Source organism: Pelophylax lessonae, assembly GCF_965119305.1.
Source record: "Pelophylax lessonae genome assembly, contig: HAP1_SCAFFOLD_261, whole genome shotgun sequence".
Lineage (NCBI taxonomy): Eukaryota > Metazoa > Chordata > Amphibia > Anura > Ranidae > Pelophylax > Pelophylax lessonae.
In genome coordinates this window covers 1-136,614 of record NW_028120079.1, presented here as the reverse complement: position 1 = coordinate 136,614, position 136,614 = coordinate 1, and the positions used below count along the sequence as shown (strand labels likewise).

Here is a 136,614-nt window from a genome sequence, read left to right as displayed (position 1 = left end):
ATCTCTGGACATTCTATACATTGAGGGGACAATCTCTGGACATTCTATACATTGAGGGGACAATCTCTGGACATTCTGTACATTGAGGGACAATCTCTGGACATTCTATACATTGAGGGGACAATCTCTGGACATTCTATACATTGAGGGGACAATCTCTGGACATTCTGTACATTGAGGGTTACATTGCCTCCTCCAGGAGTAGGACTGGCAGAACATAAAACACCTGGCTATGCCTATGGGCTGTCCCCAGCTTGTATATAACCCCTCTCTGCTCTAGGTAATCAGTTTAGTAGCAGGCAGTATTAGAAGTATCGGACACGGCACCCACCCCTCTATGGAGTTCTGTCGATGAACTCAGAGAAATGGATTTTACGGGAAGTACAAAATTCCCATTTTCTCTTTCGTTTATCAACAGACACAGCGCTCCATTAATCATAACTAGTGGGACGTCTACAAGCAGTGCCAAAAGGAAAATGAGGGGTGGTGAAAATAACCCAAGGCTAAACATAAGAGCCCCTAACCGGGTCACAGGAGCCCCATCTGAAAAATAAAAGTTTAAAGAAAAAACACCCCTCAAGAGGGAATGGCCCCTCAAACAGCAGCCTGCAAAACTTTGCAGCCAAAAGAAGCACCCGCAGATGCCAAAATATCTACCTTAGGGAATTGTGTGAAGGCATGCACCCACAACCAAGTGGCCGCCTTGCAAACTTGCGATATTGATGCCTGATGACAGAAGGCCCAAGAAGCACTCAGCGCCCGAGTAGAATGCGATGTGACAGGGAAAGGTGGAACCTGACCTTTAACCACTTGCCGACCGCACACCACAGATGTACGGTGGCAGTCTGGCACTCCCAGGCAAAGTCCCGTACATATACAGCGCTCGCCTGGGAGGAGCTAGGGGACGATCGCGCGCCGCCTGAGGCGCACTCCTGCCCCCGCTCATCAGCGGGGAAGCTAGTGCGTGTGACAGGCGGCTCCGATGGCCGCCGGCCACTCGCGATCTCCCGCCGCTGCGAGAGAAGGACAGACGCCTGATGTAAACACAACCAACTGTCATTCTCCCTGAAGTGATCACAGAGGCCATGTGATCCTGCTATATAGGGTCGTATGTCTCTGTGATGACTTCACAAGCCACGCCCCCCCACAGTTAGAATCACGCCCCTAGGGTCACATTTAACCCCTTGATCACCCATACTGTTTGTCCCCCCAAAAGGGTCAAAAATGTCAGTCAGGGGTCCGATCTGTCCGCCGCAATGTCGCAGTCCCACAAAAAAAAAAATCGCAGACTGCCGCCATTACTAGTATAAAAAAAAACAATAAAAATGACATAAATCTTTCCCGTAGTTAGTAAACGCAATAACTTTTGCGAAAACCAATCAAAATAAGGCTTATTGCGATTTTTTAAAAAAAATATGTAGCAGAGAACAAATTGGCCTAAAATGTTAAAAAATTTTGAGTTTTACATTTTTTTTTGAGAATTTCATATAAAAGAATGTGAAAAATATTGTTATTTTTTTAAAATTGTCACTATTTTTTTGTTTATAGCGCAAAAAATAAGAATTGCACAGGTGATCAAATACCACCAAAAGAAAGCTCTGTTTGTGTGGAAAAAAGGACGTCAATTTTGTTTGGGTACAGCAGCGCACGACCGCGCAATTGTCCGTTAAAGTCACGCAGTGCCGAATCGCAAAATAGGGCCTGGTCATTGAGCAGCCAAATCCTCCGGCCTGAAAGTGGTTAATGGAATATTCCTGAGTCACCGTCTGCCTGATCCATCTGGAGATGGTAGCCAAAGAAGCAGTCAGCCCTTTCCTTGGTCCGTCCGTAACCACAAAAAGCAAGTCTGGCCTCCGAAAGGACTCAGTATCTGATAGATACACATGAATCACACGAACCACATCCAAGGTATGCAAAGCAAATTCCTTGGGATGAGCCGGCTTGGTTCACAAGGAAGGCAACACAATGTCCTCATTCAAATGAAAGTCAGAGACAACTTTGGGCAGGAATGATGGACAGAGAAGAAGAACCACTTTATCCCTATGGACCACTAAATTAGGACTGCAAGAGGATAATGCCGCCGATTTGATACCCTACGGGCCGAGGTAATAGCCACCAAGAATGCCACCTTCTGGGATAACGTAGGCAAGGGAATCTCCTGAATATTCTCAAATGAAGGTTTCTGGAGAACAGAAAGTACTAAATTTAAATCCCATGGTGGCAAAAGAGACCGTACAGGTGGAGCCACATGTCCAACCCTCCGAATGAAGGTACGAACTAAAGAGTGCGTGGCTAGGGGTCGCTGAAAGAAGATTGCCAGGGCAGACATCTGGCCCTTGATGGTACTCAAGGCCAACTTCTGATCAAGGACCTGTTAAGGAAAGGTTAAGATCCGAGCCACAGAAAAGGATCGAGGATGAGTGCCAATCGACTCACACCAAAAAATGTACACTTTCTACGTACAATTTGATATCTTACAGGAAGATGACTTCCTCACCTTCACCATAGTAGAGATCATTGATCCAGACAGACCTGTATCCCTTAGTACCTGACTTTCAATAGCTAAGCCATTAAAACCAGTGACTGTAAAGCAGGATGGTAGATCAGCCCTTGGGACAACTGGTCTTCTTTGAGAGGAAGCCCCAAAGAGACGTTTATAGACACCAGACCATGATTGGAAGATCCTCACCCTTGATTCCTCGCAGGAATTGTGGAGGAAGCCTGAGCCGATGGATGATACTGGCATTACCGTGGCCCTTAGACGCCTGCTGCGTCTGCCAGAGGAACATGTGATCTCGCCATGAACCAAGGTATCCTCCTGTGGAGCCAAACCTGCTAAAGGAGCTGCATGTAGGACTGTGCAAACAACTGTCTTGAAGGTGGATACCACCAGACTCCAAACCTGTATGCAAAATGCGAGAGAGAACTATCTGTGTGACAGCAGCCGGTGATTTACAGCCTGTGGTTCCTTACGTTTGTCCAGAGGAAGGACCAACCTAGTCAGAATTAGAATCAGACCTAGGTAAATCAATTCCCTGGACAGGGATAGGGGGGACCTTAGGTAGTTCGGACATTACCTGAACCTTTGCAGGAATTAAATCTGCACAAGGAGACTCAGGACCTAAAAAACCTGAAAAGGACAAGCTTTGTCCCCCTTTCTGAGTACCCCCAAAATAATTATTTCATGGATCCCCTTGACGCTCATAAAGGAGGTCGACGAGGCCAGAAACCAGCGAAAATGTCCCCCTGTCCCAATAATGGGGGAGGACAGACCTTCATGCTAAAGGGATTTTGTCTGCGGGTCAGGATAAGCTAGCTCTAGGCTTACCAGACCAAGGATACTTGGAACCTCCCAGGGAAGATTTGAAAGATCTATTTCCCTTATTCTCTGTCCCAGAAGCATTAAAGAATTTTATAATTTTCTGCTGAGAAGGAGGCCCTCCATCTGCAACGAGGAAAAGGAAAAAATCCCATGTACATAAGTATTCACACCCTTTTCTCAATACTTTGGTGAAGCTCCTTTGGCACCAATTCCATCCTCCAGCCTTTTTGAGTATGATGCTACAAGCTTGGCACTCCTATTTTTGGGCAGTTTCTCCCATTCTTCTTTGCAGGACCTCTCAAGCTCCATCAGGTTGGATGGGGGAGGGTCGGTGCTCAGCCATTTTCAGATCTCTCCAGAGATGTTCAATCGGGTTCAAGTCTGGGCTCTGGCTGGGCCACTCAAGGACATTCACAGAGTTGTCCCTCAGCCACTCCTTTGTTATCTTGGCTGTGTGCTTAGGGTCGTTGTCCTGTTGGAAGATGAACCTTCACCCCAGTCTGAGGTCCAGAGCGCTCTGGAGAAGGTTTTCATCAAGGATGTCTCTGTACATTGCTGCATTCATCTTTCCCTCCATCCTGACTAGTTTCCCAGTTCCTGAAACTAAAAAACTTCCCCACAGCATGATGCTGCCACCACCATGCTTCACAGTAGGGATGGTATTGGCCATGTGATGAGCGGTGCCTGGTTTCCTCCAGACATAACAATTGCCACTCAGGCCAAAAAGTTCAATCTTTGTTTCATCAGAGCAGAGAATTTTGTTTCTCATGGTCGGAGAGTCCTTCAGGTACCTTTTGGTAAACTCCAGGTGGGGTGTCATGTGCTTTTTACTGAGGAGTGGCTTCCGTCTGACCACACCCATACAGGCCTGATTGGTGGAGCGCTGCAGAGATGGTTGTTCTTCTGGAAGGTTTTCCTCTCTCCACAGAAAAATGCTGGAGCTCTGTCTAAGTCAGGGATCCTCAAACTAAGGCCCTCCAGCTGTTGCGGAACTACACATCCCATGAGGCATTGTAAAACTCTGACATTCACAGACATGACTAGGCATGATGGGAATTGTAGTTCTTGAACAACTGGAGGGCCATAGTTTGAAGACCCCTGGTCTAAGTGATCGGGGGAGAAGGGCATTAGTCAGGGAGGTGACCAAGAACCCGATGGTCACTGTTTGGTTGTGTGGCCCGCTCTAGGAAGAGTCCTGTTGGTTCCAAGCTGTGTTCATTGGGACCTTCAATGCTGCAGAATAGTTTCTGTACCCTTCCCCCGATCTGTGCCTCCATACAATCCTGTCTCAGAGGACGACAGACAATTCCTTGGCCTTCATGGCTTGGTTTGTGCTCTGACATGTACTGTTACCTGTGGGACCTTATATAGACCGATGTGTGTCTTTCCAAATCATGTCCAATCAACTGAATTTACCACAGGTGGACTCCAACCAAGTTGAAGAAACATCTCAAGGATGATCCATGAAAACCGGATGCAACTGAGCTCAATTTTGAGTGTGATGGCCAATGGTGTGATACTAATGTACATGGAATTTTTTCCTTTTTTTTTTAATAAATTTGGAAAGATTTTAAACAACCTTTTTTTTTTACATTGTGAATATGGGGGATGGTTTGTAGAGTTTTGAGGAAAATAATGAATGGAATCCATTTTGGAATAAGGCTGTAACATAAAATGTGGAGAAAGTGAAGCGCTGATTATTTTCTGGGTGCTCTGTATATCTGGGAAATGTCTTTAGTGACCCCAATCACTGGATCAGAGCGAACGTTTTCTGGTGGAAGGCCAGTGACAATATCCTCCTAATATATGAGAAAGGATCCGGCTCTTCCAGTAGAATTACAATAGAGAACGTAGGAATTATAAATGACCGGATTAATTAGGTATAGTAAATGTAAACTTTCTTGTAGAAGTGGTGGGTTCTTCTTGTTGCTAGATAGGACTGTATCATCGGATCATTGTAATAGACCCCCCCCCAAAGCACATACACATCTCAATTGTCCCTCCACTTCACATCTAACACGTCTTCATTCCACAAACTCACCCTCTTTGTAGCTTTGTGGTCACCGGCCTTGGTGAGAAGCCCTTCCTTTTAGCTCTCACTGTGCCACATGCTGTTTGCTTTGGATAAAAATGGGGCAAAAGGGGCAGGCTGGTGTAATAGTTTTCCATGTACAGATGACATTCTTTGATGAACAGTGGAAATCCAAGGTCCCAAATAATTATTCCACTGTCTCCAATATAATCTGGGGAGTCAGGGGGATGCAGCTGGGTGTCCTTTCCTTCGTACAGGAGGAAGGCATACGTGTACCCTGTGGCTCCATCATACAGCTTGTACAGCTTCACCCTATATCGTGCCATTTTACTGGGAATGTACTGCTGGATGCCCAGCCTGCCAATGAAATGGACAAGGAGCTCATCCACACAGATGGGTCCAGGATATACAACTAGGAAATCTCAGAGAAGACATGAATAAGTGGCCAATTTCTATAACGTTTATCATGCACAGGGTGATTTGAGGGAGGGCAATGTGTATTATCGCTGAAATGGAGAAACCCCATGTTGTCCTTGGCATAATGGATGAATGAATGGGCATCTAAGGAATGGGGTAGGTGGGCCAGCAATATTGTACTTGAGGGGGAATAGAGGAAGGAGAGACAAGAGAATCAGCAGAAAAGGTGGGGATAGAGGATGGAGAAACACTAGAACCAGCAGAAAGGGGGTGATAGAGGATGGAGAGACACCAGACCCAGCAGAAAGGGGGGATAGAGGATGGAGAAACACGAGACCCAGCAGAAAGGGGGGATAGAGGATGGAGAAACACGAGACCCAACAGAAAGGGGGGATAGTGGATGGAGAGACACGAGACCCAACAGAAAGGGGGATAGTGGATGGAGAGACACGAGACCCAACAGAAAGGGGGGGATAGAGGATGGAGAGACACGAGACCCAACAGAAAGGGGGGGATAGTGGATGGAGAGACACGAGACCCAACAGAAAGGGGGGATAGTGGATGGAGAGACATCAGACCCAGCAGAAAGGGGGGATAGAGGATGGAGAGACACGAGACCCAGCAGAAAGGGGGGATAGAGGATGGAGAGACACGAGACCCAACAGAAAGGGGGGATAGTGGATGGAGAGACACGAGACCCAACAGAAAGGGGGGATAGTGGATGGAGAGACACGAGACCAACAGAAAGGGGGGATAGTGGATGGAGAGACACGAGACCCAACAGAAAGGGGGATAGTGGATGGAGAGACATCAGACCCAGCAGAAAGGGGGGGATAGAGGATGGAGAGACACCAGACCCACCAGAAAGGGGGGATAGTGGATGGAGAGACACCAGACCCAACAGAAAGGGGGGATAGAGGATGGAGAAACACGAGACCCAGCAGAAAGGGGGGATAGAGGATGGAGAGACACCAGACCCAGCAGAAAGGGGGGATAGAGGATGGAGAGACACGAGACCCAGCAGAAAGGGGGGATAGAGGATGGAGAGACACGAGTCCCAACAGAAAGGGGGGATAGTGGATGGAGAGACACGAGACTCAACAGAAAGGGGGGATAGTGGATGGAGAGACACGAGACCCAACAGAAAGGGGGGATAGTGGATAGAGAGACACCAGACCCAGCAGAAAGGGGGGGGATAGTGGATAGAGAGACACCAGACCCAGCAGAAAGGGGGGGATAGAGGATGGAGAGACACCAGGCCCACCAGAAAGGGGGGATAGTAGATGGAGAGACACCAGACCCAACAGAAAGGGGGGATAGAGGATGGAGAAACACGAGACCCAGCAGAAAGGGGGGATAGAGGATGGAGAGACACCAGACCCAGCAGAAAGGGGGGATAGAGGATGGAGAGACACGAGACCCAGCAGAAAGGGGGGATAGAGGATGGAGAGACACGAGTCCCAACAGAAAGGGGGATAGTGGATGGAGAGACACGAGACTCAACAGAAAGGGGGGATAGTGGATGGAGAGACACGAGACCCAACAGAAAGGGGGGATAGTGGATAGAGAGACACCAGACCCAGCAGAAAGGGGGGGATAGTGGATAGAGAGACACCAGACCCAGCAGAAAGGGGGGATAGAGGATGGAGAAACACGAGACCCAGCAGAAAGGGGGGATAGAGGATGGAGAGACACCAGACCCAGCAGAAAGGGGGGATAGAGGATGGAGAGACACGAGACCCAGCAGAAAGGGGGGATAGAGGGATGGAGAGACACGAGTTCCAACAGAAAGGGGGGATAGTGGATGGAGAGACACGAGACCCAACAGAAAGGGGGGATAGTGGATAGAGAGACACCAGACCCAGCAGAAAGGGGGGAAAGAGGATGGAGAGACACGAGACCCAACAGAAAGGGGGGTTAGTGGATGGAGAGACACCAGACCCAACAGAAAGGGGGGATAGTGGATGGAGAGACACGAGACCCAACAGAAAGGGGGGATAGTGGATGGAGAGACACGGGACCCAGCAGAAAGGGGATGGGGTAGAGGATGAAAAGACACAAGACCCAGCAGAAAGAGGGGGATAGTGGATGGAGAGACACCAGACCGAGCAGAAAGGGGGGTTGTGGATAGAGAGACACCAGAACCAGCAGAAAGGGGGGAGGGGATAGAGAGACACCAGACCCAGCAGAAAGGGGGGGAGGGGATAGAGAGACACCAGACCCAGCAAAAAGGGGGAGGGGATAGAGGATGGAGAGACACCAGACCCAGCAAAAAGGGGGAGGGGATAGAGGATGGAGAGACACCAGACCCAGCAGAAAGGGGGGAGGGGATAGAGGATGGAGAGACACCAGACCCAGCAGAAAGGGGGGAGGGGATAGAGGATGGAGAGACACCAGACCCAGCAGAAAGGGGGGGGGGGGGAGGATGAAAAGATACAAGACCCGGCAGAAAGTGGTGAGAGAAGAAACACAAAATAAATCCAATAAATAAACCTCATTGTGGCACATGGATTGTTCTACAGCAAATTTATTCCATACAGTTCTATATACAACTATCTACCCTACGGTAAGATGGATAAAGATTGCCGGCACTCTGCCAACATGAAGACAATGTGGAGGGAGAGATGGGTGTAATAAGATTACTGGGAGGTCACAGATCTTCCTTCCAGCATGCAGAACCGTATCTTCTGATGTATAGTCCTAGCAGAATGGTCAGGACCGTATCTTCTGATGTACAGTCCTAACAGAATGGTCAGGACCGTATCTTCTGATGTACAGTCCTAACAGAATGGTCAGAACCGTATCTTCTGATGTACAGTCCTAACAGAATGGTCAGAACCGTATCTTCTGATGTACAGTCCTAGCAGAATGGTCAGAACCGTATCTTCTGATGTACAGTCCTAGCAGAATGGTCAGAACCGTATCTTCTGATGTACAGTCCTAACAGAATGGTCAGGACCGTATCTTCTGATGTACAGTCCTAACAGAATGGTCAGAACCGTATCTTCTGATGTACAGTCCTAACAGAATGGTCAGAACCGTATCTTCTGATGTACAGTCCTAACAGAATGGTCAGAACCGTATCTTCTGATGTACAGTCCTAACAGAATGGTCAGAACCGTATCTTCTGATGTACAGTCCTAGCAGAATGGTCAGGACCGTATCTTCTGATGTACAGTCCTAACAGAATGGTCAGGACCGTATCTTCTGATGTACAGTCCTAACAGAATGGTCAGAACCGTATCTTCTGATGTACAGTCCTAACAGAATGGTCAGAACCGTATCTTCTGATGTACAGTCCTAGCAGAATGGTCAGGACCGTATCTTCTGATGTACAGTCCTAACAGAATGGTCAGAACCGTATCTTCTGATGTACAGTCCTAGCAGAATGGTCAGGACCGTATCTTCTGATGTACAGTCCTAACAGAATGGTCAGCTGGTGACAAGGTGGCTCAGGAAGCCGGGGCGGAGTTCTCACTCTCCGAGGAAGCCATCTTCCAGAACGGATTCCTGCATTTTGGAACTTTACTGTCTTCTACAAAGACATTGCTACAGCGGTTCCATTACAGTCATGTTCGGGGGGCACTCAGTGACGCCCCTTTTTGGGTGTATGTTCTGGAGAAATCTGAGATTTGCTGCGTCTTCGGACCCGTCTCCAATGTGGTCCTCGTCTGTCATCTACTGGCAGCGGAGAGCTGTCACTGGCACTGTCGCTGGGTGTCGGGGAAGGCGATACTTGGGGCACATTAAGATGGTGTAGGACTTGCTGCATGCCGTTCACACACTGCTTGTTGTGTTGCTGCTGCTGCTCGGCCAACAAGAGCAGATTGGAGGAGAGTTTGTCCAAGATGGTGTTCTGCTGCTGAATGCTTTGAGACAGGACAGCCATGCTCTCGCTGAATGACCCCTGGAAGGCTTTTACATTTTTATTTAACGCTTTCACATTGCTATTGAGTATATTTAGTTTTTGGGCCATGGTTCTTCGGAAGTGGCTCTGTTCTGCATAGATCAGACTTGTATGATCCCTCAGAGTTTGCTGCCTCCGGCTTCTCATATCATCTTGCTTGAGAGACAGCGAGCCATCCCTGGTGGTTTCCTCGGGAGCTGTGCAAACCTCTGTCTCAGCATCGGCTTCTTCTGGGAACTCATCCTGATCCTCATTATCACCTTCTGAGTTCACTGCCTCATCTTCTTCAGCAAGATCATGGAAATCTGAGTTCTCATGTTCTGCCGGGAGAAAAACAATAATTTATTGTATAAGGAGAGTTCGACTTACCTTCTATTGTAGGAATATGGACCCCCCATTTATAACGCTGCTCCCCATTACTATATTTTCATTATTATTATTATGGAAGAAGGGACGTTTCTCATTATTATGGAAGAAGGGACGTTTCTCATTATTATGGAAGAAGGGGAGAAGGAACGTTCCTCATTATTATCATGGGAGAAGGGACATTCCTCATTATTATTATGGAAGAAGGGGAGAAGGGACGTTCCTCATTATTATCATGGAAGAAGGGACGTTCCTCATTATTATTATTATCATGGAAGAAGGGACGTTCCTCATTATTATCATGGAAGAAGGGACGTTCCTCATTATTATCATGGAAGAAGGGACGTTCCTCATTATTATTATGGAAGAAGGGGAGAAGGGACGTTCCTCATTATTATGGAAGAAGGGGAGAAGGAAAGTTCCTCATTATTATCATGGAAGAAGGGACGTTCCTCATTATTATTATGGAAGAAGGGGAGAAGGGACGTTCCTCATTATTATGGAAGAAGGGGAGAAGGAAAGTTCCTCATTATTATCATGGAAGAAGGGACGTTCCTCATTATTATTATGGAAGAAGGGACGTTCCTCATTATTATTATGGAAGAAGGGGAGAAGGGACGTTCCTCATTATTATTATGGAAGAAGGGGAGAAGGGACGTTCCTCATTATTATGGAAGAAGGGGAGAAGGGACGTTCCTCATTATTATCATGGAAGAAGGGGAGAAGGAATGTTCCTCATTTTTATCATGGAAGAAGGAACGTTCCTCATTATTATTATTATCATGGAAGAAGGGACGTTCCTCATTATTATCATGGAAGAAGGGACGTTCCTCATTACAATTATGGGAGAAGGGACATTCCTCATTACAATTATGGAAGAAGGGGAGAAGGGACATTCCTCATTATTAATATTATCATGGAAGAAGGTGAGAAGGGACGTTCCTCATTATTATCATGAAAAATATAAGGTTGAAGGATTGTAAGAGGTGCATGGAAGTCAGCCAGCCCCCAGTCTGATGTACTCACCCTCCAGTCTGTCACCAACCAAGTAGACCTGTCTCTTGGTACAAAGAACAGGGGTTTAGTTGACACACATTTGCAAATGCATGTGAAAGCTGCAGAGCCACTTCACGGCACCCTGTTTTATCTGCAGTTCTAACACTTTCTAATTTAGTGTCTCCACACTGGGAGCACATAGCTGCTAATGGATGGATGGGGGAACAGGTTGGAGGGAGTGAAAGATTGTATTAACATGCCTTATTATATTTCATATATATTTCAGCTTATGCCCACTTATCAATGGAATATGGTCCCTTGCAATTACATATTAACGAGCCAGACTAACACTCATTCGTACACCCTGGACAGCAGACAGCTGTATTTTGCATATAGATGACACGACGTTGACATGTTAAACACCTTTCCATTCATTCATTTGAACACTTGACAGTTGGATATTTTGCATAGAGATTACTGACACCACCCACAAACACATTTGACAATTGCTTACATTAACACATGACAGCTGATCACAGACAGAGCGGCTCTCCCACAAACACAATCTCCAACACACAACACCCCACACATACACAGGTGTATAGGGAACACAAGGACCTTTTCATGTACTGTTTCTGTGAGATATGTTCTTTTGTTAAATTGACCGATGACTTGTAACCAGTTTGGAGCAGTTTTTCCCGCTCAAAACTTGCCTTAAATATGAGCGAAACTTGCAATAAAATCAGTTGTGTCTGCGCTAAGTTTGAGTGCTGTGTCGTCACACCTCCTGGCCAGACGAGGGAAAATTCACTATCTAGGGAGATTGGGACTGAAGGGCCGTATATCATCGTGTAATTGCCTCCTGACGAGATTTGAGCTAACAGGGAGACAGCCCAACCTCCCCCAACCCACCCCCATCCATGACTGGTCTGTTGTCTAAAAACTCAACTAACTAAGATGTAACGATGGTACAAACTGGAAAGGACCAGCTGAGAAGCATTACACCTCCATCCCCTTGGTGGATGCAGTATAAAGACAAATAGGTATTGTCTTGCCTTCAGCTTGGTGCCTCATATAAAGTCCCATCGTGCGATTTTCGTGCGTTTTTGGTGGATGCAGTCTGATTTGACCTTATTTTTTCCGTAAACAGGGATGGAGACCAATAGCATGACCTGCTTGTCTCACACAAAGTCCCAAGGAAATTAGGGATTGAAAGGCATTGTGCTTTACAGGCCATGCCCCATATATAAAATCCCTATTTGTATTTATAGTGCATCCACCAAGGGGATGGAGGTGTAATGCTTCCCAGCTGGTCCTTTCCAGTTTGTACCATCGTTACATCTTAGTTAGTTGAGTTTTTAGACAACAGACCAGTCATGGATGGGGGTGGGTTGGGGGAGGTTTGGGCTGTCTCCCTCCCACCTGTTCCCCCATCCATCCATTAGCAGCTATGTGCTCCCAGTGTGGAGACACTAAATTAGAAAGTGTTAGAACTGCAAATAAAACAGAGTGCTGTGAAGTGGCTCTGCAGCTTACACATGCGTTTGCAAATGTGTGTCAACTAAACCCCTGTTCTTTGTACCAAGAGACGCCGGGCACTACCTGCTGGGGTCTCACTTAAAGTCCCACCTAGCCTATTGTGTTTACTCATTATTATCATGGAAGAAGGTGGGAAGGGACATTCCTCATTATTATCATGGAAGAAGGTGGGAAGGGACGTTCCTCATTATTATCATGGAAGAAGGTGGGAAGGGACGTTCCTCATTATTACCATGGAAGAAGGTGGGAAGGGACGTTCTTCATTATTATCATGGAAGAAGGTGGGAAGGGACGTTCCTCATTATTATCATGGAAGAAGGTGGGAAGGGTCGTTCCTCATTATTATCATGGAAGAAGGTGGGAAGGGACGTTCCTCATTATTATCATGGAAGAAGGTGGGAAGGGACGTTCCTCATTATTATCATGGAAGAAGGTGGGAAGGGACGTTCCTCATTATTATCATGGAAGAAGGTGGGAAGGGACGTTCCTCATTATTATCATGGAAGAAGGTGGGAAGGGACGTTCCTCATTATTATCATGGAAGAAGGTGGGAAGGGACGTTCCTCATTATTATCATGGAAGAAGGTGGGAAGGGACGTTCCTCATTATTATCATGGAAGAAGGTGGGAAGGGACATTCCTCATTATTATCATGGAAGAAGGTGGGAAGGGACGTTCCTCATTATTATCATGGAAGAAGGTGGGAAGGGACGTTCTTCATAATTATCATGGAAGAAGGGGAGAAGGGACGTTCCTCATTATTTTTATGGAAGAAGGGGAGAAGGAATGTTCCTTATTATTATCATGGAAGAAGGTGAGAAGGGATGTTCCTCATTATTATCATGGAAGAAGGAATGTTCCTCATTTTATCATGGTCGATGCTCTCTCGTTAAATAAGTGATAAATTATTATCATAAGGGTGATGTATTTTACGAATGAAAGAAGGGGAGAAGGGATGTTTCTCGACATTATTATGGAAGAAGAGAAAGCAGGGTAGGTGACCTAGAACAAGGAGCAGATGGAGGAATGAGAGATCAGGGTGGGTGACCTACAACAAGGAGCAGATGGAGGAATGAGCAAGCAGGGTGAGTGATCTACAACAAGAAGCAGATGGAGGAATGAGAGAGCAGGGTGGGTGACCTACAACAAGAAGCAGATGGAGGAATGAGAGAGCAGGGTGGGTGACCTACAACAAGGGGCAGATGGAGGAATGAGAGAGCAGGGTGAGTGATCTACAACAAGAAGCAGATGGAGGAATGAGAGAGCAGGGTGGGTGACCTACAACAAGAAGCAGATGGAGGAATGAGAGAGCAGGGTGGGTGACCTACAACAAGAAGCAGATGGAGGAATGAGAGAGCAGGGTGGGTGACCTACAACAAGAAGCAGATGGAGGAATGAGAGAGCAGGGTGGGTGACCTACAACAAGGAGCAGAGGGAGGAATGAGAGAGAAGTGTGGGTGACCTACAACAAGGGGCAGATGGAGGAATGAGAGAGCAGGGTGGGTGACCTGCAACAAGGAGCAGATGGAGGAATGAGAGAGCAGGGTGGGTGACCTACAACAAGAAGCAGATGGAGGAATGAGAGAGCAGGGTGGGTGACCTACAACAAGGAGCAGATGGAGGAATGAGAGAGCAGGGTGGGTGACCTACAACAAGGGGCAGATGGAGGAATGAGAGAGCAGGGTGGGTGACCTACAACAAGAAGCAGATGGAGGAATGAGAGAGCAGGGTGGGTGACCTACAACAAGAAGCAGATGGAGGAATGAGAGAGCAGGGTGGGTGACCTACAACAAGAAGCAGATGGAGGAATGAGAGAGCAGGGTGGGTGACCTACAACAAGGAGCAGAGGGAGGAATGAGAGAGAAGTGTGGGTGACCTACAACAAGGGGCAGATGGAGGAATGAGAGAGCAGGGTGGGTGACCTGCAACAAGGAGCAGATGGAGGAATGAGAGAGCAGGGTGGGTGACCTACAACAAGAAGCAGATGGAGGAATGAGAGAGCAGGGTGGGTGAACTAAGACAAGGAGCAGAGGGAGAAATGAGAGAGAAGTGTGGGTGACCTACAACAAGGAGCAGATGGAGGAATGAGAGAGCAGGGTGGGTGACCTAGAACAAGGAGCAGATGGAGGAATGAGCAAGCAGGGTGAGTGATCTACAACAAGAAGCAGATGGAGGAATGAGAGAGCAGGGTGGGTGACCTACAACAAGGGGCAGATGGAGGAATGAGAGAGCAGGGTGGGTGACCTGCAACAAGGAGCAGATGGAGGAATGAGAGAGCAGGGTGGGTGACCTACAACAAGAAGCAGATGGAGGAATGAGAGAGCAGGGTGGGTGACCTAAGACAAGGAGCAGAGGGAGAAATGAGAGAGAAGTGTGGGTGACCTACAACAAGGAGCAGATGGAGGAATGAGAGACCAGGGTGGGTGACCTATAACAAGGAGCAGATGGAGGAATGAGAGACCAGGGTGGGTGACCTATAACAAGGAGCAGATGGAGGAATGAGAGAGCAGGGTGGGTGACCTACAACAAGGAGCAGATGGAGGAATGAGAGAGCAGGGTGGGTGACCTAAGACAAGGAGCAGATGGAGGAATGAGAGAGCAGGGTGGGTGACCTAAGACAAGGAGCAGATGGAGGAATGAGAAAGCAGGGTGGGTGACCTATAACAAGGAGCAGATGGAGGAATGAGAGAGCAGGGTGGGTGACCTACAACGAGGAGCAGATGGAGGAATGAGAGACCAGGGTGGGTGACGTACAACAAGGGGCAGATGGAGGAATGAGAGAGCAGGGTGGGTGACCTACAACAAGGAGCAGAGGGAGGAATGAGAGAGCAGGGTGGGTGACCTATAACAAGGAGCAGAGGGAGGAATGAGAGAGCAGGGTGGGTGACCTATAACAAGGAGCAGAGGGAGGAATGAGAGAGCAGGGTGGGTGACCTACAACAAGGAGCAGAGGGAGGAATGAGAGAGCAGGGTGGGTGACCTAAGACAAGGAGCAGAGGGAGGAATGAGAGAGAAGTGTGGGTGACTTACAACAAGGAGCAGATGGAGGAATGAGAGAGCAGGGTGGGTGACCTATAACAAGGAGCAGAGGGAGGAATGAGAGAGAAGTGAGGGTGACCTACAACAAGGAGCAGAGGGAGGAATGAGAGAGCAGGGTGGGTGACCTATAACAAGGAGCAGATGGAGGAATGAGAGAGCAGGGTGGGTGACCTACAACAAGGAGCAGAGGGAGGAATGAGAGAGCAGGGTGGGTGACCTAAGACAAGGAGCAGAGGGAGGAATGAGAGAGAAGTGTGGGTGACTTACAACAAGGAGCAGATGGAGGAATGAGAGAGCAGGGTGGGTGACCTATAACAAGGAGCAGAGGGAGGAATGAGAGAGAAGTGAGGGTGACCTACAACAAGGAGCAGAGGGAGGAATGAGAGAGCAGGGTGGGTGACCTACAACAAGGACCAGATGGTGGGTGACAGAACACGGATGGTTGAACAGCAGCAGCCTATAACATTGGTGTCACCCACCAGGCACTCGTCCTGAGTCGGTGGTGCCAGGTACCCCGGGAGTTACATCGGTGGCGATTATTTTCTCCATCACACGCTCATATGGCCAGAAAGAGATATGGAGGCGGGAGGCTCCTCCGGATGTTCTATGGTGCTTGTCAATTCTGCTCAGCTTCTCCTTCACTTTGCGCTTGATATCTGCAAATCTCTTCTTACAGTTCTGCACGGAGCGCGGACAGGCGGAGACGGCGTTCACGGCGGAGGTGATCTCTCTCCACAAGGCGTTCTTCACTGCGGTTGAATGTCGGGCCGCCAACCTGCCGAACAGCTTCTCGTAGTGCGGCATAACGCTCTTTATCAGGACGTCGTTCTCCTCGTCCGAAAATCGAATGTTCCGCTGACGCTCTCGCTCCGCCCCTTGCTGTGATTGGCTGGAATCATCAGGAAGAAGATCTGGGAGAAAAATTTGATTTTTGTACTTACCATAAAATTTATTTCTATAAAATTATTGAGACAGAAATTCAGAGGCTGTTGAGTTATAAACACCACCAGCACAGTATAACGTCTCCTTCTAGTACCGGTATGACTCCTCCTATCTGTATGACTCCTCCTACCTGTATAACTCCTCCTATCTGTAGGACTCCTTCTATCTGTATGACTCCTCCTACCTGTATGACTCCTCCTATCTGTATAACTCCTCCTATCTGTATGACTCCTCCTATCTGTATAACTCCTCCTACCTGTATAACTCCTCCTATCTGTATGACTCCTCCTATCTGTATGACTCCTCCTATCTGTATAACTCCTCCTATCTGTATGACTCCTCCTATCTGTATGACTCCTCCTATCTGTATAACTCCTCCTATCTGTATAACTCCTCCTACCTGTATAACTCCTCCTATCTGTATGACTCCTCCTATCTGTATGACTCCTCCTATCTGTATAACGCCTCCTATCTGTATGAATCCTCCCATCTGTATAACTCCTCCTATCTGTATGACTCCTCCCCCCCCTACTTACAGCATTGACCTTAACATCACCTGTATAACTCCTCCTATCTGTATGACTCCTCCTACCTGTATGACTCCTCCTACCTGTATGACTCCCCCCCACTTACAGCAATGACCTTAACATCACCCGTATAACTCCTCCTATCTGTATGACTCCTCCTACCTGTATGACTCCTCCTACCTGTATGACTCCTCCTACCTGTATGACTCCCCCCCACTTACAGCAATGACCTTAACATCACCCGTATAACTCCTCCTATCTGTATGACTCCTCCTATCTGTATGACTCCTCCTATCCATATGACTCCTCCCCCCCTACTTACAGCATTGACCTTAACATCACCCTCTGACTAGAAAGGGATCTTTACAGGATAAAACACCAAGCCCAGATTTTTTGACATGAGATTTAGGCAGGAAATAAAATTGGAGACCCAACCAATCACACAGCAGTTCAATGCTACAGGCAGGAGCTTCAGACATGCATAGAGCCCGGACCCCTTCTGAAGGCCTCAGCCCACTTGGCCAGGATTTGGTAGATCGGGGACATGACCGGGGCATTTACAAAGGGCAGTTGTGATTGGGGCTCCTCACTTTTGTCAATGGGCCCTTAGACACTGCCGCAATCTACAGGAATGGTCAATGCTTTCCTAATACGGAGAATTGCTGCATTCACACTTTACCAGAGCCCTCCTGAAATGGGTACAAGGCTACTCATCGTACATCGGGGGGGGGGGGAATCTTGGACCTCTAGGACCTGATTGGTTGTCCCGCTCAGGATACAAGGCTGGGCCTTAGATACTGAGAACTGGATGCTGGTGATAGGTCTGTGCCGAGGTGACCAGAAGACACCAACCAATGAAAGATGAGTCTTGTCACCTGCAGTCAGCAGCCGGGGTGGGGGAGGAATGATGGGAATAAAGAGTGTATAGTATATGTGTGCGACCTTCTACCAGTACCCCATCCCCCAGTGTCACCCCTTCCAATCAGCACCCAGCGTGTGAAGGACACATTCTGGAGGGGCCCCATAACATACGGTCCAGCGGGGTCCGGCCTCCGAGGATTGGCCAATGGAGAAAGCAGAGTACAGAGATCAGCCTGCAGAGGGATCTCCATTGAATATAAAAAGACCCCCATCCTCCTGAATGAAGCATTCTGGAAGTGGGAGGGCTTATACCAGGCAGCAGTATAACCCAACAGTCCCTGAACTGCGGTGTCCCACAATGCACTGCTCATTCCTCTGATCTCACCGGTGTCAGCGTTCAGATCCAGGTCCCAGGAATCTTCCTCCGGCTCCTCCTTCACAGTGATTTTCAGGGCGGAGACATCGGGGGTGTATGAGGACACGCCTACCAGACACAAGAGACAGATGGGCGGTGACTAGGAGGACTCAATCCCTCCCCCCTGCCAATCAACTACAGAGGATGGAGAGGAGATTTCCTACATCCAATCGTCTCTCACCTCTCTTCTCCGACTTCTCCCGCCGAGACTTCCTCTGTGCACCCCGCCCAGCCCCCGATGGAAGCTTCCCTGCATTCTCAGGAGCACCGGTGTACCGGCCTATCAGGAGAGATCACTGATCACCACATAATATATCACCCCCAACCATGCTAGATACACCCCAACCATACTAGATACACCCCGACCATGCTAGATACACCCCAACCATGCTAGATACACCCCAACCATGCTAGATACACCCCAACCATGCTAGATACACCCCAACCATGCTAGATATACCCCAACCATGCTAGATACACCCCAACCATGCTAGATACACCCTGACCATGCTAGATACACCCCAACCATGCTAGATACACCCCAACCATGCTAGATACACCCCAACCATGCTAGATACACCCCAACCATGCTAGATACACCCCTGTATACATCACACCCAATCATGCTAGATACACCCCCAAACAATTATACCCCTCTCCTGTATACATCACCCCCAACCATGCTAGATATACCCCAACCATGCTAGATACACCCCAACCATGCTAGATACACCCCGACCATGCTAGATACACCCCGACCATGCTAGATACACCCCAACCATGCTAGATACACCCCGACCATGCTAGATACACCCCGACCATGCTAGATACACCCCAACCATGCTAGATACACCCCAACCATGCTAGATACACCCCAACCATGCTAGATACACCCCAACCATGCTAGATACACCCCGACCATGCTAGATACACCCCAACCATGCTAGATACACCCCAACCATGCTAGATACACCCCAACCATGCTAGATACACCCCGACCATGCTAGATACACCCCAACCATGCTAGATACACCCCAACCATGCTAGATACACCCCAACCATGCTAGATACACCCCAACCATGCTAGATACACCCCAACCATGCTAGATACACCCTGACCATGCTAGATACACCCCAACCATGCTAGATACACCCTGACCATGCTAGATACACCCCTGTATACATCACACCCAATCATGCTAGATACACCCCCAAACAATTATACCCCTCTCCTGTATACATCACCCCCAACCATGTTAGATACAGCCCAACCATGCTAGATACAGCCCAACCATGCTAGATACACCCCAACCATGCTAGATACACCCCAACCATGCTAGATACACCCCAACCATGCTAGATACACCCCAACCATGCTAGATATACCCCAACCATGCTAGATACACCCCAACCATGCTAGATACACCCCAACCATGCTAGATATACCCCAACCATGCTAGATACACCCCAACCATGCTAGATACACCCCAACCATGCTAGATATACCCCAACCATGCTAGATACACCCCAACCATGCTAGATACACCCCAACCATGCTAGATATACCCCAACCATGCTAGATACACCCCAACCATGCTAGATACACCCCAACCATGCTAGATACACCCCAACCATGCTAGATACACCCCAACCATACTAGATACAACCCAACCATGCTAGATACACCCCAACCATGCTAGATACACCCCAACCATACTAGATACAACCCAACCATGCTAGATACAACCCAACCATGCTAGATACACCCCAACCATGCTAGATACACCCCAACCATGCTAGATACACCCCATGCATGCTAGATACACCCCAACCATGCTAGATACACCCCAACCATGCTAGATACACCCCAACCATGCTAGATACACCCCAACCATGCTAGATACACCCCAACCATGCTAGATACACCCTGACCATGCTAGATACACCCTGACTATGCTAGATACACCCCAACCATGCTAGATACACCCCAACCATGCTAGATATACCCCAACCATGCTAGATACACCCTGACCATGCTAGATACACCCTGACCATGCTAGATACACCCCAACCATGCTAGATACACCCCAACCATGCTAGATACACCCCAACCATGCATGCTAGATACACCCCAACCATGCTAGATACACCCCGACCATGCTAGATACATCCTGACCATGCTAGATACACCCCAACCATGCTAGATACACCCCAACCATGCTAGATACACCCTGACCATGCTAGATACACCCTGACCATGCTAGATACACCCTGACCATGCTAGATACACCCCGACCATGCTAGATACACCCCAACCATGCATGCTAGATACACCCCAACCATGCTAGATACACCCTGACCATGCTAGATACATCCTGACCATGCTAGATACACCCCAACCATGCATGCTAGATACACCCCAACCATGCATGCTAGATACACCCCAACCATGCATGCTAGATACACCCCAACCATGCATGCTAGATACACCCCAACCATGCTAGATACACCCTGACCATGCTAGATACACCCTGACCATGCTAGATACACCCCAACCATGCTAGATACACCCCAACCATGCTAGATACACCCTGACCATGCTAGATACACCCTGACCATGCTAGATACACCCCTGTATACATCACACCCAATCATGCTAGATACACCCCCAAACAATTATACCCCTCTCCTGTATACATCACCCCCAACCATGCTAGATACACCCCAACCATACTGGGTACACCCCCGTAAACACCACACCCAACCATGCTAGATACACCCCCAAACAATTATACCCCTCTCCTGTATACATCACCCCCAACCATGCTAGATACACCCCAACCATACTGGGTACACCCCCGTAAACACCACACCCAACCATGCTAGATACACCCCCAAACAATTATACCCCTCTCCTGTATACATCACCCCCAACCATGCTAGATACACCCCAACCATACTGGGTACACCCCCGTAAACACCACACCCAACCATGCTAGATACACCCCAAAACAATTATACCCCTCTCCTGTATACATCACCCCCAACCATGCTAGATGTGACAGACCTGGCCGGGACAGAGACTTTTGGAGAGGACTGGGAGCCTCTTACCCACTGACTTTGGGCCCTGGCTTTTAAGGGAACCCTTCTCTTTAGTTCTTGGTTGCAATATGCAGGTATTATATCTGATATCTCTGTTCAGACTGGAGGAACCGGTCACACTAGATACACCCCGACCATGCTAGATACACCCCAACCATGCTAGATACACCCCAACCATGTTAAGATACACCCCAACCATGCTAGATACACCCCGACCATGCTAGATACACCCCAACCATGCATGCTAGATACACCCCAACCATGCTAGATACACCCTGACCATGCTAGATACATCCTGACCATGCTAGATACACCCCAACCATGCATGCTAGATACACCCCAACCATGCATGCTAGATACACCCCAACCATGCATGCTAGATACACCCCAACCATGCATGCTAGATACACCCCAACCATGCTAGATACACCCTGACCATGCTAGATACACCCTGACCATGCTAGATACACCCCAACCATGCTAGATACACCCCAACCATGCTAGATACACCCTGACCATGCTAGATACACCCTGACCATGCTAGATACACCCCTGTATACATCACACCCAATCATGCTAGATACACCCCCAAACAGTTATACCCCTCTCCTGTATACATCACCCCCAACCATGCTAGATACACCCCAACCATACTGGGTACACCCCCGTAAACACCACACCCAACCATGCTAGATACACCCCCAAACAATTATACCCCTCTCCTGTATACATCACCCCCAACCATGCTAGATACACCCCAACCATACTGGGTACACCCCCGTAAACACCACACCCAACCATGCTAGATACACCCCAAAACAATTATACCCCTCTCCTGTATACATCACCCCCAACCATGCTAGATGTGACAGACCTGGCCGGGACAGAGACTTTTGGAGAGGACTGGGAGCCTCTTACCCACTGACTTTGGGCCCTGGCTTTTAAGGGAACCCTTCTCTTTAGTTCTTGGTTGCAATATGCAGGTATTATATCTGATATCTATGTTCAAACTGGAGGAACCGGTCACACTAGATACACCCCAACCATGCTAGATACACCCCAACCATGCTAGATACACCCCAACCATGTTAAGATACACCCCAACCATGCTAGATACACCCCGACCATGCTAGATACACCCCAACCATGCATGCTAGATACACCCCAACCATGCTAGATACACCCTGACCATGCTAGATACATCCTGACCATGCTAGATACACCCCAACCATGCATGCTAGATACACCCCAACCATGCATGCTAGATACACCCCAACCATGCATGCTAGATACACCCCAACCATGCATGCTAGATACACCCCAACCATGCTAGATACACCCTGACCATGCTAGATACACCCTGACCATGCTAGATACACCCCAACCATGCTAGATACACCCCAACCATGCTAGATACACCCTGACCATGCTAGATACACCCTGACCATGCTAGATACACCCCTGTATACATCACACCCAATCATGCTAGATACACCCCCAAACAGTTATACCCCTCTCCTGTATACATCACCCCCAACCATGCTAGATACACCCCAACCATACTGGGTACACCCCCGTAAACACCACACCCAACCATGCTAGATACACCCCCAAACAATTATACCCCTCTCCTGTATACATCACCCCCAACCATGCTAGATACACCCCAACCATACTGGGTACACCCCCGTAAACACCACACCCAACCATGCTAGATACACCCCCAAACAATTATACCCCTCTCCTGTATACATCACCCCCAACCATGCTAGATACACCCCAACCATACTGGGTACACCCCCGTAAACACCACACCCAACCATGCTAGATACACCCCCAAACAATTATACCCCTCTCCTGTATACATCACCCCCAACCATGCTAGATGTGACAGACCTGGCCGGGACAGAGACTTTTGGAGAGGACTGGGAGCCTCTTACCCACTGACTTTGGGCCCTGGCTTTTAAGGGAACCCTACTCTTTAGTTCTTGGTTGCAATATGCAGGTATTATATCTGATATCTATGTTCAAACTGGAGGAACCGGTCACACTAGATACACCCCAACCATGCTAGATACACCCCAACCATGCTAGATACACCCCAACCATGCTAGATACACCCCAACCATGCTAGATACACCCCAACCATGCTAGATACACCCCAACCATGCTAGATACACCCCAACCATGTTAAGATACACCCCAACCATGCTAGAAGTGACACTGAAGGTGCGGTGGGTCGGTAGGAAGAGGAGGGAGAAGAGTGGAAGGACTCACCCAGAGAGTTGAGGAAGAGGAAGTTGTCCTCCATGTTGCTCAGGAAGAACAGAGGAAGACACAATCTGCCATCCTACTTCTCACACCTGAGATCAGAGGAGAACACTTTGTAAATTGCAGACAATGCAGCAGCAGAAGTGAGACTCTATAGATAAGGAGGGTGGAGAGGGGTGTCCACCCATATGTACAATTGGAGTTCTTACTGGAAAGTCAGTGATTGGCTGCCATTCATTGTGTATTGTTGTGATAATCTCTGTCATTGGTCACAGCTATCACATGGTACATACAGAGCCAATCACAGCTATCACATGGTACAGAAAGAGCCAATCACAGCTATCACATGGTACATACAGAGCCAATCACAGCTATCACATGGTACAGACAGAGCCAATCACAGCTATCACATGGTACAGACAGAGCCAATCACAGCTATCACAATGGTACAGACAGAGCCAATCACAGCTATCACATGGTACAGATAGAGCCAATCACAGCTCTCACATGGTACAGACAGAGCCAATCACAGCTATCACAATGGTGCAGATAGAGCCAATCACAGCACTCACAATTGTATAGACAGAGCCAATCACAGCACTCACGATGGTACAGACAGAGCCAATCACAGCTATCATGTGGTACAGACAGAGCCAATCACAGCTATCACATGGTACAGATAGAGCCAATCACAGCTCTCACATGGTACAGACAGAGCCAATCACAGCTATCACAATGGTGCAGATAGAGCCAATCACAGCACTCACAATTGTATAGACAGAGCCAATCACAGCACTCACGATGGTACAGACAGAGCCAATCACAGCTATCATGTGGTACAGACAGAGCCAATCACAGCTATCACAATGGTACAGAGCCAATCACAGCACTCACAATGGTGCAGATAGAGCCAATCACAGCTATCATGTGGTACAGATAGAGCCAATCACAGCTATCGCATGGTACGGACAGAGCCAATCACAGCTATCGCATGGTACAGACAGAGCCAATCACAGCACTCACAATGGTACAGACAGAGCCAATCACAGCTATCACATGGTACAGACAGAGCCAATCACAACATTCACAATGGTGCAGACAGAGCCAATCACAGCTCTCACATGGTACAGACAGAGCCAATCACAGCTATCATGTGGTACAGATAGAGCCAATCACAGCTATCGCATGGTACGGACAGAGCCAATCACAGCTATCGCATGGTACAGACAGAGCCAATCACAGCTATCACATGGTACAGACAGAGCCAATCACAGCTATCACAATGGTACAGAGCCAATCACAGCACTCACGATGGTGCAGATAGAGCCAATCACAGCACTCACAATTGTATAGACAGAGCCAATCACAGCACTCACGATGGTACAGACAGAGCAAATCACAGCTATCGCATGGTACGGACAGAGCCAATCACAGCTATCATGTGGTACAGACAGAGCCAATCACAGCTATCACATGGTACAGACAGAGCCAATCACAGCTATCACATGGTACAGACAGAGCCAATCACAGCTATCACATGGTACAGACAGAGCCAATCACAGCTATCACATGGTACAGACAGAGCCAATCACAGCTATCACATGGTACAGACAGAGCCAATCACAGCACTCACAATGGTACAGACAGAGCCAATCACAGCTATCACATGGTACAGACAGAGCCAATCACAACATTCACAATGGTGCAGACAGAGCCAATCACAGCTCTCACATGGTACAGACAGAGCCAATCACAGCTATCATGTGGTACAGATAGAGCCAATCACAGCTATCGCATGGTACGGACAGAGCCAATCACAGCTATCGCATGGTACAGACAGAGCCAATCACAGCTATCACATGGTACAGACAGAGCCAATCACAGCTATCACAATGGTACAGAGCCAATCACAGCACTCACGATGGTGCAGATAGAGCCAATCACAGCACTCACAATTGTATAGACAGAGCCAATCACAGCACTCACGATGGTACAGACAGAGCAAATCACAGCTATCGCATGGTACGGACAGAGCCAATCACAGCTATCATGTGGTACAGACAGAGCCAATCACAGCTATCACATGGTACAGACAGAGCCAATCACAGCTATCACATGGTACAGACAGAGCCAATCACAGCTATCACATGGTACAGACAGAGCCAATCACAGCTATCACATGGTACAGACAGAGCCAATCACAGCTATCACATGGTACAGACAGAGCCAATCACAACATTCACAATGGTGCAGACAGAGCCAATCACAGCTCTCACATGGTACAGACAGAGCCAATCACAGCTATCATGTGGTACAGATAGAGCCAATCACAGCTACCGCATGGTACGGACAGAGCCAATCACAGCTATCGCATGGTACAGACAGAGCCAATCACAGCTATCACATGGTACAGACAGAGCCAATCACAGCTATCACAATGGTACAGAGCCAATCACAGCACTCACGATGGTGCAGATAGAGCCAATCACAGCTATCGCATGGTACGGACAGAGCCAATCACAGCTATCACATGGTACAGACAGAGCCAATCACAGCTATCACATGGTACAGACAGAGCAAATCACAGCTATCACATGGTACAGACAGAGCCAATCACAGCTATCACATGGTACAGACAGAGCCAATCACAGCTATCACATGGTACAGACAGAGCCAATCACAGCTATCACATGGTACAGACAGAGCCAATCACAGCTATCACATGGTACAGACAGAGCCAATCACAGCTATCACATGGTACAGACAGAGCCAATCACAGCTATCACATGGTACAGACAGAGCCAATCACAGCTATCACATGGTACAGACAGAGCCAATCACAGCTATCACATGGTACAGACAGAGCCAATCACAGCTATCACATGGTACAGACAGAGCCAATCACAGCTATCACATGGTACAGACAGAGCCAATCACAGCACTCACAATGGTACAGACAGAGCCAATCACAGCTATCACATGGTACAGACAGAGCCAATCACAACATTCACAATGGTGCAGACAGAGCCAATCACAGCTCTCACATGGTACAGACAGAGCCAATCACAGCTATCATGTGGTACAGATAGAGCCAATCACAGCTATCGCATGGTACGGACAGAGCCAATCACAGCTATCGCATGGTACAGACAGAGCCAATCACAGCTATCACAATGGTACAGAGCCAATCACAGCACTCACGATGGTGCAGATAGAGCCAATCACAGCACTCACAATTGTATAGACAGAGCCAATCACAGCACTCACGATGGTACAGACAGAGCAAATCACAGCTATCGCATGGTACGGACAGAGCCAATCACAGCTATCACATGGTACAGACAGAGCCAATCACAGCTATCACATGGTACAGACAGAGCCAATCACAGCTATCACATGGTACAGACAGAGCCAATCACAGCTATCACATGGTACAGACAGAGCCAATCACAGCTATCACATGGTACAGACAGAGCCAATCACAGCTATCACATGGTACAGACAGAGCCAATCACAGCTCTCACATGGTACAGACAGAGCCAATCACAGCTCTCACATGGTACAGAAAGAGCCAATCACAGCTATCACAATGGTACAGACAGAGCCAATCACAGCACTCACAATGGTACAGACAGAGCCAATCACAGCTATCACATGGTACAGAAAGAGCCAATCACAGCTATCACATGGTACATACAGAGCCAATCACAGCTATCACATGGTACAGACAGAGCCAATCACAGCTATCACATGGTACAGACAGAGCCAATCACAGCTATCACAATGGTACAGACAGAGCCAATCACAGCTATCACATGGTACAGATAGAGCCAATCACAGCTCTCACATGGTACAGACAGAGCCAATCACAGCTATCACAATGGTGCAGATAGAGCCAATCACAGCACTCACAATTGTATAGACAGAGCCAATCACAGCACTCACGATGGTACAGACAGAGCCAATCACAGCTATCATGTGGTACAGACAGAGCCAATCACAGCTATCACATGGTACAGATAGAGCCAATCACAGCTCTCACATGGTACAGACAGAGCCAATCACAGCTATCACAATGGTGCAGATAGAGCCAATCACAGCACTCACAATTGTATAGACAGAGCCAATCACAGCACTCACGATGGTACAGACAGAGCCAATCACAGCTATCATGTGGTACAGACAGAGCCAATCACAGCTATCACAATGGTACAGAGCCAATCACAGCACTCACAATGGTGCAGATAGAGCCAATCACAGCTATCATGTGGTACAGATAGAGCCAATCACAGCTATCGCATGGTACGGACAGAGCCAATCACAGCTATCGCATGGTACAGACAGAGCCAATCACAGCACTCACAATGGTACAGACAGAGCCAATCACAGCTATCACATGGTACAGACAGAGCCAATCACAACATTCACAATGGTGCAGACAGAGCCAATCACAGCTCTCACATGGTACAGACAGAGCCAATCACAGCTATCATGTGGTACAGATAGAGCCAATCACAGCTATCGCATGGTACGGACAGAGCCAATCACAGCTATCGCATGGTACAGACAGAGCCAATCACAGCTATCACATGGTACAGACAGAGCCAATCACAGCTATCACAATGGTACAGAGCCAATCACAGCACTCACGATGGTGCAGATAGAGCCAATCACAGCACTCACAATTGTATAGACAGAGCCAATCACAGCACTCACGATGGTACAGACAGAGCAAATCACAGCTATCGCATGGTACGGACAGAGCCAATCACAGCTATCATGTGGTACAGACAGAGCCAATCACAGCTATCACATGGTACAGACAGAGCCAATCACAGCTATCACATGGTACAGACAGAGCCAATCACAGCTATCACATGGTACAGACAGAGCCAATCACAGCTATCACATGGTACAGACAGAGCCAATCACAGCTATCACATGGTACAGACAGAGCCAATCACAGCACTCACAATGGTACAGACAGAGCCAATCACAGCTATCACATGGTACAGACAGAGCCAATCACAACATTCACAATGGTGCAGACAGAGCCAATCACAGCTCTCACATGGTACAGACAGAGCCAATCACAGCTATCATGTGGTACAGATAGAGCCAATCACAGCTATCGCATGGTACGGACAGAGCCAATCACAGCTATCGCATGGTACAGACAGAGCCAATCACAGCTATCACATGGTACAGACAGAGCCAATCACAGCTATCACAATGGTACAGAGCCAATCACAGCACTCACGATGGTGCAGATAGAGCCAATCACAGCACTCACAATTGTATAGACAGAGCCAATCACAGCACTCACGATGGTACAGACAGAGCAAATCACAGCTATCGCATGGTACGGACAGAGCCAATCACAGCTATCACATGGTACAGACAGAGCCAATCACAGCTATCACATGGTACAGACAGAGCCAATCACAGCTATCACATGGTACAGACAGAGCCAATCACAGCTATCACATGGTACAGACAGAGCCAATCACAGCTATCACATGGTACAGACAGAGCCAATCACAGCTATCACATGGTACAGACAGAGCCAATCACAGCTATCACATGGTACAGACAGAGCCAATCACAGCTATCACATGGTACAGACAGAGCCAATCACAGCTATCACATGGTACAGACAGAGCCAATCACAGCTATCACATGGTACAGACAGAGCCAATCACAGCACTCACAATGGTACAGACAGAGCCAATCACAGCTATCACATGGTACAGACAGAGCCAATCACAACATTCACAATGGTGCAGACAGAGCCAATCACAGCTCTCACATGGTACAGACAGAGCCAATCACAGCTATCATGTGGTACAGATAGAGCCAATCACAGCTATCGCATGGTACGGACAGAGCCAATCACAGCTATCGCATGGTACAGACAGAGCCAATCACAGCTATCACAATGGTACAGAGCCAATCACAGCACTCACGATGGTGCAGATAGAGCCAATCACAGCACTCACAATTGTATAGACAGAGCCAATCACAGCACTCACGATGGTACAGACAGAGCAAATCACAGCTATCGCATGGTACGGACAGAGCCAATCACAGCTATCACATGGTACAGACAGAGCCAATCACAGCTATCACATGGTACAGACAGAGCCAATCACAGCTATCACATGGTACAGACAGAGCCAATCACAGCTATCACATGGTACAGACAGAGCCAATCACAGCTATCACATGGTACAGACAGAGCCAATCACAGCTATCACATGGTACAGACAGAGCCAATCACAGCTCTCACATGGTACAGACAGAGCCAATCACAGCTCTCACATGGTACAGAAAGAGCCAATCACAGCTATCACAATGGTACAGACAGAGCCAATCACAGCACTCACAATGGTACAGACAGAGCCAATCACAGCTATCATGTGGTACAGACAGAGCCAATCACAGCTGTCACATGGTACAGACAGAGCCAATCACAACATTCACAATGGTGTAGACAGAGCCAATCACAGCTCTCACATGGTACAGACAGAGCCAATCACAGCTATCACATGGTACAGACAGAGCCAATCACAGCTATCACATGGTACAGACAGAGCCAATCACAGCTATCACATGGTACAGACAGAGCCAATCACAGCTATCACATGGTACAGACAGAGCCAATCACAGCTCTCACATGGTACAGACAGAGCCAATCACAGCTATCACAATGGTACAGACAGAGCCAATCACAGCTCTCACATGGTACAGAAAGAGCCAATCACAGCTATCACAATGGTACAGACAGAGCCAATCACAGCACTCACAATGGTACAGACAGAGCCAATCACAGCTATCATGTGGTACAGACAGAGCCAATCACAGCTGTCACATGGTACAGACAGAGCCAATCACAACATTCACAATGGTGTAGACAGAGCCAATCACAGCTCTCACATGGTACAGACAGAGCCAATCACAGCTATCACATGGTACAGACAGAGCCAATCACAGCTATCACATGGTACAGACAGAGCCAATCACAGCTATCACATGGTACAGACAGAGCCAATCACAGCTATCACATGGTACAGACAGAGCCAATCACAGCTCTCACATGGTACAGACAGAGCCAATCACAGCTATCACAATGGTACAGACAGAGCCAATCACAGCTCTCACATGGTACAGAAAGAGCCAATCACAGCTATCACAATGGTACAGACAGAGCCAATCACAGCACTCACAATGGTACAGACAGAGCCAATCACAGCTATCATGTGGTACAGACAGAGCCAATCACAGCTGTCACATGGTACAGACAGAGCCAATCACAACATTCACAATGGTGTAGACAGAGCCAATCACAGCTCTCACATGGTACAGACAGAGCCAATCACAGCTATCACATGGTACAGACAGAGCCAATCACAGCTATCACATGGTACAGACAGAGCCAATCACAGCTATCACATGGTACAGACAGAGCCAATCACAGCTATCACATGGTACAGACAGAGCCAATCACAGCTCTCACATGGTACAGACAGAGCCAATCACAGCTATCACAATGGTACAGACAGAGCCAATCACAGCTCTCACATGGTACAGAAAGAGCCAATCACAGCTATCACAATGGTACAGACAGAGCCAATCACAGCACTCACAATGGTACAGACAGAGCCAATCACAGCTATCATGTGGTACAGACAGAGCCAATCACAGCTGTCACATGGTACAGACAGAGCCAATCACAACATTCACAATGGTGTAGACAGAGCCAATCACAGCTCTCACATGGTACAGACAGAGCCAATCACAGCCCATGACTGCTGATCGCACAGTTTCCGGTCTTCGGTGAGCAGGGGATGGTAGCTGAGTCAGCGGAGGGGGGCGGGGCAGATGACTGAGAGGCAGAGCCAGGTGTCCTGTATATAAATGTCTCATAGCTCCTCCCCCTCCTGTATATAAATGCCTCATAGCTCCTCCCCCTCCTGTATATAAATGTCTCATAGCTCCTCCTCCTGTATATAAATGTCTCATAGCTCCTCCCCCTCCTGTATATAAATGTCTCATAGCTCCTCCCCCTCCTGAATATAAATATATCATAGCTCCTCCCCCATGTGAGTGGGCGGGAGACCCATAGTGTGTATGGAGGGGGAGGGGTGCATGCAGTATATATATGAGGAAAGGTTTATCTGTATTTCCCCGCCCCCTTTCCTCCTCCTGCATCTGAGAAGGCGGAGACTCCACACACAGCTCTGTATATAGAGGGGAGGGAGGTTTCCCATGGCGACCAATCAGAGGGACAACAAAGAGGATTCCCCTCCCCCTCTACATCCCTCCGTACCCCAAATCCAGAGCACAACACGGGGAGACCCTCAGACCGGATATCCGCTCCTCTCCGCACTGCATGCTGGGACATTCCCCCTCTCCTCTACAGCAACACTGACCCGACCCCGCCCCCCTCTCCGAGGACACGCCTTATCTGCATCAACACTAATCCGACCCCGCCCCCCTCTCCGAGGACACGCCTTCTCATCTGCATCAACACTGACCCGACCCCGCCCACCTCTCCGAGGACACGCCTTCTCATCTACATAAACACTGAATCGATCCCACCCACCTCTCCGAGGACACGCCTTCTTACCGCATCAACACTGACCAAACCCCGCCCTCCTCTCCGAGGACACGCCTTCTCCTAAACTACAAAAACACGGATCCGACCCCGCCCACCTCTCCGAGGACACGCCTTCTCATCTGCATCAACGCTGACCCGACACCGACCTCCTCTCCGAGGACACGCCTTCTCTTCACATCAACCCTGACCAAACCCCGCCCACCTTTCCGAGGACACGCCTTCTCCTAATCTACTACAAAACTGATCCGACTACGCCCACCTCTTTGGGGACACGCCTTCTCATCTGCTACGATGTTAAACTCATCCCACTTTTCAGGGGACTTCTCCTCATCTACTACAACAGTTACCCCACCCCGCCCACCTTTCCGAGGACACGCCTTCTTCTCATCTCCTACAATCATAAACTGACACCCCCCACCGCTCCGAGGACACGCCTGCTCGTTAACTACTTCAATACTGACCCAACCCCGCCCACCACTCCGGGGATACGCCTTCTCCTCTTCTACTACAACACTAACCCGACCCCGCCCACCTCTCCGGGGACACGCCTCCTCCTCTTCTACCACAACACTAACCCGACTCCGCCCACCTCTCCGCGGATACGCCTTCTGCCAATCTACTACAATAATAAACTTACTCCTCCCACTGCTGCGGGGACACGCCTCCTCCTCATCTTCTACAATACTAGACTGACTCCTCCCACCTCTCCGGGGATATATAGGGGGAGGGTCGCTGGGTATATAATAATAATATATAATGAGATGAGAGGTGTATACACCCAGTATATGATATCAGAGTCGCACAGTCGCTGGGTATATATAATAATAATATATAATGAGATGAGAGGTGTATACATCCAGTATATGATATCAGAGTCGCACAGTCGCTGGGTGTATATAATAATAATATATAATGAGATGAGAGGTGTATACATCCAGTATATGATATCAGAGTCGCACAGTCGCTGGGTGTATAATAATAATAATATATAATGAGATGAGAGGTGTATACACTCAGTATATGATATCAGAGTCGCACAGTCGCTGGGTATATATAATAATAATATATAATGAGATGAGAGGTGTATACACCCAGTATATGATATCAGAGTCGCACAGTCGCTGGGTGTATATAATAATATATAATGAGATGAGAGGTGTATACACCCAGTATATGATATCAGAGTCGCACAGTCGCTGGGTGTATATAATAATATATAATGAGATGAGAGGTGTATACACCCAGTATATGATATCAGAGTCGCACAGTCGCTGGGTGTATATAATAATAATATATAATGAGATGAGAGGTGTATACACCCAGTATATGATATCAGAGTCGCACAGTCGCTGGGTATATATAATAATATATAATGAGATGAGAGGTGTATACACCCAGTATATGATATCAGAGTCGCACAGTCGCTGGGTATATAATAATATATAATGAGATGAGAGGTGTATACACCCAGTATATGATATCAGAGTCGCACAGTCGCTGGGTGTATATAATAATATATAATGAGATGAGAGGTGTATACATCCAGTATATGATATCAGAGTCGCACAGTCGCTGGGTGTATATAATAATAATATATAATGAGATGAGAGGTGTATACACCCAGTATATGATATCAGAGTCGCACAGTCGCTGGGTGTATATAATAATAATATATAATGAGATGAGAGGTGTATACATCCAGTATATGATATCAGAGTCGCACAGTCGCTGGGTGTATAATAATAATATATAATGAGATGAGAGGTGTATACACCCAGTATATGATATCAGAGTCGCACAGTCGCTGGGTATATAATAATAATATATAATGAGATGAGAGGTGTATACACCCAGTATATGATATCAGAGTCGCACAGTCGCTGGGTGTATATAATAATAATATATAATGAGATGAGAGGTGTATACACCCAGTATATGATATCAGAGTCGCACAGTCGCTGGGTGTATATAATAATAATATATAATGAGATGAGAGGTGTATACACCCAGTATATGATATCAGAGTCGCACAGTCGCTGGGTGTATATAATAATAATATATAATGAGATGAGAGGTGTATACACCCAGTATATGATATCAGAGTCGCACAGTCGCTGGGTGTATAATAATAATATATAATGAGATGAGAGGTGTATACATCCAGTATATGATATCAGAGTCGCACAGTCGCTGGGTGTATATAATAATAATATATAATGAGATGAGAGGTGTATACACCCAGTATATGATATCAGAGTCGCACAGTCGCTGGGTGTGTATAATAATAATATATAATGAGATGAGAGGTGTATACACCCAGTATATGATATCAGAGTCGCACAGTCGCTGGGTGTATAATAATAATATATAATGAGATGAGAGGTGTATACATCCAGTATATGATATCAGAGTCGCACAGTCGCTGGGTATATAATAATAATATATAATGAGATGAGAGGTGTATACATCCAGTATATGATATCAGAGTCGCACAGTCGCTGGGTGTATATAATAATATATAATGAGATGAGAGGTGTATACATCCAGTATATGATATCAGAGTCGCACAGTCGCTGGGTATATAATAATAATATATAATGAGATGAGAGGTGTATACACCCAGTATATGATATCAGAGTCGCACAGTCGCTGGGTGTGTATAATAATAATATATAATGAGATGAGAGGTGTATACATCCAGTATATGATATCAGAGTCGCACAGTCGCTGGGTATATATAATAATATATAATGAGATGAGAGGTGTATACACCCAGTATATGATATCAGAGTCGCACAGTCGCTGGGTATATATAATAATATATAATGAGATGAGAGGTGTATACACCCAGTATATGATATCAGAGTCGCACAGTCGCTGGGTATATAATAATATATAATGAGATGAGAGGTGTATACACCCAGTATATGATATCAGAGTCGCACAGTCGCTGGGTGTATATAATAATAATATATAATGAGATGAGAGGTGTATACACCCAGTATATGATATCAGAGTCGCACAGTTGCTGGGTATATAATAATAATATATAATGAGATGAGAGGTGTATACACCCAGTATATGATATCAGAGTCGCACAGTCGCTGGGTATATATAATAATAATATATAATGAGATGAGAGGTGTATACACCCAGTATATGATATCAGAGTCGCACAGTCGCTGGGTATATAATAATAATATATAATGAGATGAGAGGTGTATACATCCAGTATATGATATCAGAGTCGCACAGTCGCTGGGTGTATAATAATAATATATAATGAGATGAGAGGTGTATACACCCAGTATATGATATCAGAGTCGCACAGTCGCTGGGTGTATATAATAATAATATATAATGAGATGAGAGGTGTATACACCCAGTATATGATATCAGAGTCGCACAGTCGCTGGGTGTATATAATAATATATAATGAGATGAGAGGTGTATACACCCAGTATATGATATCAGAGTCGCACAGTCACTGGGTATATATAATAATAATATATAATGAGATGAGAGGTGTATACATCCAGTATATGATATCAGAGTCGCACAGTCGCTGGGTGTATAATAATAATATATAATGAGATGAGAGGTGTATACACCCAGTATATGATATCAGAGTCGCACAGTCGCTGGGTGTATATAATAATAATATATAATGAGATGAGAGGTGTATACACCCAGTATATGATATCAGAGTCGCACAGTCGCTGGGTGTATATAATAATAATATATAATGAGATGAGAGGTGTATACACCCAGTATATGATATCAGAGTCGCACAGTCGCTGGGTATATATAATAATAATATATAATGAGATGAGAGGTGTATACACCCAGTATATGATATCAGAGTCGCACAGTCGCTGGGTATATATATAATAATATATAATGAGATGAGAGGTGTATACACCCAGTATATGATATCAGAGTCGCACAGTCGCTGGGTATATAATAATAATATATAATGAGATGAGAGGTGTATACACCCAGTATATGATATCAGAGTCGCACAGTCGCTGGGTATATAATAATAATATATAATGAGATGAGAGGTGTATACACCCAGTATATGATATCAGAGTCGCACAGTCGCTGGGTGTATATAATAATAATATATAATGAGATGAGAGGTGTATACACCCAGTATATGATATCAGAGTCGCACAGTCGCTGGGTGTATATAATAATAATATATAATGAGATGAGAGGTGTATACATCCAGTATATGATATCAGAGTCGCACAGTCGCTGGGTGTATATAATAATATATAATGAGATGAGAGGTGTATACATCCAGTATATGATATCAGAGTCGCACAGTCGCTGGGTGTATATAATAATAATATATAATGAGATGAGAGGTGTATACACCCAGTATATGATATCAGAGTCGCACAGTCGCTGGGTGTATATAATAATATATAATGAGATGAGAGGTGTATACATCCAGTATATGATATCAGAGTCGCACAGTCGCTGGGTATATATAATAATATATAATGAGATGAGAGGTGTATACATCCAGTATATGATATCAGAGTCGCACAGTCGCTGGGTGTATAATAATAATATATAATGAGATGAGAGGTGTATACATCCAGTATATGATATCAGAGTCGCACAGTCGCTGGGTGTATATAATAATAATATATAATGAGATGAGAGGTGTATACACCCAGTATATGATATCAGAGTCGCACAGTCGCTGGGTATATATAATAATATATAATGAGATGAGAGGTGTATACATCCAGTATATGATATCAGAGTCGCACAGTCGCTGGGTGTATAATAATAATATATAATGAGATGAGAGGTGTATACATCCAGTATATGATATCAGAGTCGCACAGTCGCTGGGTGTGTATAATAATAATATATAATGAGATGAGAGGTGTATACATCCAGTATATGATATCAGAGTCGCACAGTCGCTGGGTATGTATAATAATAATATATAATGAGATGAGAGGTGTATACATCCAGTATATGATATCAGAGTCGCACAGTCGCTGGGTGTATATAATAATAATATATAATGAGATGAGAGGTGTATACACCCAGTATATGATATCAGAGTCGCACAGTCGCTGGGTGTATAATAATAATAATATATAATGAGATGAGAGGTGTATACATCCAGTATATGATATCAGAGTCGCACAGTCGCTGGGTGTATAATAATAATATATAATGAGATGAGAGGTGTATACATCCAGTATATGATATCAGAGTCGCACAGTCGCTGGGTGTATATAATAATAATATATAATGAGATGAGAGGTGTATACATCCAGTATATGATATCAGAGTCGCACAGTCGCTGGGTGTATATAATAATAATATATAATGAGATGAGAGGTGTATACATCCAGTATATGATATCAGAGTCGCACAGTCGCTGGGTGTATATAATAATAATATATAATGAGATGAGAGGTGTATACACCCAGTATATGATATCAGAGTCGCACAGTCGCTGGGTATATATAATAATAATATATAATGAGATGAGAGGTGTATACACCCAGTATATGATATCAGAGTCGCACAGTCGCTGGGTGTATAATAATAATATATAATGAGATGAGAGGTGTATACATCCAGTATATGATATCAGAGTCGCACAGTCGCTGGGTATATAATAATAATATATAATGAGATGAGAGGTGTATACATCCAGTATATGATATCAGAGTCGCACAGTCGCTGGGTGTATATAATAATATATAATGAGATGAGAGGTGTATACATCCAGTATATGATATCAGAGTCGCACAGTCGCTGGGTATATAATAATAATATATAATGAGATGAGAGGTGTATACACCCAGTATATGATATCAGAGTCGCACAGTCGCTGGGTGTGTATAATAATAATATATAATGAGATGAGAGGTGTATACATCCAGTATATGATATCAGAGTCGCACAGTCGCTGGGTATATATAATAATATATAATGAGATGAGAGGTGTATACACCCAGTATATGATATCAGAGTCGCACAGTCGCTGGGTATATATAATAATATATAATGAGATGAGAGGTGTATACACCCAGTATATGATATCAGAGTCGCACAGTCGCTGGGTATATAATAATATATAATGAGATGAGAGGTGTATACACCCAGTATATGATATCAGAGTCGCACAGTCGCTGGGTGTATATAATAATAATATATAATGAGATGAGAGGTGTATACACCCAGTATATGATATCAGAGTCGCACAGTTGCTGGGTATATAATAATAATATATAATGAGATGAGAGGTGTATACACCCAGTATATGATATCAGAGTCGCACAGTCGCTGGGTATATATAATAATAATATATAATGAGATGAGAGGTGTATACACCCAGTATATGATATCAGAGTCGCACAGTCGCTGGGTATATAATAATAATATATAATGAGATGAGAGGTGTATACATCCAGTATATGATATCAGAGTCGCACAGTCGCTGGGTGTATAATAATAATATATAATGAGATGAGAGGTGTATACACCCAGTATATGATATCAGAGTCGCACAGTCGCTGGGTGTATATAATAATAATATATAATGAGATGAGAGGTGTATACACCCAGTATATGATATCAGAGTCGCACAGTCGCTGGGTGTATATAATAATATATAATGAGATGAGAGGTGTATACACCCAGTATATGATATCAGAGTCGCACAGTCACTGGGTATATATAATAATAATATATAATGAGATGAGAGGTGTATACATCCAGTATATGATATCAGAGTCGCACAGTCGCTGGGTGTATAATAATAATATATAATGAGATGAGAGGTGTATACACCCAGTATATGATATCAGAGTCGCACAGTCGCTGGGTGTATATAATAATAATATATAATGAGATGAGAGGTGTATACACCCAGTATATGATATCAGAGTCGCACAGTCGCTGGGTGTATATAATAATAATATATAATGAGATGAGAGGTGTATACACCCAGTATATGATATCAGAGTCGCACAGTCGCTGGGTATATATAATAATAATATATAATGAGATGAGAGGTGTATACACCCAGTATATGATATCAGAGTCGCACAGTCGCTGGGTATATATATAATAATATATAATGAGATGAGAGGTGTATACACCCAGTATATGATATCAGAGTCGCACAGTCGCTGGGTATATAATAATAATATATAATGAGATGAGAGGTGTATACACCCAGTATATGATATCAGAGTCGCACAGTCGCTGGGTATATAATAATAATATATAATGAGATGAGAGGTGTATACACCCAGTATATGATATCAGAGTCGCACAGTCGCTGGGTGTATATAATAATAATATATAATGAGATGAGAGGTGTATACACCCAGTATATGATATCAGAGTCGCACAGTCGCTGGGTGTATATAATAATAATATATAATGAGATGAGAGGTGTATACATCCAGTATATGATATCAGAGTCGCACAGTCGCTGGGTGTATATAATAATATATAATGAGATGAGAGGTGTATACATCCAGTATATGATATCAGAGTCGCACAGTCGCTGGGTGTATATAATAATAATATATAATGAGATGAGAGGTGTATACACCCAGTATATGATATCAGAGTCGCACAGTCGCTGGGTGTATATAATAATATATAATGAGATGAGAGGTGTATACATCCAGTATATGATATCAGAGTCGCACAGTCGCTGGGTATATATAATAATATATAATGAGATGAGAGGTGTATACATCCAGTATATGATATCAGAGTCGCACAGTCGCTGGGTGTATAATAATAATATATAATGAGATGAGAGGTGTATACATCCAGTATATGATATCAGAGTCGCACAGTCGCTGGGTGTATATAATAATAATATATAATGAGATGAGAGGTGTATACACCCAGTATATGATATCAGAGTCGCACAGTCGCTGGGTATATATAATAATATATAATGAGATGAGAGGTGTATACATCCAGTATATGATATCAGAGTCGCACAGTCGCTGGGTGTATAATAATAATATATAATGAGATGAGAGGTGTATACATCCAGTATATGATATCAGAGTCGCACAGTCGCTGGGTGTGTATAATAATAATATATAATGAGATGAGAGGTGTATACATCCAGTATATGATATCAGAGTCGCACAGTCGCTGGGTATGTATAATAATAATATATAATGAGATGAGAGGTGTATACATCCAGTATATGATATCAGAGTCGCACAGTCGCTGGGTGTATATAATAATAATATATAATGAGATGAGAGGTGTATACACCCAGTATATGATATCAGAGTCGCACAGTCGCTGGGTGTATAATAATAATAATATATAATGAGATGAGAGGTGTATACATCCAGTATATGATATCAGAGTCGCACAGTCGCTGGGTGTATAATAATAATATATAATGAGATGAGAGGTGTATACATCCAGTATATGATATCAGAGTCGCACAGTCGCTGGGTGTATATAATAATAATATATAATGAGATGAGAGGTGTATACACCCAGTATATGATATCAGAGTCGCACAGTCGCTGGGTATATATAATAATAATATATAATGAGATGAGAGGTGTATACATCCAGTATATGATATCAGAGTCGCACAGTCGCTGGGTATATAATAATAATATATAATGAGATGAGAGGTGTATACACCCAGTATATGATATCAGAGTCGCACAGTCGCTGGGTATATAATAATAATATATAATGAGATGAGAGGTGTATACATCCAGTATATGATATCAGAGTCGCACAGTCGCTGGGTGTATATAATAATAATATATAATGAGATGAGAGGTGTATACATCCAGTATATGATATCAGAGTCGCACAGTCGCTGGGTGTATATAATAATAATATATAATGAGATGAGAGGTGTATACATCCAGTATATGATATCAGAGTCGCACAGTCGCTGGGTATATAATAATAATATATAATGAGATGAGAGGTGTATACATCCAGTATATGATATCAGAGTCGCACAGTCGCTGGGTGTATATAATAATAATATATAATGAGATGAGAGGTGTATACATCCAGTATATGATATCAGAGTCGCACAGTCGCTGGGTGTATATAATAATAATATATAATGAGATGAGAGGTGTATACATCCAGTATATGATATCAGAGTCGCACAGTCGCTGGGTATATAATAATAATATATAATGAGATGAGAGGTGTATACATCCAGTATATGATATCAGAGTCGCACAGTCGCTGGGTGTATATAATAATAATATATAATGAGATGAGAGGTGTATACACCCAGTATATGATATCAGAGTCGCACAGTCGCTGGGTATATATAATAATAATATATAATGAGATGAGAGGTGTATACATCCAGTATATGATATCAGAGTCGCACAGTCACTGGGTATATATAATAATAATATATAATGAGATGAGAGGTGTATACACCCAGTATATGATATCAGAGTCGCACAGTCGCTGGGTGTATATAATAATAATATATAATGAGATGAGAGGTGTATACACCCAGTATATGATATCAGAGTCGCACAGTCGCTGTCAGTAGGTGAATAGAAATCACTTCCTGTATATCTGGATAATGGCGGCGGAGTCACTTCCGGTATAGAATTCTCCCAGCATGCATTGCTCTCTGATAACTTTATTAGCACACAGAGAAGCGGACAATCTGTGAGGTGAGGAGAACAGATAAAGTTATTGGGGGTGGAAATAGAAGGGGGCGGAGCTCTCCGGTATGTGAAGTGAATAGACATACAGTGGGCGGAGTATACAGTTGAAAGGAGGAGATATAAGATATCACTCGGTGATTGGATGATACAGGAATTAAGTGAAATGCATTGTGGGAAATGGAGTTTACTGAGTAAAAATGTTGATTTTATTTCCTGACAGTGGACTACATTTCCCATCATGCAATGTGATCTCCCATACAGGGAGGAGGATGTGACTCTGGTCAGTACTGTGTGTATTACATATACAGAGTGATGTGTGTACAGTATATAGGGGGGTGTAATGTGTTCTGTATTATGGGGGGAGGGGGTGTAATGTGATCAGTATGGGGGAGGGTGTAGTGTGTTCTGTATTATGGGGGGGGAGGTATAGTGTGGTCAGTATGGGGGGGGTGTAGTGTGTTCTGTATTATGGGGGGAGGGGGTGTAATGTGATCAGTATAGGGGGAGGTGTAATGTGATCAGTATAGGGGGGAGGGGGTGTAATGTGATCAGTATAGGGGGGAGGGGGTGTAATGTGATCAGTATAGGAGGGGGGGGGTGTAATGTGATCAGTATTGTATTGTACAGATGTAGAAGTTCTATTCTGTGTTCTGATCGCCCTCCTGTGGTAGGTGACATGTATTGAATTCTCTCTCTTGTTGTACAGATTCTGTGGCCGCCTCCTCTGATCCCAGGTCCCGGCTCTCCTTTTTCCTGACACTGGTAATCAGGATGGAAGAACGCTTCCCCTTCTCAGGTCCTATAGGTGAGTACTGAGGCTGGAGGTTTCCTCTCACCACAACCTGCTTAGGCTCCTCCCACAGTCTTACCACAAACAGGTTAGGCTCCTCCCACACTCTAGCCACAACCATGTTAGGCTCCTCCCACACTCTAGCCACAACCAGGTTAGGCTCCTCCCACACTCTAGCCATAACCTTCTTAGGCTCCTCCCACAGTCTTACCACAACCAGGTTAGGCTCCTCCCACACTCTAGCCACAACCATGTTAGGCTCCTCCCACACTCTAGCCATAACCTCATTCGACTCCTCCCACACTCTAGCCATAACCTTGTTCGGTTCCTCCCACACTCTGCTCCTTCCTAATAAACATCAAATACATTTGTCCATCTGGCAGACCAATATAAAATTGTGAATTGTGGGTGGAGTTGTGAATTGTGGGTGGAGTTTGTAAATTCTGGGTGGAGTTTGTAAATTCTGGGTGGAGTTGTGAATTGTGGGTGGAGTTGGGAATTGTGGGTGGAGTTGTGAATTGTGAGGGGAGTTGGGAATTGTGGGTGGAGTTGTGAATTGTGGGTGGAGTTGTGAATTGTGGGTGGAGATGTAAATTGTGGGTGGGGTTGGGAATTGTGGGTGGGGTTTGGAATTGTGGGTGGGGTTGGGAATTGTGGGTGGGGTTGGGAATTGTGGGTGGAGTTGTGAATTGTGGGTGGAGATGTAAATTGTGGGTGGAGATGTGAATTGTGTGGGGAGTTGTGAATTATGGGTGGAATTGTGAATTGTGGGTGGAGTTGTGAATTGTGGGTGGAGTTGTGAATTGTGGGTGGAGTTTGTAAATTGTGGATGGAGTTGTGGATTGTGGGTGGGGTTGTGAATTGTGGGTGGAGTTGTAAATTATGTGTGGAGTTGGGAATTGTGGGTGGGGTTGGGAATTGTGGGTGGAGTTGTGAATTGTGGGTGGAGTTGTGAATTGTGGGTGGAGATGTAAATTGTGGGTGGAGTTGTGAATTATGGGTGGAATTGTGAATTGTGGGTGGAGTTGTGAATTGTGGGTGGAGTTTGTAAATTGTGGGTGGAGTTGTGGATTGTGGGTGGAGTTGTGGATTGTGGGTGGGGTTGTGAATTGTGGGTGGAGTTGGGCATTGTGGGTGGAGTTGTAAATTGTGGGTGGAGTTTGTAAATTGTGGGTGGAGATGTAAATTGTGGGTGGGGTTGTGAATTGTGGGTGGAGTTGGGCAGACAAGCAGTCAGGATGGTGTGATGAACCTTCCAGCTCCCAGCTTGGGTGTCTCCATCAACATATACAGCTTCCTCCATTCAGAAATCAGGTATTATAGGTAAGCCACACTAGGCGACACCAGCTTAGGTGTAAACTGGAACTCTTTATTGTAAAGTCACCCAGAATATACCGTATAGCACACAAGATCCGGTGTAACGTTAAAAAACCATACCCCGTGAAGAAACCATACCCTCGTCACTTCCTGTGTCAAACAGCTGAGCAGCGCAGCAGTGCGCATGCTCAGAGCCCCGGAGACGTAACAGAACAGCAAAGAAGAACACAAGTGCGCATGCTCAGAGGGTAGGAAAAACTCACGGCACTGTGTGAAATGTCATACTTGCGGCGGTATAATTAAAACAGTTCGGCTGCAACATTAAACATCTCCTCTCCTATCGCTGTCACTTCCCTGATCTCCCCTAATAAATATATAAGCGGCGGCGGGTGTATAAGATGACAATGACGCCGATCTCGGCTCCATGATCCGCTTTTATATTTATTAGGCGAGATGAGGGAAGTGACAGGGATAGGAGCGGAGATGACTGATGTGTCAGAGGAGCTGTTTTAATGTAACGGCGGCAAGTGTAAGTCCCGTGAGAAATCCATACTCTCCGTAGCGGAACCGGAAGTGACGAGGGTATGGTTTTCTCACGGGTATGGATTTTTCACGGAACACCGGTAATAGGCGGATCACATGATCCTAGACAATTAGTACATCTAAGGAACAGCCAACATAAACAATGCACAGTCCGCTAATTACCATCAAGCCTTGATTAGTCAGAGGGTGCCCAGACAATCCGACACCCCGCCCACAACCCTGGATATAAAGTACATTACACATTATTATAAACACAGAACACCCCACTATGGTTCCACAACAAGGTAAGGGGGGTCACCATATTAATCACATCTCCAAGAGATGATCAGACAGACAGAAACAATAGGTGACTCCATTACCAATGGGAATGCACACCTGGGAGCCACACAATCCAAAGCAAGACCACTCCAAGGGTCCCCAGGCACACCCCTCCCAAGAATAGAGCCCCCTCAAAGGCCAGGGCCCATAGTAGGCAAGAGGCCAGCCTGCAGTCCCCTCCAATAGCCCCTGTATTGGTTGGGTCTGTCACATTTATCCCCGATCCAAAGTAGACTTACAAGGTCCCAGACCTTCACCTGGCCTGGACATGTGTTAGTCGGGCAGAGTGAACCCTCATAGATGGTCCGCATGATTTCTATTCTTGGCCGCAGGGAATAGATGTCCTCCGTAGGTGTGGGTCAGAGGTCCTGGAATCTCTGTCCAGCTGGATAGTCTTTACCATTCCAGGGCTCGGTCCTTTGCTGGGCAGAGGGGCTGACTGAAGCCATGGAGACATTGTCCGTGTGTCAAAGTCTTACCTTGCCCTCCTGTTGGCAGCCATCTTAGACATGTGCAGACTGCTGCCTCTTATAGACTGATTGCATCATCACTTCCTGCTTTCTGGGCGTCACACATTGATGATGTCACACACCTGACTATATCTATCATTGCCCTTGTGTTTGTGCTCCAAGAGGCATCTCTGCTAGCAGTCTTTTGTTCTCCGTGTTCCTCCGTGCATGGCCTGGCTTGGCTGACGATTCTCCTGGTTCTCAACCTGGCATTGGCTGACGACTCTTCTGGTTCTCGACCCGGCATTGGCTGACGCCTCTCCTTGCTCTTAACTCGGCATTGGCTGACGCCTCTCCTTGCTCTCGACTCGGCATTGGCTTACGCCTCTCCTTGCTCTCGACTCGGCATTGGCTGACGCCTCTCCTTGCTCTCGACCCGGCATTGGCTGACGCCTCTCCTTGCTCTTGACTCGGCATTGGCTGACGCCTCTCCTTGCTCTTGACTCGGCATTGGCTGACGCCTCTCCTTGCTCTCGACTCGGCATTGGCTGACGCCTCTCCTTGCTCTCGACTCGGCATTGGCTGACGCCTCTCCTTGCTCTTGACTCGGCATTGGCTGACGCCTCTCCTTGCTCTCGACCCGGCATTGGCTGACGCCTCTCCTTGCTCTCGACTCGGCATTGGCTGACGCCTCTCCTTGCTCTTGACTCGGCATTGGCTGACGCCTCTCCTTGCTCTCGACCCAGCATTGGCTGACGCCTCTCCTTGCTCTTGACCCGGCATCGGCTGAGGATCCGGCTTTGGCAGATGACCTGGCTTCAGCAGACTATCCCCTTCTGGATCCGACCCCGGCTTGTTCTTGCTCTCATTTCCTCACTGTTGCTGTGCGATTATTATTATTGTTTCCTCCAATAAACTGCTTCACTTTACCTGCATTCCCGTGTGGTCTGGTTTTCTGGCACCCTGACAAGGTGCTAGGCAGAGACCAGCGGCACTCTATCATGTTGCGAGCTCTTTAGCTGGGTGTAGGAAATTCACAACATCAGCCCGTCTCTGGGGAGAGGGGCCACCTGCCCCGGTTCCCTGGAACTCTGGAGTTGTTGACGGTGTTGGGCAGAGGTTGGTAGCACTCTGTCCTGATGCCAGCGCTTCTGCTTGGGACCCCACATGATCTGCTCTGGCTAACTGTTGGGGAGGGAGAGTGACCACCTCCTCCCCCAGACTGTGGATCTGCCGCTGGGGAGAAAGTACGACCACCTCCTCTCCCTGGTCTTTGGCCTGCCATTGGGGAAGGGGAATGGCTTCCTCCCCTCCCTGGATCTCTGACTTGCTGGGGAGTGTGAATGACCACCACCTCTCCCAGACTGTAAGTCTGCCTTTGGGAGGGGGAGTAGGAGGACCACCACCTTCTCTCCCAAACAGTAGATCTGCTGCTGGGGAGGGAGAACGGCCACCTCCTCTCCCTGACTGTGATAACCACCTAGTCTTCTTTCTCCCCCTGGATCCTGGTCTGCTGCCGGGGGAGGAAGAACCACCACCCTCTCTCCCTGGGTCTCCGGAACTGCTGTGGGTGTGGGGCAGAGGTCTTGGACCCTCCGTCCAATTGCCAGTGCTTATGCTGGGTTTGCAGTCAAGGATAGACAAAGCTGGGCAGCACTCTGTCCTGCAGCCAGTGCTTCGGCTGGAGAAGTTTGCTCTTACTCCACAGATGCTGCTTTTGGGAAATCCCAGGTCCCTGTCAGTGGTGTAGGAGAAAGGCCGGCTGCCTCTTCTCTCAGGAAGGCTAGAGCTGCTATTGGTGCTGGGCAGTGATTTTCTGCCCTGATGCCAGCTCTTCCGCTGAGAGCAAAATGAAAAGCGGTGGCCTTGCACAATGCCTCCAGGGCCTCTGTTACAGGCAGAGGTTAGCAGGTCCTCTTTCTCTGCCTTGATGCCTGCTCCTCTTCTGGAGGTTCACTGGGTTGTTCCTTCTCAGCAGTCTATAAACTCCCCAGTTGCTGGAGCTGGTGGCTGGGGAGTAAGAACGACCACCTCCTCTCCTCTGCTGGGGAGATGAGCCGGCTGCACCATCTCCTATACCCTCATCCAGCTGCTGGGCAGACGCATTCTAACATACAAGCTTGTCCGTACAGAACCAGGATCGTCAAGGTGAGTCAACGCTTACTGCATCCACCATAAGAGCTCCACTTTCATAGCTGGAGGTGGACAAAGCACATTGTCACTCTGCTCTTATTGCTGACACATTAGCCAGGATTTCAGGACTGTCGGCTGGTAATTCTGGATAGTCCCAGGTAAAGGGAGCCCAGACCTGCTGCTGAGCAGAGTCTAGCAGCCATCTATAGGCGATCTCCAGCTCCTATTCCTGAACGGCTGGAAACGCTCACTGTTCCAAGATTTCCTGTAAACGCCACTCCAGATCACTCCCAAAGTCAGGGTCCTTGGACAGCCTCTCTAATGACAGTCCCAGACCGCTGTAGCCAAAGCCTTCCATTGGGCTGTCATCCGCTGTCCACAGGCATGCTAGGGTTACATACCAGCAGATGGATTTGTAGCTCTCGTCCAACCACATTTCTGCCTGGACCAGCCTGCTTAACTCAGCTGTGCACTCCTTGTGCGGTTGTTCCCCAATAACAGTACTTGCACATCGTTTTGCGACCAGGATCTTTCCTGGGTGGAGATTATTTTTCCCTGGCAACACTGCTCTCAGTTCAGTTCTTCCTTCCAGAGTTGCCGGCAGACAGAGTCATTGCATCCCAGCAGGACCTGCATTGGCACTGGTCCTCTATACTTCATCTGCATCTCTTGCACTCTCCTTACGTATTCCTCTTCCATAGTGGCTGGTATCTGTAACGCTCCTCTTCTGCTATCCGGACCTCGGATCCCGGGGGAGGTTTGGATGTCCCAGACTTCAGGAAACATCCCGCCGCTCCCCACCAATGTGACGGAACCGTCCCAAACTCCACTTGAGTGCCTCAGTCAGTATACCGCTTCCTCCAGTCTGAACATAGATAAGGAACCAAGAACTAGACAGGGCTAGTTTAACTGCAAAATGGGAACTGTTTATTGAACAAGAATACAGGCTATTTATACACTACACACTCAGGTGAGGCTGATCACATTATCATATGCAAACGTAACTGTGTACAGAAATAATTAATACTATAAACATTAAGTTAATTAAATAACTAGCCACATGGACAATCAGGGATCTCATTCCAGGTCAGACTGTCTGGCATCGACCTCCCACAGTACAATACACATTATTACAAGTATAAACCCATCCCCACAGTACAATACACATTACAGACATCCAAAAATCCAGAATATTGCTGCACTCCTTGGTAAATTTAGTGAAGCATTAAAATCACATCACAGGTATGACAGGAACATAAAAGGTAACGCGTTTCGCTCTAAAGTCAGCACTTTAGAGGTTTGAGTAAGCGCTGACTTTAGCGCAAAACGCGTTACCTTTTATGTTTCCGTCATACCTGTGATGTGATTTTAATGCTTCAATAAAGTTACCAAGGAGTGTAGCAATATTCCGGATTTTTGCATGTCTCTGAATCTCACAGACGAGCTGTGCAGCACTCTGGGTTCCTGTTCACGTGTGAGATTCAGTCACTCACCTAGAGCGGCATATTTTTGGTTTTACAATACATATTATTACAAGTGTAAACACATCCCCCAATAGTTTGCTAGCAGACAATAGGTGAGTTAATTAGCACAATTAACAATACAAACAGTGATAAACAGCGGGTATATTGGATACACTCGGGGATAGGCGCGGGTATATTGGATACACTCGGTGATAGGCGCGGGTATATTGGGTACACTTGGGGATAGGCGCGTGTATATTGGGTACACTCAGGGATAGGAGCAGGTATATTGGGTACACTCGGGGATAGGCGCGGGTATATTGGGTACACCCAGGGATAGGCGCGGGTATATTGGATACACTCGGGGATAGGCGCAGGTATATTGGGTACACTCGGGGATAGGCGCGGGTATATTGGGTACACTCGGGGATAGGCGCGGGTATATTGGGTACACTCAGGATTAGGCATGGGTATATTGGGTACACTCAGGATTAGGCGTGGGTATATTGGGTACACTCAGGATTAGGAGTGGGTATATTGGGTATACTCAGGGGTAGGGGTGGGTATACTTGGTGTAGAAGAGGGTATGTTGGGTACACTTAGTGTACCCAGTATACCCACCGCTAACCCCAAGTGTACCCAGCATACCCTCTTCTACCCCGAATATACCCACCCCTACTCCTGAGTGTACCCAATATACCCACTCCTAATTCTGAGTGTACCCAATATGCCCGCTTATATCTCCCCGTGTACCCAATATACTCACCTCTAACCTGGAGAGGTAGAAGAGGGTATATTGGGTACACTCAGGGGTAGGATCAGGTATATGGGGTACACTTGGGGGTAGGAGCAGGTATATTGGGTACACTCGGGGGTAGGAGCGGGTATATTGGGTACACTTGGGGGTAGGAGCGGGTATATTGGGTACACTCGGGGGTAGGAGCGGGTATATTGGGTACACTCGGGGGTAGGAGCGGGTATATTGGGTACACTCATGACTATATCTTCCATTCCTCAGGACTTTATGGAGGACTCCCAATGGTGAAGCGGGAGTTGGTGGCGGACTCTGAACATAAAGAGCGATGTGATGTCAGTGACGGCATGAAAACTGGTAAGAGGAAAGGCAGAGATTGGGGAGGGGTAATATTTGGGGTGTCATATCATTCTTCATCTGTGACAGAGAGTGACCGCATCCAGTATGAGCGCCTGGAGTCCGGTCCTGACCTCATCGTGAAAGTGGAGCCAGAGGAGGACGTGTCCAGGTGGGGACCTCCGCTGCCCCGAGACCACATCCTTCTGTCCAGGACCGAGCTGGGTGAGTGACGTGTACAGGGTGTATTACTGCGCTGTGACAGCATTCTGTATAATACCGCATACCGTTGTGATGAAAAGTCCCCCCTCCCCTCTGGCCTTGGTACAGACACACAAGGTGACACACACAGGAGGTAATTTCTCACATCTGTGGTGTCTGGGTATAACTAGTCAGTGAGTGTGTTAGCTCTCACATGGATGCACTGAGTAAGCTAGATACTTAGATATGGGGTGCAGAAAAGAACTGTCAAAAGACCTGCGTAACAAGGTAATGGATCCTTATAAAGATGGAAAGGGATATTAAAAAGCTATCCAAAGCCTTGAAAATGCCAGTCAGTACTGTTCAATCATTTATTAAGAGGGGGAAAATTTAGGGATCTCTTGATACCGAGCCAAGAAAGATTGCAGCCACATGCCAGAATAATTGTTCGGGATACTAAGAAAACCCCCCACAGGTGAGAAATACCGGCTGCTGTGGAAAGATACTGTTTGGTGGTTTCAAGGAGCACAATACAATGATACTTGACGCCAAATGAGCTGCATGGTCTAGTTTCCAGAAAGAAGCCTTTACTGCACCAATGCCACAAAAAAGGCAGGTTACAATAAGGCGGACACCTTGACACGCCTCACCCTCACGCTTTTTTCTGGCTCCCACGGGATTACTCAGTGTGAGCGTTTCTGTGTTCATTTATAAACGGAAGAAGAGGTAGTTGTAATAGAACCATCCCACACTCTACTTGAGTGCTTCCGTCAGTATACGGCTTCCTCCAGTCTGAACATAGATATCAGATATAATAGCCGCATATTGCAACCAAGAACTAGACAGGACTAGTTTAGCTGCAAAACTGGAACTCTTTATTGAAGAAGAATACAGGCTTTTTATACACTCAGGTGAGGCTGATCACATTATCATATGTAAACGTAACTGTATACAGAAATATAATTAGCACTATAAACATTAAGTTTCTTAAACAACTAGTCAGCTGGACAAATGGGGATCTCATTCCAGGTCAGACTGTCCGGCATCGAGCTCACAAAGTACAATACAAATTATTACAAGTATAAACACATCCCCCAATAGTTTGCTAGAAGACAATAGGTGAGTTAATTAGCACAATTACCAATACAAATAGTGATCTCCCCCCTCCTCAGACTAGTAGGCAACAGACTATAGCAGGAGACTTACTTACAATAAGCACATTATGGCAGGGGACCCCAGACAGGTGGCTCTCTGATGACCTCAACATCTGGTAGTCTCACAGTGTGACGCAGTCACTATTTTAAATGAGGCAGCTAGGCCCTAAACAGGGACCCTGGGCCTAATGTCCTAGAGTCTATATGTCTTGGGGAGACATGGACTTTAATCCAAGGTAACATTACTCCAAGGGTCCCCCAAGTATATACCTCTCAAAGAGTAGTGGCCCCCAAAAGCCAGGGCCCATAGTCAGTGGGTAAGAGGCTTCCTCCCAGTCCTCTCCAAAAGCCCCCGTCCCGGCTAGGTTGGTCACAATAGTGAACATGCCAGTTATATTTCCTTTGCCTTCACAAATGAATGACTGGCTGTACTGATGGAGGAATGCTTCCCCGCGACGCAGTTGTGTTCTGCCAGCTGAGAGCGCAGGGAACACGATGATTACTGCTAGCGGGTATAGCTGCCGGCAGTAATCGCATGTAAACGATCAGACAGGCTGGTTATACTTCCCATGTCCTGACCTTCTCTATGTATTTCATACAGGAGCATCTTCAGGGGTCTCAGCGTACGTTGCCCCTTCAAACCGTTTCAGCGCTGTCCGGCAGCGTAGGCATCCGGGGACGGTTCTGTCCCGCCAAACACGTGGAGAAACGGCACGGTTCCTGGAAAGGGAACGGCTGAGGAACGTGAAGTTCAGCGATCGGGAGAACAACGTCCTGGTGAAGAATATCTCTGAGAATTATGAGAAGATTCTTGGCAGACTGATAACGGGAACCTCGGCGGCAGAGAAGAAGGAGATCTGGAGGGACATTGTGGCGGCAGTGAACAGTATCTCCCACCATACTCGCACTGTGGCTCAGTGTAAGAAGAGGTACTCCGACATCAAGAAGAAGGTGAAGGAGAAACTGGCCAAGCAGAGAGGCGGCAAGCAAGTCAACGTCTTCTTCTGGCCGTATGAGAAGCACATGCTAAGCCTCATGTCCAGCAAGATGGCCCTCAGCCTGAACGGAGAGGTGGACTCCCCAGCTATGAGCGAGGAGGAGGACTCCGCCCACACACTGACCCCATGTGAAGGTGAGAAACCCCCTTAAATATGAATGTTAGAGTCACTCCTGGTGGTCTCCATCCAGATATCAGTGCAGGAGGGTAGAGGAAGGGGAAGAGAGGGTTAGAGTCACTCCTGGTGATCTCCATCCAGATATCAGTGCAGGAGGGTAGAGGAAGGGGAAGAGAGGGGAAGAATCACTCCTGGTGATCTCCATCCAGATATCAGTGCAGGAGGGGGGAGGAAGGAGAAGAGAGGGTTAGAGTCACTCCTGGTGATCTCCATCCAGATATCAGTGCAGGGGGGTAGAGGAAGGAGAAGAGAGGGGAAGAATCACTCCTGGTGATCTCCATCCAGATATCAGTGCAGGAGGGTAGAGGAAGGAGAAGAGAGGGTTAGAGTCACTCCTGGTGGTCTCCATTCAGATATCAGTGCGGGAGGGCGGAGAAGGGAGAAGAGAGGGGAAGAATCACTCCTGGTGATCTCCATCCAGATATCAGTGCAGGAGGGTAGAGGAAGGAGAAGAGAGGGGAAGAATCACTCCTGGTGATCTCCATTCAGATATCAGTGCAGGGGGGATAAAGAAAGGGGAAGAGAGGGGAAGAATCACTCCTGGTGATCTCCATTCAGATATCAGTGCGGGAGGGTAGAGGAAGGAGAAGAGAGGGTTAGAGTCACTCCTGGTGGTCTCCATCCAGATATCAGTGCAGGAGGGTAGAGGAAGGAGAAGAGAGGGGAAGAATCACTCCTGGTGATCTCCATCCAGATATCAGTGCAGGAGGGCGGAGAAGGGAGAAGAGAGGGTTAGAGTCACTCCTGGTGATCTCCATCCAGATATCAGTGCAGGGGGGTAGAGGAAGGGGAAGAGAGGGTTAGAGTCACTCCTGGTGGTCTCCATCCAGATATCAGTGCAGGAGGGTAGAGGAAGGGGAAGAGAGGGTTAGAGTCACTCCTGGTGGTCTCCATTCAGATATCAGTGCAGGAGGGTAGAGGAAGGGGAAGAGAGGGTTAGAGTCACTCCTGGTGATCTCCATCCAGATATCAGTGCAGGAGGGTAGAGGAAGGAGAAGAGAGGTTTAGAGTCCCTTCTGGTGATCTCCATCCAGATATCAGTGCAGGAGGGTAGAGGAAGGAGAAGAGAGGGTTAGAGTCACTCCTGGTGGTCTCCATCCAGATATCAGTGCAGGAGGGTAGAGGAAGGAGAAGAGAGGGGAAGAATCACTCCTGGTGATCTCCATCCAGATATCAGTGCAGGAGGGCGGAGAAGGGAGAAGAGAGGGTTAGAGTCACTCCTGGTGATCTCCATCCAGATATCAGTGCAGGGGGGTAGAGGAAGGGGAAGAGAGGGTTAGAGTCACTCCTGGTGGTCTCCATTCAGATATCAGTGCAGGAGGGTAGAGGAAGGGGAAGAGAGGGTTAGAGTCACTCCTGGTGGTCTCCATTCAGATATCAGTGCAGGAGGGTAGAGGAAGGGGAAGAGAGGGTTAGAGTCACTCCTGGTGGTCTCCATCCAGATATCAGTGCGGGAGGGTAGAGGAAAGGGAAGAGAGGGTTAGAGTCATTCCTGGTGGTCTCCATTCAGATATCAGTGTTTTAGAGGAAAGGGAAGAGAGGGTCAGCGTCATTCCTGGTGGTTTCTACTCTGATATCAGTGCAGGGAGTTGGGGGATTAGAGAGTAACACCTGGTGGTCTCCATTCAGATATCAGTGCAGGGGGTGAGAAAGAAGAAGAGAGGGTTAGCATCACTCCTAGTGGTCTCCATTCAGATATCCGTGCAGGAGGGTGGAGGATGGAGAAGAGAGGGTTAGAGTCCCTTCTGGTGATCTCCATTCAGATATCAGTGCAGGAGGGTGGAAGAAGGATAAGAGAGGGTTAGAGTCACTCCTGGTGGTCTCCATTCAGATATCAGTGCAGGAGGGTGGAGAAGAAAGGTTTAGAGTCTCTTCTGGTGATCTCCATTCAGATATCAGTGCAGAAGGGCGGAGGATGGAGAAGAGAGGGTTAGAGTCCCTTCTGGTGATCTCCATTCAGATATCAGTGCAGGAGGGTGGAAGAAGGATAAGAGAGGGTTAGAGTCACTCCTGGTGGTCTCCATTCAGATATCAGTGCAGGAGGGTGGAGGATGGAGAAGAGAGGGTTAGAGTCCCTTCTGGTGATCTCCATTCAGATATCAGTGCAGGAGGGTGGAGGATGGAGAAGAGAGGGTTAGAGTCCCTTATAGTGATCTCCATTCAGATATCAGTGCAGGAGGGCGGAGGAAGTAGAAGAGAGGGTTAGAGTCTCTCCTGGTGATCTCCATCCAGATATCAGTGCAGGAGGGGGGAGGAAGGAGAAGAGAGGGTTAGAGTCACTCCTGGTGATCTCCATCCAGATATCAGTGCAGGGGGGTAGAGGAAGGAGAAGAGAGGTTTAGAGTCCCTTCTGGTGATCTCCATCCAGATATCAGTGCAGGAGGGTAGAGGAAGGGGAAGAGAGGGGAAGAATCACTCCTGGTGATCTCCATCCAGATATCAGTGCAGGAGGGTAGAGGAAGGAGAAGAGAGGGTTAGAGTCACTCCTGGTGGTCTCCATTCAGATATCAGTGCGGGAGGGCGGAGAAGGGAGAAGAGAGGGGAAGAATCACTCCTGGTGATCTCCATCCAGATATCAGTGCAGGAGGGTAGAGGAAGGAGAAGAGAGGGGAAGAATCACTCCTGGTGATCTCCATCCAGATATCAGTGCAGGAGGGCGGAGGAAGTAGAAGAGAGGGTTAGAGTCACTCCTGGTGATCTCCATCCAGATATCAGTGCAGGGGGGTAGAGGAAGGGGAAGAGAGGGTTAGAGTCACTCCTGGTGGTCTCCATTCAGATATCAGTGCAGGAGGGTAGAGGAAGGAGAAGAGAGGGTTAGAGTCCCTTCTGGTGATCTCCATCCAGATATCAGTGCAGGAGGGTAGAGGAAGGGGAAGAGAGGGTTAGAGTCACTCCTGGTGGTCTCCATTCAGATATCAGTGCAGGAGGGTAGAGGAAGGGGAAGAGAGGGTTAGAGTCACTCCTGGTGGTCTCCATTCAGATATCAGTGCAGGAGGGTAGAGGAAGGGGAAGAGAGGGTTAGAGTCACTCCTGGTGGTCTCCATCCAGATATCAGTGCGGGAGGGTAGAGGAAAGGGAAGAGAGGGTTAGAGTCACTCCTGGTGATCTCCATCCAGATATCAGTGCAGGGGGGTAGAGGAAGGAGAAGAGAGGTTTAGAGTCCCTTCTGGTGATCTCCATCCAGATATCAGTGCAGGAGGGTAGAGGAAGGAGAAGAGAGGGTTAGAGTCACTCCTGGTGGTCTCCATCCAGATATCAGTGCAGGAGGGTAGAGGAAGGAGAAGAGAGGGGAAGAATCACTCCTGGTGATCTCCATCCAGATATCAGTGCAGGAGGGCGGAGAAGGGAGAAGAGAGGGTTAGAGTCACTCCTGGTGATCTCCATCCAGATATCAGTGCAGGGGGGTAGAGGAAGGGGAAGAGAGGGTTAGAGTCACTCCTGGTGGTCTCCATTCAGATATCAGTGCAGGAGGGTAGAGGAAGGAGAAGAGAGGGTTAGAGTCCCTTCTGGTGATCTCCATCCAGATATCAGTGCAGGAGGGTAGAGGAAGGGGAAGAGAGGGTTAGAGTCACTCCTGGTGGTCTCCATTCAGATATCAGTGCAGGAGGGTAGAGGAAGGGGAAGAGAGGGTTAGAGTCACTCCTGGTGATCTCCATTCAGATATCAGTGCAGGAGGGTAGAGGAAGGGGAAGAGAGGGTTAGAGTCACTCCTGGTGGTCTCCATCCAGATATCAGTGCGGGAGGGTAGAGGAAAGGGAAGAGAGGGTTAGAGTCACTCCTGGTGATCTCCATCCAGATATCAGTGCAGGGGGGTAGAGGAAGGAGAAGAGAGGTTTAGAGTCCCTTCTGGTGATCTCCATCCAGATATCAGTGCAGGAGGGTAGAGGAAGGAGAAGAGAGGGTTAGAGTCACTCCTGGTGGTCTCCATCCAGATATCAGTGCAGGAGGGTAGAGGAAGAAGAAGAGAGGGTTAGCATCACTCCTAGTGGTCTCCATTCAGATATCAGTGCAGAAGGGCGGAGGATGGAGAAGAGAGGGTTAGAGTCCCTTCTGGTGATCTCCATTCAGATATCAGTGCAGGAGGGTGGAAGAAGGATAAGAGAGGGTTAGAGTCACTCCTGGTGGTCTCCATTCAGATATCAGTGCAGGAGGGTGGAGGATGGAGAAGAGAGGGTTAGAGTCCCTTCTGGTGATCTCCATTCAGATATCAGTGCAGGAGGGTGGAGGATGGAGAAGAGAGGGTTAGAGTCCCTTATAGTGATCTCCATTCAGATATCAGTGCAGGAGGGCGGAGGAAGTAGAAGAGAGGGTTAGAGTCTCTCCTGGTGATCTCCATCCAGATATCAGTGCAGGAGGGTGGAAGAAGGATAAGAGAGGGTTAGAGTCACTCCTGGTGGTCTCCATTCAGATATCAGTGCAGGAGGGTGGAGGATGGAGAAGAGAGGGTTAGAGTCCCTTCTGGTGATCTCCATTCAGATATCAGTGCAGGAGGGTGGAGGATGGAGAAGAGAGGGTTAGAGTCCCTTATAGTGATCTCCATTCAGATATCAGTGCAGGAGGGTGGAGGATGGAGAAGAGAGGGTTAGAGTCCCTTCTGGTGATCTCCATTCAGATATCAGTGCAGGAGGGTGGAGGATGGAGAAGAGAGGGTTAGAGTCCCTTCTGGTGATCTCCATTCAGATATCAGTGCAGGAGGGTGGAGGATGGAGAAGAGAGGGTTAGAGTTCCTTATAGTGATCTCCATTCAGATATCAGTGCAGGAGGGCGGAGGAAGTAGAAGAGAGGGTTAGAGTCTCTCCTGGTGATCTCCATCCAGATATCAGTGCAGGAGGGTAAAGGAAGAGAAAGAGCCTTGTTATTATTATCATAGTACAGGATTTATATAGCACCAACAGTTTGCGCAGCACTTTACATGAAGGCAAACAGTACAGTTACAATACAATTCAATACAGGAGGAATTGGACGGCCTGGCTCATTAGAGCTTACAATCTAGGAGGGAGGGTCAAGTGATACAAAAGGCAATAAATGGGGGGGGGGGGGGGAGCTAATGGAGAAAATGAAAATACAGTTGTTAGTTATGGGTAGGATAGGCTTTTCAGGGATCGTCTAGGAGATAATCAGACAGATTGGGGTATGGAGTTCCATAGGATTGGAGAGGCTCTGGAAAAGTCAGATCATGGGAGGAGGTGAGGAGGGAGCTAGAGAGTAGGAGGTCCTGGGAGGAACGATGAGAACGATTAGGTTGGTATTTGGAGACCAGGTCAGTGATGTAGCTGGGGGAAGAGCTGTGGATGTCTCTGTAAGTTTTTAGTATTTTGAATTTATTTGTTGGGTGAGCGAAGCCAGTGGTGGAGTTGGCACAGATGGGTGGAGGACACTGAGCGATTGGTGAGGTGGGTGAGTCTGGCGGCAGCATTCGTGGTTGATTGAAGGGGGGAGGAGCCTGTGTAGAGGTAAGCCAATGAGAAGGGAGTTGCAGTAGTTGAGGCGGAGATGACCAGGGAGTGAACTAGAAGCTTTGTTGTGTCTTTGGTTAGGAAGGGGCGTATTTTGGAGATGTTGCGGAGGCTGAGGCGGTAAGATTTGGACAATGATTGGATGTGGGGTGAAGGAGAGTTCAGAGTCCAGGACAACACCTAGGACCTTGGCATGCAGGGATGGGCTGATAGTTGTGCCATCGATATTGACAGAGAGATCGGGGGAAGGGGCATGTGGTGGAGGAATTATAAGTTCGGTTTTGGATGGATTGAGTTTGAGGAAGTGGTGTGACATCCAGACCGATATATCAGATAGTAAATTAGTGATATGTGAGGAGACTGAGGGAGAGAGCTGAGGGGTGGATAGATAGATTTGGGTATCGTCAGCATAGAAATGGTATTGGAAGCCATGGGAGGCGATCAGCTGACCCAGAGAGGAGGTGTAGATTGAAAATAGGAGGGTTCCAAGAACAGAGCCTTGGGGGACCCCAACAGAGAAGGGAAGAGGAGAGGAGGAAGTAGAATTGTAGGTAACGCTAAAGGTGCGGTTGGATAGGAGAACCAGTGAAGAGTACAGTCATGGAGACCAAAGGCATGGAGTTTTTTGAGGAGGAGGGGATGGTCAACCATAGAAAAGGCAGCAGAAAGGTCCAGGAGTAGGAGTACAGAATGGTGTCCATTGGTTTTGGCCATTAGTAGATCGTTTGTCAGTTTTAGGAGAGCAGTTTCAGTGGAGTGTTGAGGCCGAAATCCACACTGAAGGGGATCAGGAAGGATATTCTCGGTGAGGGGGTCACTCAGTCGGTTGTAGACCAGACGTTCGAGGAGTTTGGATAAAAAGGGGAGCAAGGAAATGGGGCGTAGGTTGTTAAGATCGGTTGGGTCCAGGGAGGGCTTTTTATGGGGGTGACTAGTGCATGTTTTAGAGAGTTGGGAAAGATGCCAGAATAGAGGGAGAGATTGAAGATGTGAGTTAGTGTAGAATAGAGCCAGAGGGTGAACGTAGAATTTGCGATGGAACATGATCGAGGGGGGAAGGTGGTTAGCTGGATGTTGGCAAGGAGTTTAGCGTCCTCCTCTATAATGGTGGGGATGAATGAGGGAAGTAGAGATCGCACCTGTGGGCATGAAGTGTAAAGCATGGAAGGTATCTGAACAGCAGAGAACCTCTCAGGAATTGGGTCAATCTTCTAATTGAAGTGATTGGGGATCTCCTGGGCAGTGAGGCAGTCAGTGGGTGGAAGCAGTGGAGGACAAAGAAGAGAGTTGAAGGTAGAGATGAGTTGACAGGGACTGGATGAGAAGGAGTTAATGAGAGTGATAAAATAGGTCTGCTTGGCAGTGTGGAGGCTGGAGTTGTATTTTTGGAGGGCAGATTTATATTGGGTGAAATCTTTCTGAGACCGAGTCTTACGCCATAGGCACTCCACAGCATGAATAGGCTTTTTCAGACTTCTAGTGTTATCTGTTTGCCAGGGTTGAAGGGGTCGGGGTCTGATTCGATGTGTGGTGAGGGGGGTCAGTGTGTCCAGGGAGGCTGAAAGTGAAGTGTTGCAGACAGAAGTGGTTAGGTCTGTGCAGGACAGGGGGGAGATTATGTAATAGAGGTGGTCGGTAGCAGAGTAGAGAAGGGTTAAGATGGCGTAGGTTTCTGCAGGTAACTGTAAGGGGGTTGGAGAGAGAGGCGGTGGAGGAGAGGGAGAGGGTTAAAGCAATAAGGTAGTGATCAGAGCAAAAGGATTAAAGCGGAGTTCTGGCCTCAAAATCGAAAAAAATCAATTTTGGGCCATCCGCTTGCTGAGTGCACCCTGAAAAAGAAATGGATACTGCCGATTTTTTTTTTTTTTTGATCACTTACCTTATTATAGAAGAAAATATACTCACCTTCCTTCCACTTCCTCCCTCTGCGGCCGCGGCCCGCGCCGTCTCTTCCGGTTTGCGATGACTCCTGGGAGCTGAACGTCATCGCTTCCAGGAGTCAATGCGCCTGCACCGGCCCCGCTCGTCACTTCCGGTGCAAGCGCAGCATTCCCTGCTATACAGCTTTGGGGCATGCATAGAAGCTGTGCAAGGATGACGCGCCTGTACCGGAACTGACGAGCGGGGCCGGTGCAGTGCATTGTGGGACTCCGACGTCACCGAAGAGGACACGAAGAGGGACGCTGCGGCTTCAGCTGTCCACGCCTGAGATGGCAGCGCTGGAGAATAACTTTTCAAGGTAAGTATTTCTTCTTACAGGTAAGTGCGACCCGGGACAGTTCAGAGGCATCCATTATGGAATGTACTAGCCCTGACAGAGTGGGTAGAAGCGTGTATCCATTGCTTCAGGTCAAAGGAGGAGGTTAGAGTTTGGAAGTGACAGGAGTATTATTAGGAATTTTGAAGACGCCGAATTGAATGATTGTGGGGGGGATTGCAGAAGAGAGAAAATAGGGTAGCCAGGCAGAGAAGTCGTGAAGAAAGGTTAATACCGATTAAGGGGGATGGTAGATCACAGCTATCCTGGAGAAACTGCAGAGAAAAGACATATGCAGTGTGCCTCAAATGAGGAGAGGGACAGGGAGGTGGGTGACGTACCTGATAGGTGCTATGTGGGAATAGAAGGTTTCCGACACCCCCTCAATTGCGTCCAGAGTAGGCCACCATGGGATAGGGCACCAGGAGAGGCAGTGTCAGATTCATGAACCAAGGTTTCGGTGATGGCAACTAGATTAAATGAGTTAGTGATAAAGAGGTCATGAGTGGGTGAGTTTGTTACAGACAGAGCGGGCGTTCCAAAGGGCGTAAGAGAAAGGGAGTTGGGAAGTAAAGAAATGGGAAGTAAATTGTGTGGATTGCGGCTGCTGCCAGAGGGTGCAGGGTAATGGATGTGTTGAGTACAGGTAAATGATGGATAGAAGAAAAACGAGGTAAAATGGCGCTGCCTATTAAAGTTGATATATGCTGGCGTGGAAGGGGTTAAATAACGGGTAAAAAATACTAATATATAATAAAATACTGTGAATAAAAATATATATATGGTGGAAGGGATTGAATATCGAGAAAATAAATAGTAAAGTGCAAATGTACAACGTAGTGAATAAAAAAATTATATATGAATATATAAAATGGTGATATGAAAAATTAATACCCAAACATGAATATAAAATCAAGCATAAAATTTACACTTAAATCGTGGGTATAAAGTGATATGTGCAATAAATAAAAATCAAAGTGCTAAAGTGATGATAACCAGTGGAAACACCAAAATCTGTTAAGGTATATATAAATATAAACCCAAAAAAAGTCCAGAAACCGTCCATAAAATGCTTGCTAGAAAGTGATTTCTGAAAACCAATGGTGATACAATATTATTCGGGAAGTGATCCGGGTGATAAGGTGTAGGGTGAAGGAAAAAACGTGCACCCCTCCGGTATATCCCGCACTCACCAGAGATAGGTACCCCTACAGGGGTAATCAGCTTTAGAATAATAGCCTCGCCTCTGTAAATCCTAGCGATGGGCTCTAATGTAGAAAATATGCCTGGGTGTCTTCTCTCAGCGCGATCAGATATGCCAACAGACAGGTTCACCTTAATGTTCCTCTCTCATACATGGGGAGTAATCCCGAGATGGTATATGGAAAGGAAGACCTCATATAGTGATGTACCGTTTGATAAGTTTATTAGTCATAAAAATCAAAAAACGTACTCACATTTAAAAAGAGGTAAAAGCAGGTATAGAAAGCAGTAGGGGCCACGAGTCCCTCGTTAGCGGCTACTTCCGGGATGCTACGATAACCAGCGACCGGATCTGCGTTCCAGTGGGGCAGAAATGACGTAACCATGCACGACGTGTTTCGTCACAGCTGACGTCATCAGGTGCAGGTAAATGATGGAGGCCCGGGGTTTGGGGATATATCTCTAGAGGTTAGGAGAAGCAGAAAGGTAAAGAGTGCGATTTATATTGTTAAGTTAAGCCTTGAAATAAAGGACATCTACGCCAATCAGGTTTGCATTCGTCTCCATATGTTTTCTTAGAGTATATGCCATAAAGCCATACAGCGGACCACATATCCTCCAACAGATATGTGACCCAGATTACATTGGTTACAGAGCTTTTATAGTACATAAACGGGCACAAGCCCAAGTTACAGATTACACAAGATTACAGTCTAATTACACATACGGTCATCTTGACCCCATAATGGCGTTGACTGAAAGGTTAGTCTGACAATTAAAAAAGATTGATTAGGGTCTTTTTATATAAACATCTCTTTCCGGACATGCCCCGGTGTTCTGGAGATTTTTTGTGTATGTGGATTTAGAAATATCAGAAGATGGTGAGTGCAGTAATAAGGAGAGGACAGAAGTGAGGGTGATATATATGTGGGGGGGGGGGGGGGAGAAGAGGGGTGAAGGACAGTGTTTAAGGATAGAGGACACGGCTGTCAGGAGCAGTAGAAAGTTCATGTTACAAGGAGAAAGAGCTGAGGGGGTAAATGAGGTCACCTGTAGTCTGTGTGGTGTTTATCTCGGTATTTCCGGTGTTCATTCTCTGAAGTGCAGGGTTAGAAGTGTTCCCACTTCTCGAAATACCCCCACTTTGAGAAAGAGCCCCCCCACAGAAAACGTGCCTTCCCCAAGAGATGCTTAGTTATCTGCTGTTAGGGATGGGGTGGGCGCTTTCCAATTAGCTAATCAAGAGTTAATAAAGTATGGCTGGCTAAACAGAGCAAAATTGCCACTTCAGAAGCAGACCTAAAAGAGGAGCGGTAATAAAGATAAGAACAGGCTATAAGTTAAGGTAAGACGTAGAGAGAGAAAATAAAGCCTAGCAATGAGGACCGTCTACAGATGGTTTAGCACTAATAACATAAAGAGAAGACGTAAGGAGAGCCGATTTCAGTATCACAGTTTTGGGTGGAGCTGCAGCAGTAAGAACATATCTGTGGAGGGACAGAGAAGACATTTCGATGATGAGTGCAGAGTCAGAAGGGTTAGAGTCACCCCTAGGGGCCTCCATGACTCCTATCATGGCGGGTGGGGGGCAGAGTTCATCTCTAGTAATGGACAAAGTCTAACTTTTACTCTTCTTGCCATAGCCCTTCCCATCAGGGGGAGCTTCATTGATGGAGGACAGAAAACGGACAGCACTCCAGGGAAGGAGGACATGGCGGAGGAGACCTCGCTGGCCTCCACAGAGAAATATGACCTCTTTAGTGACCAGGACAGCCAAGAAAACGGGGACATTTCTGAAGCCCACTGTGACTCGCAGCAGTCCAGCTCAGTTCCATCACAGAACGATCCCGACCCCCACCAATCAGATACAACACTAGAGCGTTCGCTCCGCCACCTCTCTGCCTGCGTGAAAGCCCAGACTGCCACACTGAGGCAGACAAACCTCATTCTAAGGAACCTTTCTACTAACATGCAGAATGGCTTCCAACAGCTGGTTCACATCATTCAGCAAGTAGCCAGTATGCCACAGCCGAACAATCAGCCCGGGGCCACTGGTCAGTCCTCTGCACCACCCACCAGTATGCCAGCTAGTGGCCATATTGGGCGTGGCAGACCTGGTCGTGGCAGAGGACGACGCCCACACAGCACCTCCAATCCAGCAAAGAAGAGTCGGGGGAAATCATGAGACGCTTACTGACTGCATTCTAATAAAGGCTTTGTTTAACTTAACATATTGAAACCACTGTATTTCAGTGTGTGATTGCACCAGAGGAGCTTACACTCTAATGATTCCAGTACAGCTACACAATATTATATGATTGCAAATGTCCATGAGACTGTCAGCTGAGGAGGGATACAGGGGAGAGACCGATGTGTGTGTGCTGGAGGAGGGATACAGGGGAGAGACCAACGTGTGTGTGTGTGCTGGAGGAGGAATACAGGGGAGAGACCAATGTGTGTGTGCTGGAGGAGGAATACAGGGGAGAGACCAATGTGAGTGTGCCGGAGGAGGGATACAGGGGAGAGACCAATGTGTGTGCTGGAGGAGGAATACAGGGGAGAGACCAATGTGTGTGTGCCGGAGGAGGGATACAGGGGAGAGACCAATGTGTGTGCTGGAGGAGGAATACAGGGGAGAGACCAATGTGAGTGTGCCGGAGGAGGGATACAGGGGAGAGACCAATGTGAGTGTGCCGGAGGAGGGATACAGGGGAGAGACCAATGTGAGTGTGCCGGAGGAGGGATACAGGGGAGAGACCAATATGTGTGTGCCGGAGGAGGGATACAGGGGAGAGACCAATGTGTGTGCCGGAGGAGGGATACAGGGGAGAGACCAATATGTGTGTGTGCCGGAGGAGGGATACAGGGGAGAGACCAATGTGTGTGTGACGGAGGAGGGATACAGGGGAGAGACCAATGTGTGTGTGTGTGTGCCGGGGGAGGGATACAGGGGAGAGACCAATGTGAGTGTGCCGGTGTAGGGATACAGGGGAGAGACCAATGTGTGTGTGACGGAGGAGGGATACAGGGGAGAGACCAATGTGTGTGTGCTGGAGGAGGGATAGTGGAGAGAGACCAATGTGTGTGTGCTGGAGGAGGGATACAGGGGAGAGACCAATGTGTGTGTGCTGGAGGAGGGATACAGGGGAGAGACCAATGTGTGTGTGCTGGAGGAGGGATACAGTGGAGAGACCAATGTGAGTGTGCCGGAGGAGGAATACAGGGGAGAGACCAATGTGAGTGTGCCGGAGGAAGGATACAGTGGAGAGACCAATATGTGTGTGCCGGAGGAGGGATACAGGGGAGAGACCAATGTGTGTGTGCCGGAGGAGGGATACAGGGGAGAGACCAATGTGTGTGTGCTGGAGAAGGGATACAGGAGAGAGACCAATGTGTGTGTGCCGGAGGAGGGATACAGGAGAGACCAATGTGTGTGTGCTGGAGAAGGGATACAGGAGAGAGACCAATGTGTGTGTGACGGAGGAGGAATACAGTGGAGAGACCAATGTGTGTGTGCCGGAGGAGGGATACAGGAGAGAGACCAATGTGTGTGTGCCGGAGGAGGGATACAGGGGAGAGACCAACGTGTGTGTGCTGGAGGAGGGATACAGGAGAGAGACCAATATGTGTGTGCCGGAGGAGGGATACAGGGGAGAGACCTATGTGTGTGTGCTGGTGGAGGGATACAGTGGAGAGACCAATGTGTGTGTGCTGGAGGAGGGATACAGTGGAGAGACCAATGTGTGTGTGCCAGAGGAGGGATACAGGGGAGAGACCAATGTTTGTGTGCTGGAGGAGGGATACAGGGGAGAGACCAATGTGTGTGCGGGAGGAGGAATACAGTGGAGAGACCAATGTGTGTGTGCCGGAGGAAGGATACAGTGGAGAGACCAATGTGTGTGCGGGAGGAGGAATACAGTGGAGAGACCAATGTGAGTGTGCCGGAGGAGGAATACAGGGGAGAGACCAATGTGAGTGTGCCGGAGGAAGGATACAGTGGAGAGACCAATGTGTGTGTGCTGGAGGAGGGATACAGTGGAGAGACCAATGTGTGTGTGCTGGAGGAGGGATACAGTGGAGAGACCAATGTGAGTGTGCCGGAGGAGGAATACAGGGGAGAGACCAATGTGAGTGTGCCCGAGGAAGGATACAGTGGAGAGACCAATATGTGTGTGCCGGAGGAGGGATACAGTGGAGAGACCAATGTGTGTGTGCCAGAGGAGGGATACAGGGGAGAGACCAATGTGTGTGTGCTGGAGGAGGGATACAGGGGAGAGACCAATATGTGTGTGACGGAGGAGGGATACAGTGGAGAGACCAATGTGAGTGTGCCGGAGGAGGAATACAGGGGAGAGACCAATGTGAGTGTGCCGGAGGAAGGATACAGTGGAGAGACCAATATGTGTGTGCCGGAGGAGGGATACAGGGGAGAGACCAATGTGAGTGTGCCGGAGGAAGGATACAGTGGAGAGACCAATATGTGTGTGCCGGAGGAGGGATACAGGGGAGAGACCAATGTGCATGCTGGAGGAGGGATACAGTGGAGAGACCAATGTGTGTGTGCCGGAGGAGGGATACAGGGGAGAGACCAATGTGTGTGTGCTGGAGGAGGGATACAGGGGAGAGACCAATGTGTGTGTGCTGGAGAAGGGATACAGGAGAGAGACCAATGTGTGTGTGCCGGAGGAGGGATACAGGAGAGACCAATGTGTGTGTGCTGGAGAAGGGATACAGGAGAGAGACCAATGTGTGTGTGCCGGAGGAGGAATACAGTGGAGAGACCAATGTGTGTGTGCTGGAGGAGGGATACAGGGGAGAGACCAATGTGTGTGTGCTGGAGGAGGGATACAGGAGAGAGACCAATGTGTGTGTGCCGGAGGAGGGATACAGGGGAGAGACCAATGTGTGTGTGCTGGTGGAGGGATACAGTGGAGAGACCAATGTGTGTGTGTGCTGGAGGAGGGATACAGTGGAGAGACCAATGTGTGTGTGCCAGAGGAGGGATACAGTGGAGAGACCAATGTGTGTGTGTGCTGGAGGAGGGATACAGTGGAGAGACCAATGTGTGTGTGCCGGTGGAGGGATACAGTGGAGAGACCAATGTGTGTGTGCCAGAGGAGGGATACAGTGGAGAGACCGATGTGTGTGTGCTGGAGGAGGGATACAGGGGAGAGACCAATGTGAGTGTGCCGGAGGAGGGATACAGGGGAGAGACCAATGTGTGTGCGCTGGAGGAGGGATACAGGGGAGAGACCAATGTGTGTGTGCTGGAGGAGGAATACAGTGGAGAGACCAATGTGTGTGTGCCGGAGGAGGGATACAGGGGAGAGACCAATGTGTGTGCCGGAGGAGGGATACAGGGGAGAGACCAATGTGTGTGCTGGAGGAGGGATACAGGGGAGAGACCAATGTGTGTGCTGGAGGAGGGATACAGGGGAGAGACCAATGTGTGTGCCGGAGGAGGGATACAGGGGAGAGACCAATGTGTGTGCTGGAGGAGGGATACAGGGGAGAGACCAATGTGTGTGTGCTGGAGGAGGGATACAGGGGAGAGACCAATGTGTGTGTGCCGGAGGAGGGATACAGGGGAGAGACCAATGTGTGTGTGTGTGCCGGAGGAGGGATACAGGGGAGAGACCAATGTGTGTGTGTGCCGGAGGAGGGATACAGGGGAGAGACCAATGTGTGTGGGCCAGAGGAGGTATACAGAGTGCAACACTGGGCAGAACTTGACAACCTTGAAAGGGGTCCTCTGCTCACTGAACAGGGGGTTAGTAGGGTTGATGTGGAGGGGTAAGTCAGGATTATCAGGTAAGAAGATGGGTTACTGTAGTGAGAGTGAGTGGTATGGGCTCACAGAAAAGGAAGGCCAAGTTGGATGAAGATGTGGGGGTGGAAAGCTCAGAGGTGGCAGCACTAGATAAACAGCCGGGAGAGCAGCCTATCTAGTAGGAGTAGTGAGGGTAGTGCAGGTAGGCCTAGACAGTTGGTGGTAATAGGGGATTCAATAATCAGAAGAGCTGATAGAATAATTTGTCACCAAATTATTAAGTATACAGAATACATGGAAGGTGGAGGCTCCAATTTAATGAACTAGGCTGCAAGTTGAAGGGAAGGACCTCCAAGGTGATATTTTCTGAAATATTGCCTGTGCCAAGTGCAGCACATGAAAGACGGGGTGATTAGAGAGCTGAATGCATGGCTAACGACCTGGTGTAAGAAGGAGGGATTTGGGTTTCTATAGCACTGGGCTGACTTTTCATTGGGGTACAACCTATATACTAAAGATGGTTTGCACCTAAATGGAGGGGGGGGGGGGGGGCTATTGCAGGTGATATGAAGCTTCCCATATTATAAACAACCATTGGAAATGGTACTATTTGTACTAAAATAAAAAATATGGAACAAGTGTGCAAAATGTGACAATGAACTAAAGTGTTTGTTCACCAAGGCCAGAAGTCTGCCATGCAAAATAGGTGAGTTGGACACTTTGGTGCACGAGGAGAACTATGACTTAATTGGTATTGCTGAATCTTGGCTTTATTCTTTACATGACTGGGCTATTATTATACCTGGCTATGCTCTCTTTCGGGGAGATGGGGTAAAACGGAGGGGTGGTGGTGTCTGTCTCTATGTGAGAAATGATCTCAAAGCGAGTGTGAAAGAGGAACTAGTTGATGGAGTGTGATGAGTCTGACTGAACCGTTATGGGTGGAACTGCACATGGGTATGCGTACTACAAAGGTTATCATTGGAGTTTGTTATATGCCCCGCCCAGTGTTAATAAGGAGGTGGAGACTCCGCTCCTTGCACAAATAGAAAGGGCTGCAAGTCATTATGGGGGATGATAACTACCCAGAAATTGACTGGCGTAATGGCACTGCAGGGACAGTTAAAGGGAGAAAATGTATAAGACAATTTTATGGTGCAATTCATAGAGGCCCCGACAAGAAATGATGCTCTGTTGGACCTGGTAATCTCAAACCATGCAGAGCTGATTACCAATATTAAGAAGAACATCTGGGTAGCATAATATGATTTCATTTAATGTTAGCTGTAAGCAAAAAAAGAAAAACATACAGGAAATATAAAAACAATTATTTTAAGAGAGCAAATTTTCTAAGGATGGGGGCTGCTCTCCAAAACTTAGACTGGGAGGGAATATTGGCATCGAAAAACACAGAACAGAAATGGGAATTCTTTATAAAGTCTGTATGTGATCTCACTGCAAAGTATATTCCCATGGGCAATAAGTTTAAAAGGCTAAAAATAAAACCTATGTTGCTCACAGCCAAAGTTAGAAAAGCTATAAATAATAAGAAAAGGGCTTTTATAAAATATAAAAATGAAGGAACACTATCATCGTTTAAATGTTATAAAGAATATAACAGACAATGTAAAAAGGAAACCAAGGACGCAAAAATTCAAAACGAACGACAGATTGCAAAAGTCGGACAAAGCTCCAAAAACTCTTAAAAAAAATGGTAAAAAGGTCAGGTCTGAGCATGTAGGCCCTTTACAAAATAATCTGGAGTGGGTGATTGGGGTAAAAGAGAAGGCAAAGTTATTATTATCCCTTCTTCAGCTCTGCATATGGCTGTGGATGGGGTATACTTGGACGGGGGGGGGGGGGGGGCTGTGGACATAGTATACTTGGACAGAGGGGTGGCTGTGGGCCTGGTATACTTAGACAAAGTGGTGGCTGTGAACGTGGTATACTTGGACAGAGGGGGTGCTGGGGAAGTGGTATACTTGGACAGAGGGGTGGCTGTGGACATGGTATACTTGGACAGAGGGGTGGCTGTGGACGTGGTGTACTTGGACAGAGTGGTGGCTGTGAACGTGGTACACTTGGACAGAGGGGTGGCTGTGAACGTGGTACACTTGGACAGAGGGGTGGCTGTGGACGTGGTATACTTGGACAGAGGGGTGGCTGTGGACGTGGTATACTTGGACAGAGGGGGTGGCTGTGGATGTGGTATACTTGGACAGAGGAGGGGCTGTGGATGTGGTATACTTGGACAGAGGGGGGGCTGTGGACGTGGTATACTTGGACAGAGGGGGGGCTGTGGACGTGGTATAGTTGGACAGAGGGGTGGCTGTGGACGTGGTATAGTTGGACAGAGGGGTGGCTGTGGTATAGTTGGACAGAGGGGTGGCTGTGGACGTGGTATAGTTGGACAGAGGGGTGGCTGTGGACGTGGTATACTTGGACAGAGGAGGGGCTGTGGACGTGGTATACTTGGACAGAGGGGTGGCTGTGGACGTGGTATACTTGGACAGAGGGGTGGCTGTGGACGTGGTATACTTGGACAGAGGGGGGGGCTGTGGACGTGGTATACTTGGACAGAGGGGGGGCTGTGGACGTGGTATACTTGGACAGAGGGGTGGCTGTGGATGTGGTATACTTGGACAGAGGAGGGGCTGTGGACGTGGTATACTTGGACAGAGGGATGGCTGTGGACGTGGTATACTTGGACAGAGGGGGGCTGTGGACGTGGTATACTTGGACAGAGGGGGGGCTGTGGACGTGGTATACTTGGACAGAGGGATGGCTGTGGATGTGGTATACTTGGACAGAGGAGGGGCTGTGGACGTGGTATACTTGGACAGAGGAGGGGCTGTGGACGTGGTATACTTGGACAGAGGGGTGGCTATGGACGTGGTATACTTGGACAGAGGGGTGGCTGTGGACGTGGTATACTTGGACAGAGGGGTGGCTGTAGATGTGGTATACTTGGACAGAGGAGGGGCTGTGGACGTGGTATACTTGGAAAGAGGGGGGGCTGTGGACGTGGTATACTTGGACAGAGGGGTGGCTGTGGACGTGGTATAGTTGGACAGAGGGGTGGCTGTGGACGTGGTATAGTTGGACAGAGGGGTGGCTGTGGACGTGGTATAGTTGGACAGAGGGGTGGCTGTGGACGTGGTATACTTGGACAGAGGAGGGGCTGTGGACGTGGTATACTTGGACAGAGGGATGGCTGTGGACGTGGTATACTTGGACAGAGGGGGGGCTGTGGACGTGGTATACTTGGACAGAGGGGGGGCTATGGACGTGGTATAGTTGGACAGAGGGGTGGCTGTGGTATAGTTGGACAGAGGGGTGGCTGTGGACGTGGTATAGTTGGACAGAGGGGTGGCTGTGGACGTGGTATACTTGGACAGAGGAGGGGCTGTGGACGTGGTATACTTGGACAGAGGGATGGCTGTGGACGTGGTATACTTGGACAGAGGGGGGGCTGTGGACGTGGTATACTTGGACAGAGGGGTGGCTGTGGACGTGGTATACTTGGACAGAGGGGTGGCTGTGGACGTGGTATACTTGGACAGAGGGGGGGCTGTGGACGTGGTATACTTGGACAGAGGGGTGGCTGTGGACGTGGTATACTTGGACAGAGGGGGGGCTGTGGACGTGGTATACTTGGACAGAGGGGGGGCTGTGGACATGGTATACTTGGACAGAGGGGGGCTGTGGACATGGTATACTTGGACAGAGGGGGGGCTGTGGACGTGGTATACTTGGACAGAGGGGGGGCTGTGGACGTGGTATACTTGGACAGAGGGGTGGCTGTGGACGTGGTATACTTGGACAGAGGGGTGGCTGTGGACGTGGTATACTTGGACAGAGGGGTGGCTGTGGACGTGGTATACTTGGAGACAGTTCTTAACACACGGCTAATGTGTAAGGTAAAGTCTATAGGCTTGGAAAGATCGGTTTGTAAATGGATAGAAAATTGGCTAAAAGATAGAATTCAGAGAGTAGTGGGTAATGATTATTACTCTGAATGGTCTAAGGTTATCAGTGGTGTACCCCAAGGTTCAGTGTTATCAGTGGTGTACCCCAAGGTTTAGTGTTATTAGTGGTGTACCCCAAGGTTTAGTGTTATTAGTGGTGAACTCCAAGTTTTTCATTGTTATCATTGGATTACCTCAAGGTTATGGTTATCAGTATCGTATTCCAAGGTTCAGAGTTATAGGTGAGCTGCCGCAAGATTCAGAATTATCAGTGTTGTATTCCAAGGTTCAATGCTGGGACCCTTACTTTTTAATCTATTTATAAATGATAGATGGTGTGGGATTTCAGTTTTTGGCAGATGACACCAAGCTATGCAGAGAAATAATGTCCTTACAGGAGAGACAGACAGAGAGAGACAGATCAGTTTTGGCCTCCAGTTCTCAAAAAGAATATGGGGGAACTGGAGAAAGTTCTGAGAAGGGACATGGAGGAGGTCCGCTATGAGGAGAGTTTAGAGGAACTGATTGTATTCTCTCTTTAGAAGAGAAGTGTGACAGATTACCTGGCACGCAGACTTGGTGCCTCTGTCAAGATATACAGTACAGGGGGCTTCCTCCACTCTGGAACCAGGAATTAGAGGTGAGAATTGCACCCAAGAACTAGACGACACTAGCTTAGGTGCAAACTGGAAATTACTTTATTGTAAATTCACACAGAATATATACCACACAAAATCAGGCAAGAGCTTGATCATGCCATCCTAAACAATGCAAACTGTAAACAGTAATATAAGTACATCTAATGAACAAGTAACATAAACAGTGATCTTAAGTTCCCACTTGCTGACCTCCCTATAGCACATTTACTGCTACAGGATCACTATATACTGTTATATATATATATTGTGAGGGATTAGCTCGGTGGCGGGTGTGGATGATCCCTTGGGGGGTGCGTTTTCACAGAGAAACAGCCGATAAGTGCTTGCAAGCAACAGTTTGGTTTATTAGGTCAATTTTCTTCACCAGACTGCAAAATAAAAGACAAAATAAATCCTTGGCTCTGTGGGCGGCTACCTACTCACTCTGGAACCTAAGAGTCTGTCCCCAACCTAGTGTTGGGCAGACTTGGCTGATCATACAGCAGACAATCAATAGTCCATGTTTTAATATCTTCACAGGGCAAAACAGTCCTTTGTTTCTTTCACACAGAAACAGTTCGTCTTCTCACCTTTGAGACGTCTTCACACTTGGTTACCCTCCCTGGCACACATTACTCCGGGGGGTCTTCTCCCAGGCCCACACATCCTGTCGGGAGGCACACGTCTGACTGTCCTCCTTCTCCCAGCCCACATGGCTTCAGGAGACAGCTTCCGGAGGCAGCAATCCTCAGACTTCCTTTGGACAATTATAGAAGCCTTAACTCCCTCATTCTGAACAGCTGAAATCTGTTCAGCGTCTTTAGACATTTCTTCTGGCTTCTGCAGCCGACACCCTATAGTAATTGGTGAATTGTATCTCCGATCTGTGACAACACTCACAGATTTATCTGACTTCCTGTTACAATATATATATATATTAGGGGGGTTGAAAATATTTGGCGCATCGATGCATTGCGATGCAGCCTTTTCCGATTCGGTTACGTTGCGAACCCCAGAATAATCGATTTCTGGCCCCTCCCCTCCCTCCCTCTTCTGTCATTGCTGGATAAGACGTTTTAGGCATGTAGGCATCCGCAGCTCTCCTGCGCAACAGCTCTGCTTACTTCCGGCAAGCTTCCGGCTACAACCACCAAGTTCCGGACGCCGTGCAAATGGCGGTAAAGGCTCCTCCCGCAGCGGTGAGGCACTCCCTTTGAAAAAATCCCTTGAAAAGCTGACCGACGATTGCTCTTTGGGGATACTATTGATGGGGGTAAGGAGTTCATTTTAAAGCCTAAAAGGACTCTTGCTTAGCTGATGGAACGATTGCTCTTTGGGGAAACTATTGATAGGGGTAAGGAATTCATTCTAACCACTTTAGGACGGCTCACTGTGCTGCTACTGCCGCACAGTGGCAGCCCTGGGTCCAGCGACGCTGGACTCCTAGCTGTCTCGGTGGCGCACGCGTGCCGCCGGAGGCTCGCTCCCGCTGTTTAGACACCATAGGCGTGCGCAGCCTATGGCATTAGGGTGTGCACCTCAAACCAAAGCTCAAACACATGTGCGTGTGTATATATGTGTGCGTGTGTATATATGGGTGTGTGTGTATGTATGTATATATATATATATATATATATGAATATATACACACACTTTTATAAATAAATGTAAACAAACATTTTAAGCGGTATTAAAGTGTGCCCCCATCAATGCACAGTGACCAGTGTGCCCCCATCAATGCACAGTGACCAGTGTGCCCCCTTCAAGGCAGAGTAACCAGCGTGCCCCCTTCAATGCGGAGTGACCAGCGTGCCCCCTTCAATGCGGAGTGACCAGCGTGCCCCCTTCAAGGCAGAGTGACCAGCGTGCCCCCTTCAAGGCAGAGTGACCAGCGTGCCCCCTTCAAGGCGGAGTGACCAGCGTGCCCCCTTCAAGGCAGAGTGACCAGCGTGCCCCCTTCAAGGCAGAGTGACCAGCGTGCCCCCTTCAATGCGGAGTGACCAGCGTGCCCCCTTCAAGGCAGAGTGACCAGCGTGCCCCCTTCAAGGCAGAGTGACCAGCGTGCCCCCTTCAAGGCAGAGTGACCAGCGTGCCCCCTTCAAGGCGGAGTGACCAGCGTGGCCCCTTCAATGCGGAGTGACCAGCGTGCCCCCTTCAAGGCAGAGTGACCAGCGTGCCCCCTTCAAGGCAGAGTGACCAGCGTGCCCCCTTCAAGGCAGAGTGACCAGCGTGCCCCCTTCAATGCGGAGTGACCAGCGTGCCCCCTTCAAGGCAGAGTGACCAGCGTGCCCCCTTCAAGGCAGAGTGACCAGCTTGCCCCCTTCAAGGCAGAGTGACCAGCGTGCCACCTTCAAGGCGGAGTGACCAGCGTGGCCCCTTCAATGCGGAGTGACCAGCGTGCCCCCTTCAAGGCAGAGTGACCAGCGTGCCCCCTTCAAGGCAGAGTGACCAGCGTGCCCCCTTCAAGGCAGAGTGACCAGCGTGCCCCCTGCAAGGCGGAGTGACCAGCGTGCCCCCTTCAAGGCGGAGTGACCAGCATGCCCCCTTCAAGGCGGAGTGACCAGCGTGCCCCCTTCAAGGCGGAGTGACCAGCGTGCCCCCTTCAAGGCGGAGTGACCAGCGTGCCCCCTTCAAGGCTGAGTGACCAGCGTGCCCCCTTCAAGGCGGAGTGACCAGCGTGCCCCCTTCAAGGCGGAGTGACCAGCGTGCCCCCTTCAAGGCGGAGTGACCAGCGTGCCCCCTTCAAGGCTGAGTGACCAGCGTGCCCTCTTCAAGGCAGAGTGACCAGCGTGCCCCCTTCAAGGCAGAGTGACCAGCGTGCCCCCTTCAAGGCGGAGTGACCAGCGTGGCCCCTTCAATGCAGAGTGACCAGCGTGCCCCCTTCAAGGCAGAGTGACCAGCGTGCCCCCTTCAAGGCAGAGTGACCAGCGTGCCCCCTTCAAGGCAGAGTGACCAGCGTGCCCCCTGCAAGGCGGAGTGACCAGCGTGCCCCCTGCAAGGCTGAGTGACCAGCGTGCCCCCTTCAAGGCGGAGTGACCAGCATGCCCCCTTCAAGGCGGAGTGACCAGCGTGCCCCCTTCAAGGCGGAGTGACCAGCGTGCCCCCTTCAAGGCGGAGTGACCAGCGTGCCCCCTTCAAGGCTGAGTGACCAGCGTGCCCCCTTCAAGGCGGAGTGACCAGCGTGCCCCCTTCAAGGCGGAGTGACCAGCGTGCCCCCTTCAAGGCGGAGTGACCAGCGTGCCCCCTTCAAGGCTGAGTGACCAGCGTGCCCCCTTCAAGGCGGAGTGACCAGCGTGCCCCCTTCAATGCGGAGTGACCAGCGTGTCCCCATCAATGCAGAGTGACTAGTGTGCCCCCTTTAATGCAGAGTGACTTATGTGCCCCCTTTAATGCAGAGTGACTAGTGTGCCCCCTTTAATGCAGAGTGACTAGTGTGCCCCTTTTAATGCAGAGTGACCAAGGTGCCCCCTTTAATGCAGAGTGACCAGCTGCCCCCATCAATGCTGAGTGACCAGTGCCAGTGATCTGTAAAAAAAAAAATAATAACAATAATTCCACACAACTCACTTCAGGCTCTCTCTCTGGCCTCTCTCCCCCTCCTTATTGCAGAATGCTGATGGGTGATGGATGATTGCTTGCTGAGTCTGACTCGCCGTGCGGCCGGCTTGCTCGTTCTCTGCTCTGCCTCCTCCTGAGTCCTGCCTGGTTCTCTCCCGCGCTGACTGCGCTGGGCGGCCGCTGCACAGGCAGTCCCTCCCCCAGCCCCAGACCCGACAGTCCCTCTCCGGCACGCCTGTCTCCCCCTCCACAGTGGGCGGCGCTGGCTCAGATTCAGTCTGGAGCTGAGCAGCGCCAAATGAGTCAGCCCAGGGGCAGAAGAGAGCCGCAGCCAGCAGAGCAGACTCAGCGGCGGGCGGCGGACATGGCGGGCACGAGGGTGATTAGGGTGTGCCTGGGCACACCCGGCACACCCCGTGCGCACGCCTATGTTAGACACAGCGGGAGTTGGGCTGGAGGAGGAGAGGCGGCGATCACCGTCTCTCTTCCCCGATTGTCGGGAAAAGTGTGAGAAGATCCGAGAAGGTGTGTATATATGGGAGTGTATATATGGGAGTGTGTATATAGAGGTGTGTGTATATAGTAGTGATCGACCGATATCGATTTTTTTACCGCCGATACCGATACTGATATTTTGGTCATCGGATATCGGTATCGGCCGATATTTTTGGACATTAAATTTATTTCTTTTTTTTTAATGTCTACAGGTACTGTGGTGGAGGGATCTGGGGGGTCTAAAAGACCCCAAAACCCTCCTCTGCACTTAAAAGCATTCAAAACGCCAAGTTCGGCTGTTTTGAATGCTGTAAGTTTTTGAATTCGGCGCCGCCAGTACCCGGAAGTCATGTCATGACATCACTTCCAGGTACTCGGCGGCACCAAATTCTAAGAAATGAAAGATGGCGGCGGTGCAGATGGAGACCTGGTCAGACGGCGGCGGTGAAGGTAGGATGCCCGGGTCTCCCGGTGGGAGAGAAGACCCGGACGAGCTGCGGAAGGTGGCGGGGGGGGGGTGGGGGGACATCCCTTCCCGCTCCTTGGAATGACAGCCGAGCGGCTTCTCAGCCGCATCGATTGTCCTTGCAAGACAGCCGACCGTCGGCTATGGACACCGGTACCGGGGTGATGCCTCTAGCTGCAGACATCACTCCGGTACAGCACTTTCCGAAATATCAGCAATATCGGTAAATCAAAAGGCCGATTCCGATATATCGGGGAAAGTGCATATCAGCCCTCGATATATCGGCTTTGCCGATAATCGGTTGATCCCTAGTAGTATATAGAGCTGTGTATATAAGTGTGTGTATATAAGTGTGTGTATATCGGAGTGTGTATATAGGATTGTGTGTGTGTGTGTATATAGGTGTGTGTATATAGGTGTGTGTATATAGGGGTGTATGTGAATTATTGGTTGAAGTAGATGGAATTGCTCTAAGGCTGACTCTCTATATAAGTAGGAATTGTATATTAGGAGGAGATTTGTAGTATAGAATTGTATATTAGGAGGAGATTTGTAGTATAGAATTGTATATTAGGAGGAGATTTGTAGTATAGAATTGTATATTAGGTTACATAGTTACATAGTAGGTGAGGTTGAATAAAGACAATAGTCCATCCAGTTCCCCCTGTGTAGGTGTGTGTGGCTGCAATCATCTCACATACCCCCGAATGTTCTGATCCTTGAGATGTAAGTCTAATAGTCTTTTGAAAGCCACCATACTACCCGCAGAAACCACCTCTTGTGGTAGAGAATTCCACAATCTTGTAGCCCTAACAGTAAAGAACCCCCCACGTTGCCTGAGGTTAAAACGCTTCTCCTCTAATCACATTGTATGCCCTCGAGTCCTCATGCAATCCCTTCAACTGAACAGCTTTTTTTCTAAGCTGAGATCCCCATTGAGATATTTAAAAATTGCTATCATGTCCCCTCTCAGACGTCTCTTCTCCAGGGAGAATAAATCAAGCGATTGCAGCCGCTCTTCATAATTAAGGTCCTCCAATCCCCTAATTAGTTTAGTTGCCCTTCTCTGGACTCTCTCCAGCTCCAACACATCCCTCCTGAGGACTGGCGACCAGAACTGGACAGAATACTCCAGATGTGGTCGGACCAGAGTTTTATAAAGTGGAAGGATTATAGTCTTATCTCTGGAATACATCCCTTTCTTTATGCATGCTAATATTCTGTCGGTGTTCCGTGAGAAAACCATACCCTCGTCACTTCCGGTGCAGCTACGGAGGGTATGGATTTCTCACGGTACTTACATTTGCCGCGGTTACATTAAAACAGCTCCTCTGCAACATCAGTCATCTCCGCTCCTTCCCCTCTCACTTCCCTCATCTCGGGTAATAAATATAAAAGGGGATCACGGAGCCGACATCTCCGTCATTTACATCTCATACACCCGCCGCCGCTTATATATTTACCAGCCGACATCAGGGAAGTGACAGGGATAGGAGATGATTGATGTTGCAGCCAAACTGTTTTTATGTAACCGCCGCAAGTATAACATTACACACTTCCGTTATAATTCCATTCCCTCCGAGCATGCGCACTCCTCAACTTCACAGCTGTTCAATGGTGTTTTCGGGGCTCTGAGCATGCGCACTGTTACGCTGCTCAGCTGTTTCGGACAGGAAGTGACGAGGGTATGGAATTCTAACGTTACACCGGCTTTGGCAGCTGCCGCTTGGCATTGCATGCTGTTGCCTAATCTATCATCGACCAAGACTCCCAGATCTTTCTCCATTTCTGAGGTGTAGATTTGTATATTAGATTTCCTCTTCCTCCGGAGAGTAGGATATTTATTTCCTCCTGGATTTCTCTCTTTCTCCTCATACAGAGCGATGGAGGCTGGGAATTCTGTGGAGATCAGACACAGACTACATTTCCCATCATGCCTCACTTCTCCTCTCCCAGCATGCATTGCAGAGCCCGCCCCTCTCCCAGATCCTGCAGCCCATCCATAGGGAAGTGTATCCAGGTATGTGTGCCCATCGCCTGGCTGCACTCTATATGGGGGAGGGGTTCTCCTATACAATGTGTACCGGGGGAGGGGGATATCTATAATATTTATCTGTATACACTTTATATATAGAGATACCTCCCTATATCCCTCCCCATATACCTCCCTATATCACTACCTGTATTCCTCCCTGTATTCCTCCCCGTATACCTCCCTATATTCCTCCCTATATTCCTCCCCGTATACCTCCTCAGTATACCTCCCTATATTCCTCCCCGTATACCTCCCTATATCCCTCCCCGTATACCTCCCTATATTCCTCCCCGTATACCTCCCTATATCCCTCCCCGTATACCTCCCTATATTCCTCCCCGTATACCTCCCTATATCCCTCCCCGTATACCTCCCTATATTCCTCCCCGTATACCTGCCTATATTCCAACCCATATACCTCCCTATATTCTTCCCCGTATACCTCCCTATATTCCTCCCCGTATACCTCCCTATATCCCTCCCCGTATACCTCCCTATATTCCTCCCCGTATACCTCCCTATATCCCTCCCCGTATACCTCCCTATATCCCTCCCCGTATACCTACCTATATTCCTCCCCGTATACCTCCCTATATCCCTCCCCGTATACCTCCCTATATTCTTCCCTGTATACCTCCCCTATATTCCTCCCCGTATACCTCCCTATATCCCTCCCCGTATACCTACCTATATTCCTCCCCGTATACCTACCTATATTCCTCCCCGTATACCTGCCTATATTCCAACCCATATACCTCCCTATATTCTTCCCCGTGTATATATATATATATATTATAGACAGAGAGAGGGTAATAAAGGGAGAGGGATGGGGGGATGGGAGAGTGTGAGAAGGGAGTATATACTCCTTATGTGTCCTGCATCACCCATATAATTCTATATACTGTATATAGAGAGATCTCCTACCCACCTATAGAGAGAGGGATGGGGGGGATGGGAGAGAGTGTGAGAAGGGAGTATATCCCCCTATATGTGTCCTGCATCACCCATGTAATTCTATATACTGTATATAGAAAGATTTCATACCTATCCACACCTATATAGAGGGATAAAGAGAGAGGGATGGGGGTGAGAGGGGGATGGGAGAGGGGGGAGAGAGTGTGAGAGGGGAGTATACTCCCCTATATGTGTCCTGTATCACCCATGTAATTCTATATAGATATATTGATAAAGAGAGGAGGGATAGGGGGATGGGAGAGGAGGGGGATAGAGAGGTATAAAGAGAGAGGGATGGGAGAGGAGGGATAGGGTGAAAGGGGGACAGGGAGGTATAAAGAGAGAGGGGTGAGAGGGGGATAGCGAGGGATGGGGGAGATAAAGAGAGAGAGAGAGAGAGAGAGAGAAAGGAGAGAGGGAGGGAGATAGAGAGGAATGAGGGGGAAGAGAGTGAGGGGTGGATAAAGAGAGGTGGATAGAGAGGGATGGGGGGTATAAAGAAAAAGCGAATGGGAGAGGGGAGAGAGAGAGTGAGAGGGGGATAAAGAGAGAGGGGCGGGGGGATAAAGACAGGGATGGTAGAGGGGGGTAAAGTGAGAGGGGGGTAGAGAGGGATGGGATGGTATAAAGAGAGAGGAATGGGAAAGGGGGATAAAGAGAGAGGGACGGGGGGGGGGATAAAGAGAGAGGGGTGAGGGGATGGGAGAGGAGGGGGAATAGAGAGGGACAGGGGGGTATAAAGCGAGAGGGGGGAGAGAGTGACAGGACGATAAAGAGAGGAGAACAGGTGGATGGGTGAGGGGGGAGATACAGAGAGAGGGATGGAGGTATAAAGAGAGAGTGGTGGGTGGATGAGAGAGGGGGTAAGAGGGGAAGGGGGGAAGATACAGAAAGAGGGGGATACAGAGATTGGGATGGGGGAATGGGAGAGGGGGAGAGAGTGAGAGGGAGATACAGAGAGAGGGACAGGGGGAAAAAGAGAGAGGGATGGGGGGATGGGAGTGGGGGAAGGGAGGGGGGGTGATAATGATTGCAGATATTGTATGTTTTTCTCTATCTGATTCCTTTGTTTTCCCAGGAAGGGCGATGCCTCCATATAATCACACATGTGCGATCCGGGACGCTGTGAGACGGGAACAACCAATCCCTTTGGTGAGTGGACGGCAGGTCCAATGTCATACCTGAGGACTAATATACAGAGAGAGGCAGATACCCAATGTGTGTGACCCAAATAATAATATACAGAGAGAGGGAAAAGGACGTGGCTTCATCTCCCCTCTATACACCGCCCCCCTACCAGAGACCTCACAGAGATGATGGGAACCCCTCATAATGGGCACAGCGGGTGTACAGACCTGGAAACCCAGCACAGGGATGGTGGGAACCCCTCATAATGGGCACAGCGGGGGTACAGACCCGGGAACTCAGCACAGGGATGGGGGGAACACCTCATCATGGGCACTGCGGGTGTACAGACCTGGGAACTCAGCACAGGGATGGTGGAAACCCCTCATTATGGGCACAGCAGGTGTACAGACCCGGGAACTCAGCACAGGGATAGTGGGAACCCCTCATAATGGGCACGGCGGGGGTACAGACCCGGGAACTCAGCACAGGGATGGTGGGAACCCCTCATAATGGGCACAGCGGGGGTACAGACCTAGGAACTCAGCACAGGGATGGTGGGAACACCTCATCATGGGCACTGCGGGTGTAAAGACCCGGGAACTCAGCACAGGGATGGTGGAAACCCCTCATAATGGGCACAGCAGGTGTACAGACCCGGGAACTCAGCACAGGGATGGTGGGAACCCCTCATAATGGGCACAGCGGGTGTACAGACCGGGAACTCAGCACAGGGATGGTGGGAACCCCCTCATAATGGACACAGGGGGGGTACAGGCCTAGGAACTCAGCACAGGGATGGTGGGAAACTGCCATTCTACTCCTTGGCAGCGAGGTGTGAGGTTGCTGGTTCCTTTGCTCCTGTGCTTCCAGAAGCCAGGGGCTAGAGTGGCTTCTCTGCCCCAGGAGGGATGCTGGCTCATGGGGAGGCCTGAGATTAGGTCTCAGTCTATGGAAGACATGGAGCTCGGCCCAAGGAGAGATGAATCCCTGTCCACCTTTAGACGGAGGACTGTTGAAAAGCTGACGAGGATTGAGAAAGAGGAGGAGAAATTGGCAGCTTTAAAAGTAGAATTTAAAAAGAAAAAGTTGTATTGTGCCAAACTCTACAGTAAGAAGAGACCGGCTCTGAGGCCTGAATTGAAGCTTTGAGGAAGCAGAAAGAGCTGGTGAGCTCTCTGAAGGAAAGCAGTGAAGCATTTAAGGAGAAATACAGGAATGAGGAACGTTTCAGCCGTATGAGGAGAGGAGCCGTTTCCAGCATGGAGAGTGACCCAGTCAGTGAGGAGATTCAGGTACCGACAGAGTCAGCAGAGAGTGAGAAAGTGGGCCCGGAGGATGAGCCCAGCTCTTCAACACCTCAGACATCTGCTGAGCCCCCAATGGTAGAGGCCTCTGTCTCCCTCTCTCTGCAGCAGCAATGTGGAACATCTGAGCAGGAGGTTGAAGGGGGTACTGGGATGTTGGAGTTCGTCGCTGAGCTGGAATCCCCTCTGGATGGAAGAAAGTTCCATTTTTCTGCGGATTCCTCAGATGAGGAGATGGATACCGTTCCTCGCCCTATGAAAGAGAGACCTGTGGAGAGAGGAAGATTCACCATAAAGTCTGCAACAACCAGGAGGGAGTTTGATCCCACCATCAGCCATGACACAGCAAGCAGGTACAGTGTGTGTGCAAGGTGGTGATGTGAACTTTAATAATGACAATGTGCTTGCTGAGGATTGTAGTGCTATGGGCAGTCAGCCTACACCCATAGACAATGTGCAGCATGCAGTGCAACCTGATGCACTTACTGAAAAAACTTCACTTTTAAATGCGATTGGTGGGAAAATTGAAAATAACGGAGCTTTTGGTTGAAGAGTCTGCAGAGAGGAGCACCACGGACACTGCAAAGGCTTTTCCTGACCCAGATAAAGCTGTTGTTCCTGAGAAAAGTGGAGGAGATGCTGGGAGCAGTAGTGCTACAACTGTTTGGGATTCTGCAGTAGACAAAACTGTGATTGAACCCAGGAAAGCAGCTGAGTGCTCAGAGCAGGGGGAGGGGGTGGGTCTTGTCTCTGCTGCTCCAAAGACTGCAAGGGTTGATTCAGGCTCCTTGTCATCAGGTGTGGTTGTGTCTAAAGACAATGCTGTAATTGCTGGTGGTGTTTCTGGGAGGAAAACCTATGCTGGTGCTGCTGCAGGATCTGGGAAGGGGGTGCAAGCAGGGAAGGAGCATGGAAATGTTTTATCTTTCTCACTATTTAAAAGGAGGAATGTGGTTCAGCTCAGATGGGAGGGTGAGGGTATTCCTCCATATAGGAGAGCCGTGGTGGATAAGATTCTGCAGATGGGGTTTAGACCCGAAGATATCTTCGCCCTGATCAGTCCGACCGCCTCCTATGAGTATGATTTGTCCTTTATCCGTCCGGAGTCTTTGAACATATTTTGGGAGAAATATGAGCATGTGTGTAGGAGCCTGCCGGACTGGAAAGGGCTCATCCCCAAAGTTGTGTCACGTCAGCCACTTATTAAAATGGTGACGATTCTTGTGCGCAATGAGTCCATTCCACAAGGGGATTTATCTGTATGGCTGAGGAGATATGGAGACATCCTGAGCCCCTTACACAAAATTATGGATGATCGAGGAATATGGACAGGGGGATGGTCTGTGCAGCTAAAGCTAAGAGTCATTGACAGTGTCATCCAGCATCTGCCATCCTCATCTTTCCTGGGGAGGGACAGACTGACCATCTTCTATCCAGGCCAGCCAAAGCTGTGCAATAAGTGTGGGGATAAAGGGCACTTTGCATCCTCCTGTCCAGTAATGAAATGCTCTCTGTGTCAGGATTTAGGGCATTTGGCAAAGGATTGCAATATTATAAGGTGCAACATGTGCAATGCGGTTAGGCATCCTTATAGCCAGTGTCCTGAGGCAATGCACAACCAGCCTGAGCTCATGAGAGAGTTCTTCCGTCTGGACATGGAGGATGCTCAGAGCTCAGCAGCTAGGGTGCCTGCGATTCCCTGTGAGTCTTTGCCAATGTCCAGTGTGCCTGTGTCTTCCCAGTCTGTGGTGCCCCAGTCTGTGCGTTTGCCTAGTGTGCCTGTGTCTTCCCAGTCTGTGGTGCCCAAGTCTGTGCCAATTCCCAGTGTGTCAGTGTCTTCCCAGTCTGTGGTGCCCCAGTCTGTGCCAATGCCCAGTGTGTCAGTGTCTTCCAAATCTGTGGCGCCCCAGTCTGTGCGTTTGCCTTGTGTGTCAGTATCCTCCCAGTCTGTATCTAAGGTATCAGTTACCGAGAATGTGTCCAATCCTTCTGTGTCTATGTCCTCCAAAATTGCAGAGGCGGCAAGAGGTGCTGTTGCAGGGGCATCAAGTGCAGTGCCAGTCCCCCCCCCCCCTCGACATTTCAGGGCTTCTATTGGGGTGGTCCCTGTTGGTGATTTCTCTTTATATTCACCCTAGATACCTTAAATGTATATTCAAAAGTTAAGTCCCTGACTTAATAGCAATAGTCTAGTCTGTTCTATGCAAATAAGGCAGAGCTCTGGAGAATGTTCTATCCTGCTAAAGAAAACACGTCCAAACCGTGATCAGTCTAAAACATTCTTAACTTTATTCAGCAAAGCGGGGTAACTATTATACACAGAATTGAACAGGAAATACAGTTGGGAGGGGGAGTGGATGCTCATGAAGAGTCAAGTTCTCACAAAAGTTGAACAATGGGTTAATACAGAATGTTCGTTAGAAATTGCAAAATATGCCTTGTCTAGACCCTATAGCTCAACTTAGAACAAAAGGAAGCAGAATGTGTTAGGTACAAAGGAAGTGGGGATGTATCTTTATCTTGAAGTGTCAGAACATATCGGGTGATTTACTTAGGTAATTGTTCATGTTTAACTAAAGACTTAAAGTAACCTTAACTGAAACAAGTCATTACAAGTCACAGTTGTAAGAAAGAAAATGGCGTGACACAGGTCAAGCACTAGAAAATGGTTGCCAGCAACTAGAAAGAGGTCCTGTCATTCCCCTTCAATCCCCTCTAAAAAATCATAATTTCATATGCATGATTTTTCTCCTTATCATTTATACGGTGTCATCAGAGGACACCAGGCCTCTCTGGAAAGGAATAACAGGTTAGGCGACAATGTCCTTTGTTTCCTTAGTATAATCAAATAAGGACCTAAACCTGCCCACCTAAACGGTAGACTTAGCTTTCTTAGCTTTATAAAACTTTACATATTCCTGGTAATCAAAAGGGGTTTGGGTTTGTTGGATCAGAACACCTTGTCTAGCTGTTAGAAATGTGTCAACATTTTCAGCATCTCTGTTAAAGTACAAACTTACATAAGATCCCCCTCTGCTAGCTGAGTCTGGGTTCTTTGTGGTTTTAGCGATTAAACACATAATAAGCTTAAAAAATGCATATAAAAATAATAGAAAAAGTAAAATCATCACAATCATCATAGCAATGTCTTTTAACCAGGAAAACACTCCTCCAAAACCAAAACCTCCCATACCTACAAAGGGATCCCAGCTTTTAGCAATGTTACGGGCCACATACATGTACATTTCTTCAATAAACTCACTCGCTCTGACTGGCCTCCACAGAGTGACTACATATGTCAGATACATATTGTAGCGGGACTGACCCATGAACAGGTGTCCATCCCCTCTTGCATGGTCTGGAGAACTATAGAGCGGACAATTGAATTGTCTGCTTGGCCCTAAGGCATTTCTACACCAGGTAAGTTACCTGGACTGAAAAAATAAGAAACAAAGATGGCTGTGTCTCCTCGTCCAATAGGACACTTGAAAAAAAACACACTACTTAAACCAATCACTGTACAGTAGGTAGCATCGGATGGTATGGTTGTCAGTAGAGATGGCACATCAGATACCACTTGCATGCTATGATCAGATAAAGAACTAAAAAACTTTTTGGCTTAGTGCCAATTTTCCAAAAAACTTTTTTTTTTTATTTTTTTTTTTTTCTGGTGCCATTCTAACAAAAATCTGGCCAGAGGTTCCCCTCTTTTAATAGAGGATACACATAAAATATAATTTAAAAACTATAATCAGATAAAAAGTTAATCTGATTTGAAACTTTTGGCTCTGTGCCAACAGGGTCCAATGGTCACACTAATTGCGGTAACTCTTTCTGTCCAAAAATAAATTCCATAAATATAACAGGAATAAAGATATGATATTTGAACGCTTTCTTGGCAAATAGCCAATTTTCAAAATTTTGCAGGAAGGCTCCCCTTCACACAGGGGATCATTTGCAAAATATAATTTTTCATTATCTATAATTCTATAAAAAATAACTTCAAAATATCCTGCCGACAACGGCAATTTATATATTTTTTTTCTAGTAAAATAGTGTTTTTATTCATTATTACTACGCTCTTACAAGATGGGCACAAATGTATAAAAGGCAAAACTTCTAAAAAATTCTATAAAAATAATTGCATATGTGTAGGAATGCTGAGACCGTTCATTTGCAGAAGTGACCCCCCCTCTTTTCCCCTCGTGTAAGGAAATGTAGTAGTTTTAAATGTATCTGACACATAAACATTTTCTGCTTGTCTGACATTACGAAGAAAACTACACCTGCCTTGGAGAATGAAACCGTGGGGTGCAGGTGTGGTCAGGGGTATTTGTAAGGTAATATTATTATTATAGGGGGACCTATGTTGAAAATGTCCTACTCTTTGATTTGCCTCTTCTGATAAGGTCCTTGGAAATGCGCCCTGACAGGCTGCTTTTCTTTAGACAGATCAAAAGAGCCAGCCACATCGCTCTCTGTTATGGCTTTTTTGAAAACCTTACAAAGTTTTAGTAGCCCAACCAGAAACTTGCTGTTTTACAATTAACATGTACTGTGACTTTAAATTAACGGCAAATGTTTGAATTCTAAGACTGTGCTACTCAGCAATGACACTTCACTGCCCAAAAACGCCAAATTCTCACCCGTCTTCTGTCTATAGGCAATCGCTGTGGACTATATCTACGTGTTTAAAGACTTTCACTTTCACTTTCACAGCTCTACGCAGCTTTTTTCCTATTCTATTGTACTAATACGGGGCATAAATAAACCAATTCTCCCCACTTTTTCCATGTACTTTTATCAACTCAACTAAACATTTACTAAAAGATTTACTTGTATCCTAATATCTCTAAGGCTGGCCACACATGTCCGGACAACTCTTTATCGTACAATTTTCTGTTAGATCCACCACAAACCACATAAGAGGTCAAAATTAAACACATTCATTTGTATTCAATTAGGCAGAGGTTTGTACTACATAGCTGAAGGTAAATTTCAAGAAAACCGCACTGAAAATTGTAAGAAAATTGTATCATGTATGGCCAGCATCAGACCTAAACCTTCAGTATAATTTCACAAAACCATAAACAAAACATGTCTCTAAGATTTACACATTCACAAAATCACTTAAATGTATCTGGGTCCTTAGACCCTCTTTATGGTTAAAAACCCCTCCTGAAAAGCCATTTGGTGTATGTATATTACACCTTATACTCCCAGGTATAGTGGCTATCAAGAAGGCTTTCCCACCATTATAGACAAACAGACAATACACATAATAAACATTTATCTTGATTTGTCTGATAACCCACGATCGGTCAGTCAATTTTTACAGTAATAATGAAACTGTCGCTATCAGTGTTATATTAACAGTCAGCAGGCGCAATTTTTACAAGTCATATATAATTATAGACACAGTTTCCATATATGTCAAACCAGCAATATAATACTCCAATACAATATGACAATATTTTCAAATGGCATAACAAAATGAAATAACAAAACAATCACGTGATGAACGAGACTTATCTACTTACCAAATAAGTCTTTTAGACCAAACAAACAAATTATCTTATACTCTAAATCTTACAGTTTCTATGCGATAGAAAGATAGGAGCAAGAAAAAAGGAAAGTATTTGTTTTCTACACAGAACAGACTGACATCTATTTATTATTCACTAAAGGAACGGGGTTTTCCTAAAACCCCCTGGGCTTCCCTGAAACCCAAATAAAAAAACTGTCTTTGTTGAAGACAGCTTCAACGCCTCCCAGAGACGTTTTATTTGTCCCTCCCAGAGGAACGGGATTCTTCCCGAGGAAAAAATCCCCTGGGCTTCCCAGAAGCCCCGGATATTGTCTTTCCTTATAAATGACAAATCCTGTGTCTCCCAGAGACACTGTCTCGATACGTTCCCGGAACGTATTCAGGTTCAACAACCTAACATATAATATCTTTCCCTGAAAAATATTATTCTGGCTTCCCTGAAGCCTCTCTATATATATATATATATTAGTATTCAAGCTTCCCTGAAGCTTCTATATATATATATATATATGTAAAGATCCAGAGCGTCTCCCAGAGCTGCTCTATTATCCAAAACGCTCCCTGAGCGTTTGGTGTCTATGGCTCAAAGAACGGAACCAGGGCCAAACGGCCAAGTCCCACCGGACAGGCAAACAGATAAAATAAAATATCTCCTTACCCAGACCGGTGAATCCTTGGACCCGTGATGGCCGCTCTCTCTCCGATCCCAGACGTAGCCCCCAATCTGTTGGTGATTTCTCTTTATATTCACCCTAGATACCTTAAATGTATATTCAAAAGTTAAGTCCCTGACTTAATAGCAATAGTCTAGTCTGTTCTATGCAAATAAGGCAGAGCTCTGGAGAATGTTCTATCCTGCTAAAGAAAACACGTCCAAACCGTGATCAGTCTAAAACATTCTTAACTTTATTCAGCAAAGCGGGGTAACTATTATACACAGAATTGAACAGGAAATACAGTTGGGAGGGGGAGTGGATACTCATGAAGAGTCAAGTTCTCACAAAAGTTGAACAATGGGTTAATACAGAATGTTCGTTAGAAATTGCAAAATATGCCTTGTCTAGACCCTATAGCTCAACTTAGAATAAAAGGAAGCAGAATGTGTTAGGTACAAAGGAAGTGGGGATGTATCTTTATCTTGAAATGTCAGAACATATCAGGTGATTTACTTAGGTCATTGTTCATGTTTAACTAAAGACTTAAAGTAACCTTAACTGAAACAAGTCATTACAAGTCACAGTTGTAAGAAAGAAAATGGTGTTACACAGGTCAAGCTAGAAAATGGTTGCCAGCAACTAGAAAGAGGTCCTGTCATTCCCCTTCAGTCCCAATTCTATTGGGGTGGTATTGGGGATGCAGAGGAGTGTGGAAAATGGTGAAGCGGCTGGCCTGGTGGCAGATAAGGTAAGGGAGAGTGGGGGTGAAGGGGAGGGTAAGAGTGGGGAAACTGTTATTTCCAGTTTGTCCAAGGATGATGTGGGATGGTTGGAGGAGAAAAGGAAAAAGGGCAAAAGAAGGAAAAAAAGGTGTTCAGTTACCCAAAGTCCTAAGGTTTTGGCTTTGACAAATAAGTTTGAGGTCCTGTCAGATGATGACGATGAATGGGGCTCGTTGAGTACAGCGTCTTCTATGGAGGATGAGTCCCAGGGTGCAGTGAAGCGCACTGGTTCTCCAGGGAGAGAGAGTAGTCAGGCTAAGAAATGGCTGCCTCAATTATCCTAATGGCAGTTCCCACTCCGTTAAAAGTGGCAACCATTAATGTTTCCAGCCTAAAATCAGTGAGTGCTCGTCATATGGCCTTATTTTTGCTCAGCGAGTTTGATGCTGACATTTTGTTTTTGCAAGAGATCCATCTGAGTAGTCTGGCTGATATACATCTGGCAGACAAGGAGTGGATGCATGGTCCCTCCTTTTGGTCTCTTGCGGCCGAGCCTTACAGTGGGGTTGCGGTCCTTTTTTCCGGTATGGTAACGTGCCGACGAGTAATTGAGGTAGATTGGGAGATGCATGATTTTGGATGTCTCTGTGAATGGGGCAGGACCTGCGCCTGATTAACATTTATGGTCCCCAGATGAAATGGGACAGGAAATGCCTCTTTACAAAGATTAAGCCTTTTCTTTTTACGGCTCAGCAGGTTATCTTTGGAGGTGACTTCAACACCATTACTAGGCCTAAAGACAGGAGAGGTTTCAGAGATAAGCTGGGCTATGACAGCCTTTTCCTGAATGCAATGGTTAGGGAAGCAGGTCTGGTATATGCGCACATTAAGCGCTGCCCAGACAGCACGGGGTTCACTTTTCAGTGAGGTAATAGTCAGAGTAGGATAGATAGGTTTTTTTTTTTAAAGGGGGACTCTACTTTTTTCGACACCTGTGTGATCAGGCTAAGGCCTTTGATAGGGTTAATCATGAGTACCTATGGCTCCTTCTTGGCAAGTATGACCTGGAGGGGGGTTTCATTGATTGGCTCAAGATTTTGTACAAAGGGGCTGAAAGCTTTCCTCTGGTTAATGGTTGGGTTGAGCAGCCCTTTGTGGTTGGCTCAGGTGTGCGTCAGGGGTGTCCTTTGAGTCCTCTGCTATATGCGTTTGCAGTCGACCCCTTCATTAGAAGGCTAGAGAGTGGACCATTGTGTGGGGTACCTTTTTAGGCATCGCTGATGAGCCTCCTTTGAAGGTTGTGGCTTATGCTGCTGATGTTTCTGTTTTTGTCTCTGTGACTGGAGAAGCACAGGAGGTGGTCTCAGTGATAGGGCAGTATGCGGAAGCATCAGGTTCAAAGGTCAACCAGGACAAGTGTGAAGCTTTCTGGATGGGCGTGGAAGGTGAGAGCTTTGTTCTTCCAGATGACTTCCTAGAGCCCCAACAAAAAATTAGAGTTCTAGGCATTGAATTTGGCCTAGGTGACTATGGTCATGCAAATTGGGTGAACAGGCTGGAGAATGTCAATGCCAAGGTGGCGAGCTGGAAAAGTTGGCAGTTTTCCTTAAGGGAAATGGTTGATCTGATCAAAGGTTACCTGATTCCAATTTTTCTGTATGTCAGTTTTGTCTGCGTTTTGCCAGTGTCTCTCTATACCAGGATCTATAGTTGTTTCTTCCAGCTGTTATGGGGAAACAGAATAAACCTTGTCAAAAGGAGTGTGACTTATCTTCCTAGGCGGGAGGGTGGTCTAGGAATGATCAACCCTGCAGTCTTTTTCTCTCTGATGTTTGTAAAGTACAACCTGGGTAACATGTTGGCAGAGAGACCGCCTGGGTGGGTGGGTATTTTCCAGTCCTGGTTTAGGCCCTTTCTGCGAAACTGGGAAAATGGTGGGCCAGTGAAAAGCCTGAGGGTCAGGCATGATAAGCTCCCGTCTTATGTTGCCCCATATTTGAAAATACTTTGGCAGTGGCAAGTAACGGCAGGGGAGGTCAGATCTCTTCCGAGGAAACTTCTTGAGAAGCGGATCATGAGCTCTGTTTTTTGCAAACCACTGGCCTTAAGGGATTGCCCAAGCCTGGTTTTGGGGGAGGGTTTGCGTTTGATTAATTTGGAGAGAATCCCAATGAAGTTTAGGGATCAGGCTTGGCTCGCTTTCCATGGAAAACTATATGTGAAGGGCAACCTGAAGTTTCTTTCTGTGTGTGATCGGGGCTGCCCGAGAGTAGAGTGTGGAGGAGCGGTGGAGTCCATGGATCATTTTCTGCTTCAGTGTGCTTTTAATATGGAGGTGTACAAGAGGGTAGGGAGGGCTCTGAGTGTACCCTTATCTCCCCCATATGAGTTATGCAGAGTGGGTGTATGGGGCATTCCAGACTCACCGGGATTATGATTTGGAAACACTTTTTTTAGTTAGTCTAGTAGTCCGTTATTTCATGTGGAGTGTACGGTGCCAGGTATCCTTACGGAGTAAAATCCTTCCTGTCGAGGTGGTGGTGCAGAACATTCTGGGTGAGGTTGGGAAGATTCGGGGTCTTTAGAAAGACAGGTGGCAGCAGGAGGCCTGGATAAAGGCGTGGAGGAATATCAGGACTCTGTAGCTGCTGCCTGTTCTCGGGGTGTGCGGCTTTTCTTTCTGTCCTTGCTTCACTCCCCTAGATTTTCAGATAAAATATAATTTTTGATAAAAGGCTCCATGCATGGTGACGGTGATGTTCCTTATGCTAGCCATACACGCACAGAATTTCGGCCGAAAATGGTCGATTTAGGAAAGATCGTTCGAATATCGGGCCGTTAGTGAACACAAGTTTACCAACGATTACGATACCACACCCGGCTAATCTCGATGGATCCACAGCGAAAATTTTTATCGATTCAACGAAAGTGTATACGTCTATGGTAAAATTGAAACGAAAATAATATACTGAATCGTACTGCGCATGTATTTGACATATCAGTGAACCGGAAGAAGAATCTATAAACGAAAGAATGTTCATTCGTTTAACATGTTTGTTTCTACACACTGTTCTAAAATGCATGTCTCAAAACAAGCAAATTATTCTATTGCTGTTTATATGTGTATGTATAAAATGTATGTATATTTCTCTCTCTCTCTCTCTATATATATATATATATATATATTAAAATGAATCACATATTATATCAACACGTGTATATAAGTATAGTACAAAACATGAAATATGTGGTAGTATGTATTTACACCAGTGTACCAACACCAGAGGACAAGGCTCCTGACTGTGACCCCACCATTCTCCCTAAATATTTCCAAATGAAATTTACATATGTGCTAATGGAATGTAACATGTTCCGCAGTCAGTGATGATGTGGGGAGCTGTGTCATTGGTTGGTGTTTGTCCACTGTTCTCAAATACAAAGTCTGTGCAGCCCTCTAGCAGGAAATTCTGCAGCACCTCATGCTTTCTGCTGCTGATTATCTGTATAGAGATGTTGATATCATTGTTATTCCAGCAGGACTGTGCTTAATTGCCCAGCAAAATGGCCCAATATAAATCCCATAGAGAATCTTGTGTGTATTGTCAGGAGGAAGATTCCAGACAACACACCCAACAATTCTGACAAGCTGAAAGCCGCTATTAAAGCAACCTTAATTCCTCAGTACCACATGTTCTTCCCTGTATCCCCGAGAAAGTATTAAATGTGTCATGGTTATAATATATACCTTGATGAAAAGTAATATGCAACACAATAAAAACCAACATCAAACCATGAAATCATTTAGAAATGCTTTATTTGACCAACATAAACCAAAAACGCGCCTCTTTGTTTATTTGTAACATAATTGCTGCATAAGTGCAAGTAAAGGCATCTAGTTATAAATACACAATAGAGCATGCCAATATTTATTCAATAGTATGTCACATAGTCATGCATGACACATTTTCAGAAGTAATTAAGATAGCATTATTCACCAATATTGTAAACCAAGATTTTGAAATCAAGCAGCATAAATAGCAAAGTTCAAAAACGCAAAAAAACGAAAAAAAAAAAAAAAAAAAAGGTGGCACAAGTTCAAATTTGTATGACATGGCATATTGAATTAAGCCAATAAGATGTTTAACCGGGATCAACCAGCAATATAAACGTGATTATCAATGGAGGGGTGGGGGGGGGGGGGAGTGTTGAGTTTACAATCAACATCAGAATATCTTGTGCTCAAATACATGCGTTGTGTGTCATACCTTGTGTTGACCAAAGAAGTAGTGTAGTCCACCTGAAGGATTACGCAAGAAAGTTCAAAATATGAGGACACTGTACATGTGGAGTTGCAGCTTTGTTGTGGTTGAATCGAGGAAGCCCACAAAACACTATATATCAATTCCATATATAGCGTTTTTGGTGCTATATTCATCCAGCTCAGTAAAGCGTCAATTTATACTGCATAAGGTGTCCCAATATTTTGATCTTTTATTTATATATATAATTCACAGTTGAACTGCATGTTTGAAGCCTCCAAACTGTGCCACCATTGGATGTGATGTAAAACTGTAGTTGCATTCAGGACTCTGTTCTGTTTGGGAGCCAAGACTTTCCCATATAATACGTGGAACATATTATATTGACGTGCACTCATTGCAGACAATGTTTTGCACCAATTAGGAGAGGGGAGGGTATCGGCTCCTAAGCAGCACATATTGATGAATTCTGTGTGTAGTCTCAGCTACATACAGTTTACACAGCACATCTCAGTGGACAGTTTTTTTGTGCTATCTCGTTGCAAAGAGATTGCAAAGTACAAAAAGCATGTGCAAATGTGTCCTTGAAGAGTACAAACAACATGTGCACATGTGTGTTTGCAAACAAACAAAAAACAAATGTGCAAAATGTGTCAAAGTGCAAATACTATCCAGTAATCAGCCAAGATTATTAGATACCAAAAAAAAAAAAATTAGAAAAGTTTACTTCCCCTTTTAAACGAGGTAGTTTGGTCTCCTTTAGGGCTCTTTCACATGACCGTTCCTTTTTTTTTTTTTTTTCACGGAGTGGATGACATTTGTGTCATCCGCTCCGTGTGTCCGCATATCATCCCATCCATTTGCGGATGATATGCGGACCTGTCTATGGGAGTTTGCGGATGTCAGCGGATGACACCGCTGACATCCGATTTTCCTTCCTTTCCGTTTTTTGAATGGAACAAAAATAGGGTTTTGTTCAGTTCCAAAAAACGAAACAGAACTGACAGGAAGAAAATCGGATGTCAGCGGATGGTATTCCTCTGACATCCGCAATGCCATTGACTTTATGTCCGCAAATCATCCGCCAAAAAATAGGATGATTTGCGGACATACGGAGCAACCGTGTGAAAGGGCCCTTAAATTCCAGAAGAATGTGTATCAGACGAACATGGTTAACTTTATCAGATATATTATAAAAACATATAGAGCGATAAAAAAAACAAAAAAAGGGGGGTTAAATCACTCTTGACAGGATGTCTATGGCATCCGCTAGGTTGTTTTGCAATGCAGATATGTTTTCTTTGATGTTTTCCATGTCACTGCGGCACTTTATTAATATACTCGCCAGCTTCTTGGCTGTCAGACTGTTGATTGAGCATTCCAAAGCTGTAGTTTACAAAAAATGGCACCAGACAAATATGAATATCATACAACAGCTACCATATTGATATGTAGAAACACATTGAGATCATACAATTTCCACCAGTGATCCTGGCCTAAAAAAAAAAAATGAAAGAAAATTCTAGTACCCACCTGGTGCAGAAACATTTCTTTGTTCTTCAATGTTAAAAGCAGGGGCAACAAGATGTTCTGTAGACTTTATAAGGTCTGTGAAATCCGTATCAAATGTACACACATCTTGGCTATCTCTTGTGTTGCTCGACCCGTATGAATCAAATCTGGAATATTTTCCTGTAAAAGACAATTGTTTGAGAGAGAGAGAGACAATATGTGACAGCGTGTCACAGACTGAGAGGGACATGAAAAAATGAGGACTTAAAAAATCCTTTATATTGACCATTCCCCCTTTAGATTACCCCCCCCCCCCCAAACTCAACTGCTTTAGCAATGCTAAAATGTATTTGGTCCTGCCAATAAAGCTTATTTGAATTGAGCGAGAAAGAGAGAGAGAGAGACACACACAGAGAGAGAGACACACAGAGAGAAAGAGAGAGACACAGACAGAGACAGAGAGAGAGACACAGACAGAGAGAGAGAGACAGAGAGAGAGAGAGAGAGAGACACAGAGAGAGAGAGAGACAGAGAGAGAGACAGACAGACAGACAGAGAGAGACAAAGAGAGAGAGAGACACAGAGAGAGAGAGACACAGAGAGAGAGAGAGACACAGAGAGAGAGAGAGAGACACACACAGAGAGAGAGACAGACAGACAGAGAGAGACAGACAGAGAGAGACACAGAGAGAGAGAGAGAGACACACACAGAGAGAGAGACAGACAGACAGAGAGAGACAGACAGAGAGAGACACAGAGAGAGAGAGAGAGAGACACAGAGAGAGAGAGAGAGAGACACACACAGAGAGAGAGACAGACAGACAGAGAGAGACAGACAGACAGAGAGAGACACAGAGAGAGAGAGAGACACACACAGAGAGAGACACAGAGATTTCACCTGAGCTGGTAACATCATCTTCTCCCTCAATCCTTGACATAGCGGCCTTATCATTTGGCTGTTGTACACTTTCACCTTTATCATCCACAGCTGCTATAGTCAGTATATCCTGTTCACCTAAATATTCCTGTGACATTCCTGTGAAATAAAGCAGATAATACATAAATATCACCTTCCTGAGACAGAATTCTTTATTAATGTACATTTGTATGTTTTATTACCTGGGTTGGCTCTGGCTGTTGACATATCACATGGCAGGAGCTCCTCCGACCCTGTTTGTACACCTGGGACATGTTGCACTTCAGCAAAGTCATCTTTATTTTTTTCTGTTGACCTTGACTTCTTTTTCCGCTGACTATTTTGTACATATAATATATCCTGCAGTTTGTCTTTATTTCCTGGTGGGGGTATAACAAACACGATTTTCACTAACAAATAAATAAATACATTACATTTTTGAAAGGAAATATGTAAAATAAATGAGAATAATAAAATGGCAAGTTGACTATTACAAATGGAAAACACATTAATACAGGATTGCACATATAGTAAAACAATGCAAGATAGAAGGAAATGCATGCTTACTTTTTTTAATTATTCTTCTTATTTTGTGGTACTGTTCCTCTTCACGAAGCTTCAGATCTGACCAACGTTTTCTGAGCTGATCCTTTGAACGGTGGACTCCATGATTTCTCTGCAGCACCCTCACTATTTTGTCCATAATGCGGTCCTTTCTTGCATTGGTATTAGTGTAAGGTCCACACTTGCCATCATAGTCCTTCTTCTCTAGAACTTCCACCATATCCACCATTTCTGCTAAGGTCATGGGAGATGCCTTCACTTTTTTTTTCTTGCTGCTCCTAGTCCCAGCATGTTCGGCCAAACCGCTCTCCCGCTCCGCAGCACGCTTTCTGGACTCCGCCATCGTGGTATTAATAAAAGTGGCCGGAAGTGGATGGGTGGAGTCTCATCCGGACGTCACTTCTGCTCGACGATTCACTCACTGATCTTTCGTTCTGCACGAACATCTTTGGAGGTAATGATTTATGTTGGTAAACGATTGTTGATGCTTGCTCACTACTGTTTGCAATCTAAATTATCGTTGGTACATTATCATTATGTATAGCACATGCACATTTGTCGTTCAACAAACTTTCTTGCTTGGTCACTTGTGTTATGCACATTTTTCTTTCGTAGAACGTGTCATGCTTGCTCAATTTTTTTTAAATCAAAATTATCTTTTTTCTGATTTCAATGCACATAAGATTTTTCGGTACAAATATGTTGTACAAATATGATCATCTACAATCACAGTTATCATTATCATGTCATTTGCATGTACTGTATAATTATAATGTTCTGAAAGTCTCCTGATAGAAACATCTTTTGTTTTTTTACAGGAAAAATGTCTGATCGTTTTACTTCACCTGACTTTCTCCCTCATTTCATTGATGCATACAGGGAACTTCCATGCCTATGGAAGATAAAATCCAAGGAATATAGTGATAGGAATAAAAAACATGAGGCCTACAAAAAACTGATAGAACTTTGCCTCAGAATGAACCCTAATGCAAATGAAGAGTATGTAAAAAAGAAAATAGCAAATTTGAGAACCGTCTTCAAAAAAGAGTTAAATAAAATAGCGGAATCTGAGAAATCAGGTGCAGGTTCTGAGGATATATATGTACCACGGTTGTGGTATTTCGATAGCTTACGTTTCCTATCAGATCAGGAGATACCAAGACCCTCAGTTTCCAGCTTACAAATATTTTCACCACATAGTGACACACAGGACAATGATGACACTCAGGTAAGATGATAGAATACAAAATCTTTATTAATAATTCTTTGAATTTATTGCAAATGCTAAACCCATGAAACATGTTATGATTTTGTTAACATTAGATAAAGATACATCTTCAAACAATCATCAAATGTCCAAACAGATTATAAAATACACCGGGTTAATTCTGGAGAAATAATCACATAACCATGTTTTGCCACGGGACAGCACCAGATCCACAGAAGTACTCCTTATAATTATCCCTATTTAGTCGGGCGTTCATGGTGGCTAATCGTGGTGGCGCTGGAGCGATGTTGGTTAACGACTGTGTGTCATTTCTCCAGTCTCCGGGGATAATATTGCCTTGAGATGTGTCCTCGCGATCTACTGACTGTTGTATATACATCACATTTTTGCGCCTCAAATAGTTGTGCAAAATGCAGCAGCAGTAAACCACTAGATCAATTTTGGAAATAGAGAGGTTAATCTGGGTGTGGAAAATGCGAAATCTATTTGCCATGATACCAAAGGCATTTTCTACAACTCGTCTTGCCCTTGAAAGCCTGTAATTGAAAATTCTTTGCTCTTCTGACAGATGTTTCATTGGATATGGTTTCAATAGATTTTCGCCAAGTGAAAATGCATCGTCTGCAACAAATACGAAATTCAGACCTTCTGTGGTTTCGTCATTGTTTGGCAAATTTAACTTACCATTTTTCAGGCGTGCATAGAATTCCGTTTTCTCAATGGTACCTCCATCCGAATTTCGACCATTTTTCCCAATATCAACAAACAGAAACTCATATTTGGCATTTACTAATGCCAACAAAACTATACTAAAGAAACCTTTATAGTTATGGTAATATGAGCCGGAGTTTGGAGGGGGGGTAATGCGCACATGTTTGCCATCTATGGCACCACCACAGTTTGGAAAATTCCACGTCTGCTCAAATTCCTGTGCAATTTTTTTCCAATTTTCTGTTGTCGTTGGAAACTGTGAAGAAAAGTGTTATATTTCATTATTTCTGATATATTGATTTAATCAATCACAATTTTCATTGCTTTTAGAGTTTGGACAAGGAAACAAATGATTCACTGACTGAACCATCACCTGCAGGATCATTGCATAGACCAAAAAAAACTAAAAGGGATGAGGCTACTAATGCCTTTCTTCTTCAAGCAACAGCAGCACTGCAAAAGAAGAGTGATGACTGTGATGCATTTGGCTGCCTAACCGCAAACAAGATGCGGCAAATGTCTGCGGAACAGAAGCAATTAGTTGAACCACTGCTACTGCAATTGCTTAATAAAGGTTTGAGGGGTGAAGTCAGTAGTAATACATGCATAGTTGACTATCCTAGTTACACACAGCAGATTCAACAAGCAGGTCCCCCTCAAACATCTACTTGGCATGGTCAGATGGGAGCACCAGACAGGAACAGCAACTCTTGGTCAAGAGATTACACATTTGCACATTTGTAAATCTATAGATTTTTTTGAAAAGTTTTTGAAAAGTTTTCACTTTAAAAGTGTTTCTTGTTATAATGTTCAATATATTGTGTGCTACAAATTGTGCCTGTGGTAGATACTTGTTTTTATTTTTTTACATGCAAAAAATAAAATGGTTCTATACATCGTTTTGTACATGACATTTGAAATGTGATGTCAGATCTTGACATAACCAATGTTGTTCTTTTATTGGAATAAATATTTAAAAAATGCAAGTATTTGTATTACATTATTTTATTTTACATTATTTTTATGTTGTGCACACCTTCATATACTCATCTTTCAAAACATGGATTATGGCCTTGCAGGTCTCTGGAATAATTCGGCCTAGGGATTGTGCAGAAATGCCAGTAGAGAATTTGAGGTCTTCAAACGATCTACCAGTGGCAAGATATCTCAGGGTTGCCATGAGCCTTTGTTCTGGTGTAATGGATGGCCTCATCACAGTGTCCTCTTTATGGAGCATTGGCTTCACCATTACCAACAGCTCACTAAAGGTTTCCTCAGACATCCGTAAATAGTTTCGGTAGTCATCTGGATTATTATCCTTCAGTTCACGTAGAAGAACCATATGTGAATACTGGTCACGGTTAATCAACCACTCCTTGGACCACATCCTGCGATTCCTCTTTTTCTTTTTCTGCTGGGTAATGGCAATCACCCCAAGCATGGTGATAGCAATTGATCTGGACACCTGATCATCATGAATATCCATTTCTCCAATAATTTGATTGACAAACGAAGGTTTCTACACGAATAATACTACACAAACTCGTTTGTCCACGTATGTTTCCTCCTACACGATCCTCACATCAAACATCCGGTCGGACGTGGGTGAATGGGGGTTTGTCTTTCCGGGTTGCAGACGTCACTTCCTTCGTTTTGCAGATCGGTCGTTAAAATTATATATGTTGTATTGTTATCGAACGATCAGTATGCTCAGCAAAACGATTCTTGAAACGAGTTTATTATATCGGTTAGTGGCCAATTCGCTTTCGACCGCCGAATAATCGTTCAGTCTGCAAACGGCCGAAATTCTGTGCGTGTATGGCCAGCATAAGTCTGGCTCTCTCGTAGGGTTTATGCTGTGCGCAATTTGCTTTATTTATTATGTTCTTGTTTGGTTTTTGGTTTTGTATCGTTATATTCAATTATTTTATAAATATGTTATTTATTAATTTATTTATTATGGTTTTATTGTATATAAGTTGTTTTTTAAGATTTACCAATAAACAAAATTAACCCCTCATAATGGGCACAGCGGATGTACAGACCCAGGATCTCAGCACAGGGATGGCAGGAACTCCTCATAATGGGCACAGTGGGTGTACAGACCCTGGAACTCAGCACAGGGATGGTGGGACAGCCTCATATTGGGCACAGCGGGTGTACAGACCCAGGAACTCAGTACAGGGATGGTGGGAACCCCTCATATTGGGCACAGCGGGGGTACAGACCCTGGAACTCAGAACAGGGATGGTGGGAACCCCTCATATTGGGCACAGCGGGGGTACAGACCCCGGAACCCAGCACAGGGATGGTGGGAACCCCTCATATTAGGCACAGTGGGTGTACAGACTCAGGAACTCAGCACAGGGATGGGGGGAAACCCTCATAATGGGCACAGTGGGTGTACAGACCCAGGAACTCAGCACAGGGATGGGGGGAACCCCTCATAATGGGCACAGCGGGTGTACAGACTCAGGAACTCAGCACAGGGATGGTGGGAACCCCTCATATTGGGCACAGCCGGTATACAGCAAAAACATCTTAAGAACTGAGCTCTAAGTTTTGCAGTGGGGTGGTGGGGGGGGGGGGGTGTTATCGAGCATCCTCCAAGCCCTGTGGTATCAGGAAGGCTGGATACACTCTGTGAACTGTAATGGTGTATCTCTCTGCAGGGTGTGATCGAGCGGGTTGGATGGTGGTGATGGGTTCATCATTCCAGCATTGGCCGATTCTCCTGCACCATCCCCTAACCTGAGAAGAAGCCCCGCATTCCAGCAAACAGTGACATGACACAGAAGGAGGGGCCAGACCTGGATCCCATGGAACAGAAGGAGGGGCTGGACCTTGATCACATGGCACAGAAAGAGGGGCTGGACCTGGAGCTGTCAGTGGATTCCCTCATTGGTGAGTGCTCATTTTCTGTACACATCTCTTCTGTACGAGAACTCCTTCATTTCCCCATCCTTCTGCAATACATGTGTAGCCTTTTCTGGGGGGAGGAGGCAAAGAAAAATGCCCCCCCCAAACAGGAATCCTAAGTAGAGATGGGCCGGACATCCCCCCAGTTCGGTTTGCACCAGAACAACTTGACATCACAAAGTTCAGACCGGAACACCGAACCCCATTACAGTCTAAGGGAGCCAAAAAAAAAAGCAAAAGTCCCCATTTTGAAGGCTTTTATTCAAGTAATTGGACATAAAAAGGTTATGGAAAATGAAAAATGACTTTAAATATACTGTCTGGGGTGTCCCCTTAGTCTGCCTCTAATGTGGCACATCTGTACGATGTATAGAGCCTGCTGCAGCAAACCTGACATTTCTAAATGAAAAAGAAAAGGAATTAAAAGTACTTTATGGCTTCAACCTATTGCCGGCAATCCAAAAAAAAAAAGAAAAACGGCATGGGGTCCCCCCCAAAATCTATACTAGACCCTTATCAGTGCATGCGAGCAAACGAGTGCTCCCTCCTCCTGAAAAATACTAGGCCACATGCCCTCAACATGGCTCTGCCCCCCCAAAGCACCTTGTCCCCATGTTGATATGGACGAGGTCCTCTTCCCGACAACCCTGGGCTGTGGTTATAGGAGTCGACGGGCTTATCGGAATCTGGAAGGCCCCTTTAACAAGTGGGCCCCCAGATCCGTCCCCCCCCATGTGAATGAGTATGGGGTACTTTGTGTCCCTACCCATTCACCAGAAAGGTGACAAAAAGCAATAAAAGCACACACAGTTTTTGACAATTCCTTAAATTATAATTTTCCTTTATTTAAAAAAAATAAGAGATAAAAAAACAATGTCCACCGATGTAGATCCGAAGCCGGCACCTCCTGCGGACCTGAGAAAAAAAATGCTCTGTCCGGGTGACAGTTCTTAAAAAGGCAAGGGGTGGAGCCACCTGGTGATGTCACCTGGTGGCCCCGCTACCTTGTGACATCACTAACCCAAATGGTACCGGTAAATGTCACAAGGGCCGTTGCCACCAGGTGACATCACTAGATGGCCCCATCCCTTACCTGTGTAAGAACGGCAGAGCAGGCAGGAGGGAGGGGTCAGCATTCCTCATGGGCGGAGCTTTGTTTTTTTAGATCCAGCGGTGGCAGCAGGCATCGGATCTACATCAGGGGACATTGTTTTTTTTTCATTTTTGTATTTTTAATAAAAAGATTGTCAAAAAACTGTGTTTGTGGGTTTTTTTTCTTTCTTATTGACCCTTTTTTTGGTGAATGAGTAGGAGTACAATGTAACCCTTCTCATTCACATGTTAGGGGGGGCTTCCCGTTAAAGGGGGGCTTCCGGATTCCAATAAACCCCTTGCCCACAGACCCCCCACAACCACCGCCTAGGGTTATCGTGAAGAGGCCCTTGTCCCATCAACATAGGGAGAAGGTGCTTTGGGGTGGGGGTGCAAAGCCTGCCTTGCCCCCCCCCCATGTTGAGGGCATATGACCTGGTATGGATTGGAGGGGGGGCCCCCACACTATTATTTTTTTTCACTTTTTTTTAAATTGCCAGCAATGTTCTTTTTATTCAGCAGGTTTAGAATGTACTGTGCCGCGTGCAATGCATTATGGGACGCTGTGGGTAAACATCCCGCTGAGCGTCCTGCAAATTCCGATGATTGCCAAACTGCTTACAAGCGATGTTTCGGCCGACCTTTTGCTTGACCCGAACCGTTTGCCCAACACTAATCCTGTCCCTAACTAATCCTAACCCTACCTGTATTCCTAATCCTAACCCTACCTGTATTCCTAACCCTAACCCTACCTGTATTCCTAATCCTAACCCTACCTGTATTCCTAATCCTAATCCTATCTGTATTCCTAATCCTAATCCTATCTGTATTCCTAATCCTAACCCTATCTGTATTCATAATCCTAACCCTACCTGTATTCCTAACCCTAATCCTATCTGTAATCATAATCCTAATCCTATCTGTATTCCTAACCCTAATCCTATCTGTAATCATAATCCTAATCCTATCTATATTCCTAACCCTAGCCCTACCTGTATTCCTAATCCTAATCCTATCTGTATTCCTAATCCTAACCCTACCTGTATTCCTAATCCTATCTGTATTCCTAATCCTAACCCTACCTGTATTCCTAACCCTAACCCTACCTGTATTCCTAACCCTAACCCTAACTGTATTCCTAACCCTAATCCTATCTGTAATCATAATCCTAATCCTATCTGTATTCCTAACCCTAATCCTATCTGTAATCATAATCCTAATCCTATCTATATTCCTAACCCTAGCCCTACCTGTATTCCTAATCCTAACCCTACCTGTATTCTTAATCCTAATCCTATCTGTATTCCTAATCCTAACCCTACCTGTATTCCTAATCCTAACCCTAGCTGTATTCCTAATCCTAACCCTAATCCTATCTGTATTCCTAATCCTAACCCTAGCTGTATTCCTAATCCGAACCCTAACTGTATTCATAACCCTAACCCTAGCTGTATTCCTAATCCTAACCCTAACCCTACCTGTATTCCTAATCCTAACCCTAGCTGTATTCCTAATCCTAACCCTAACTGTATTCCTAATCCTAACCCTACCTGTATTCCTAACCCTACCTGTATTCCTAATCCTAACCCTACCTGTATTCTTAATCCTAATCCTATCTGTATTCCTAATCCTAATCCTATCTGTATTCCTAATCCTAATCCTATCTGTATTCCTAATCCTAACCCTACCTGTATTCCTAATCCTAACCCTAGCTGTATTCCTAATCCTAATCCTACCTGTATTCCTAATCCTAACCCTAACCCTACCTGTATTCCTAATCCTAATCCTATCTGTATTCCTAATCCTAACCCTACCTGTATTCCTAATCCTAATCATATCTGTATTCCTAATCCTAACCCTACCTGTATTCCTAATCCTAGCTGTATTCCTAATCCTAATCCTATCTGTATTCCTAATCCTAACCCTACCTGTATTCCTAACCCTAACCCTAGCTGTATTCCTAATCCTAGCTGTATTCCTAACCCTAATCCTATCTGTATTCCTAATCCTAATCCTAGCTGTATTCCTAATCCTAACCCTACCTGTATTCCTAATCCTAACCCTAGCTGTATTCCTAATCCTAGCTGTATTCCTAATTCTAACCCTAACTGTATTCATAATCCTAACCCTAGCTGTATTCCTAACCCTAGCTGTATTCCTAATCCTAATCCTATCTGTATTCCTAACCCTAACCCTAATCCTATCTGTATTCCTAATCCTAACCCTAACTGTATTCCTAATCCTAACCCTAACTGTATTCCTAATCCTAACCCTAGCTGTATTCTTAATCCTAACCCTAGCTGTATTCTTAATCCTAACCCTAGCTGTATTCCTAATCCTAACCCTACCTGTATTCCTAACCCTAGCTGTATTCCTAATCCTAACCCTAGCTGTATTCCTAATCCTAACCCTAGCTGTATTCCTAATCCTAACCCTAGCTGTATTCCTAATCCTAATCCTATCTGTATTCCTAACCCTAATCCTATCTGTATTCCTAACCTTAACCCTATCTCTATTCTCAATCCTAACCCTAACCCTAATACTAACCCTAGCTGTATTCCTAACCCTAATCCTATCTGTATTAGTAACCCTAACCCTAGCTGTATCCCTAACCCTACCTGTATTCCTAATCCTAACCCTACCTGTATTCCTAATCCTACCTGTATTCCTAATCCTAACCCTACCTGTATTCCTAATCCTATCTGTATTCCTAATCCTAACCCTAACTGTATTACTAATCCTAACCCTACCTGTATTCCTAATCCTAACCCTAATCCTACCTGTATTCCTAATCCTATCTGTATTCCTAATCCTAACCCTAGCTGTATTCCTAATCCTATCTGTATTCCTAATCCTAACCCTAGCTGTATTCCTAATCCTATCTGTATTCCTAATCCTAACCCTAACTGTATTCCTAATCCTAACCCTACCTGTATTCCTAATCCTAACCCTAACTGTATTCCTAATCCTAACCCTAACTGTATTCCTAATCCTAGCTGTATTCCTAATCCTAACCCTAACTGTATTCCTAATCCTAGCTGTAGTCTAATCCTAACCCTAACTGTATTCCTAACCCTAACTGTATTCCTAATCCTAACCCTAGTTGTAATCCTAACCCTAACCCTAGCTGTATCCCTAATCCTAGCTATATTCCTAACCCTAGTTGTAATCCTAACCCTAATCCTAGTTTTATTCCTAACCCTAACCCTAACTAGTAGACAACAGACTATAGCAGGAGACATACTTACAATAAACACTTTATGGCCGGGGACCCCAGTGGTTTGAGCTGATAACATAACATCTACAGTCATTGCTGGTTTGAGGCCTAGAGGCCCCAAATATGGAACCTCCAGTTCCCAGAGTCTGTGTGTTTTGGAGGGACATAAATTTGAATCAGAAAAAAGACCACGGATCCCCCAGCATACACCTTCCAAAGAGAAGGGTTCCCCTAAAAGCCAGGGCCCATAGTCAGTGTGTAAGAGGCTCCCAGTCCTCTCCAAAAGCCCCCGTCCCGGCCAGGTCTGTCACACCACTCATGTTCCTCCTTGGTTTAAATATGGCCCCTAAACTCAGTGATCAATCCTAAACTCAATACCTAATGTTATTCTGACAATATTATACCAGTGTAGAAATATATATATAATATGTTCATGTTGGTAAGCTGGCACCAAAATGACACAACCCCTTCCTTCCGGCTTTCCTCTGATAATATCCCAGTCCTGGAATAACCGGACTCTGCTGCATGACCCTCAGACCCCAAGAGCTGCCGAGCCTCCCAGGCCGCGTTCCAGAAAATAGAAAGAGCTCTCATCTAGGTAGAGCGAGGTGTTATAAGGCCAACATCCCAAAATGAGACAAACCCCCCTGGTAGGGAACGGGACTTTAAGGGCCAAAAGTAACACCACAATGGTTAAAAGAATATAGAATTTTTAATATATCACAATAAAATCAACATAACAATAAAGGTAAATACATATAACAAAAGAATGAAATATAAAAACTTGTCATGGTTCAACAAAAAAGTGATGGAGCATAGATTTCCAGTGAGGACCCCACACCCTACGCGTTGCGGGAATACCCTTCATCAGGGGTGTGAGCGACGGAACTCAATATGCATTCATACATTTATTTCTGCAATAGAAAATACAGCAGATAATAACGAATAGAACAGAATGAAATTGCATTGAAAATACATTACATACAAAAGGAGACTGTATATGAAAAAATCACAAAGTCATGTTGAGTTGAACAACGTATCCTGAATAGAAGAACTGACCATGTCCAGGGGGAATGGGAATCCAAAAAAGGAGGCAGATGGAGAATGTGACGGAATCTGGACACCCCGACTGGGTATCTCCGCCAAGAATAAAGTAAACAGGGGTGACCAGCGCTATGAGAGACCCTCGGTACAATTGTCCCACGGGATTCATCTGTCACAGGTTGTATGAGAGGTGCGACATCTAGTGGGCGCACGGATGTTTGCAACCGAAAGTACATTTCTATTCATTTATATTTTTTATTTTTATTTTTTCACTGATTGATTCACACGCTCTTTTTTTTGGTGGGAGTTCTTGCACTAGAGAATTACCCATTTTTCCCTTTTCACTGGTGTTATTACACCCGAGGATACTATAGCACAGACTTTTTATGTCATTATTATTGTTTTGAAGGAAACAAAACCCACCGTTTATGTTTGTTTAAATAAAACTCACTACTCATATTGGGGTACTTCTGTATTTATTTCACATTAGCACCTTTATTCTGGTTATGCACTTTTAGTAGTTGATCTCCGCCAAGAAGCTACTTCCTAAGCTCTGGAACACGAGATCCGTGAATCTGGCTATAGTTACCCCAAGAACTCGACAGTACAAGTTTTGGAGTGAAACCAGAATCAAACTGTTTATTGAAACACAAAGCACAAGGAGATATACACTTCTGGGACAACCCCTCCCCCTTAGTCAATCCACTCAAACATACACATCCCATAATAAGCTTACTCAAGGCAGACAGGAACAACAGAACAATGGAATGCAGGTATTCAACAATAACAACCCCCACCCCCTAGCAAGAGTCTGAAACACTTTTGCAATATCCTAGCAATCTGCAATATATCTTCATATATTTCCTGAGGGACACCTTTCAGAAATATTATTGTCCCAAGTGAAAGAGGCCCTTCATTCTTTCAACACAAACCACACATATAGAACTCAGGATATCCGGGGTCACACAAACCACACATATAGAACTCAGGATATCCGGGGTCACACAAACCACACATATAGAACCCAGGATATCCGGGGTCACACAAACCACACATATAGAACCCAGGATATCCGGGGTCACACAAACCACACATATAGAACCCAGGATAACCGGGGTCACACAAACCACACATATAGAACCCAGGATAACCGGGGTGACACAAACCACACATATAGAACCCAGGATAACCGGGGTCACACAAACCACACATATAGAACCCAGGATATCCGGGGTCACACAAACCACACATATAGAACCCAGGATATCCGGGGTCACACAAATCACACATATAGAACCCAGGATATCCGGGGTCACACAAACCACACATATAGAACCCAGGATATCCGGGGTCACACAAACCACACATATAGAACCCAGGATATCCGGGGTCACACAAACCACACATATAGAACCCAGGATATCCGGGGTCACACAAATCACACATATAGAATCCAGGATAACCGGGGTCACACAAACCACACATATAGAACCCAGGATAACCGGGGTCACACAAACCACACATATAGAACCCAGGATATCCGGGGTCACACAAACCACACATATAGAACCCAGGATATCCGGGGTCACACAAACCACACATATAGAACCCAGGATATCCGGGGTCACACAAACCACACATATAGAACCCAGGATATCCGGGGTCACACAAACCACACATATAGAACCCAGGATAACCGGGGTCACACAAACCACACATATAGAACCCAGGATATCCGGGGTCACACAAACCACACATATAGAACCCAGGATATCCGGGGTCACACAAACCACACATATAGAACCCAGGATATCCGGGGTCACACAAACCACACATATAGAACCCAGGATATCCGGGGTCACACAAACCACATATATAGAACCCAGGATATCCGGGGTCACACAAACCACACATATAGAACCCAGGATATCCGGGGTCACACAAACCACACATATAGAACCCAGGATATCCGGGGTCACACAAATCACACATATAGAACCCAGGATATCCGGGGTCACACAAACCACACATATAGAACCCAGGATATCCGGGGTCACACAAACCACACATATAGAACCCAGGATATCCGGGGTCACACAAACCACACATATAGAACCCAGGATATCCGGGGTCACACAAACCACACATATAGAACTCAGGATATCCGGGGTCACACAAACCACACATATAGAACCCAGGATATCCGGGGTCACACAAATCACACATATAGAACCCAGGATATCCGGGGTCACACAAATCACACATATAGAACCCAGGATATCCGGGGTCACACAAACCACACATATAGAGCCCAGGATATCCGGGGTCACACAAACCACACATATAGAACCCAGGATATCCGGGGTCACACAAACCACACATATAGAACCCAGGATATCCGGGGTCACACAAACCACACATATAGAACCCAGGATATCCGGGGTCACACAAACCACACATATAGAACTCAGGATATCCGGGGTCACACAAACCACACATATAGAACCCAGGATATCCGGGGTCACACAAACCACATATATAGAACCCAGGATATCCGGGGTCACACAAACCACACATATAGAACCCAGGATATCCGGGGTCACACAAACCACACATATAGAACCCAGGATATCCGGGGTCACACAAATCACACATATAGAACCCAGGATATCCGGGGTCACACAAATCACACATATAGAACCCAGGATATCCGGGGTCACACAAACCACACATATAGAACCCAGGATATCCGGGGTCACACAAACCACACATATAGAACCCAGGATATCCGGGGTCACACAAATCACACATATAGAACCCAGGATATCCGGGGTCACACAAACCACACATATAGAGCCCAGGATATCCGGGGTCACACAAACCACACATATAGAACCCAGGATATCCGGGGTCACACAAACCACACATATAGAACCCAGGATAACCGGGGTCACACAAATCACACATATAGAACCCAGGATATCCGGGGTCACACAAACTTTACATATAGAACCCAGGATATCCGGGGTCACACAAACCACACATATAGAGCCCAGGATATCCGGGGTCACACAAACCACACATATAGAACCCAGGATATCCGGGGTCACACAAATCACACATATAGAACCCAGGATATCCGGGGTCACACAAACCACACATATAGAGCCCAGGATATCCGGGGTCACACAAACCACACATATAGAACCCAGGATATCCGGGGTCACACAAACCACACATATAGAACCCAGGATATCCGGGGTAACACAAACCACACATATAGAGCCCAGGATATCCGGGGTCACACAAACCACACATATAGAACCCAGGATATCCGGGGTCACACAAACCACACATATAGAACCCAGGATATCCGGGGTCACACAAACCACACATATAGAACCCAGGATATCCGGGGTCACACAAATCACACATATAGAACCCAGGATATCCGGGGTCATACAAACCACACATATAGAACCCAGGATAACCGGGGTCACACAAACCACACATATAGAACCCAGGATATCCGGGGTCACACAAACCACACATATAGAACCCAGGATATCCGGGGTCACACAAACCACACATATAGAACCCAGGATAACCGGGGTCACACAAACCACACATATAGAACCCAGGATAACCAGGGTCACACAAATCACACATATAGAACCCAGGATATCCGGGGTCACACAAACCACACATATAGAACCCCCTGATGAAGGGTATTCCCGCAACGCGTAGGGTGTCGGGTCCTCACTGGAAATCTATGCTCCATCACTTTTTTGTTGAACCATGACAAGTTTTTATATTTCATTCTTTTGTTATATGTATTTACCTTTATTGTTATGTTGATTTTATTGTGATATATTAAAATTTATATATTCTTTTAACCATTGTTGTGTTACTTTTGGCCCTTAAAGTCCCAGGCCGCGTTCCAGGTCATATACCTGTTGGGTTATATCATTATTATATGGAGATGACATTAATTATATCATTATTATTATATGGAGACAATATAAATGATAGAATTATTATTATATGGAGATGAGATGAATGATGATGTCATTATATGGAGATGAGATGAATGATGTCATTATTATATAAGGGTGATATGAATGATGTCATTATATGGAGATGAGATGAATGATGTCATTATTATATAAGGGTGATATGAAGGATGTCATTATTATATAAGGGTGATATGAAGGATGTCATTATTATATAAGGGTGATATGAAGGATGTCATTATTATTCTGAGAGGAAAAAATAAATGATGATGTCATAATATGGAGATGAGATGAATGATGTCATCATTATATGGAGACGATATGCATGCCATGACTTGCCCTCCGGAATATTCATCACCTATCACACAGACTTTCTCTGCAGAGCTCCAGCTTTTGGATTGCTGTGACACGGATGGATCTCCGGGATTCCTGACAGATGGAGATTCAGAGAGAATTCAATGTAATGCCAATGAGGAGATGATGGAGGCCATTGGTCCAGGTGAGGTTTCTGGGGGCGGGGTTCCAGGATCCTATGTGTCTAATTATAATACATTCCGAGGACTAGGAGCATGAAGCTCCCATTAGGAGGTTGTGTCTCATCAGCTCCACCTTATCCAAGGTTTTATGTATTCGGGGTGATTTCATTCGTTACACATTATTATATATTTTCCTGATAACAATAAATACCTCCACCAATGTGAGAAGAGCCCAACTCACTGTCACTCCAGTGACCTCTAAATGAATAGGTCAGTAAAGTCAGTAAGCCCTTTGGGATATTTGATGATCATACCATCCGAATTTATCACAGTCTCACCATCAGATCTTCCAATATTATCCTAAATCTGTTACTCTCCCTCCAAACGATTTCACCACCATAAACCAAATAAAATATTATAGTGGAGTCATTTTTTTTGCACCAGATTTTGAAATTACAAAAAATATTGCACCAACATGTAACTGTGCCCTGACTCGGCACAAATGTATACAGTTTTTTTGTTTTGTCCCTCCCGGGATTGGTGTGCATTCCACCACCAGGAGGTTCAGGCCAGACGTGACATCAGAAGTGACAACGTCTGTGAACCCCAGTTATAATATGCCTGACAACACCTTGACACGCCTCAACAGGCTTTTTTGGGGCATTGGCGCAGTAAAGGCTTCATTGTGGCAACTCCACCATGCAGCTCATTTTTGTTCAAGTATCATCGTATTGTGCTTCTGGAAACCACCACACCATATTTTTGCAGAGCAGCCGGTATTTTTCCTGAGGTTACCTATGGGGTGTTTTCTTTGTATCCCGAACAATTGTTCTGGCAGTTGCGGCTGCAATCTTTATTGGCTTGGTATCAAGAGATCACCAAATTTTTCACTTCTTAATAAAAAATTGAACGGTACTGACTGGCATTTTCTAGGCTTTGGATATTTACATTTTTATATCCTTTTTCATCTTTAGAAGGTTCCATTACCTTTTTACGCAGGTCTATTGACAGTTCTTTTCTGCTCCCCATATCTCAGTATCTAGCCTGCTCAGTGAAATCAACGTGAGCGCTAACAAACTCATTGACTATTTATATCCAGACACCACAGATGTGGGAAATGACCCTCCTGTTTTTGTCTTTACAATGGCCAAACATTCCGGATGGGGGGGGCGACTCTTCATCAGGGAAATTTGGGGGCTTTCTGGTATCATTAGGATTTTAAAAGGAGCCAAACAACTATGTGATAATAAATGGCTTCATATTTTCACAATCTAAAAATAAAGCTGTGCCAAAATTTCACCAGTTCTGCCGGGGAGGCAAACTTTTCAGTGCAACTGTATATACAGTGGGGAAAAAAATGATTTGATCCCCTGCAAATTGTTTGTTTGCCCACTTACAAATAAATGGCGGGTCTATATTTTTTATCATAGGTGTATTTTAAATAATAGAGACAGAAAAAACACGATACAAATGTTATAAATGGAGTTGCAGTTATGTGAGTAAAATAAGTATTTGATCTCCAAGCAAAACATGACTTAGTAGTTGGTGGAGAAACCCTTGTTGGCAAGCACAGATTTAAGACATTTCTTGTAGTTGGTGACCAGGTTTTCACAGAACTCAGGAGGGAATTTAGTCCACTCTTCTTTACACATCTTCTTTAAATCCTTAAGGTTTCTTGGCAACTCAAAGTTTCAGCTCCCTTCATAAATTTATTGACGTCAGTAATTTATTCACTGCACCTGAGCAGTGGATTATGGGGCGCTGGGGACGTCAGAGCCCTATAAAAGAGCTGTAAAAGTCAGATAGAAGTTAGTTAGGCAGAGAGAGTCTTAGGTTAATCCGCTTGCTCGGTGGCGTAGCTGGTAGAATAACGGTTTTGCAATTTAGAGGCTATGGGTTTGAGAGTCTCCCCTGGCCAGCAGGTGATTAATAGTCACTTACATTTAAGCCTTTAAAATGAGGACTTGTGATTGTTCGTGTTCGTATGTTCACTAGAACATTTTCCCTGTTTGAGATGTTCTGGTGTGAACCAAACAGGGGGGTGTTCGGCTCATCACTACTAGCCAGTCTCCAGACCCTAATGCTAAAGAAAATTTATGGAGGGAGCTGAGACTTCGAGCTACCAAGCGACATCCAAGAAACCTTGATTTAGAGAAGATCTGTAAAGAAAAGTGAACCAAAATCCCTCCTGAGATGTGTGAAAACCTGGTGGCCAACTACGAGAAACGTCTGACCTCTGTGATTGCCAACAAGGGTTTCTCCACCAACTACTAAGTCATATTTTGCTTGGGGTTTAATTCCTTTTTTTACTCATTGAACTGCAACTCCATTTATAACATTTGTATCATGTGTTTATTCTGGATTTTTGGTTTATATTCTGTCTCTATCATATAAAATACACCTATGATAAAAATTATACACCTGCCATTTCTTTGTAATCTGCAGGGATCAAATCATTATTTTCCCCCACTGTAGGGGGATCTAAATATTACCCCACATTATCCATCCCTTACGACTACATAGTGGGTTATTATCTACACATCATCTGCCTTTTTCATGTTATTATATAATTGAGACCTTGGTAATACTGAACAAGTGGGTAATGGTACTGTACTGTATATAATGGTAACAGGACACGTGGGTAATGGTATATATTGGTAATACTGAATATGTGGATAATGGTATATAATGGTGTGACGGGAGTCACTTTGGTTGGGGGGCCCATGGAACCCAGCTTGCCTTAGAGAGGTTGGGAAGTCCCTGTTTCAGCTCCCTAGACCCCTCTTTTGTGTAAGTCACCCTGTGTCTATTAGGGGCACAGGGTGACCAAGGAAATGATGGACTTCATGGACACTGAGAATATGGTTTGGATTACTCAAATGGGACAGTAATATTTGTCAATAATATATCGCAAAGAATGTATGAAGACTCTGGGACTCTAAGCCTAGCTGCCTATTTCTAATAAGGCTTCACACATTTAGACTCCTAGCAGATGCGAATATCAGCTCAACCACCTGTCTTCCACACATCGTAATTATGCTGATTTACTCTGTGTTACACTTATAATAATGTGTATTGTATTTTGTTTTAGCCTTGGGGCCAAAAGTCTGGTCTTCCAGTCTGGTTTAAGTGCGCTGAGTTAATTAGCATGTGAATGATAACATTGTCTAGATGGGATTAGCCATGAGTCAGCTGTACCTCGTTATCTAACCATTGTGTGATGTTTTGGGTAAATATTTGGGTCATTGTTCATGTAGTGACTGACATACTTCTCAAGTGTATAAAAGTCTGTTTCTTGTTCAATAAAGGAGTTGATGTTTTCAGATACATACAAGCTAAGTTGTCGGCTAGTTTTGGTAATGGTAATAATGAACATGTGGATAATGGTATCTATTGGTAATACTGAACATGTGGATAATGGTATATGTAGCAATATTGGGTCTGCCATCAGTACCGGTAACACTTCCAACACATTTAAGTTGTGAACCCAGGTGTGAGAACTGAAACAATGACCATTCTGGCATCTTTGGTTTGTTTTGTTTTATTGTATTTAGGGGATGGGAGAAGGGAATGAGTGGGATACTCCTCTGGCTCTTCTAGGCTTAACTGGGACTTTGTACAAAAAATGCTCACTAGCGCTGTCTTGGTGCCAACTGAATGCTGACCAGTGCTTCTTGACGCTTCAAATGCTGCTTGACTGAATTAGTGCTGAAACCTCGACTTTAGCTTGGATTGTTAGCTCAGAAGCTCCAGGACTGTAGAACTCTTGACTCCTGATACTTGGTATAGCTCAAAAGTCACTGAACAGCTCCCTCTAACCCTTCACTGGCTGAGGTAGCTCCTTGTCACTACTTGTGCTGCTGCAACTCTTAACTTTGTACACTTCACACTAGGCACTGACTCTTCAGGGCCCAAACTGCAGGTACCCCCTCTAATACTTCAGGGTCCTCTGACTAGGCACCCCCTTTAACAGTTAGCTGACTCCTGGATCCCTAGAACCTTCTCTGGAGTGGTCCCCTCTGACACTAGGCAGACCACCAGGGGCAGTCCACAGTATTCACAACCTTTGTAGGCTTTCCTGGAACTGGACCCATCTCTCTCTCTGCTGGTTCTCGGGAAAACTGGATCCCCTCTGCAGCTCCACACTCTTCGGATTCCCAGGCCGCTACCCGGGACACCCGCTTCCTCTGACAGGAGGAGAGACAGCTGTACTCTCCCTCCTGGGACTCTGCTTTCCACCAAAGACGCTGTGTCATGCGTTCCTTCATAACTTATACCCACTCCCAGAATCCTCTGCGGCAGCTTATGCCTTCAGGGGTAGATACAGGCCTGAGTGTGTCTCTGATTGGGTTTCCTCCACTGTCCAATGAGAAGTCTCTCATGGAGCCAGTGGGGAGACTCCCCTCTCAGCAGACACACCTGGAAGACATGACAGCCAGCTGAAATCATGGCCCTGCTGTTAGGCAGCCAAGGCCCACTATACTTTACCTAGCACCTACCTGTATTGTGCTACATATAAATTGGTAATACTGAACATGTGGGTAATGGTATATAATGGTAATACCGAACATGTGGATAATGGTATATAATGGCAATACTGAACATGTGGGTAATGGTATATAATGGTAATACTGAACATGTGGATAATGGCAATACTGAAAATGTGGATAATAGTATATAATGGTAATACTGAACATGTGGGTAATGGTATATAATACTGAACATGTGGGTAATGGTATATAATGGTAATACTGAACATGTGGATAATGGTAATACTGAACATGTGGATAATGGTATATAATGGTAATACTGAACATGTGGATAATGGCAATACTGAACATGTGGATAATAGTATATAATGGTAATACTGAACATGTGGGTAATGGTATATAATACTGAACATGTGGGTAATAATCATGGCCCTGCTGTTAGGCAGCCAAGGCCCACTATACTTTACCTAGCACCTACCTGTAGGGGGCTACATATGTAATGGTAATACTGAACATGTGGGTAATGGTATATAATGGTAATACTGAACATGTGGGTAATGGTATATTATGGTAATACTGGACATGTGGGTAATGGTATATAAAGGTAATACTGAACATGTGGGTAATGGTATATTATGGTAATACTGAACATATGGGTAATGGTATATACAGTAATGATAACTAAGTGCTAGCTTTTGTGCATTCCATATAATCTTCATAATGTTCTGTATCTCATTTTTCCTTTAGTTGGGGATTCGGGTCACCCAAAAAACGCCTTCCCATCCACAGGCACAGCTAACACAACAGGTGATTTTCTGCTGCAAATTCCACGGAGAAGAAACCGCAGGACAAGGTGTGACCCTGTGAAGGTCCTGTCAGCCGATGTTCCTATTGGTTGCAGGGCATTTGGGCACCTAACAATCCCTAGCAGTCAGCGGAGAACCATATTAAACCACGGCCTTGTGTTTGGTGGGTCGGAGAGTGAGGACTGTTCGGAGTCGGCTCTAGCTGTGGATTTTGGGTCGTATATTTGTATCGAGTGTGGTCAAAGCTTTTCTCAGGAGACGTCATACATTGAGCACCGCCAGCTGCACAACCCATATAGTCCCGCTGTTGTTCTTATTGCCAGTAGTAAAGTATGTGATGGTGACCCTAAAATGCGCTCAGTAGAACAGAAGCGATCAGGGAAAGAGTTTGTGTGTGCGGATTGTGGTAAAACATTTATTGGGAAGTCCAATCTTATCGTTCATCAACGTTCCCACACCGGTGAGAAGCCGTATGGCTGTATCTTCTGCGGGAAACACTTTGGACGAAGTTCAATTCTTCGTAAACATGAGCGCATTCACACCGGGGAGAAGCCGTACGCGTGTGTTTACTGTGGGAAACAATTCAGCCAGAATTCTGGGTTGAAGAACCATGAGCGAATTCACACAGGTGAGAAACCATATGCTTGTATCGAATGTGGACGGCGATTCAGCCAGAGTGCTGACCTTATGGTTCATTATAGGACCCACACGGGTGAAAAGCCCTTTATATGTATTGAGTGCGGAAACAGCTTCATCCGCAGCTCCGACCTCGTCATACACCAAAGAACTCATTCTGGCATTAAACCATTTACTTGTACAGACTGTGGGAAAAGCTTTAGTCAGAGATCCCAAATTATACGCCACCGGAGAACCCACACAGGTGAGCGCCCATTTACCTGTGAAGTGTGCAGAAAAAGCTTTATCCTCAGCTCTGAACTAAAGAAACATCACCGTGTCCATACTGGGGAGAAGCCTTACAAGTGTAAAGATTGTGGAAAGTCCTTCCGCCATTGTTCCAACATGAGCCGCCACCAGAAGATGCACATCGAGCTCGAGCTTCTCTAGATGTTAGCACATTCATAACTCCTGTCCTATTTTATACAACGGATGAGCTGTGTGAGCTTCAATCATTGCTCCTCCATGAACAGCAGCCAGAAGATGCACATCGAGCTCGAGCTTCTCTAGATGTTAGCACATTCATGATTCCTGTCCTATTTTATACCACAGATGAGCTTCAATCACTGCTCCACCATGATATGCTACCATCGAGCTGAAGCTTCTATAGATGTGAAAACACAGTTTCTGTCCTATTTTATACCACAGATGAACTTTAATCACTGCTCAACCATGAACTGCTATCAGAAGATGCACATCAAACTCAAGCTTCTCTAGATGTCAGCACATTCGTAAGCTGTTTGCACTTCAATCACTTCTTCACCATGAAGGTCCTTTAGAAGATGCATATTAAACTCCAGCCCTTATAGATTTGAGCCCCATTGTAATTTCTGTATGTGCTTCAATCAGTGCTTCACCATGAAAATTGTCATCAGAAGGTACATATGGAGCTTGAGTTCCTCTAGATGTGAACACTATTGGCTTCTGTTCCTCTTGTGTAATATGATAGACGAGTGTACTTCAATCACTTCTCCACCATGAAGGTCAATCAGAACATTCACATGGAGCGTAAGCTCCTCAGGATGTGAGCACAGTCATAGTTTATTTGATGTGATAGATGTCTATGCTTGTCACCGCTCCACCATTTGCTGACACCAGAAGATGCACATCGAGCTCCTCTAGATACTAGCCCAGTCACAGTTCTTATCCATCGTATTTATTATGGGAAATAAGCTGTGTGCACTTCAATCACTTCTTCACCGTGAAGATCCATCAGTAGGTACACATGGAGCTTGAGTTCTTCTAGATGTAAACACTGTCACGGCTTCTGTTCTTCTTAGTTAATATGATAGATTAGATGAGTGTACTTTAATCACTTCTCCATTATGAAGGTTCACTTTAATCACCAGCTCCTCTAGACATGAGCACAGTTATGGTTTCTATCCTTATTTCATGTGATAGATGATCTGTGTTTGCTTCAGTCTTTACTCCACTATGAGCTGTCATCAGACGGTACACATGGAGCTCAGCTCCTCCTAGTTGTGAACCCATTTATGGTTGCTGTTTATCTTTTTTCAGATAGATGAGCTGTGTGAAGTTCAATCACTTCACCCCCATGAATGTCCATCAGAGGTTACACATGGAGCTCAGCTCCTCTAAATGTGAGCAGTGCACCCCCATATTTCTTATTTCATATAATAGCTGAGCTGTGTGCTTCAATCTCTGCTCCCCCATAAATCTTCCATCCACCAGCAGGTTCACATGGAGATCGAGCTCCTCTGGATGTGAACACAATCATGGCTCCTGCTCTTCTCATCTCGTATGATAAATGAGTTGTGAGGACACCAAGAGTAAAAAAGAGGAGCATCACTCTAATAAATGTTCTAAAATAGTTTATTGTTGTAGTGCCTGTTTAAAAGCCAACACAATTCCGGAGTTCCCCCGGCCCCCATCATCAGGGCTAGAGAATGGCTAAAAAGAGAAAAAAAAGGTTTCCTGAAGGACTTGGTTGGGAACAATGTCATGCAGTTAGATATTTGGGCTGCTTCTATTTGTGTTTTGATCCACCACGAATATCTTCATAAGATACGCATAGATCCAAGCTCCTCTAGATGTGAGCACCATCAGAACTCTGTTTCATCTGATATAATAAAGACGTTTCAATCACTGCTCCGCCATGGATGACCATTAGAACGTTTTTATATTAGGTCATGGTTCCTGTATTAGACACCAATGAAAGATGCACATGAAGCTTGGTCCTCTCTAAGCAGACCAACACCAACCTAGCGCCCATTTCTTCTAAGTCAGATAAGCTTTGTACATCTAGCTCTGGTTGTGTTTGCCTCCATCTCCAAATCTTTATCATGAATCACCATACGTAGAGGCACACAGAGCTTCTCCAGATGTGTCCGGTGTGTATAATTTCCTAGATGTATACATGAACCAACTGGAACACAGGTCTGATAAGTCCTTCCATCACTGCTCCAAGGTGAGCCACCGTCATAAAATGTGAACATAGCTGGGCCAAGATTGTGTTCATCCATGACGCTTCATATCATATGGGTGAGCATTCTGTTCAGTGCCAATAATCAATACACTTTGACCTTGTGGTGACATTTGGGCTGATCTCTGAGCTTTCATTACATCACGCTTCCATCACTATTCCACCATAAGCATTTATTACTTCCTTGCCATCACTCTTTCACTATGGATCATTAGAAGATGAATAAAAAGCTTCTAGCCACCAGTGCCATCATAGTGTCCATCTTCTCCAATATCTCCTATCATTGTACATAGATGTTACTTCTACAGCTTTGCTTGTGTGCCATAGAGCTGGACCTGTGTGTGGAATGGCCTTACATTCATTCTGCAATGAGTGCCTCTATGAGAAGAGACATTTGAGAGCGTTGTCTGAGCATTCATTACTCTGTATCCATCCCTCTTCCATTCATTCATTACTATGTTTCCATCCCTCTTCCATTCATTCATTACTATGTATCCATCCCTCTTCCATTCATTCATTACTCTGTATCCATCCCTCTTCCATTCATTCATTACTCTGTATCCATCCCTCTTCCATTCATTCATTACTTTGTATCCATCCTTCTTCCATTCATTTATTACTGTCTATATTTGTTTCCATCTTGGGCCATCATCGGAAGATGCATATAAATCTTCTAGCTGTGAACCCCAAGATGGTGTGTGTCTTCTCCCTGTCGTAGAAGATAGGTCTACAACTATGCTTGTGTGCCATCACCACCACCATCCAGTGAGAAGATGGACTTGGAGCTTCTTGGTCATACATTTGTTTTATCTCATGAAGATCTTTGTACTGAGTGCCAACTACCCACAGGCAGGAAGAAGTCCTTCCATCACTGCTCCAACATGAGATGCCATCTAAATATGTACATAGAGCTGACATGTCTTTATATTGCCCCCATCTGTGTTCCATCCAAACCAGTGAAGGTAAAATCCAGAGAACGTTTGTTGGGTCACTTCTCCCCTGGTATATGCCTGCTGTGAGATTTACACTGCCACGAATACAGAATCATGTTCTGGTTCTGAGTCAGTCGTCTCTGGTTACCGCTTTCTAGTTCCTAACAGTCAATATGCCTTGCCCGACAATGGGGAACCTTTATGGGCCCTAAAACAGGTGCACTTTAAAATGAATCAGTTATGCTTTATATTGTGTTATTGATTCTCTGTATACTGTTACTTTGCACAAAGTCTGTCTGTTATGCAGTGACTTGGCCATGGTTGCCATAAGTCATCCAAATGTCTGTCTGTGTTATGATAGTGTGTTCAGCCATTGTACTACCTATCCAATAAATCGTGTTTCTCATTTCATCTTTCATCGTTGGTAAATACTTGATTGGAGAGAAAATTGGGGTTTAAGGCGGGCCATACAGTAGAAACCCAGAGATTGGTAGAGGTGACACTGACACAAAGTCAAAGATTGGTAGAGATGACACCGACACAAAGCCAAAGATTGGTAGAGATGACACCGACACAAAGCCAAAGATTGGTAGAGGTGACACAGACAAAGCCAGAGATTGGTAGAGGTGACACCGACAAAGCCAGAGATTGGTAGAGGCGACACCGGCACAAAGCCAAAGATTGGTAGAGGTGACACCGACACAAAGCCAAAGATTGGTAGAGGCGACACCGACAAAGCCATAGATTGGTAGAGGTGACACCAACAAAGCCAGAGATTGGTAGAGGTGACACCGACACAAACCCAAAGATTGGTAAAGGTGATACAGACACAAAGCCAAAGATTAGTAGAGGTGACACAGACACAAAGCCAGAGATTAGTAGAGGTGACACCGACACAAAGCCAGAGATTGGTAGAGGTGACACCGACAAAGCCAGAGATTGGTAGAGGTGACACCGACAAAGCCAGAGATTGGTAGAGGTGACACCGACAAAGCCAGAGATTGGTAGAGGTGACACTGACACAAAGCCAAAGATTAGTAGAGGTGAATCCGACACAAAGCAAAAATTTGTAGAGGCGACACTGACACAAAGCCATAGATTGGTAGAGGTGACACCGACATAAAGCAAGAGATTAGTAGAGGTGAATCTGACACAAAGCCAGAGATTGGTAAAGGTGGCACTGACACAAAGCCAGAGATTGGTAAAGGTGGCACTGACACAAAGCCAGAGATTGGTAGAGGTGAATCCGACACAAAGCCAAAAATTGGTAAAGGCGACACCGACACAAAGCCAGAGATTGGTAAAGGTGGCATTGACACAAAGCCAGACATTGGTAGAGGAGACACCGACTCAAAGCCAGAGATTGGTAAAGGTAACACAAGCATTACGACAAGCTGTAAAAGTGAGGCAGGAAGAGATCCTGTCAGGAATGTTGTTTAAGATGGTGGGGGGGGGGGGGGGTGATACAATTTGGAATTTAAGGAGGCAGTGCCTTATTACAGTGGGTACGGAAAGTATTCAGACCCCCTTAAATTTTTCACTCTTTGTTATATTGCAGCCATTTGCTAAAATCATTTAAGTTCATTCTTCTTCCTCATGAATGTACACATAGCACCCCATACTGACAGAAAAACACAGAATTGTTGACATTGTTGCAGATTTATTAAAAAAGAAAAACTGAAATATCACATGGTCCTAAGTATTCAGACCCTTTGCTCAGTATTTAGTAGAAGCCCCCTTTTGATCTAATACAGCCAGGAGTCTTTTTGGGAAAGATGCAACAAGTCTTTCACACCTGGATTTGGGGATCCTCTGCCATTCCTCCCTGCAGATCCTCTCCAGTTCTGTCAGGTTGGATGGTAAACGTTGGTGGACGGCCATTTTTAGGTCTCTCCAGAGATGCTCAATTGGGTTTAAGTCAGGGCTCTGGCTGGGCCATTCAAGAACAGTCACGGAGTTGTTGTGAAGCCACTCCTTCGTTATTTTAGCTGTGTGCTTAGGGTCATTGTCTTGTTGGATGGTAAACCTTCGGCCCAGTCTGAGGTCCAGAGCACTCTGGAGAAGGTTTTTGTCCAGGATATCCCTGTACTTGGCTGCATTCATCTTTCCCTCGATTTCCCTCCTGTCCCTGCAGCTGAAAAACACCCCCACAGCATGATGCTGCCACCACCATGCTTCACTGTTGGGACAGGTGATGAGCAGTGCCTGGTTTTCTCCACACATACCGCTTAGAATTAAGGCCAAAAAGTTCTATTTTGGTCTCATCAGACCAGAGAATCTTATTTCTCACCATCTTGGAGTCCTTCAGGTGTTTTTTAGCAAACTCCATGCAGGCTTTCATGTGTCTTACACTGAGGAGAGGCTTCCGTCGGGCCACTCTGCCATAAAGCCCCGACTGGTGGAGGGCTGCAGTGATGGTTGACTTTCTACAACTTTCTCCCATCTCCTGACTGCATCTCTGGAGCTCAGCCACAGTGATCTTTGGGTTCTTCTTTACCTCTCTCACCAAGGCTCTTCTCCCCCGATAGCTCAGTTTGGCCGGACGGCCAGCTCTAGGAAGGGTTCTGGTCGTCCCAAACGTCTTCCATTTGAGGATTATGGAGGCCACTGTGCTCTTAGGAACCTTAAGTGCAGCAGAAATCTTTTTGTAACCTTGGCCAGATCTGTGCCTTGCCACAATTCTGTCTCTGAGCTCTTCAGGCAGTTCCTTTGACCTCCTGATTCTCATTTGCTCTGACATGCATTGTGATCTGGAAGGTCTTATATAGACAGGTGTGTGGCTTTCCTAATCAAGTCCAATCAGTATAATCAAACACAGCTGGACTCAAATGAAGGTGTAGAACCATCTCAAGGATGATCAGAAGAAATGGAAAGCACCTGAGTTAAATATATGAGTGTCACAGCAAAGGGTCTGAATACTTAGGACCATGTGATATTTCAGTTTTTCTTTTTTAATAAATCTGCAACAATGTCAACAATTCTGTGTTTTTCTGTCAGTATGGGGTGCTATGTGTACATTCATGAGGAAGAAAAATGAACCTAAATGATTTTAGCAAATGGCTGCAATATAACAAAGAGTGAAAAATTTAAGGGGGTCTGAATACTTTCCGTACCCACTGTATATGTATTCCAGAGACAAAACTATAATCCTTCCACTTTACAAATCACTGGTCCGACCACATCTGGAGTATTCTGTCCAGTTCTGGTCACCAGTCCTCAGGAGGGATGTGTTGGAACTGGAGAGAGTCCAGAGAAGGGCAACTAAACTGATAAGGGGGTTGGAGGACCTTAACTATGAAGAGCGTCTGCAATCGCTTGATTTATTCTCCCTGGAGAAGAGACGCCTGAGAGGGGACATGATAGCAATTTACAAATACCTCAACGGTGATCAGAGCATAGAGAAAAAACTATTCAGTCCCAAGCAATGTATGAGGAGATGAGGACATACAATGCGATTAGAGGAGAAGCGTTTTAACCTCAGGCAACGCAGGGGGTTCTTTACTGTTAGGGCTACAAGACTGTGGAATTCTCTACCACAAATGGTGGTAACTGCGGGAAGTATGGCTACATTTAAAACACTCTTGGACGTACATTTCAAGGATAAAAACATTCAGGGGTATGAGAGATGATTACGGCCACACACACCTACACAGGGGGAACTGGATGGACTATTGTCTTTATTCAACCTCACCTACTATGTAACCTATGCAGAGGATAGAAAGCATTAATAGACATATAAAAAGGAGCCCGGAGTGCCGTCTGGAAATAAGAAAGGTTTTAAATATTAATAAGCAATGATTCACATTAGTCTTAAAAACTTTTAGAGGAAATATATATTTTTAATTTTATTTTTAGTGATGAGTATATACAAAATGATTTTATGTTCCCTTAAAGGCCAAGTTCATCTTTTCCAGGTGCCAACCCAATAGCAATTATTAAATACATTGATGCATTATTAAAGTGCAGCTGCCCCTTTAAGTGTAAAAACACACTAGAATCATATATAATAATGTAATAGTACACAATGAACAATTTTTATATCACATATGGATAACTTCTCATCCATATCATATCAAGTACAAGGAGTGCATGTGGGGACAAGCAAGCGGTGCATCGCATGTAGTCTAACCAGAGTCATAGAAGATTGATGCAACATAAATAAGTGGATCAGCTTGTTGTTAACCGCTGGAGATACTGAGAGGTGAGAGGAGCAAACTTCCTCCCAATCCTCATCTGACAGATCAGGAACAAGCTGCTGCCACCTATTGCAGACCTGCAATGGGGTCCTGTTAGTGGTGGCTGACAACAAATGCAGATATAGGGTTGAAATAAGTCCCCGTGGCCCCTGGCACCTCAGAATGCCTATCAAAGTATAATCAGAAAAAACTGCTATCATGAGTCCCAAATTCCTAAATTGGGTCTGGACCACATGACGAAGTTGTAGATAAGCTACAGAGACTTTAATAGAGGGAGGATGCAAGGCTGCAGAAACTTCCATTGGAGGAAAATCCAAAGCGGCAGAAAATTCCATTGGGGGAGAATCCAAGGCTGCAGCGACTTCAGCAGGAGGAATCCTCGAGACTGTGGGGACTTGTGTGGCAGCTGCAGAGATTTCAGTGAAATGAGGCCTCAAGAATAAGGGGACTTCAGCAGGAGGGGACTCAAGTAAGTGGGGACTTCAAGGGGAGGAGGTCTGGGACTGCGGAGACTTCAATGGGAGGAGGTCTGGGACTGCGGAGACTTCAATGGGAGGAGGTCTGGGACTGCGGAGACTTCAATGGGAGGAGGCCTGGAACTGCGGAGACTTCAATGGGAGGAGGTCTGGGACTGCAGAGACTTCAATGGGAGGAGGTCTGGGACTGCAGAGACTTCAATGGGAGGAGGTCTAGAATTGCGGAGACTTCAATGGGAGGAGGTCTGGGACTGCGGAGACTTCAATGGGAGGAGGTCTGGGACTGCGGAGACTTCAATGGGAGGAGGTCTGGGACTGCGGAGACTTCAATGGGAGGAGGTCTGGGACTGCGGAGACTTCAATGGGAGGAGGTCTGGGACTGCGGAGACTTCAATGGGAGGAGGTCTGGGACTGCAGAGACTTCAATGGGAGGAGGTCTGGGACTGCGGAGACTTCAATGGGAGGAGGTGTGGAACTGCGGAGACTTCAATGGGAGGAGGTCTGGAACTGCGGAGACTTCAATGGGAGGAGGTCTGGGACTGCGGAGACTTCAATGGGAGGTGGTCTGGAACTGCAGAGACTTCAATGGGAGGAGGTCTGGAACTGCGGAGACTTCAATGGGAGGAGGTCTGGAACTGCAGAGACTTCAATGGGAGGAGGTCTGGAACTGCGGAGACTTCAATGGGAGGAGGTCTGGAATTGCAGAGACTTCAATGGGAGGAGGTCTGGGACTGCGGAGACTTCAATGGGAGGAGGTCTGGGACTGCGGAGACTTCAATGGGAGGAGGTCTGGAATTGCAGAGACTTCAATGGGAGGTGGTCTGGAACTGCAGAGACTTCAATGGGAGGAGGTCTGGAATTGCAGAGACTTCAATGGGAGGAGGTCTGGGACTGCGGAGACTTCAATGGGAGGAGGTCTGGAACTGCGGAGACTTCAATGGGAGGAGGTCTGGGACTGCGGAGACTTCAATGGGAGGAGGTCTGGGACTGCGGAGACTTCAATGGGAGGAGGTCTGGAATTGCAGAGACTTCAATGGGAGGTGGTCTGGAACTGCAGAGACTTCAATGGGAGGAGGTCTGGAACTGCAGAGACTTCAATGGGAGGAGGTCTGGGACTGCGGAGACTTCAATGGGAGGAGGTCTGGAACTGCGGAGACTTCAATGGGAGGAGGTCTGGGACTGCGGAGACTTCAATGGGAGGAGGTCTGGGACTGCGGAGACTTCAATGGGAGGAGGTCTGGGACTGCGGAGACTTCAATGGGAGGAGGTCTGGAATTGCAGAGACTTCAATGGGAGGAGGTCTGGAATTGCAGAGACTTCAATGGGAGGAGGTCTGGAACTGCGGAGACTTCAATGGGAGGAGGTCTGGGACTGCAGAGACTTCAATGGGAGGAGGCCCTGAGACTGCAGAGACTTCAATGGGAGGAGGTCTGGGACTGCAGAGACTTCAATGGGAGGAGGTCTGGGACTGCGGAGACTTCAATGGGAGGAGGTCTGGAACTGCGGAGACTTCAATGGGAGGAGGCCCTGAGACTGCAGTGTTCAGCAAATGAAATACTCAGAATATTTACACTGATTGATACTGGTGATAGTTCTCCATTCAGAGCTCTTGTAAGATATTAGCTTTGATCTGGCTGTTAATGATGACATCTTCTCACCAGGGGCCACTTCATTGTCTCTTGTATTCAGACTGCAAGAAGAACATATAGACAGGTGAGATAATAGGAAGCTCTTTACACAGATAAGACCGCCTAGAAGTGAGAGAATCACAGCTGGAAGATATCTGCCTGACCTGCTGGGAGCCACCCCAATTCTCTTCCAATGGTCTGCACATGAAGCCTCCCACCACTGCCTCTGCTTTATTACACAGAATAGCATCGGATCAGAGGAATCTCCAACAATCCAGAAATCTCTCAGTGATAAGGAAGGTCTGTGATTGATGGATGGGTTCCTTAACATGTAATCGGTCAACAATTGTGTGCATCTCCCTTCTACCCCAATCTGCAGGGTCACAAAAGGCTTGCCAAGGTTCGAGGGGAGGGGGGGGGGTTTGAAAGATTAGGACTACCTGCCTTCTCTGTACACCTGGAACGGAGTACTAGAAGAACAGGCAAACAATCCCTCTACTACCAGTCCAGTTCAAGGTGTGCGGGCCCAGAGTGGGTGGCTCAGTATGGAAGAACACTACAATATTCCACTAAAATTGTACAAAGCGTGCATGGAGAGCAGCCAGAGGATTGCAATAGAAAGGCATGGTGGTATTCTGTAACTTTTTATTATATATGGCAGTAATGTCTGTACTATGATATGTGGTGCCCCCTGGCAGCCCATCTATGCTATGGCCAACTAACAGCAAACCCCCCGCTGCTGTTTAGGAGCTAACTCTTCATACTTGAAAGTATGAAAATTTGCAGAATTCAGACCTTATAAAATCAAAAACTCTGGCACAATTTTAAATGTTGCATAGTGCAAACTGAAATATAACACAACCACCGATGGACGCTGCAAATATACATCCCGGTGTCTCCTCTGGTCACCGTGTAGCCTCTGTGACAAAGTCAGATGTGACAAAACGCGTCGGAGCGTGGCTACAGGGCGATCAGAGGAGACACCGGGATGTATATTTGCAGCGTCCATCGGTGGTGAGATAGGATACCATAGCAGCATTTTATGTGATCTAAACTGTAAATGCCTAAACTGCTTTCAAACAATGTGAGCGTCTCTCTTTTATCTTTTAATACATTTTGGTGCAGAGTGAGTGTTCTGACACCTGCCCTTGAGTCGATGATTCCAACTAAAAAGCTGGTTTGCCAACCATAAGAATGGAAGGAATTTGTAGCTGGTGAGTTTTCCATCTAAAGGCGGAGGGATCACCAATTACACGCGAGGGGGGGGGGTTGGAAGTGGAGACTTGGAAAAAGGAGGATTTCACCTATTATATGTGTATATAGAGTATTGGGACCTTATAATATCAGCACCAAGAACAGCGCCGGGTGTTTTACATTATAACGACTTTTATTTACTATTATTTTTTACTGTTTTTAAGTTTTCACATTTTTGTTTGCATTATCGCAGCGCTTCCTGTTAGAGTGACACACGGTAACTTTGTTCTTTGTTAGCATTCAGACCTCGCCCGTTCCTGACATATGCAATGAAAGTACAATAAGTCCATACACTTCTTACTCAGACGGAGGTTTATTATATAAGTAGTATACACAGGTATGGAGTCATCTACAGGGGAACCTTGATGCGTTTCGCACATTCATAGGATGAGCCCTAACCCTGAGGATTTCCTAACAAATAAGCACTGCAGGCAAAACGCATCAATGTTCCTCTGTAATGACTGCATACCTTTTATACAATAAACCTCCGTCTGAGCAAGAGGACTACAGTATGTGGACCAATTGTATTCCATAAGACATGGCCTAGGTTGGCTCAGCAGAGAGGTGACCCTGGTGTGAGATATCATCTGTATAAAGGGCCATTCCCAGTTCTGACTATAGAGTGGACTCCCATAATGATAGAAAAGCTTCCTATTTGTTTATTCTCATCCCGTTTTACCGGAAGCAAGGGAGTTGACGTCATCGTATTCAGAAGATCCATCATAACTCTGCGGAGGAGGCATCAAATCCTGGGCACCTAAATGAAGGAGGACAATGATAACAAGGCAGGTCAGCAGATCCACAAACAGATCTACAAAATTACATCACAAATCCTGACAACCCGGGCTGTGACATCACAGATCCTGACAACCCGGCCTGTGACATCACAAATCCTGACAACCCGGGCTGTGACATCACAGATCCTGAAAACCCAGGCTGTGACATCACAGATCCTGACAACCCGGGCTGTGACATCACAAATCCTGATAACCCGGGCTGTGACATCACAAATCCTGACAACCTGGGCTGTGACATCACAGATCCTGACAACCCGGGCTGTGACATCACAAATCCTGACAACCCGGGCTGTGACATCACAGATCCTGACAACCCAGGCTGTGACATCACAGATCCTGACAACCCGGGCTGTGACATCACAGATCCTGACAACCCGGGCTGTGACATCACAGATCCTGACAACCCGGGCTGTGACATCACAGATCCTGACAACCCGGGCTGTGACACCACAGATCCTGACAACCCGGGCTGTGACATCACAAATCCTGTAAACCCGGGCTGTGACATCACAGATTCTGACTACCCAGGCTGTGACATCACAGATCCTGATAACCTGGGTTGTGACACGGCAGATTAAATGGAATACTGAATGATGGAAGGTGATGTACCCAGGCTGGAAGAACAGGATAACTCCCTATACAAACAATACCGGACATTTGTGGAAAGACCTGGAAAGGCAGAGATGGGAAAGGGCTCAGGAATACAGAGCTGATAAAGGGCTCAGGTATACCGAGCTGGGAAAAGCCTCAGGAACACCAAGCTGGGAAAGGGCTCAGGTATACCGAGCTGGAAAAGGGTTCAGGAATACCGAGCTTTGAAAAGACTCAGGAATAAAGAGCTAGGAAAGGGTTCAGGAATACAGGGCTGGGAAAGGGCTCATGAATACTGAGCTGCAAAAGGGCTTGGGAATATTGAGCTGGGAAAGGGTTCAGGAATACCGAGCTGGGAAAGGGTTCAGGAGTACCAAGCTGGGTAAGAGCTCAGGAATACCGAGCTGGGAGAGGGTTCAGGAATACCGAGATGGAAAAGGGCTCAGGAATAATGAGCTAGGAAAGGGCTCAGGAATACCGAGCTGGGAAAGGGCTCAGGAATACCGAGCTGGGAAAGGGCTCAGGAATAACGAGCTAGGAAAGCGCTCAGTAATACCGAGCTAGGAAAGGGCTCAGGAACACTGAGCTGGGAAAGGGCTCAGGAATACCGAGTTGGGAAAGGGCTCAGGAATACCGAGTTGGGAAAGGGCTCAGGAATAATGAGCTAGGAAAGGGCTCAGGAATACCGAGCTAGGAAAGCGCTCAGGAATACCGAGCTAGGAAAGGGCTCAGGAATACCGAGCTGGGAAAGGGCTCAGGAACACTGAGCTGGGAAAGGGTTCAGGAATACCGAGCTGGGAAAGGGTTCAGGAATACCGAGCTAGGAAAGGGCTCAGGAAAACACAGCTGGGAAAGGGCTCAGGGACACTGAGCTGGGAAAGGGTTCAGGAATACCGAGCTAGGAAAGGGCTCAGGAATACCGAGCTAGGAAAGGGTTCAGGAATACCGAGCTAGGAAAGGGCTCAGGAATACCGAGCTAGGAAAGGGCTCAGGAACACTGAGCTGGGAAAGGGTTCAGGAATACCAAGCTGCAAAAGGGCTTGGGAATACCGAGCTAGGAAAGGCCTCAGGAATACCGAGCTAGGAAAGGGCTCAGGAATACACAGCTAGGAAAGGCCTCAGGAATACCGAACTGGGAAAAGGCTCAGGAGTACCAAGCTGGGAAAAGGGCTCAGGAATACCGAGCTGGAAGAGGGCTCAGGAATACCGAGCTAGGAAAGGGCTCAGTAACCCAGAGCTAGGAAAGGGCTCAGGAATACGGAGCTGGGAAAGGGTTCAGGAAAATCAAACTTTGGAAAGGGTTCAGGAGTACCAAGCTGGGAAAAGACTCAGGAATACCAAGCTGGAAAAGGGTTCAGGAATACAGAGCTGGGAAATGGCTTAGGAATACCGAGCTAGGAAAGGGCTCAGGAACACCAAGCTGGGAAACGGTTCAGGAATACCAAGCTGGAAAAGGGCTCCCGAGCTGGGAAAGGGTTCAGGAAAACCGAGCTGGGAAAGGGCTCAGGAATGCCAAGCTGGGAAAGGGTTCAGGAAAACCAAGCTGGGAAAGGGTTCAGGAAAACCAAGCTGGGAAAGGGTTCAGGAATATTGAGCTGGGAAAGGATTCAGCAATATTGATCTTTGAAAAGGGTTCAGAAATATCAAGCTGTGAAAGGACTCGGGGAAAAAACCGAGTTGGGAAAGGCATTTGGGAAAACAGGACTGGGCCAGGATTAGGAATACATAGATGGAAAAGGATTTGGGAATCATAAACTAGTGAAGGATTTGGGAAAACAAGACTCTGGGCCTGGATTGGTAATAAGTAGATGGGGAAGGATTTGGGAATGCAAATCTGGGAAAGAAGGGAAATATATATTTTTGGATGGGAATAGTTAGGACTGGGAGTAATAGAAACCTTCACTGGGAAAGGCATAGGATACCCCTGCTGACCTCTCTTTATGAAAATGCCAATGTCCTGGCTCATTTGTTGATCGTCTGCCTTAAGTACTTTAAATCCGGATTAGGTGTTCTGGGTCTAATCCCTGAAGGCAGACATAGAACGGCATTTGGCAGGTTCAAAATTTGATCGGGAATTGCCATCTTATATGTGTCAGTAAAGGTCATTGTGGAATTGTTCAGAAAAGACTTATAAGAGGTTGGAGGATGTGGAACATTGTGGAACTATTGATATGACATGGCGCAGAACTCACTCAAATGAGGCCCTCATCCACTTACCTTCAACCGGGTATCTGTAATTCTCATACCAGTTGTGCTCCCCGGAGGAAGTACTAGAAGAGCCTCGAGATCCAGCTGATGCTACAAGACAATCAAGGAGCGAATTATCCATCAGAAACACCGTCTACAGATCGCGCCTCACACTTCATATACTTATCACCCCCTAAACCCTATAAAATGGACCTCACACTTCACATCCATAGTCATCACCCTCTACACCCCTATAGACCGGGCCACAGACTTCACATCCATAGTCATCACCCTCTACACCCCTATAGACCGGACCATGAACTTCACATCCATAGTCATCACCCTACATTCCTATAGACTGGACCACACACTTCACATCCATAGTCATCACCCTACATTCCTATAGACCATACCACACACTTCACATCCATAGTCATCAACACCCTACACGCCTAAAGACTGGACCACGAACTTCACATCCATAGTCATCACCCTCTACACCCCTATAGACTGGACCACGAACTTCACATCCATAGTCATCACCCCCTACGCCCCTAAAGACTGGACCACGCACTTCACATCCATAGTCATCACCCTCTACACCCCTAAAGACAGGACCACACACTTCACATCCATAGTCATCACCCCTTACACACCTATAGACCATACCACACACTTCACATCCATAGTCATCACCCTCTACACCCGTATAGACTGGACCACGAACTTCACATCCATAGTCATCACCCCCTACACCCCTAAAGACAGGACCACACACTTCACATCCATAGTCATCACCCTCTACACCCCTATAGACTGGACCACGAACTTCACATCCATAGTCATCACCCTCTACACCCGTATAGACTGGACCACGCACTTCACATCCATAGTCATCACCCTACATTCCTATAGACTGGACCACGAACTTCACATCCATAGTCATCACCCTACATTCCTATAGACTGGACCTCACACTTTACATCCATAGTCATCACCCTCTACACCCCTATAGACTGGACCACGCACTTCACATCCATAGTCATCACCCTACATTCCTATAGACTGGACCACGAACTTCACATCCATAGTCATCACCCTACATTCCTATAGACTGGACCTCACACTTTACATCCATAGTCATCACCCTCTACACCCCTATAGACTGGACCACGCACTTCACATCCATAGTCATCACCCTACATTCCTATAGACTGGACCTCACACTTCACATCCATAGTCATCACCCTCTACACCCCTATAGACTGGACCACGAACTTCACATCCATAGTCATCACCCTCTACACCAGTATAGACTGGACCACGCACTTCACATCCATAGTCATCACCCTACATTCCTATAGACTGGACCACGAACTTCACATCCATAGTCATCACCCTACATTCCTATAGACTGGACCTCACACTTTACATCCATAGTCATCACCCTCTACACCCCTATAGACTGTACCACACACTTTACATCCATAGTCATCACCCCCTACACCCCTAAAGACTGGACCACGCACTTCACATCCATAGTCATCACCCTACATTCCTATAGACTGGACCACGAACTTCACATCCATAGTCATCACCCTACATTCCTATAGACTGGACCTCACACTTTACATCCATAGTCATCACCCTCTACACCCCTATAGACTGTACCACACACTTCACATCCATAGTCATCACCCTCTACACCCCTATAGACTGGACCACGCACTTCACATCCATAGTCATCACCCTACATTCCTATAGACTGGACCTCACACTTCACATCCATAGTCATCACCCTCTACACCCCTATAGACTGGACCACGAACTTCACATCCATAGTCATCACCCTCTACACCAGTATAGACTGGACCACGCACTTCACATCCATAGTCATCACCCTACATTCCTATAGACTGGACCACGAACTTCACATCCATAGTCATCACCCTACATTCCTATAGACTGGACCTCACACTTTACATCCATAGTCATCACCCTCTACACCCCTATAGACTGTACCACACACTTTACATCCATAGTCATCACCCCCTACACCCCTATAGACTGGACCACGAACTTCACATCCATAGTCATCACCCTCTACACCCGTATAGACTGGACCACGCACTTCACATCCATAGTCATCACCCTACATTCCTATAGACTGGACCACGAACTTCACATCCATAGTCATCACCCTACATTCCTATAGACTGGACCTCACACTTTACATCCATAGTCATCACCCTCTACACCCCTATAGACTGTACCACACACTTTACATCCATAGTCATCACCCCCTACACCCCTATAGACTGGACCACGAACTTCACATCCATAGTCATCACCCCCTACACCCCTATAGACTGGACCACGAACTTCACATCCATAGTCATCACCCTCTACACCCCTAAAGACTGGACCACACACTTCACATACCTAGTCATCACCCTCTACACCCATATAGACTGGACCTCACACTTCACCTATATATCTATCATCTTCTACACCCCTATAGACTGGATCTCACACTTCACCTATATACCTATCACCCTCTACACCCCTATAGACTGGATCTCACACTTCACCTATATACCTATCACCCTCTACACCCCTATAGACTGGATCTCACACTTCACCTATATACCTATCACCCTCTATACCAGTGTTTTCTGTTACAGAACCTTAGAATTCTGCTCAATCTGGAGGCACACCATTCTAAACTGTAGAAAACGGAACGAATAGTCTTACATAACGCAGCACCATTCACACACACCGGACACCCAACATTGGAGGGGATTTATTATTATAAAGCATTAAACCTTTCCACATTGCTACTGACTCGTATTTCAATGTCTCTTCTCCCTCATTCAGATAACATGACCCAGGTGCTGACTGAGAGGGGCAGGGAAATGGCAAACAAGGACTTCCTCAGAGACTAACGTCCTCCTTATAACCTATGACATCATTGGACATCCTCAGAGACTAACGTCCTCCATATAACCTATGACATCATTGGACTTCCTCAGAGACTAACGTCCTCCTTATAACCTATGACATCATTGGACATCCTCAGAGACTAACGTCCTCCTTATAACCTATGACATCATTGGACATCCTCAGAGACTAACGTCCTCCATATAACCTATGACATCATTGGACATCCTCAGAGACTAACGTCCTCCATATAACCTATGACATCATTGGACGTCAGGACATCATCAGCTGGCCACATGGTGCATGTGGTTGTAATGCTACACAATAAAATCCGGAGGCTTCTTGTAACAGGCAATGGAAGGCTTGATCCACCCGTCAGGTTGTTGACAACTTTTGGGCAATTTGAGGCAATTTTTGGGTATTCTACCAAGACATCCTTGAAGATCCTCAGATGACACCCCAGAGTACCATTGTGCCCTAGTTTTTAAACATTGGTGTAGAGTTTCAATTTTCTGTCATTATAGAAGACAAGGGGGCACTCTTCACGCCTCTAAGAAAAGCGGTTTAACCTTCATATATGGAAAGGCTTCTTCACAGTAAGAGCTGTGAAAACGTGGAATAGACTCCCTCAAGAACTGGTTCTGGTCAGCTTAGTAGATGAAAAAGATCTGGATGTATTCCTAAATGTACAGAATATATCTGGATATAATATGTATAGGTAAAAATAACAGGGGGACTTGATCAAGAGAATATCCGAGAGTCTCCTGGGGGATCAGGAAGAAGTTTTTTTTTCCAGCTGGAGCAATTTGGCTAATTTTTTTGTGGGGGGGAGGGGGGTGTTTGCCTTCCTCTGGATCAGCTGTGGGTATATCCAGAGGAACTAGATGGACTTGTGTCTTCTTCTATACAAACATATTCCATTGCAGTGTCATGGCTTCTACAGTATGTGATGTCTCTCTATTTCCTCATATGACTTACTGACAGCCATTCATCCCCGGGATATCAGATCTATATTATAAGATTAGTGATGCCGCAGAGATCAATACTCAGCACTGTACCCCACACAGCCCATAATAGAGATATACACTATATTACCAAAAGTATTGGGACGCCTCCTTTACACACATGAACTTTAATGGCCTCCCAGGCTTAGTCCGTAGGGTTCGATATTGAGTTGCCCCACCCTTTGCAGCTATAACAGCTTCAACTCTTCTGGGAAGGCCGTCCACAAGGTTTAGGAGTGTCTATGGGAATGTTTCACCATTCTTCCAGAAGCGCATTTGTGAGGTCAGGCACTGAAGTTGGATGAGAAGGCCTGGCTCGCAGTCTCCACTCTAATTCATCCCAATGGTGTTCTATGGGGTTGAAGTAAGGACTCTGTGCAGGCCAGTCAAGTTCCTCCACCCTCCTTTGGGATGAATTTGAGAGGAGACTGTGAGCCAGGCCTTCTCTCCAACATCAGTGCCTGACCTAACAAATGGGCTTCTGGAAGAATGGTGAAACATTCCCATAGACACTCCTAAACCTTGTGGATGGCCTTCCCAGAAGAGGTGAAGCTGTTATAGCTGCAAAGGGCGGAGCCAACTCAATATTAAACCCTACGGACTAAGACTGGGATGCCATTAAAGGTCATGTGCGGGTAAAGGCCGGCGTCCCAATACTTTTGATAATATAGAGTATATTCACATATACAGTCAATGTAATCTCCTGTCTTCAGACAATTGCTGGCACACTACACTATGAATAGAGAACCCCTCTTAGTGACTCTCCCATTGTTTTACTTATTTACATATTTATATATGGCTGACCATATCCATTCACACCGGTCCCTGACCCTAGGAGCTTACCATCTGAGGTCCTTGTATCAGACATTCTCTATGGCCAATCAAACTATCAGCATGTCATTGGAGGATGGAAAGTGAAGGAAACGGGGAGAACATGCAAACTCCATGCACATGGAGTCCTGGCCGGGATCTGAATTAGAATTGGAAGTTTACAAAGCATTGTTCCCTCTAGGGTTGGGGTTCACTGTAAAGGTGAATGCCAAGATCTATCCGGTACAGTCCATTCCAATAAGGTGGGTAGGTGTAAATCCCCTTCTTTATATTAAACTCCACCCATAACTCTCAGGAGGAGGAGTCACCAATGTATTATCCATCACCAGGAATGAAAACTTCTAATAGTCCACTTACATTTCTCAGAGTTGGGGTATTCAGTCATCGGAGGGGGAGGGGGAGGAGCTGAGAACACGTCTTCCCGCAGAGAGTCTGAAAAATTCCAACTTCAGAGTCAATAGGACTGAATATATCAGAGCTATAGCAACATTAACAGTAATAGACATTAGAGTGTAAGCTCCTCTGGTACAGAGACCTCTGTACAGCACTGCGGTATATGTCAGAGCTATATA

At 46.2% G+C, this 136,614-nt stretch overlaps 4 protein-coding genes and 3 long non-coding RNA genes across 7 annotated transcripts; 4 read left to right on the top strand and 3 right to left on the bottom strand.

The window, feature by feature from the left end:
• Positions 1–9,306: 9,306 nt before the first annotated feature.
• Positions 9,307–23,823, bottom strand: LOC309543599 (uncharacterized protein). Its single transcript, XM_082276058.1, has 5 exons — positions 23,742–23,823; positions 18,544–18,642; positions 18,333–18,431; positions 16,097–16,528; positions 9,307–9,998 (listed from the first exon to the last, which is right to left on the bottom strand). The coding sequence occupies exons 1-5, from the start codon at positions 23,773–23,775 to the stop codon at positions 9,358–9,360; spliced, it is 1,305 nt and encodes a 434-aa protein (XP_082132184.1). The 5' UTR covers positions 23,776–23,823; the 3' UTR covers positions 9,307–9,357.
• Positions 23,824–42,816: 18,993 nt separating this feature from the next.
• On the top strand, positions 42,817–50,379 carry LOC309543598. Its single transcript, XR_014224804.1, has 3 exons — positions 42,817–42,855; positions 50,082–50,174; positions 50,244–50,379. It is a non-coding gene; the product is annotated as an uncharacterized lncRNA (long non-coding RNA).
• A 282-nt stretch (positions 50,380–50,661) lies between these two features.
• LOC309543592 (uncharacterized protein) lies at positions 50,662–63,843 on the top strand (the record flags this gene model as incomplete). Its single annotated transcript, XM_082276054.1, has 3 exons — positions 50,662–50,710; positions 52,110–52,640; positions 63,243–63,843. 3 exons carry the CDS (start codon positions 50,662–50,664, stop codon positions 63,782–63,784), a joined length of 1,122 nt encoding a protein of 373 aa, XP_082132180.1. The 3' UTR covers positions 63,785–63,843.
• Positions 63,844–80,557: 16,714 nt separating this feature from the next.
• LOC309543595 lies at positions 80,558–110,818 on the top strand. The gene is made up of 3 exons (XR_014224803.1): positions 80,558–80,635; positions 100,704–100,935; positions 110,699–110,818. It is a non-coding gene; the product is annotated as an uncharacterized lncRNA (long non-coding RNA).
• Positions 97,479–99,517, bottom strand: LOC309543596 (uncharacterized protein; the record flags this gene model as incomplete). The annotated part of the gene is made up of 2 exons (XM_082276056.1): positions 97,479–98,287; positions 99,068–99,517. The coding sequence occupies 2 exons, from the start codon at positions 99,515–99,517 to the stop codon at positions 97,493–97,495; spliced, it is 1,245 nt and encodes a 414-aa protein (XP_082132182.1). The 3' UTR covers positions 97,479–97,492.
• Positions 110,819–115,515: 4,697 nt separating the features above from the next.
• On the top strand, positions 115,516–117,347 carry LOC309543591 (uncharacterized protein; the record flags this gene model as incomplete). Its single annotated transcript, XM_082276053.1, has 2 exons — positions 115,516–115,585; positions 116,030–117,347. 2 exons carry the CDS (start codon positions 115,516–115,518, stop codon positions 117,151–117,153), a joined length of 1,194 nt encoding a protein of 397 aa, XP_082132179.1. The 3' UTR covers positions 117,154–117,347.
• Positions 117,348–126,370: 9,023 nt separating this feature from the next.
• Positions 126,371–136,475, bottom strand: LOC309543593. The gene is made up of 4 exons (XR_014224802.1): positions 136,400–136,475; positions 131,298–131,378; positions 128,372–128,449; positions 126,371–126,500 (listed from the first exon to the last, which is right to left on the bottom strand). It is a non-coding gene; the product is annotated as an uncharacterized lncRNA (long non-coding RNA).
• Between the last annotated feature and the right edge of the window lie 139 nt (positions 136,476–136,614).

Bases quoted from the DNA above. Each gene is read 5' to 3' on its own strand.
- LOC309543599 (XM_082276058.1), bottom strand. From the start codon at position 23,775: ATGGAGGACAACTTCCTCTTCCTCAACTCTCTGG. The intron at 18,643-23,741 runs GTGAGTCCTTCC...CTCTCCTGATAG, and splicing joins CCTCTTCCTCAACTCTCTGG to GCCGGTACACCGGTGCTCCT. The intron at 16,529-18,332 runs GTGAGATCAGAG...TTTTTCTCCCAG, and splicing joins GGATCTGAACGCTGACACCG to ATCTTCTTCCTGATGATTCC.